This window comes from Malus sylvestris, chromosome 11, assembly GCF_916048215.2.
Source record: "Malus sylvestris chromosome 11, drMalSylv7.2, whole genome shotgun sequence".
Taxonomy (NCBI): Eukaryota; Viridiplantae; Streptophyta; class Magnoliopsida; order Rosales; family Rosaceae; genus Malus; species Malus sylvestris.
Genome location: NC_062270.1, coordinates 10,992,340 through 11,136,518, shown reverse-complemented (window position 1 = coordinate 11,136,518; position 144,179 = coordinate 10,992,340). Strand labels below are relative to the sequence as shown.

At 39.1% G+C, this 144,179-nt stretch overlaps 7 protein-coding genes, 2 long non-coding RNA genes and 6 other non-coding genes across 30 annotated transcripts; 9 read left to right on the top strand and 6 right to left on the bottom strand.

Moving 5' to 3' along the window:
- Positions 1–9,148: 9,148 nt before the first annotated feature.
- TRNAS-GCU (transfer RNA serine (anticodon GCU)) lies at positions 9,149–9,230 on the top strand. Its single transcript has one exon. It is a non-coding gene; the product is annotated as a tRNA-Ser (tRNA).
- A 959-nt stretch (positions 9,231–10,189) lies between these two features.
- On the top strand, positions 10,190–10,271 carry TRNAS-GCU (transfer RNA serine (anticodon GCU)). The gene has a single exon. It is a non-coding gene; the product is annotated as a tRNA-Ser (tRNA).
- A 2,317-nt stretch (positions 10,272–12,588) lies between these two features.
- TRNAS-GCU (transfer RNA serine (anticodon GCU)) lies at positions 12,589–12,670 on the top strand. Its single transcript has one exon. It is a non-coding gene; the product is annotated as a tRNA-Ser (tRNA).
- A 1,125-nt stretch (positions 12,671–13,795) lies between these two features.
- TRNAS-GCU (transfer RNA serine (anticodon GCU)) lies at positions 13,796–13,877 on the top strand. Its single transcript has one exon. It is a non-coding gene; the product is annotated as a tRNA-Ser (tRNA).
- Positions 13,878–16,200: 2,323 nt separating this feature from the next.
- On the top strand, positions 16,201–16,282 carry TRNAS-GCU (transfer RNA serine (anticodon GCU)). The gene has a single exon. It is a non-coding gene; the product is annotated as a tRNA-Ser (tRNA).
- A 1,806-nt stretch (positions 16,283–18,088) lies between these two features.
- On the top strand, positions 18,089–18,170 carry TRNAS-GCU (transfer RNA serine (anticodon GCU)). The gene has a single exon. It is a non-coding gene; the product is annotated as a tRNA-Ser (tRNA).
- A 4,387-nt stretch (positions 18,171–22,557) lies between these two features.
- LOC126590535 (putative pentatricopeptide repeat-containing protein At1g12700, mitochondrial) lies at positions 22,558–24,837 on the top strand. Its single transcript, XM_050255979.1, has one exon. The coding sequence runs from the start codon at positions 23,123–23,125 to the stop codon at positions 24,704–24,706; it is 1,584 nt and encodes a 527-aa protein (XP_050111936.1). The 5' UTR covers positions 22,558–23,122; the 3' UTR covers positions 24,707–24,837.
- Positions 24,838–26,420: 1,583 nt separating this feature from the next.
- LOC126590536 (pentatricopeptide repeat-containing protein At1g62910-like) lies at positions 26,421–28,336 on the top strand. Its single transcript, XM_050255980.1, has 2 exons — positions 26,421–27,689; positions 28,267–28,336. The coding sequence occupies exon 1, from the start codon at positions 26,511–26,513 to the stop codon at positions 27,513–27,515; it is 1,005 nt and encodes a 334-aa protein (XP_050111937.1). The 5' UTR covers positions 26,421–26,510; the 3' UTR covers positions 27,516–27,689; positions 28,267–28,336.
- A 25,595-nt stretch (positions 28,337–53,931) lies between these two features.
- On the bottom strand, positions 53,932–57,382 carry LOC126591631 (uncharacterized). Its single transcript, XM_050257408.1, has 6 exons — positions 56,730–57,382; positions 56,103–56,300; positions 55,751–55,990; positions 55,406–55,623; positions 54,877–55,131; positions 53,932–54,455 (listed from the first exon to the last, which is right to left on the bottom strand). Exons 1-6 carry the CDS (start codon positions 57,169–57,171, stop codon positions 54,177–54,179), a joined length of 1,632 nt encoding a protein of 543 aa, XP_050113365.1. The 5' UTR covers positions 57,172–57,382; the 3' UTR covers positions 53,932–54,176.
- A 5,317-nt stretch (positions 57,383–62,699) lies between these two features.
- Positions 62,700–79,117, bottom strand: LOC126589756 (E3 ubiquitin-protein ligase RSL1-like). 6 transcript variants are annotated; one of them, XM_050255141.1, is made up of 4 exons: positions 78,127–79,059; positions 76,674–77,446; positions 76,198–76,348; positions 62,700–62,849 (listed from the first exon to the last, which is right to left on the bottom strand). In XM_050255141.1, the coding sequence occupies exons 1-3, from the start codon at positions 78,910–78,912 to the stop codon at positions 76,237–76,239; spliced, it is 1,671 nt and encodes a 556-aa protein (XP_050111098.1). In that variant the 5' UTR covers positions 78,913–79,059; the 3' UTR covers positions 62,700–62,849; positions 76,198–76,236. The 6 variants fall into 6 exon arrangements, with proteins under 6 accessions (XP_050111098.1, XP_050111096.1, XP_050111097.1 ...); XM_050255139.1 differs by lacking the exons at positions 76,198–76,348; positions 76,674–77,446 and adding exons at positions 63,357–64,129; positions 64,877–65,590 and having other exon boundaries at positions 62,700–63,000; positions 78,841–79,059; XM_050255140.1 differs by lacking the exons at positions 76,198–76,348; positions 76,674–77,446; positions 78,127–79,059 and adding exons at positions 63,357–64,129; positions 64,877–65,590; positions 65,699–65,791 and having other exon boundaries at positions 62,700–63,000.
- Positions 79,118–82,259: 3,142 nt separating this feature from the next.
- Positions 82,260–85,934, bottom strand: LOC126589755 (E3 ubiquitin-protein ligase RSL1-like). 2 transcript variants are annotated; one of them, XM_050255135.1, is made up of 4 exons: positions 84,955–85,934; positions 83,540–84,046; positions 83,274–83,443; positions 82,260–82,912 (listed from the first exon to the last, which is right to left on the bottom strand). In XM_050255135.1, the coding sequence occupies exons 1-4, from the start codon at positions 85,714–85,716 to the stop codon at positions 82,636–82,638; spliced, it is 1,716 nt and encodes a 571-aa protein (XP_050111092.1). In that variant the 5' UTR covers positions 85,717–85,934; the 3' UTR covers positions 82,260–82,635. The 2 variants fall into 2 exon arrangements, with proteins under 2 accessions (XP_050111092.1, XP_050111091.1); XM_050255134.1 differs by having other exon boundaries at positions 83,274–84,046; positions 84,955–85,933.
- Positions 85,935–88,170: 2,236 nt separating this feature from the next.
- On the bottom strand, positions 88,171–120,303 carry LOC126588989 (E3 ubiquitin-protein ligase RSL1-like). 5 transcript variants are annotated; one of them, XM_050254159.1, is made up of 6 exons: positions 119,549–120,303; positions 118,082–118,851; positions 117,655–117,813; positions 106,832–107,156; positions 106,495–106,531; positions 88,171–88,535 (listed from the first exon to the last, which is right to left on the bottom strand). In XM_050254159.1, exons 1-6 carry the CDS (start codon positions 119,978–119,980, stop codon positions 88,399–88,401), a joined length of 1,860 nt encoding a protein of 619 aa, XP_050110116.1. In that variant the 5' UTR covers positions 119,981–120,303; the 3' UTR covers positions 88,171–88,398. The 5 variants fall into 5 exon arrangements, with proteins under 5 accessions (XP_050110116.1, XP_050110113.1, XP_050110112.1 ...); XM_050254156.1 differs by having other exon boundaries at positions 88,171–88,321; positions 88,397–88,535; positions 106,495–107,156; positions 119,549–120,301; XM_050254155.1 differs by having other exon boundaries at positions 106,495–107,156; positions 119,549–120,301.
- On the bottom strand, positions 112,294–117,626 carry LOC126588990 (uncharacterized). Of its 2 annotated transcripts, none has more exons than XR_007611684.1 (3): positions 116,019–117,626; positions 114,787–115,923; positions 112,294–112,994 (listed from the first exon to the last, which is right to left on the bottom strand). It is a non-coding gene; the product is annotated as an uncharacterized LOC126588990 (long non-coding RNA). The 2 variants fall into 2 exon arrangements; XR_007611683.1 differs by having other exon boundaries at positions 114,787–116,082; positions 116,214–117,626.
- A 10,715-nt stretch (positions 120,304–131,018) lies between the features above and the next one.
- On the top strand, positions 131,019–134,475 carry LOC126590807 (uncharacterized). Of its 5 annotated transcripts, none has more exons than XR_007612161.1 (5): positions 131,019–131,395; positions 131,485–131,628; positions 131,817–132,057; positions 132,159–132,580; positions 133,825–134,475. It is a non-coding gene; the product is annotated as an uncharacterized LOC126590807 (long non-coding RNA). The 5 variants fall into 5 exon arrangements; XR_007612163.1 differs by lacking the exon at positions 133,825–134,475 and having other exon boundaries at positions 131,028–131,395; positions 132,159–132,235; positions 132,497–133,376; XR_007612162.1 differs by lacking the exon at positions 133,825–134,475 and having other exon boundaries at positions 131,034–131,395; positions 131,817–131,898; positions 131,989–132,057; positions 132,159–133,376.
- Positions 134,476–138,965: 4,490 nt separating this feature from the next.
- LOC126588367 (LOB domain-containing protein 1-like) lies at positions 138,966–140,784 on the bottom strand. Its single transcript, XM_050253456.1, has 2 exons — positions 140,401–140,784; positions 138,966–139,677 (listed from the first exon to the last, which is right to left on the bottom strand). Exons 1-2 carry the CDS (start codon positions 140,674–140,676, stop codon positions 139,315–139,317), a joined length of 639 nt encoding a protein of 212 aa, XP_050109413.1. The 5' UTR covers positions 140,677–140,784; the 3' UTR covers positions 138,966–139,314.
- Between the last annotated feature and the right edge of the window lie 3,395 nt (positions 140,785–144,179).

The following is a 144,179-nucleotide window of genomic DNA, read 5'->3' as shown; positions in this document are numbered from 1 at the left end:
AATCAGGGAAAGGTTCTAAGCAGTCGGTTCCTGACTGGGAGTTTGACACCAAGTGCTGGCTGATTGCTTTTTTCCTCCTTGTCCAGCAGGTAAGAACAAGGACAAAGAAAATGACAGGGAGAAAGCATGATATGAAATACTCTTGCTTTCGAATAAGTGGTGGCGATTTGACAGCGTTGCATATCGAGGCTTTGCTCTTCGGTGATGGTGCTGTCGATATGTTGTTGAAGCTTCTCGAGCTCTTGGATTCAACTCAGACCCCTTCTTCTTACTAATTCTTCAACTCGGACTCCTTCTGCTGAGTTGATTGTGCATGCCGCATTTCCTTATTTGTTCTCCAGGCAGATGTGGCAGCTTCTTGAGTTCCTCAGCTCGGACTCCTTCTGCTGAGTTGGCTGTGCAGGCTGCATTCTTCTCTACTTGTTTCTTTTGCATGTTGTCTCCACATGCTGCAATGTATCATTTCCACTTGCTTTATCTGTTCTCCAGGAAGATATGGCAGCTTCTTTGGAAGTACAGCAACAGTGGAAGACGAGTACTCGAGAGCAGTGCTAGGTAGGCAATCAGGGAAGGGTTTCAAGCAGTCGGTTCCTTACCCGAGTTTGAGTGGAGGTTCCGGCATATTGCTTTCTTTATCCTTGTGTTTGAAGGTAAGAACAAGGACAAAGGAAAGGACAGGGAGAACGCATGATATGAGATACTCTTGCTTTCTACCCTGGTGATATGAGATACTTTTGCTTTGGTATCATTTGTTTGCAGAGGTACCCCAAGGAATAAGAAACACTGAATGACTAGAAAGGCTTCGTTGGGAAGGCATTCTCGGAGATGAAGAAAGGTTTCGTATGTCTGCCATGTTATGGAGGGTGAAGGTGGACAATTATAGGAAGTTCTTTAATACCTGTAGAGGTACTTTTCTTTCACTCGTGTCGGCAACCATTGAGTGGTTGATCAGTATGGCTTCACGTGTTTTCTTCTTCATCAAAAATCTTCGACAAATTGTCCGTAATTTCCGCCAAGCTGAATGTGCATCTGACAGGTGTTGACGAGGCTGAAAAAGACTGGCGCCTCTTCGATATCTGGGATCGGCGCTTCGACAAATTGCCCATGATTTCCGAAAAGCTGAGTTTGCGTGTGACGGGTGCTGACGCGTCTGGAAAAGCAAGATGCCTTTCCGATTTCTGAGCTTGCCTCTTCAATTTTTTAATTGGCCTTTTCGAATTCTGAGCTCGCCTCTTCGATCTCTGAAATCCCGTCGAGTGCTGATTTTTATAGAGGCACGCAGTACGTTCAAAGCACACTTGAATTTCTGCTTGTAGAAACTCCCTTCTTGCATTTCTACGATCTTGACTTGTCCGACCTCTTCTTTCTTTAACATCTCTGAAAATGTTTGGCCCCTCCGACCGTCATTTTGACTTGAACCTTGGTGAAGAGGCAGCCATGCCTTCTCCAAACAACATATGGCGTCCATCTTTCATATCCCCTACTGGTCCTCTTACCGTTGGGGATTCGATGATGAAGAATGATATGACCGCTGCGGTGGTGGCCTGGAACCTTGTCACTCCCAGAGATAACAGACTACTTTCCAAACGGTCTGATGAGTTGGCTGTTAAGGATTCTCTGGCTCTTAGTGTGCAGTGTGCAGGTTCTGTGTCTAATATGGCCCAACGCCTATTTGCTCGAACCCGTCAAGTTGAATCATTGGCGGCTAAAGTGATGAGTCTCAAACAGGAGATTAGAGGGCTCAAGCATGAGAATAAACAGTTGCACAAGCTCGCACATAACTATGCTACAAACATGAAGAGGAAGATTGACCAGATGCAGGAATCTGATGGTCAGATTTTACTTGATCATCAGAGGTTTGTGGGTTTGTTCCAACAGCATTTGCCTTCGTCTTCTGAGGCTGTATCGCGTAATGAAGCTCCACATGATCAACCTCCGGCTCCTCTTCTTCCTGGAGTTCTGCCGAGTGGTGTGGCTTCAAACAGTCAACCTCCGGCGCCTCTTCTTCCTGGAGCTCCGCCGAGTGGTGAGGCGCCACCTGATCATCCTTGAAAATCCCCTCTTGTAAATTTGATTTGATTTTTTCAATGCATTTGTGTTTTTTTTTTTGCTATATACATACATACATACATATATATATATATATATATATATATATATATATTTTTTTTTTTTTATATCGTCGAACGATACCTGATGCACCATCCCTCCCTCTTATATATATATATATATATATATATATATATATATATATATATATATATATATGTATTAATTCTTATGGTGCGTGGAGCACCTAAAAAAACTTTTATTATTTATTATTATTTTTTAAGATGGTGCCTGATGCACCATTCCAATTGGCCTTATATATATAGTGCCTGATGCACCATTCTATTTGCCCTTATATATTTTTTTATTATTATTTTTTATCCTTATGGTGCGTGAAGCACCAAAAGACCTTTCACTTTTTTTTTATTATTATTATTTTAAGATGGTGCTATGCACCAAAGACCTCATACATATTTTTTTTTCTATGGTGCCGTGCACTATTATACTTTTATAATTTTTTTTATTCTTTTTTTTATTCCTGCGAACTCAGGAGCATGAATGCTTGCCTTTTGTGGCTTTATAAAAGGTTTACTGCCTTCTCCTATTTCATCGCATTGCAGCGGAGCCATAACTTTCAACCAGACCGACAGTAGAGAGGAAGAAGAAGATGCATTGAACCAGGTTGCTCAGGTTCTGCTGTCCTTGCTGCACTATCTGCCATCTTTGCTGCACTGTCTGTTGCAATCCTTGCTGCATTGCAGTCGCTACACTGTCTATTACCGCTTGGAGCTTGTTACAGTGCGTCACTTTTACCTTGTGGGGTTGTGCAAAAGACTGCAGCGAGTTTATGTTGTGTAGTGCCTTTTGGTCATAACTTTCCTTGGTGGTGATGTTGCTGTGAGTCTTGGTGCTTGGAGCTTGTCATAGTGCGTCACTTTTACCGTATGGGGTTGTGCAAAAGACTGCAGCGATGCTGTGTAGTGCCTTTGATCACAGTTTTCTCTCGGTGGTGCCTTTACCGTGTGGTGCTGTGATAGAGACTGCAGTGGGGATTTGCTGTGTAGTACCTTTGATCACAGTTTTCCCTCGGTGGTGCCTTTGCCATGCACATTAACCTTGTCGCTTGCCGTTGCTGCTTGGAGTTGATGGGTAGAAGGGGAGAGCTGCAGAGATGGCGGAGTTGCTAGAGCTTGAGGCAGAATGTAAGACGTCGAGCTTCATGACCGGCTAGTCGTTTGACGGCGGTTATTTGAAGTTCTTTGTCGATTTTGATCATGGTGGCCAGAATACATTGTCGTTGCTGCTTGCCACTGCATTTTTTGCTGCCTTGCACCACCGCCATTACACAGCCACTGCATTTTTTGCTGCCTTGCACCGCCACCATTACATAGCCACTGCATTTTTTGCTGCTTTGCACCGCCACTGTACAACCATTGCACTACCACTGCATTCTTGTTGCCTTGCACCGCCGCCATTGCACAACCACTACATTTTTTGCTGCCTTGCAGAGGAAAAGACGGACGAGATCGTGATGTGCCATGCAGATGAGCTTGGAGTGGAGGAGTTGCAGCGGAAGACGAGGAGCAACGCTGGGCGAGGAGGGGAGCTTTACGCAGTATCTAACTCCCAAAGTTGCATCTTCTTCATCGTCAAGTGAAGTTGCAGCTGCAGTGAAAGAGACAGAGCCTTTGGTGGCACCATCACCGTCAAAATCTTCAGAAGTGACGGCGTTGATGGGGACGAGGTTTTGAAACCGAAAGAACGCACGGCGAGGAGCGAGGCTCAAGGCTGGCGTCGAGATTATGCTTCCTCATGCGGATGATACTGATGAACTGGACCTTGTGGCGCAGCTCTTCACTGGTGAGAACTTGCAGAAAAGGTGGTATCTGATGAGCTCGAGCGTTGAGACCTGATCAATCATGGTATTCCTCTCGAGCTGGAGATCGGAGCCGATGTCTCAACGTTAGGCTTGTCACAGATGACCTCTCAAAACTTGGAGCTGATCTGATTGCCGCATTATTCTTCCTGGATGTGAAGGATCTTTCTTATTGCCGCGACGGACGTGTAGAAAATGAAGTGAGATCTGCTGCTGCACTTACAAGGATTTTTGGAGGAACATCGAGAGGGCAAACAAGGGCCTCTTTCTCTTATTGCTCTGCACCCTTGGATTCTGGAGGATTTAAGATGCCCACCTCACTCTGACCTTTGATTGGGCCAAAACTAGTGTGGGCCGTGTCCTGAACCTTGGAGAAGTAGTCTTTGACTTGCTGACAGATTGGGCTCTAGGAGCTGCTTGTAGAATTTTGGCTAAAGGGGTTGCTTCTTGTGGCCACTTATATAAATATAAATATATATATTTTTTAATACATAAAACATATGTATTTTTTCTTTTCTTTTCTTTTTTTTTTTGTAAATACATAAAACATGTATCTCTTTTTCTTTTTTTTTTCTTCTTCTTTTTTTTTTTTTTTTGTACAAAGAAATTGTAATAGCATCAAACTTTTAATAAAATCTTTATTCCTTATTTTGGTTTGACTGAACTCAAATTTTGAATATTCGAGCTGCCTACGTACCCCTCAAAAGAAGAGATCAAGTCGTAACGTAGTTCAAATACATATATATATATATATATATATATATATTTGGTATTTTCTTTTGGTTCCGTTTTGCAATTTCAACTCGTGCAAGCAATGAGCTATTGGTGTCACCTTTTATGCTCGTGCAGACCAGGAGCATCGATGTTGCCTTTTATGCTCGTGGAAACCAGGAGCATTGGTGTTGCCTTTTATGCTCGTGCAGACCAGGAGCGTTGTGCCATGCAGTTTAGGCTCGTGCAAGCAAGGAGCGTTTGTTATGTCGCCTTTTAGGCTCTTGCGGACTAAGAGCGTTGGTGTTGCCTTTTATGCTCGTGCAGACCAGGAGCGTTGGTGTTGCCTTTTATGCTCGTGCAGACCAGGATCGTTGGTGTTCTGCAATTTAGGCTCTTGTGGACAAGGAGCTTTGTGAACTTGTTAAACGATCCTGGAGAGGCATTCCTTGCAATTTTCATAATAAGGAGTCTTGACCTAGTGATTGAAGAAGTCTTCAGGAAAGAAATCGCGCATCGTGATGGGGATGGACAATCTGTGTGTCAAAATTTCATCATCTTCAACACGTTCACGTTGCTTTGAAGGTTGACAAGAGCTGCTTTGCCCCCTTTCCGATTGGCGGACTTGTGGAGGAGACGTATGCTTCTTGTGCAATTTCTTAGGAGTGACTTGAGTCCATCCTTCAACTTTGCTTGTCTTGGAGAATGCCCCCGACAGTTGAGGTAAAAACTTTGAGTCGGAAGAGCCAGAAGTGATAGTGGTATAGTTTGACTTCACCACATCGTCAAGATCTAACTTAATGATTCCTTTCTGAGCCAGCTTCATGATGAGATCTTTCAGCACGAAGCGCTTTCTGTCGGATGACTGATGAAGCGGTGGAATTTATAGTATCTTGGACTGTCGGTACAATTCATCTCTTCCAGCCGTCTGCATTCAGGCAAACTGATCACCTTCTTGTCCAATAGGTCATCCAGCATGGCAACCACATCAGAGTCAGGGAATGGATAAGTCTTCTCATCAAGCTCCTTCAAAGTGCGTCTACGCATCTCTTGATCACGAAAAGCTTCGGCTTGAATCGCCTTGCCTCGTGTAGGGATTTTGACGGGAGCTGTGTTGACCGTCATTGCTTCCTTGGTGGGTTTCCATGCAGTCTTCTCCACCTTTGGCCCAACAACTTTGTCATTCTTGTAGTCGGCGATTGGTTCTTTCTTCCCATGATGAGCGATGCTTAACTCCATGTCATGGGTGCGAGTGGCCAATTCCTCAAAGGTCCGTGGTTTAATGCCTTGAAGGATGTATTGCAAACCCCATTGCATGCCTTGGATGCACATCTCGATTGAAGAGGTTTCCGAGAGCCTATTTTTACAATCGAGGCTTAGAGTGCGCCATCTGTTGATGTAGTCAATGACTGGCTCGTCTTTCCACTACTTTATGCTCGTTAGCTCTAGCATGCTCACAGTGCGGCGGGTGCTGTAGAAGCGGTTGAGGAATTCCCGCTCCATTTGCTCCCAGCTGTTGATGGACTCAGGCTCTAGGTCCGTGTACCACTCAAAGGCGTTTCCTTTCAGCGAACGCACAAACTGCTTGGCGAGGTAGTCCCTTTCGGTCCCTGCGTTGTTGCAAGTTTCAACAAAGTGGGCAACGTGCTGTTTCGGGTTTCCTTTCCATCAAATTGCATGAACTTTGGCAGTTGATAACCCTTCGGCATCATTAAGGCGTCAATCTTCTTTGAATACGGCTTCGAGTACAACCCAGAGGTATTTGAGCTCCCTTCGTACTGTGCCTTGATGGTGTTAGTGATCATCTTCTGCAGCTGCTGGATAGAAAGAGATCCCATGAGTGCCGCTGCTTGGTCTGGCTCCGGCTTCACATCGATTCTCTCCACCAGAGGCTCATCTTCTTCGCCAGCTCCTTTTTTTAGTGGATCATCTTCTGGGTTAGGGTTCTCGCCGTCCTGTGGCTCCAGTCGGCTGACGAGTGCAGCGATTTGCAAGTCTTTTTCTTCCACAATCTGTGTTAGCCTTGCAATCGCTTCATTCATTTGAGCCAGTTGTTCTTCGATTAAGGTAATGCCGATAGTCATGACTTGTGCAACCAATAGATGTGACTTTCCTTTAGACATCCAGGATGCTGACGAAGAACGTCGTTGGCTGCTTTGGGATGTCATCTTGTGTGCCTCAGCATCATGCTTCGGTGCCCCCAACGAGGTCAGGTTGATAATGGACTTGCGTCTTTGATGCTCCCCTTGCTCCTTTAGTGGCACCAACTTTGAAGTGGCATGTTGAGGAGCGGTTGTGGCGTCAATGGATGCTCCGTTCATGGCGGAAGTGATCAGGTTTCTTCCCTTTATGATAACGGCTTATCCTTTGCTTGATGCCATTGATTTTGGAAATGTGCTTGAATTTCTTGAACGGAGAAAGAGATGAGAGCTAGAGATAGTCCCACCGTGCATGCCAAATTTGTGAACATGAATTTTTCCTTAAATGAAAGAGACAAGAACACGTGCACAAAATAATATTTGTATTTGATGATTTTGGGTTTACAATCTCTCTCAAATTTGATCATCTGATTCGATCTCCGTAAGGTGTTGAATGTGGATGTGCGATTGATCCAAAGGCCATTGAGGCTTGATCTTGGATGAACTGTTGAAAGTTTCTTCAAAGGCCGTGGGCTTGATCTTTGAAGGTGGATTTGAGCGGATCTTCAAGGAGCCGTTGGGGCTTGATCTTTGAAGGTGGATTTGAGCGGATCTTCAAGGAGCCGTTGGGGCTTGATCTTGAGGATGAGTGTTTCTTCAAGGGTCGTTGAGGCTTGATCTTGAAGAACGGTGATGAACGGATCTTCAAGGGCTTTTGGGCTTGATCTTGAAGAACGGTTGGATGTATGGCTTTGTCGACGTTTGTTGATCCAAAGGGCCGTTGGGGCTTAATCTTAGGATGAATGAATGATGAATGATGAACAATTTCTTCAAGGACCGTCGGGGCTTGATCTTGGATGAGGATTTGACGAAGAACGAAGAGGGCTTTCTTGATTCTTCGGGATTTGCTTGAAAGCTTTAGAGTTTCAAAGCTTCAAGGATTTTGGATATGTGGGGAGTATTCTCTTCCATTTTGGGAGTAGAGAAATGTATTTGTGAATTTTAGGATCCTCTGATTCGATCTCCGTAAGGTGTTGAATGTGGATGTGCGATTGATCCAAGGGCCGTTGAGGCTTGATCTTGGATGAACGGTTGAAAGTTTCTTCAAGGGTCGTGGGCTTGATCTTTGAAGGTGGATTTGAGCGGATCTTCAAGGAGCTGTTGGGGCTTGATCTTGAGGATGAGTGTTTCTTCAAAGGCCGTTGAGGCTTGATCTTGAAGAACGGTGATGAACGGATCTTCAAGGGCTTTTGGGCTTGATCTTGAAGAACGGTTGGATGTATAGCTTTGTCGACATTTGTTGATCCAAAGGGCCGTTGGGGCTTGATCTTAGGATGAATGAATGATGAACGATGAACAATTTCTTCGAGGGTCGTCGGGGCTTGATCTTGAATTGGTGGATTGTTGATCCAAGGGCCGTCGGGGCTTGATCTTGGATGAGGATTTGACGAAGAACGAAGAGGGCTTTCTTGATTCTTCGGGATTTGCTTGAGAGCTTTAGAGTTTCAAAGCTTCAAGGATTTTGAATATGTGGTTTTTGGTTCCCCTAAATGAATGAAATTGCCTTCTATTTACAGAATTTTACAAGGCCTAATTTTGAATATAATATTATAGATGAAATAAGTCATTTCTGCAAGGTGTTGAAAATCATGTTTTGCCATAAAAAGTATGTACACACATATTGTAAAACATATTGTGTAAATATATATAGTACATTCATCAATATAAACCAAAAGTTATTGTACCATAAAACATTTGGTAAATTCTTCAAACCGAAAACATGGGTACATTCTTCAAATCCATGAAAAATAATAATAATGAATACTAGGTTTAATAACATTAATAAATTTCTTCGAATAACTTGACGTGAATACATTTTCAAATCAACGAAAAAAATGTACCCATATAAGTTTAAAAAAATAGATTAAAAAAAAGTGAACTGATTTTACATAAAAAAAAAAAGGGTATCTTTTACATTAAAAGAAATTGGTACATTTTACATACAACAATTGGTATAATTGAAAAATTATACAAATGGGTATTTTTAAGAGATTAAAAAATAGAAAATCGACTGGACTCGACGTCGTGGTAATGGCAACAGCCGTGGTCAATGTTTTCTTGCGAGAATCAGCTGCATTCTGGAATAGCTACGGACTAAGATTTAAAGGGTGGCCCAATTTTTTATTTATAATTTATTTTTTAATCAATGAGGAAAAATTTGACTGTCATATCAGCAAAAAGGTGGGATCCATAGTTGACACATCATCGCTTAACGGTCCAATTAACAAATTAACTAATGGGTATATGAAGTTGAAATGAAATAGTAAGTAAATAGTTAATTAAAAATGATGAGTAGCATCCTACGTCATCAACAGTCGCTTTGGCCGAGTGGTTAAGGCGTGTGCTTGCTAAGTGCATGGGGATCCCCCGCGAGAGTTCAAACCTCTCAGGCGACGATTTATTTTTTATTTTAGTTTAATTTTTTTCGGCCATGCTTGTGGAGCTGTATCTGCAGGATCACATAAACTAGAACAGTCAATATTTGTAGGGATTACGTTACATTCACAACGTGGCCATGCAAAGCTTTTTTAACATTGTCCAAAAACTTGACAAGAAACTAAAAGTAAAAAGAACCAAACGTCTCAAGATAGGATGATGAGACAATGCTGCCGATGTAGAAAATCATGTTTTGCCATAAAAAGTATGTACACACATATTGTAAAACATATTGTGTACATATATATAGTACATTCATCAATATAAACCAAAAGTTATTGTACCATAAAACATTTAGTAAATTCTTCAAACCGAAAACATGGGTACATTCTTCACATCCATGAAAAATAATAATAATGAATACTGGATTTAATAACATTAATAAATTTCTTCGAATAACTAGACGTGAATACATTTTCAAATCAACGAGAAAAATATACCCATATAAGTTTTAAAAAATAGATTAAAAAAAAGTGAACTGATTTTACATAAAAAAAAGGGGTATGTTTTACATTAAAAGAAATTGGTACATTTTACATACAACAATTGGTATAATTAAAAAGTTGAAAATTTATACAAATGGGCATTTTTATGAGATTAAAAAATAGAAAATCGACTGGACTCGACGTCGTGGTAATGGCAACAGCCATGGTCAATGTTTTCTTGCGAGAATCAGCTGCATTCTGGAATAGCTACGGACTAAGATTTAAGGGGTGGCCCAATTTTTTATTTATAATTTATTTTTTAGTCAATGCGGAAAAATTTGACTGTCATATCAGCAAAAAGGTGGGATCCATAGTTGACACATCATCGCTTAACGTTCCAATTAACAAATTAACTAATGGGTATATGAAGTTGAAATGAAATAGTAAGTAAATAGTTAATTAAAAATGATGAGTAGCCTCCTACGTCATCAACAGTCGCTTTGGTCGAGTGGTTAAGGCGTGTGCTTGCTAAGTGCATGGGGATCCCCCGCGAGAGTTCGAACCTCTCAGGCGACGATTTATTTTTTATTTTAGTTTAATTTTTTTCGGCCATGCTTGTGGAGCTGTATCTGCAGGATCACATAAAGTGGAACAGTCAATATTTGTAGGGATTACGTTACATTCACAACGTGGCCATGCAAAGCTTTTTTAACATTGTCCAAAAACTTGACAAAAACTAAAAGTAAAAAGAACCAAACGTCTCAAGATCGGATGATGATACAATGCTGCCGATGTAGAAAATCATGTTTTGCCATAAAAAGTATGTACACACATATTGTAAAACATATTGTGTACATATATATAGTACATTCATCAATATAAACCAAAAGTTATTGTACCATAAAACATTTAGTAAATTCTTCAAACCGAAAACAACACATTCTTCAAATCCATGAAAAATAATAATAATGAATACTGGATTTAATAACATTAATAAATTTCTTCGAATAACTTGACGTGAATACATTTTCAAATCAACGAGAAAAATGTACCCATATAAGTTTTAAAAAATAGATTAAAAAAAAGGTGAACTGATTTTACATAAAAAAAAAAACAGGTATGTTTTACATTAAAAGAAATTGGTACATTTTACATACAACAATTGGTATAATTAAAAAGTTGAAAATTTATACAAATGGGTATTTTTAAGAGATTAAAAAATAGAAAATCGACTGGACTCGACGTCATGGTAATGGCAACAGCCATGGTCAATGTTTTCTTGCGAGAATCAGCTGGATTCTGGAATAGCTACGGACTAAGATTTAAGGGGTGGCCCAATTTTTTATATATAATTTATTTTTTAATCAATGCGGAAAACTTTTACTGTCATATCAGCAAAAAGGTGGGATCCATAGTTGACACATCATCGCTTAACGGTCAAATTAACAAATTAACTAATCGGTATATGAAGTTGAAATGAAATAGTAAGTAAAGGTATCTGATTAAAATGTTTCAAAAATATTATATGCGGTTGCAATTGATCACAAACCTGAGGGAATAAAATGTAATTTACTCGAAAAATTAATAAGAGAAACCCATAAAACGTCAACCTCATATGTCAGGCATCGATTTATTTTTAATTTTTGTTTAATTAAATAGTTAATTAAAAATGATGAGTAGCCACCTACGTCATCAACAGTCGCTTTGGCCGAGTGGTTAAGGTGTGTGCTTGCTAAGTCCATGGGGATCCCCCGCGAGAATTCGAACCTCTCAGGCGACGATTTATTTATTTATTTTTTTTATTTCTTTTCGGCCATGCTTGTGGTGCTCTATCTGTAGGATCATGTAAACTGGAACAGTCAATATTTGTAGGGATTACGTTACATTCACAACGTGACGATGCAAAGCTTTTTTAACATTGTCCAAAAACTTAACAAGAAACTAAAAGTAAAAAGAACCAAACGTCTCATGATAGGATGATGACACAATGTTGCCGATATAGAAAATCATGTTTTGCCATAAAAAGTATGTACACACATATTGTAAAACATATTGTGTACATATTTATAGCACATTCATCAATATTAACTAAATGTTATGGTACCATAAAACATTTCGTAAATTCTTCAAACCGAAAACATGGGTACATTCTTCAAATCCATGAAAAATAAATACTAGGTTTAATAACGTTAACAAATTTCTTCGAATAACTTGACGTGAATACATTTTCAAATCAACAAGAAAAATGTACCCATATAAGTTTTAAAAAACAGATTAAAAAAAAGGTAAACTGATTTTACATAAAAAAAAAAGGTATGTTTTACATTAAAAGAAATTGGTACATTTTACATATAACAATTGGTATATTTAAAAAATTGAAAAATTATACAAATGGGTATTTTTAAGAGATTAAAAAATAGAAAATCGACTGGACTCGACGTCGTGGTAATGGCAACAGCCATGGTCAGTGTTTTCTGGTGAGAATCAGCTGGATTCTGGAATAGCTGTGGCTAAGATTTAAAGGGTGGCCCAATTTTTTATTTACAATTTATTTTTTAATCAATGCGGAAAAATTTGACTGTCATATCAACAAAAAGGTGGGATCCATAGTTGACACATCATCACTTAACGGTCAAATTAACAAATTAACTAATGGGTATATGAAGTTGAAATGAAATAGTAAGTAAAGGTATCTGATTAAAATGTTTCAAAAATATTGTATGCGGTTGCAATTGACCACAAAACTGAGGGAAGAAAATGTAATTTACTCGAAAAATTAACAAGAGAAACCCATAAAACGTCAACCTCGTATCTCAGGCATCGATTTATTTTTAATTTTTGTTTAATTAAATAGTTAATTAAAAATGATGAGTAGCCTCCTACGTCATCAACAGTCGCTTTGGCCGAGTGGTTAAGGCGTGTGCTTGCTAAGTGCATGGGGATCCCCCGCGAGAGTTCGAACCTCTCAGGCGACGATTTATTTTTTTTTATTTTTTTATTTTTTTTCGGCCATGCTTGGGGAGCTGTATCTGCAGGATCACATAAACTGCAACAGTAAATATTTGTAGGGATTACGTTCCATTCACAACGTGGCCATGGAAAGCTTTTTTAACATTGTCCAAAAACTTGACAAGAAACTAAAAGTAAAAAGAACCAAACGTCTCATGATAGGATTATGAGACAATGCTGCCGATGTAGAAAATCATGTTTTGCCACAAAAAAGTATGTACACACATATTGTAAAACATATTGTGTACATATATATACCACATTCATCAATATTAACCAAAAGTTATGGTACCATAAAACATTTGGTAAATTCTTCAAACCGAAAACATGGGTACATTCTTCAAATCCAAGAAAAATAACAATAATGAATACTAGGTTTAATAACATTAATAAATTTCTTCAAATAACTTGACGTGAATACATTTTCAAATCAACGAGAAAAATGTACCCATATAAGTTTTAAAAAATAGATTAAAAAAAAGGTGAACTGATTTTACATAAAAAAAAAAGGTATGTTTTACATTAAAATAAAGTGGTACATTTTACATATAACAATTGGTATATTTAAAAAATTGAAAAATTATACAAATGGGTATTTTTAAGAGATTAAAAAATAGAAAATCGACTGGACTCGACGTCGTGGTAATGGCATTAGCCATGGTCAGTGTTTTCCTGCGAGAATCAGCTGGATTTTGGAATAGCTGCGGACTAAGATTTAAGGGGCGGCCCAATTTTTTATTTATAATTTATTTTTTAATCAATGCGGAATAATTTGACTATCATATCAACAAAAAGGTGGGATCCATAGTTGACACATCATCGCTTAACGGTCAAATTAACAAATTAACTAATGGGTATATGAAGTTGAAATGAAATAGTAAGTAAAGGTATCTGATTAAAATGTTTCAAAAATATTGTATGCGGTTGCAATTGACCACAAACCTGAGGGAATAAAATGTAATTTACTCAAAAAATTAACAAGAGAAACCTATAAAACGTCAACCTCATATCTCAGGCGTCGATTTATTTTTAATTTTTGTTTAATTAAATAGTTAATTAAAAATGATGAGTAGCCTCCTACATCATCAACAGTTGCTTTGGCTGAGTGGTTAAGGCGTGTGCTTGCTAAGTGCGCGGGGATCCCCCGCGAGAGTTCAAACCTCTCAGGCGACGATTTATTTTTTATTTTTGTTTAATTTTTTCGTCCATGGTTGTGGTGCTCTATCTGCAGGATCATGTAAACTGGAACGGTCAATATTTGTAGGGATTACGTTACATTCACAACGTGCCCAAGCGAAGCTTTTTTAACATTGTCCAAAAACTTAACAAGAAACTAAATGTAAAAAGAACCAAACTTCTCATGATAGGATGATGAGGTAATGCTGCCGATGTAGAAAATCATGTTTTCCATAAAAAGTATGTACACACATTTTGTAAAACATATTGTGTACATCTATATACTACATTCATCAATATAAACCAAAAGTTATTGTACCATAAAACATTTGGTAAATTCTTCAAACTGAAAACATGGGTACATTCTTCAAATCCATGAAAAATAATAATAATGAATACTAGGTTTAATAACATTAATAAATTTCTTCGAATAACTTGACGTGAATACATTTTCAAATCAACGAGAAAAATGTACCCATATAAGTTTTAAAAAATAGATTAAAAAAAAGTGAACTGATTTTACATAAAGAAAAAGGGTATGTTTTACATTAAAAGAAATTGGTACATTTTACATACAACAATTGGTATAATTAAAAAATTGAAAAATTATACAAATGGGTATTTTTAAGAGATTAAAAAATAGAAAATCGACTGGACTCGACATCGTGCTAATGGCAACAGCCATGGTCAATGTTTTCTTGCGAGAATCAGCTGGATTCTGGAATAGCTACAGACTAAGATTTAAGGGGTGGCCTAATTTTTAATTTTTAATTTATTTTTTAATCAATGCGGAAAAATTTGACTGTCATATCAGCAAAACGATGGGATCCATAGTTGACACATCATCGCTTAACGGTCAAATTAACAAATTAACTAATGGGTATATGAAGTTGAAATGAAATAGTAAGTAAAGGTATCTTATTAAAATGTTTCAAAAATATTGTATGCGGTTGCAATTGACCACAAACCTGAGGGAATAAAATGTAATTTACTCGAATAATTAATAAGAGAAACCCATAAAACGTCAACCTCATATCTCAGGCGGCGATTTATTTTTAATTGTTGTTTAATTAAATAGTTAATTAAAAATGATGAGTAGCCTCCTACGTCATCAACAGTCGCTTTGGCCGAGTGGTTAAAACGTGTGCTTGCTAAGTGCATGGGGATCCCCCGCGAGAGTTCGAACCTCTCAGGCGACGATTTATTTTTTATTTTAGTTTAATTTTTTTCGGCCATGCTTGTGGTGCTCTATCTGCAGGATCATGTAAACTGGAACGGTCAATATTTGTAGGGATTACGTTACATTCACAACGTGGCCATGCAAAGCTTTTTTAACATTGTCCAAAAACTTAACAAGAAACTAAAAGTAAAAAGAACCAAACGTCTCATGATTGGATGATGACACAATGCTACCGATGTAGAAAATCATGTTTTGCCATAAAAAGTATGTACACACATATTGTAAAACATATTGTGTACATATATATAGTACATTCATCAATATTAACCAAAAGTTATGGTACCATAAAACATGTGGTAAGTTCTTCAAACCGAAAACATGGGTACATTCTTCAAATCCATGAAAAATAATAATAATGAATACTAGGTTTAATAACATTAATAAATTTCTTCGAATAACTTGACGTGAATACATTTTCAAATCAACGAGAAAAATGTACCCATATAAGTTTTAAAAAATAGATTAAAAAAAGTGAACTGATTTTACATAAAAAAAAAAAGTATGTTTTACATTAAAAGAAATTGGTACATTTTACATATAACAATTGGTATATTTAAAAAATTGAAAAATTATACAAATGGGTATTTTTAAGAGATTAAAAAATAGAAAATCGACTGGACTCGACGTCGTGGTAATGGCAACAGCCATGGTCAGTGTGTTCTGGCGAGAATCAGCTAGATTCTGGAATAGTTGCTGACTAAGATTTAAGGGGTGGCCTAATTTTTTATTTATAATTTACTTTTTAATCAATGCAGAAAAATTTGACTGTCATATCAGCAAAAAGGTGGGATCCATAGTTGACACATCATCGCTTAACGGTCAAATTAACAAATTAACTAATGGGTATATGAAGTTGAAATGAAATAGTAAGTAAAAGTATTTGATTAAAATGTTTCAAAAATATTGTATGCGGTTGCAATTGACCACAAACCTGAGGGAATAAAATATAATTTACTTTAAAAATTAATAAGAGAAACCCATAAAACGTCAACCTCATATCTCTGGCGGCGATTTATTTTTAATTTTTGTTTAATTAAATAGTTAATTAAAAATGATGAGTAGCCTCCTACGTTATCAACAATCGCTTTGGCCGAGTGGTTAAGGCGTGTGCTTGCTAAGTGCATGGGGATCCCCCGCGAGAGTTCGAACCTCTCAGGCGACGATTTATTTTTTATTTTTGTTTAATTTTTTTCGGCCATGCTTGTGGTGCTCTATCTTCCGGATCATGTAAACTGGAACGGTCAATATTTGTAGGGATTACGTTACATTCACAACGTGGCAATGGAAAGCTTTTTTAACATTGTCCAAAAACTTAACAAGAAACTAAAAGTAAAAAGAACCAAACGTCTCATGATAGGATGATGAGACAATGCTGCCGATGTAGAAAATCATGTTTTGCCATAAAAAGTATGTACACACATATTCTAAAACATATTGTGTACATATATATACTACATTCATCAATATTAACCAAAAGTTATGTTCTTTGCCTATTCATTATATATATTTTTTGTTTTCTTCCTTTATATGTATTTTGATTTGCACTCGAGTCTTTTCGCACACTATGTTTTATTGCTTTATTTGAATCTTTTCTGCAATAATGGAAATTTCCCTTGTTCAAGATTCTACCTCAAGTTGTAATTCTACCTCAAGGTCAAGGACTCCAAGATCCTTCTCTTCGGTGGCTCACTAAATAACTTCAAGAAACTTGGTTGAAATGGTAATTCCCAACTTCAAGTAATTGTTTATTTAGTACAATTATTGCATATGTATCGACTGATGGGAGAATTAAAGTAATACTTTCGTTAGTTTTGAGTCTGTTTGTTGTTGTCGGTGCTTATTGATTTTCAATACTACTGAATGTTTGTGATTTACATTGTTTATAATTTCAGTTGTTCATAGATTAGCAACAGTTCATAGTATTAACTTTCAAAGGCGTTTGGAGGTGTTCAAGAAAAAGTGAAGTCTTTCAACTGACAATTTCCTTGTTATTTGAGGCCTAGTTGATGCTTCATGTGTAGTTTGATATTTCCTAGTATAAATCAATGGTGGTGTTGTTAGCTTTGTACAGTTTGTAATTCTTTTTTAATATGTGATTATTTAAAAAAAAAATTGTATTCATAGTAAATTTCCAATTTTGTGGGTTATATATTATAATTTTTTTTATAAGGGGCATTACTCGTGGTAAATAAGTAATCCACAACGGCAATAGTACCTGTGGTAAATTCCAATCTACAACGGGCACTGTTTTTTATTACATTACATTTGACAATGGACATAGCTGGTAGAAATTGAGACTTTTTACCACATCCAAATTACTAACGAGCACAATGTTTGTGGTGGATTGCAATTTATCACAGGCATTTACCGTGGTGGATGAGCATTTTTCTTCTAGTGTTGAGAGAAACTCTCACCCTAACGCGAGAGAAAACTCCATTAATTTGCTAAATCACCTTATTGCAATTATTTTACATTGATCTTTTGGTCAATTATTTTACAACTCCGACTCGGTCAAGTTGTCGTCCTTGTTGCTGTCAAACGATCGGAAGATCTCGGGCAGCTGTGCAGTCTGCTCCTCCTCCATTATTCGTCACCGCCACCGATTTATATTGTTTGCTTCTAGTACTACTACTGGTGCTACTCATGAGCTTGCATGAGTAAGTTCACGAAAGGAAATTAGGGAACGAGGATCCTCTCCGAATCCTCTTTGTGATGATACTCGGGACCTTCCAATCACGTCCGTTCATCGTACATTATGCGATCATAAATCATTGTATTTTTTTATATATTTAAAGTTGAATATAAACTATACCTGAAGAAAAATAGTCACATGGTGTACGATAAATAGATGTGATTGGAGGATTTCCAAGATCCTGAGGATCTGGAGAGGATCCTCATTTACAAACAAAGACTTTGATTAATTAAATAATTAATTAAAAACGATTAGTAGCCTCCTACGTCATTAACAGTCGCTTTGGCCGAGTGGTTAAGGCGTGTGCTTGCTAAGTGCATGGGGATCCCCCGCGAGAGTTCGAACCTCTCAGGCGATGGTTTATTTTTAATTTTTGTTTAATTTTTTTCGGCCATGCTTATGGTGCTCTATCTGCAGGATCATGTAAATTGGAACAGTCAATATTTGTAGGGATTACATTACATTCACAATGTGGCCATTCAAAGCTTTTTTAACATTGTCCAAAAACTTAACAAGAAACTAAAAGTAAAAAGAACCAAACGTCTCATGATAGGATGATGACACAATGTTGCCGATGTAGAAAATCATGTTTTGCCATAAAAAGTATGTACACACATATTGTAAAACATATTGTGTACATATATATAGTACATTCATCAATATTAACCAAAAGTTATGGTACCATAAAACATTTGGTAAATTCTTCAAACCGAAAACATGGGTACATTCTTCAAATCCATGAAAAAAAATAATAATGAATACTAGGTTTAATAACATTAATAAATTTCTTCGAATAACTTGACGTGAATACATTTTCAAATCAACGAGAAAAATGTACCCATATAAGTTTTAAAAGGGGAGACTTTGAATGCGGTCCTTAGCTATAAATATTATTTGATTGAAACCTTGTTGGTTTTTAATTTTTGATCGAGGTCCCTGAAATTAATGTGATAATTTATTTTTATGTACGTTACTATATTTTTTAAATTAAAAATTAGAAATTTTAGTTGTTTATATAAATGAGATTTTAAATAAAAAACCATAATTTGTGGGATTAAAAATATTAAAATATAAATATACTATTGTGTGTGTGTATATATATATAAACATGGGTACATTCATCAAAGTTAACCAAAAAAATTATTGTATCAAAACTTGGGTACATTCTTCAAAATGACAAAAAAAAAAAAAGATATTAGGCTTAAGAACATTAGTAATTCTCTTGGATTAAACTTGACATGGATACATTTTAAAATCAAAGAAAAAATAATGTACCCATATAAGTTTAAAAATGGATTAGAAAAAAATTGAATATATTTTATATAAAAAAAGGGTACATTTTACAGATAACAAATTGGTATATTTAAGAATGAGTACATTTTAACATTAAAAAGTTTTACATGAATGGGTACATATAATTAGCATGGGTAAATTTAGCAAAATAAAAAGTAAAAAAAAATATATATATATATGTGGGTACAAATACAAATAAACTTTAAAAAATATGGGCACAAAAAGAAATTAATATATGGGTACAAATTAAAATTGAAAAGAAAATTGGTACAAATTAAAAAAAAAATTACAAATTAAAAATGGGTACAAACTAAAACTAAAAATATATGATAAAAAAATTTAGTCATAAATATAAATATACTAATTGTAACATTTTTAACATTAAATGAATATATTTAGAAATAAAAAAAATATTTTATTATTGAAATAATTAATGATATTATTAATACCCAATGACCTTGATCAAAAATTGAAAAAGAATAGAATTTTAATCAATGGAGTAGCAAAATAAAGGATGATAACCTAATTTCTCCTTTTAAAAAATAGATTAAAAAAGTGAACTAATTTTACATAAAAAAAGGGGTATGTTTTACATTAAAAGAAATTGGTACATTTTACATATAACAATTGGTATATTTAAAAAAATTGAAAAACTATACAAATGGGTATTTTTAAGAGACTAAAAAATAGAAAATCGACTGGACTCGACGTCGTGGTAATGGCAACAGCCATGGTCAGTGTTATCTGGCGAGAATCAGCTGGATTCTGGAATAGCTGCGGACTAAGATTTAAGGGGGTGGCCCAATTTTTTATTTATAATTTATTTTTTAATCAATGTGGAAAAATTTGACTGTCATATCAGCAAAAAGGTGGGATCCATAGTTGACACATCATCGCTTAACGGTCAAATTAACAAATTAACTAATGGGTATATGAAGTTGAAATGAAATAGTAAGTAAAGGTATCTGATTAAAATGTTTCAAAAATATTATATGCAGTTGCAATTGATCACAAACCTGAGGGAATAAAATGTAATTTACTCGAAAAATTAATAAGAGAAACCCATAAAACGTCAACCTCATATCTCAGGCGGCGATTTATTTTTTAATTTTTGTTTAATTAAATAGTTAATTAAAAATGATGAGTAGCCTCCTACGTCATCAACAGTCGCTTTGGCCGAGTGGTTAAGGTGTGTGTTTGCTAAGTGCATGGGGATCCCCCGCGAGATTTCGAACCTCTCAGGTGACGATTTATTTTTAATTTTTGTTTATTTTTTTCGGCCATGCTTGTGGTGCTCTATCTGCAGGATCATGTAAATTGGAACGGTCAATATTTGTAGGAATTACGTTACATTCACAACGTGGCCATTCAAAGCTTTTTTAACATTGTCCAAAAACTTAACAAGAAACTAAATGTGGAAAATCATGTTTTGCCATAAAAAGTATGTACACACACATATTATATAACATATTTTGTACATTTATATAGTACATTCATCAATATTAACCAAAAGTTATTGTATCATAAAACATTTGGTAAATTCTTCATACCCAAAATATGGGTACATTCTTCAGAAGCACAAAAAATAATAATTATAATAATAATAGATATTAGGCCTAGTAATATTAATAAATTTCTTCGAATAACTTGGCATGAATACATTTTCAAATCAACAAAAAAATGTACCCATATAAGTTAAAAAAAATAGATTAGAAAAATGTGGGATCCACAGTTGATACATTGTCATTTAACAGTCAAATTAGCAAATTGACTAACAGAAGTATGAAATTGAAATAAAATAATAAGCAAATGTATGTGATTGAAATATTTTAAAAATGTTGTATGAGGTTATAATTTACCACAAACATGAGGGGGTAAAATGTAATTTACCTATAAAAAAATAAGAGCAACCCACCAAATGTCAGTATCTCCTCTTTCTTTTTGTGCAAAACCCTACGATTGTAAGACTATAAGAAATGGTTACATACAATTATTAGAAAGTTTGCTGGAAGAGGAAGAAGAAAGAGAAAAAATGAGAGTGTGAAGTACCAAATGTTTCCGTTTGCCCGTTCAGGTTTTGCATTTCTTTCCTCAACCGTTGCACATTCGTGTTTAATTTATTCGCGTAAGCTATAATTTCCTATTTTTATTAATTTTACTTTTCATTAGGTTTAGAAATTTGAGAAATAATATGCTATTGTGATGTATTTTAAAAGGCTAAAGATGCTTCTATGCATGTTTGAACGAGCAATCTGAAAATGTCAACCACTATCTTAGTCATACAGGTTTGGTTTTTCTTAATGGTAAATCGTAGTTGTTCATGTATTGTACTATCTTGCTTAACTTAACGCCCTATTATTGTTTTGTTGTAATTTTCAGTTTGCCTTCAGATTTGGTGCACAATTACCTAAATAGTTTGTAAATTTGACACCTGACTTGGTGCTATATGTATTTTAAGTGAAGAACGAATGTTAAGTTTGTGACTCACACAATTCAGACATGGACAATTGTTGAATACAGGTGCTCTTCATTGCTGACTTGTTTCACGACTTTAAGCATGCAAAATTTTCATGCTCAGTACTTCTCACTATTGCATCTAATAACGTCTTAAATTGCCACTTAATCTTACGGTCTAGTGATATTCATATTCACTTATAAGTTAAATGTATTAGATTTGAACCACATTAATATGACTAATTTATTGTGAGACTTTGACCACTTCCCCCTCTTGGTGTAGATAATATAGTTTGTTTAGAAAAAATAAAAAATAAAAAAAATAAAAAAAAACTTGACCAATTGGTGGTTTTGTCCCAACAGTCCATCCTTTCGGAGGCCGAAAATACTTATAGAGGCATTTCAGCCTCTCCTGAACACCATCATGTGATTCATCAATGCCAAGAATTGAATCCGAGACATGTCACGGAAAATACGTGCCCTTATTTCTATATATAATTGTAGGGGTGGACATAAAAATCATGGAACTGAATTGAACAACAACATAATAAACCGGAAAAAACCATGTTGACAAAAAGAAAAAATCAATTTACGTTCAAGAATCGGACCGAACCGTTCATATCCATTTTGGTTTTCATCTTGGTAGAACCTCAGAACCAGACCGAACCGTTTATTTATTTTTTTAAATATCTTATTCACTTGGCTCATTTTATATATAGACTCAAAGAAATTTAATTAAGTCCAAGCCTTAAATCATGATAATGCTTTCACCAGCTCTGCTCATTTGTTAAAATCATAATAATGTCCTTTCTTATCGTCGATGGTCTAAAAGAGGGGGTTTAAAACCTAAATTTTAGGTTTTAACGCAAATGTTGAAGATGGTTTAGAAGAGGTTTAAATGTAATTTGAATTATTTGAGAGTCAGGCTTGTTCTTCTTCATGCTTATATTGCTGGGAGAATAATCTTACTGAATTAAAGAACAAATATGACTATTAAATAGCCTTACATCAAAACAGGAAGGGAAATAACAACCCACGGCTTTACAACCCTAGAATCGTGGTGGATGACTAAGTCCAAAACAAATAAACTTGTCCCTTAAGCATAGGGATTATTATGCACGCCTTCAAACCTAAAAACAAAGAACCCTAACCCTATCAGCTAGGAGATCCTAACAACTTTAACAAATTAGTGTATTTATTTTTAGTTTGCGTTAATCTAGAACTAGAAAAAAAACATGAAATCCATGCTCTTCAACTCGCACAAACTGTCTTACAACAACTCTTTGATTTGTGAGCAACTCTCAACTCATTGACTTAGAGATGCTGAAGGTGATGCGGGCAACGATTGCTGCTTCTTCTTCTTCGAAGGCTGGTTATGGAAGCAGCAGCACCAGAGGTATGCTGCCTTGCCTTCTTCAATCTTCTCCTGTTGCTGTTTTCTTCAACAATTACTGGGCTTTGTTTCACTCTCGACCTTCTAAATCGACCGAATCTAGAAACACTCAACAACACCAACTTGTGAAAATCAGTAATGTTTAGGATCCTCTCAATGTGTTCGACGAAATGCTTCAAAGGCGTCCTCTGCCTTCCGTTGTCTCTTTCAACCAAATCTTGACTCAACTTGCCAAGTTGAAACATTATTCGGCAGTCATCTCCATGAATAACCAAATGGTTTTGTTCGGAATTCGTCCAGATGTTTATACTCTAGCCATTATCATTAATTGCTTTTGTAATCTCAACCAAGTGGAGTTTAGTTTGTCAATTTTGGGTAACTTCTTCAAATTAGGTTTTGAGCCAGATGTCACGACCTACACCACTCTTATCAACGGCTTTCTTCTTAAGAATAGAGAGGCCGAGGCAGTAGCACTTTTCAACAAAATGATGGAGAGAGGTAATTGCAAGCCTGATGTGGTTACCTTCGGCACAATAGTAAAGGGCCTTTGCTTGAAAGGTAACAACAATACAGCAATCCAATTGCTTAAGAAGATGGAAGAAAATGCTTGCATGCCTAACGTAATTGTCTACAACACGATCATCGACAGTCTTTGCAAAGATGCTTTAGTTGTTGATGCACTGAACCTCTTTTTAGAAATGATGAGTAAGGGCATTGCTCCCAACGTCATTACCTATACCTCTTTGATTCACGGAGTTTGCAAAGTAGGGAAGTGGAAAGAAGCTACAAGGTTGTTGAATGAAATGGTGGAGAAACATATCTTTCCAAATGTGCACACCTTCAATATCTTGGTTGATACATTCTGCAAAGAGGGCATGGTCCAGGAAGCAAGGAGCGTGGTTGAGATGATGATTCAAAGAGATATCAAACCTAGTACAATCACGTACTATTCGCTTATGGATGGGTATTGTTTGCGAGGAGAAATGGACGAGGCAAAAGAGGTTTTTGAAGTAATGCTTAGCAAGGCCTTTGTGGTTGATGCTCGTGGTTATAATATAATGATAAACGGCTATTGTAAGTGTAAACGAATAGATGATGCCCATAAGCTTTTTTTGGAAATGTCTCATAAGGGAGGTGTTCCAAATACTATTACTTATAACACTCTTATGGATGGGTTTTGCAAGATGGGGAGAACACAAGATGCACTGAACTTGTTCTCTCAAATGCAAGCTTGTGGCCAACTTCCAAACATTCAAACTTATTCTATTTTATTGCATGGCATGTGTGCAAACCAACAATTTCCCAAGGCAGTTGAATTGTTGGAAGAGATGGAGGGAAAGATGTTGGATTTTGGTATTGTAACTTATAATATTCTTATTGACGGTTTGTGCAGAGCTGAAAAAGTTGAATATGCATGGGATCTCTTTCGTTGTTTATCATCAAAAGGAATTCAACCTAATGTCAAGACATATACTATAATGATTCGTGGATTATGTAATGGGGGGCAAATATGTGAAGCGGAAAACTTGCTTAGAGAAATGGAAGAGAAAGGCTGTTTTCCAGATGGTTGGACGTACAACACAATTATCCGAGGGTTTATCAATAACAACGAGACATCAACGGGAGTGAGGCTTATTCAAGAAATGGTGGAGAGGGGTTTTTCTGCAGATGCATCAACTACGGAGTTGATTGTTAATTTATTGTCTAAAGATAGGGTAGACGCCACTTTGTTGGCATTTATAGAAAGACCATGATGAAATTGATTTGCATCTTTTTAGTTTTGACAAGTTTCGGTGCATCTTCCCTTGAATGCTACATTGGAGGGGGGAGTTGTTCCACAATGGCGTAGCCAGAAATTATTTGGTGGGTGGGCTAAGTTAAAATTATTAGTACGAAATCAAAATTTTAATCCTATTTTGCCTACATAAAGTTATATAATAGTGAAAACTTGAATGTAGTAATTTGAAGCAAGAATTTTATGCTATGTTTTCTAGGTTTCTAGCCTTCAAAGCTTTCAAGTGAATAAAATGAGGAACCATTTGTGGTATGGAAGTTTTAGTTTATTACTATTAAATATAATATTGGTTAAAGTGATGAGTTAATTTAACATCTATTAGCTCTTATTATTGTTAAAAACAGCCTTACTTATAGAAAAAATTTCATTTCTTAAGTGAAATATGACAACTAAAAATCATAAACTAACCCAAAAACTAATATTTTTAAGCTTGAAGAACCAAACTCTCCCTATGCTATAGCCTAGGGGAGCCTTGTACTTGGCTCCGCCCTTGTTGTTCCATTGTCGAGTCTAGTTCATGTAGCCATTCGTTCATTCATCGCCTAGTGACGTATGGTATGTGTTATTAACTGAATTTATTATGAAATCTGTTGGTGAAGCAGAGTATTTGGACTAGTATTAAATTTGTAGACATATTTATGACTCGAATACCAATCCATGAGATTGCCTCTTCTTGCTTTATGAATCCTACAAATATGCGTATTAAGTGACAATCCAGGTCAGAGATAAGAGTCCAAGACTAGTTCCCAATTCCAACCTTGCGTAGCCTGAATAACTAGTCGTGTTTGAACATGATAATTGCTTGTTTAACCTTTTTTTTATTTTTAATTTTACTATTTTACAGCTCTTACATTATAAAACATTTTTTGCTTTTTTTTTTAATAAAGGATATTATGTACACTTAACGGGTGGGAAGGTGAGTTAAGTCTCACAATGGGCTAGCAATAATATAATTCAAATACGTTGTGGACGAGAATCGTGTCTAAGACTTTTCACTTGCAAGTGAAGAGAAATACCACTAAACTGTAATATTAAGTGGCTATACAATGTTTTTCAATTTCAAGAGTTTAATTTTTTGTTTAAAGGGCTTTTATGTCCAATTAGTTAAATTACATATCAATAGAACTCAGATTGTCAACTAAAATTTTATAAAATTAACATTCTAACCTACTAATCAAAACTGTACAAAAATAAAAGATATGGGCCGCAATGTAATTTTACACAAAGAAATTTGCTATTTTTTAAAAAGTAATGCTACACTTACCACATATTTTCTTATTTGAATCATCTATCTAATAACGGTGGGGCTACCAAAGCATGTGGGTCATATCTTTGTTAGATAGACAGTACAAATATGTTGTAAGAATAGCAATTTTGTTTTTTGAAGTTTCACCCACATAATTCTAACATGTCTTTACCACTATGTTTGAATTAAAAAAATGACAGTATTTTATTTTCTAAATTTGTAAATTTTCTTGTTTGGTTAACCTAAAAGAATAAGGAAATTGGATACGAAACTTGTTATTTTTAAACTTTCAATCATAAAAATTGGGAAATGACACATATTTATATAGAATTTAAACTTAGGAATTTGAGATCCCAAATTCCAAGTTTTTCTTCTAAGTGAAAATTCTAAATTTCTATGTTTATGAATTCAAACAAGGGGATTAGTGCATGTCAATTTATAAATTCTAAGGTTTACCCAAATTCCAAGTTTTTCTTCCCTACAATAGCATTACCATAATACCATTAGCACCAGAGGTATGATGCCTCGCCTTCTTCAATCTTCTTCTGTCGTTGTTTTCTTCAACAATTACTTGGGTTTGTTTCACTCTCAAGCTTCTAAATTGATGGAATCAAGAAACACCCAACAACACCAGCGTGTGAAAATCACTAATGTTGAGGATGCTCTCAATGTGTTCGACGAAATGCTTCAAAGGCGTCCTCTGCCTTCCATTTTCCCTTTCACTCAAGTGTTGGGTCAACTTGCCATGTTGAAACATTACTCAACAGTCATCTCCTTGAATAACCAAATGGTTGTGTCTGGAATTCGTCCAGATGCTTATACTCTAACCATTATCATTAATTGCTTTTGTCATCTTAACCAAATGGAGTTTAGTTTGTCAGTCTTGGGTAACTTCTTCAAATTAGGTTTTGATGTCACAACCTACACCACTCTAATCAACGGCTTTCTACTTAAGAATAGAGAGGCCGAGGCAGCAGCACTTTTCAACAAAATGATGGAGAAAGGTAATTGCAAGCCTGATGTGGTTACTTTCGGCACACTAGTAAAGGGCCTCTGCTTGAAAGGTACCAACACTGCAGCAATCCAATTGCTTAAGAAGATGGAAGGAGCTTGCAAGCCTGACGTAGTTGTCTATAGCACAATCATTGACAGTTTTTGTAAGGATACTCTAGTTGTTGATGCACTAAACCTCTTCTCAGAAATGACGAGTAAGGGCATTGCTCCCGACATCATTACCTATACCTCTTTTATTCATGGATTTTGCAAAGTAGAGAATTGGAAAGAAGCTAAAAGATTGTTTAATGAAATGGTGGAGAACCAAATCATTAACTATACCTCGGATGATTTTCTGGAAATGTCTCATGAGGGAGTCGTTCCAAATATGGTTACTTATAGTACTCTTATTGATGGGTTTTGCAAGATGGGGAAAACGCAAGATGCACTGAACTTGTTCTCTCAAATGCAAGCTTGTGGCCAACTTCCAAACATTCAAACTTATTCTATTTTATTGCATGGATTGTGAGATCCCACATCAACCAACGGAGAGGGGGTGATGTGTGTGGAGCCAAAAATAATCACAAGGCGACACGTGGATTTTTGACAAAAAAAGACAAAACTACCCTTGAGGTATACCGGGATTCCTACGCGCAAGCAGCAGGCAATTATCCCTCAACCAAGTCAAAAGTGCCCAAAATAGGTATCAACTTAAAACCTAATTTATTCATATATTTCCCATTTCATTATTTAGCTAATCAATTAGCTAAATAATATACTTAGTCCCTTCATATTTCCTAAAATCATAATAATTGACTAATTAAGGGATTAATTACCTAATCAATCCCTTAATTATCAATTGAAACACCCATCCAAACCTAAAACTACTAAAATGGCCGGCCAATCCCATCAAGAAAAGTAAACCATCTTATTCTCCACCTTTTCCACTATTTTCCCTTTTTAATTACCCTAATTAATTAGCCAATTAATTCCAAAAACCACCAAAACATTCATTTTATGTTTAATAGCCAAATAAATTGGCTAATTAAACCTAAATCAAACACAAAAACCCTAGCCACCTCCTATCCCTATAAATATACTCTCATTCTCACCAAAAAAGCCAATTCCAACACTTTGGCAAAAATCCCAAAATTCTCTAAACACAGTTTCTCTCTAAATTCTAACTTTCGCATCGGAGGTTCTTCGGCCAAAGCTCCCCCCCATTCATCGTGGGCGCGTGAGGCTCTTGGCTTTAACCTAAGGTGTTAATTGTTTTGTAGGTGCAAAATTGTCCAAGATCAAGGAGAAAGAAATTTTCATCCACAAATTGGTGCTTTCATTAAGAGTTGAAATCCATACTCATAGAAGACTCTCGCACAAAAAGGTTTTTTCTTTATTTTCTAGTCCATTTGAATATTTTTCATACATTCTTATTATTAGAATTTTTTACTTGCAAAGGTTCTTTGATAAAACGTATAAGCAAAATATAATGGCTAGAAATTTAAAAAATTCCACGAGTGAAAATTCTAATGTTCAAGAAATGGGATTGCGGAGATCCGTGAGGCTAAATGCGACAATAAGTGGAGCACCACCACCACCACGAGTTTCCACCATGGGAACCACCACGGTGGCTACCTCGGTAGCCACCCGTGGCGAGGTACATGGTGCCTTCACCACGGCTCGAGCCGTGCCATCCAAGGCTCACGACACCAAGGCCACGGCCCAAGTCGTGCCATCCAAGTTTGCACGAGCCCGGGCCCGAGCCTCGCATTCGCTTGCATCACATTCTAAGCAGCCTGCTCCCGCCAAGCAACCTGCTCTCGCAGCCCAGCCTGCTCCCGCCAAGCAACCTGCTCTTGCGGCCTAGCCTGCTCCTGCCAAGCAGCCTGCTCTCATGACCCAGCCTGCTCCCGACGAGCAGCCCACTCCCGTGGCCCAACCTGCTTCTGCCAAGAAGCCTGCTCTCATGACCCAGCCTACTCCCGACGAGCAGCCTACTCCCGTGGCCCATCCTGCTCCCGCCAAGCAACCTACTCTCGCGGCCCAGCCTGCTCCTGCCAAGCAGCCTGCTCTCGTGACCCAGCTTGCTCCCGATGAGCAGCCCACTCCCTTGGTCCAGCCTGCTTCCGTCGAGCAGCCTACTCCCGTGGCCCAGCCTGCTTCCGTCGAGCAGCCCACTCCCGTGGCCCAACCTGCTCATCCCAAGCAGCCTGCTCCCGACGAGCAGCCCACTCTCACGGCCCAGCCTACTCTCGTGGCTTTCCAAGCATCCCAAGTCGGCCCAAGACTATCTCAACCATCCCGACCTACCATCGAGTCGGGGACATTCTCACCATATTTTTTCGCGGATTTGACATTTCCCAACTCAAATCTTGAGCCCGGAGTCTACCACCCTTCCACTGCCCAAGGAAGCGCGCTCTTCCAATCCAAATGGCGAACAACACTTGTCTCGACAAGTCATAGAGTTGACGAGCGCCCTTGCACAACAGACAACCTTGGTGAATCAACTTTTGCAACGCATCAGGATCCAACGTGCCCCGGACAAGGTATCCCGAAGTAGGACAAGGGTAGACAGACCTTTCCAGCAACGTCCCGGTAAGCAGCCACTCGACCAGCCACGAGCCGAACGTTTGGGCAGTGTACATTCCCGTCTTAGCGCGCGGAGGAGCATGCACTCTCGACTAGGGCCACGGATGAGCATACATTCACGGTTGGGGTCATACTCCGATAGTCAACATGAGCAACCTTCCGGGCAAAGTGTCTATTCGCGGCTAAGCCCACAAGGAGCATCATGCACCTCACATCAGAGTAGGCAGCACGACGGACGGAGAGAATCAGTCACTCAATCCCGCTCAAGTTCAACCAGCAGCCTGTGAAGAACTCGCTCGCCTGCTAGGAACGCACCACATGCACTGCATCCGCGACATAGACGAGCCAAACACATGGAAGAGCAACCTAGACCAGCAAGTCATGGCTGGGGGCAACCGAGAGTTCCGCTACCCCAACAAAGGCAAATTCAGAAAAAAGTAGAGAGACTATTGACCAAGCGATTGCATGATTTCCAACACAACGAGGTCAACGACGAGGCACTACGACGGAACATGACCAACATAAGCAGGTCACCCTTCACAGACAAGATCGAGCAGGCAGAGCCTCCACACGAGTTCAGCATGCCACATTTCACATCTTTCAAAGGGGATGAAGACCCGGAGAGACACTTAAAGCGCTACCGAACCGCAATGATCCTTTATCGAAACAATGATGATCTCATGTGCAAGATATTCGCCACCACTCTACAAGGCGAGGCGCAAGATTGGTTCTACACCCTGCCGCCACAATCCATCCAGAATTTTTATGAACTTTCTTTGGTTTTCACCAAAGAATATTCATCTTATCACTCGATCAAAAAGAAGTCTGACCATTTGTTCGACGTCAAGAAGAACCCAAAGAAGTCGCTTCGCGACTATGTGAGGAGGTTCAAAGTAGAGAAGGCAAAAATAGTCGAATGCAACGACTCGATAGCTAGAGCAGCCTTCCAAAAAGGACTTCCAGCAGACCACCTGCTATTCAGAAAATTAATCATGAAAGAAGATATAACTCTGGCAGACTCTTTTGCTTTGGCAGAGAAGCATGCACTTTGGGATGAGGCTCGCCAATGCACATTCAAGGACTTAAAGAAGTACCCGACATCACCTCCCTAGAAGCAGCGAAGGACTTATTCGCATGTTTGACGGTATCTAAAGTAGCAATAAGCTCTACCATCATGCGAGAAGAGATGGGGGCCCGACTACCTGTATTCTACAGTTCAAAAGCTCTCATCGATGCTATTAAAAATTCAAAAGCTAACTTTGGCGATAATTGTTGTAACCCAAAAGCTTAAGTTTTACCTTCAAACGCAAGCAGTCATCATCATGACGCACTATTCCGCCGAATCCAAACCGGCAACGATAAAGGTGTAGACCCTGGCAGATGCAAAGTTTTCTGACGAACGCAACAACTCGGCCTAACGACGCCCCGAAGGCAGCCGAGCACACTTTAGCCACACATGCTCCCTCAGTGGAGATTTCTGGCGTTTACATGTCGACGGTGCATCCAACTACGAAGGCTTGTGAGCAGTCGTGGTTCTTGCCACCCTAGACGTTTCAATGCTCAAGCAGGTGATCACTCTAAGCTTCAAATCATCTAACAACGAAGCAGAGTACGAAGTCCCACTAGCAGGCCTTCAAATGACAAAAGACTTGGTGGTGAAAAAGCTTTCAATTCATTCCGAGTCCTAGCTAATCACTAGCCAGACTACTAAGGGCAAAGACATGATGATCGTGGCAACCGACTACTTCACCAATAAGAAAAGAAAATGGCCAGACGAACTCCAAGGATGTCTATAGGCATATCGCACAACCAAAAGATAAACAACCGAAAGGAGATGGCCACAAGCTTAGATCTGGCAGAAGAGAGGCGCGAACAAACTATCACTGGCATCGCAGCCTACCAGCATCAGCTCCTCTCCAGCTACAACAAAAGGGCCAAGATCCGGCAGTTCCTGCCTGGAGATCTGGTCATAAGAAAAACCTTCATCACTGCCAGCAGAAAAGGCTCCAAAAATATGGATCTTATTTGGGAAAGTCCGTACAAGATCAGCAGAGTAGGTGGCAAGAACAATTACACCCTCGCCACCATAAAACGATAAAAAGATAGAAAAACAGTGGAACGCCTACAATCTGAGGAAGTACCATGTGTGACCTCTCGCTACATCAAAGCCCGAAGACTCAAGCAACTCGACGGGCACTACCTCACCAGTCGAGGATTATCCAGTTGTTATGCAGTTCTTACCTTACATCTAAGTTCTTGTTCGTTTAACTCGTTTTTCAATGAGGAATTCAGAAGTAATCACGACTTGGCTTGGTTGTATGCTTACAACAACTGATCACACCTGCACTTCAAAAGAAGACTGCGCCCTTCTTAGGGACTTACAGTAGGAATTGCGCCCCCCGAGGGACCAACCATGCTCTCCAGTGCGAGAGGGTAAACTAATTGCTCTCCAACGCGAGAGGGTAAACCAATTCCCCGACACCCACATGGGTCAGCTCTCCAAGAACGGGAGGATAAACTCTACACTCTGAATATCCAGACATGGATGAGCTGGGCTGCCCTAGTATAACTAGATGCACGATGGCTTACGTCAGGATTCCTAGAAGTAGCCGCAATGGTCTTTTTTAAGGCTTAGCTAACTGAAGGATTTTGGGTCTCTTGGCCTAATCCGTGGGGAACCGGGCCCTAGAAACAGAGAGGGTACATTACGCAGTACATCCGATGGACGGCTGCCCTGGAATCCTAAAGCTGCTACCGAGTGCACTAAGGTAGCTTACGGATTTCGGAAGACTGCCTATGGCTTGCTCTTTGAGCAGTAAAGCCACACTAGACTTATACAACCGCACATTCTTATGAAAGGTTAAACAAGCTAGCACGCATATACGAAGTTTTATCCACTGCCGACATGCTACGTAGTCGATAAGCTTCACCTCTGCCAAGCGCGGAACAACCTACACCAAGTCCTAAAGTGTTGTGATACTTGATGCACAACCTACGGAATTGGAGAAAGTCAAGGTTAACAGCCTAGTGGTTATGCGGACTTGTTTGCTTCTGTAAGTAAGGCATCCGGCTGCCAACCCAATGGCTAACAACTTTGCAAAGTTCTACACCAACACCTACGGCTGCATAGGCTACGCGGGCTTGTCTACTTATAAAAAAGTAGCATGCCTGCCACTGGTCTATCAAGTCTAAAGGTTAGGGCATGAACAAAAGAAGCGAAGATGAAGAAAAGCGAAGGAAAACATGTTTATAAACAACTAGCAAAGGCTGAAGGAGTTCAAGCAAAACAAGAGCTACAAGGAAAAACAAAGAAAATCTTAAAAGCTACCTAGATGACTACACTTTGGCAGCCTAGACATCCCACGACTATTCCGTCGCCACACCTTCAGCAGCCGCGAAGCTCTTAGCAGCGGCATCACCCCCGACTGCTCCAGCCTGGGCACCAACTTTTCCAACTACTTCACCAATACCAACATGGACGCGCTACAGCTCATCCACTTCTTTCTTCAAATTTTTGTTGATCTTCACTACACCTTGAAGTTCCAACACTTGGGGTTCAAGCCTATCGACGATTCTCTTGAAGTGGATCACTTGATTATAAGCAGCAATCAACTTTTCATCCTTTGCATAAGCAGCGAAAGAAGTCTTTGGTTTTTTCTCGGCCGGCATCTCTTGAGCAGGCAGGGAAGATCCATTTTCCCACCTTCACTTGCAGCAGGATCCACAACGGTGATTGGACGAACCAATGCATCCGCCTTGATCCTATTCACCTCTTATTTTGGGAGCAGCCCACGTTTCTCCTGATGAAAAGAGTTAAAGTAGCCAACATCATTCGTGGTACCCATTAAGGGAGTTCAACCCAACATTCCAGCAGCCCATGAGACCCACAATCTCCTCATTTCTCTCAATCGCCAGCCTGGTCCGAGTCAGGTCCAAGAGCCCAAAGGACATGAGCCATGCGGCTCACCTAACACTGCGCCCCAACGCCACAATCCGCAACCCCAGCCGCACAAGCTGCCCTTGGCTCAAGCCAAGCCAAGCTGCCCAAGCAGTGGTCTCTGCCACGACATCTCCTCGGCCCATGCCGAGCCAACTCCTGGCCCCTGCCAGCCGACGTGCCGCACCACCCCGACGGCTGCCCTGCAATAGCACTATCCAAGAAGAAGGCAAGAAAAATTAAATTTTTCTTACATCGATGCGGCACGGAAAAGTCGAAGAAATCAACGAAAGACGGTCATTTGCACGGGCAAGATGTAGAAGATTGCTAGAGGAGGGGGAACAAATATCCTCTAACTTTCTCTCTCTTGTTGGGTAGAATAAATCGCTCTCCAAAGTTGATTTAATAACCCACTTAAGGTGGACTTAAATAGGCTTTGAGAGAAATTTATTTCCCTTTCCTAGAAGGATCTAATTTCCATTTAAAGAGAGAATCAACATCAAAATAGGAAGCAGTCTTAAGTTTTCTAAAGCAAGAAAATCTCTACACCTGTTGTCTTTTCCTACAAGCAGCCCAACAGGTGTGGGGGCATTTGTGAAGCCAAAAATAATCACAAGGCGACACGTGGATTTTTGACAAAAAAAGACAAAACTACCCTTGAGGTATACCGGGATTCCTACGCGCAAGCAGCAGGCAATTATCCCTCAACCAAGTCAAAAGTGCCCAAAATAGGTATCAACTTAAAACCTAATTTATTCATATATTTCCCATTTCATTATTTAGCTAATCAATTAGCTAAATAATATACTTAGTCCTTTCATATTTCCTAAAATCATAATAATTGACTAATTAAGGGATTAATTACCTAATCAATCCCTTAATTATCAATTGAAACACCCATCCAAACCTAAAACTACTAAAATGGCCGGCCAATCCCATCAAGAAAAGTAAACCATCTTATTCTCCACCTTTTCCACTATTTTCCCTTTTTAATTACCCTAATTAATTAGCCAATTAATTCCAAAAACCACCAAAACATTCATTTTATGTTTAATAGCCAAATAAATTGGCTAATTAAACCTAAATCAAACACAAAAACCCTAGCCACCTCCTATCCCTATAAATATACTCTCATTCTCACCAAAAAAGCCAATTCCAACACTTTGGCAAAAATCCCAAAATTCTCTAAACACTCTTTCTCTCTAAATTCTAACTTTCGCATCGGAGGTTCTTCGGCCAAAGCTCCCCCCCCATTCATCGTGGGCGCGTGAGGCTCTTGGCCTTAACCTAAGGTGTTAATTGTTTTGTAGGTGCAAAATTGTCCAAGATCAAGGAGGAAGAAATTTTCATCCACAATGTGCCTTATGTGTACATACTCTCATCCCTATAGCACGAGGCCTTTTGGGAACTCACTGGCTCCAGATTCCGTAGGAACTCCGAAATTACGTGAGTTTGGGCTAGAGCATTCCTAGAATGGGTGACCCACTGGGAAGTTCTCGTGCCAAGTTCCCAGAAACAAAACCGTGTGGGCTGGGCCTAAAGCAGACATTATCGTACTACGACGGAGCTAGTTTGGGATGTGACACAATAACAACGAGACATCAACGGCAGTGAGGCTTATTCAAGAAATGGCGGAGAGAGGTTTTTCTGCAAATGCATCAACTACGGAGTTGATTGTTAATTTATTGTCTAAAGATAAAGTAGATGCCACTTTGTTGGCATTTATAGAAAGACCATGATGAAATTGATTTTGCATCTTTTTAGTTTTGACAAGTTTCGGTGCATCCTTCCCTTAAATGCTACATTGGAGGAGGGAGTCGTTCCACTATCGAGGCCAGTCAGGTAGCTATTCATTCATGCATCGCCTTAATTGAATTTCTCAATTAAGATTATGAAATCTGTTTGTGAAACAGAGTATCCGGACTAGTATGAAATTCGTAGACATATTTATGACTTAAATACCAACACATGAGATTGCCTCTTCTTGCTTTATGAATCTTGCAAATATGCATGTCAAGTGACAATCTAGGTCGGAGATAAGAGTCAAAGACTAGTTCTAACACACCCCGACCCAGAATGTCCACTAGGACTCCGAATCGAGCTGTGCTGGCCGACACCAGGAAGGTGATGAAGCCATAAAGTGCACTTATATGGAAAATGTGAGTAATTTAAACCTAAAAGTGCCTAAATACCAGAGTGCACTAGTGAGCGAGTATGCATCCACTTCACACGTGTCGTACGAGCATAAGTAAAGTACAATAGTGTGGGTAAAGATCATACCATCAGAGGTAGCTACTTATACTGAGATTCGCCAAGAATCCTCGTCGATACGAACTTCGAGCAGCTAAAACCTGGAGGGGCGCAAAATAGAAAATGTGAGTGGGCAAAAACAAAGCTTTTCAAAACCATTTCTCTTTCCAAAAGTAATAACTCCTTGCTGTAAAACCCGTATAATTTCCTAGAAAAATAAAACACTTACATATATCGAAACCATACTCGAAATACCAAAATCCACATGTATGCCATGTCAAATATCTCCGCATAATGAATAAGTAAACCAGGTGAAGTAAATCAATGAAAAGTGATATGTCAGTTGGATCCACCTATTATGGCCTGTATAGCTGAAGCTATAGCTCATCAAGTATGCCTGCACATAAGTCGAAACCACATTATATGGTCTGTACGACAGGGCTAGGTGTAATAAGTACGCTCAAATGCTACGATCACGTGAAGGCTGTGCGATAAATCATGGGTCACCTACGAGTCAGAACCACCTATTGTGGTTTGTACGACAGGGCTGTGCACCAAACTTGGATCCAAGGTGAGCGTGCGGTGCGGGAGGTGAACATCACATGAAGGATTGTGCCCTGGCCACGGACGGTAGCACTAACACCTGGGTGCAGGTTAATGAGCTCTAAATGCATTTATGTATAACCATGACAACGCAACTCACAATCAATAACACATATACTCACTTGGAACTTACTTGAGTGTTCGCAATATCAAATACTAACATACATAACTACTAATGCATATTCTAAAATATAAAGCATTTGACATGGCATCTAAAACGCAAAATCATTTAAATCAATTTTTCTGGGAAAAACATAATGCATATATACATATATTAAAAACCAAAAGCCCACTCACCTGAGGTCCGCGCTACACTCCCTAGCACGAATATCGAGTCTCGAAAGATCGTCGCCTAGAATAATTATCAAATCATGTCTCAGAATTCTAACTGATAGAACACGTAATTTACATAAAACACATCCCCCAAGGACATTCTAGAATGATTTGAAACCCATAGACCCCAAAAGTCAACCATCGGTCAAAGGTCGACGGTAGAGTCCTTAACTCTACATAACTTGATTCGGAAGATCTGCTCCTCGGATTTCCTATCCGTAACTTCCAAAGATCCACATTATGCGTCTAGAACAACCTCCTAAAGTTTTTTTAAGATCCAATGGTTGGATCTCCGCCAATTGCAAAACGTTTTATTTTATGAACTTACAAATCCAATTTGGGAAGATCCGTACGTCGGATTCCAGATCCGTAAGTTCATATGGTCCTCAAATATTACGTACTATAATGTATTAAAGTTTGGTGACAATCCAACAGTCGGATCATCAATTACTTTAATAATCAAATGGCGGACCTTAACAAAATTTCTCTGGATTCTACGGATTTTGCAAATTTCCAGGGCAATTTTAGAACTCCATATCTCACTTGTTTCTCAACCAAATTTGACCTATAATATACCAAAACGAAGTTAGAGATGTGTAGAACACGATTATAACTGCTTGGAGTCCAAATGGTGGCCGGAGGTGGTCGGAAAATGGCTTGAAAGATGGCTGTCCGTTGGAAAACTAGTGACTCACCAGAATTTTTTAGCAGCCTTTCAACGTCCATAACTTTGTCAATACTCAACGAAATCAAGTGATTCAAAAATGGAAATCATATTTCTCAATGAGATGAAGAGATTTGTACCTTTTCAATGGCTAACTCGTCGTGGTTTGGCCGGAAAAGCGTCTAGAATATGGCCAAACAGTCAATGTATTTGCCTCAAAGGGTATTTTCAAAATTTTGCCAAGAAAATGAGTCTTACATGACTCGACAAGAGGGTCAACAAAAGTCAACGTATTTGCCTCAAAGGGTATTTTCGAAATTTTGCATTTTAAAATTATAAAATTCGTAATAATTGGGGACGGGTCGTTACAATTTACCCCCCTTAAGAAAATTTCGTCCCCAAAATTTAAAATAACTTGTTAAATGTAAAATGCTCAAAATAAGAAGAAAATATATATAGAAATACATACACAAGGAAGAAATCGAGTTAGAGCGGCTGCATAAAAGAGAATGTCATTCTGTCACGATCGGTTTACAATTATTCCTCTTTCATGCCTCCAAGCTCATACTTTCCTTCTTCTTTAGCACAATACTAAAATCAAGAGTAAATTGTAGTAATGGACCCTCTACTTTAATCAAATTGGAGCAATGGTCCCTCAACTAAAAATCCATTACTATTGATCCCTCAACTTATCAAAATGTGTAGCTATAGTCTTTTTCACCAATTTCGTCAAAATATTGTCAAAATAAGTTATGTTGGAATAACCATTTATATAATTAGGGTCCCTCAACTCATCAAAGTGTGTAATTATGGTTCTTTTTGCCAACTATGTCAAAACTTTTGTCAAAATGAGTTATGTTGGAAGGACCTTTGCTACAATTGGGTTAAAGTTAAAGGATCATTTCCCCAGTTGAATTAAAGTTGAGGGACCAATGGTAATGGATTTTTAGTTGAGGGACCATAGCTGCACGTTTTGATGAGTTGAGGGACCAATGGTAATAGTTTTTTAGTTGAGGGACCATTGCTCCAATTGAGTTAAAGTTAAGGGATTATAGCTATAATTTACTCTAAAATCAAATAGTTTTATAAAAACATAGGGTCAAAATAGACGCATAAAAATATAATGTCCAAATACATATATGTAATACAGTAGAAATAATTGTACTGAAATCAAAACTGAGCATAGAAAAATTTTACCTACGCATTCATAGCGTATTGTACTTCAAAGGTATGTATGTAGTATCTTTTGATCAAGCCCAAATAATAAATAAATAACTAAACGTATAAGTAACAAATCCCGAGGGTGCAACATTACCATCATGCCCCCCCATTGAGAAATACACATAAATCATTTGGTCAAAGCCTCGCGAACTGCCCTTTCAGGCAACATCGTGATAATATCAAATTTTCTATATCATAATCTCAAACATTTAGATACATGTTCGTAATACTCACCTACCAATTATGCATTGTACATGAAGTCTCCTTACAATGTCTTAAACTGTGTCATACCCAAAAATCAAAAGTGTAACCGCAATTACACATAACCCTAATAAAATAAATGTCTGCTGCAAACCCACCAATGTATGCAAAACGAAGAAAAATGCAACACGTACACAAAGGTCTGTGTAGTTCGTTAATACTAACCATCAATCTAAGGATAAAGTGTAGTACCGGGTAACAACTTCGTATTCATAGCCTTCAAGAAGACTTTCCAATGCTTGGAAGTGAACCACGCATCGTGAGATACTAGAGTGACAAACGTACCACATAGTCGTACAATGTAGCCCACAACGCCTTAGCGAGTGTGGATGCAAATTTTCTCCTCTTCGATCTTGGACGATTTTGCACCTACAAAACAACTAGCACCTTAGGTTAAGGCCAAGAGCCTCACGCGCCCACGATGAATGGGGGGGGCTTTGGCCGAAGAACCTCCGATGCCAAAGTTAGAATTTTAGAGAGAAATAGTGTTTAGAGTATTTGTGATTTTTTGTGAGAGAGTTGGAATTAGCTTTTTGGTGAGAATGGGAGTATATTTATAGGGATAGGAGGTGGCTAGGGTTTTTAGGTTTAATTAGCCAATTTATTTGGCTATTAAACATAAAATGAATGTTTTGGTGGTTTTTTGTATAATTGGCTAATAAAAAGGAAGAAATGGTGGGAAAAGGTAGAAAAAAAGGTAATGGATTAGGTTTTTCAATGGGATAGCCGGCCCTCTTGTGTTTTTAGGTTTGAGTGGATGTTTCAAATTGACAATTAAGGGATTGATTAGGTAATTAATCCCTTAATTAGTCAATTATTATGATTTTATGAAATATGAAAGGAATAAGTATATTATTTAGCTAATTGATTAGCTAAATAATGAAATGGGAAATATATGAATAAATTAGGTTTTAAGTTGATACCTATTTTGGGCACTTTTGACTTGGTTGAAAAAATGATTCTCTACTGCTCGCGTGTAGGAAACCCGGTATGCCTCGAGGGTATTTTTGTCCTCTTTTGTCCAAAAGTCCACGTGTCGCCTAGTGAATATTTTTGGCTCCACAAATGCCCCCACACCTGTTGGGCTGCTCGCAAAAAAAGGCAGCAGGTGTAGAGATCTTCTTGCTTTAGGAAACTTAAGACTGCTTCCTATTTTGATGTTGATTCTCTCTTTAATAGGAAATTAGATCATTCTAGGAAAGGGAAATAAATTTCTCTCAAAGCCTATTTAAGTCCACCTTAAGTGGGTTATTAAATCAACTTTGGAGAGCGATTTATTCTACCCTACAAGAGAGAGATAGCTTAGAGGATATTTGTTCCCCCTCCTCTAGCAATCTTCTACATCTTGTCCGTGCAAAGGACCGTCTTTCGTTGCTTTCTTCGTTTTCTTCGTGCCGCACCAATGTAAGAAAAATTTAATTTTTCTTGCCTTATTCTTGGATAGTGCTATTGCGGGGTAGCCGTCGGGGTGGTGCGGCACGTCGGCTGGCAGGGGCCAGGAGCTGGCTCGGCATGAGCTGAGGAGATGTCGTGGCAGGGACCACTGCTTGGGCAGCTTGGCTTGGCTTGAGCCACGGGCAGCTTGTGCAGCTGGGGTCGAGGATTGTGGCGCTAGGGCACAGTGTTAGGCGAGCTGCATGGCTCATGTCCTTTGGGCTCTTGGACCTGACTCGGGCCAGGCTGGCGATTGAGAGAAATAAGGAGATTGCGGGTCTCATGGGCTGCTGGAATGTTGGGCATGCAGGCCTTCTGCCTGCTGAAATGCTGGGTTGAGCTCCCCTGCTGAGTACCATGAATGTCGTTGGCTGCTTAGTCTTCTTTGCTGAAAGAAATGTGGGCTGCTCCAGAAAGATGAGGTAAAGAGGATCAAGGCGGATGCATTGGCTCGTCTGATCGCTGTCGTGGAGCTTACTATGAATGAAGATGGAAAGAAGAGATCTTCCCCGCCTGCTCATGAGATGCCTAGTTAAGAAACTTCTTCTGCTGCTCATGAGGGTCCGCTTGCTACCGAGAGGTATGTGATTGACATGACTTCTTCTAATGGGAAGAAAAATAAGGCTGCTAGATCTGAGCATGTGGCGTATTCCATGTTGAGAATGGCTAGTACAATTGTGGATAAGATTGCTCAGCGTAAAGGTTTTATCATGCCCCCAGTGCCGAAGTCTGTACCAGGACGTTCTTTGGGAGCCAAGTCCGGTTCACCTTTGTAGAGACTTGCTATTATGAAAAGTGGTAAGGTGGACTCTGCTGCTAAAGTGGCGCCAAAGCCTGCTCCCTTTGCTGCTGAGATTGATTCGCCTCAGATTCAAGATCTTAAGCTTGCAATTTCTGAGCTTCGTTTCGCTACTTATGCTAAGAAGAGAGTGGATGAACAACTGAAGGGTGAGAAGGATGGGCTTGAGGTTTTAAGACCTTCTCTATTTCTCCGGAAGACTTGCTTGTTTTTACTTTTAAGGCTTCCATTGGTGAAGTAGTTGGAGAAGTTAGTGCCCAACTGGGGCAGCCAGGGGTGAACCGTCGGATGATGCCGCTGCTAAGAACGTTACGGCTGTTGAAGGTGTGGCGACCGAGTAGTCGTGGGATGTCCAAGCTGCTGTAGTGTAGTATTTTAGGTAGCCTTTAGGATTTTCTTTGTTTTTCCTTGTAGCTTTTGTTTTGCTTGAACTCCTTCGGCCTTTGCTAGTTGTTTATAAACATGTTTTCCTTCGTTTTTCTTCATCTTCACTTCTTTTGTTCATGCCCTAACCTTTAGACTTGATAGACCAGTGGTAGGCATGCTACTTTTTTATAAGCAGACAAACTCGCGTAGCCTATGCAGCCGTAGGTGTTGGTGTAGAACTTTGCAAAGTTGTTAGCCATAGGGTTGGCAGCCGGATGCCTTACTTACAGAAGCAGACAAGTCCGCGTAACCACTAGGCTGTTAACCTTGACTTTCTTCAATTCCGTAGATTGCGTAGCAAGTATCACAACACTTTAGGACTTGGTGTAGGTTGTTCCGCGCTTGGCAGAGGTGAAGCTTATCGACTACGTAGCATGTCGGCAGTGGATAAAACTTCGTATATGCGCGCTAGCTTGTTTAACCTTTCACAAGAATGTGCGGTTGTATAAGTCTAGTGCGGCTTCACTGCTCGAAGGGCAAGCCGTAGGCAGTCTTTCGGAATCCGTAGGCTACCTTAGTGCACTCGGTAGCAGCTTTAGGATTCCAGGGCAGCCGTCCATCGGATGTACTGCGTAATGTGCCCTCTCCGTCTCTAGGGCCCGGTTCCCTACGGATTAGGCCAAGAGACCCAAAATCCTTCAATTAGCTAAGCCTTGAAAAAGACCATTGCGGCTACTTCTAGGAATCCCGGCACAAGCCATCGTGCATCTAGTTATACTAGGGTAGCCAGGCTCATCCACGTTTGGATATTCGGAGTGTAAAGTTTATCCTCCCGTCTTGGAGAGCTGACCCATATGGGTGTCGGAGAATTGGTTTACCCTCTCGCACTGGAGAGCATGGTTGGTCCCTCGGGGGGCGCAATTCCTGCTATGAGTCCCTAAGAAGGGCGCAGTCTTCTTTTGAAGTGCAGGAGTGATTAGTTGTTGTAAGCATGCAGCCAAGCCAAGTTGTGATTACTTCTAAATTCCTCATTGAAAAACGAGTGAAACGAACGAGAACTTTAGCTGTAAGGTAGGAACTGCATAACAACTGGATAGTCCTCAGCTTGTGAGGTGGTGCCCGTCGAGCTTGTTGAGTCTTCGGGTTTTGATGTAGCGGGAGGTCACACATGGTACTTCTTCAGATTGTAGGCCATCCATTTCTTTTCAATCTTTTTACCGCTTCATGGTGGTGAGGGTGTAATTACTCTTGCCCCCTACTATGCTGATCTTGTACGGACCTTCCCAGATGGGATCCATCTTTTTGGAGCCTTCTCTGCCGGCAGTGATGAAGGCTTTTCTGCGTCGTCGACATGCAAATGCCAGAAGTCTCCATCGGGTGGATTAGGCGCAGCTAGAGTGTGCTCGGCTACTTCTGAGGCATCGTTAGGCCGCTCTGTTGCGTCACCTAGGCTCGGCGTGAAGACGTAGTAGGGAGCTGTGGAGATGGGGCCATGTCATACGCAACAGGAGATGCTCAACTGCCGGTATTGGGCCACTTTAGAGTTGAATCATTGAGCAAGGGTCGGCTAGGGCCGTGTGATGCGCAGCAAGAAATGGTACTCAACTGCCGGTACATGTTGCTCCTACGTAGAATCTTTTAGGGTGACGAGGACAAAACTTGCTTTCGAGTGTGTCCTTCCAGTGTTGCATTCGTCAGAAAACTTTACATCCGCCAGGGTCTACGCCTTTATCGTCGCGCGTCTAGATTGGGCAGAATAGTACGTCATGAGGATGACTGCATGCGTTTGAAAGTAAAACTTGTGCTTCTGGGTTGCAACAACTATTGCCAAAGTTAACTTTTGAATTTTTAATAGCATCGAGGAGAGCTTTTGAATTGTAGAATACAGGTAGTCGGGCCCCCATCTCTTCTCGCATGATGGTAAAGCTTATTGCTACTTTAGATATCGTCAAACATGTGAATAAGTCCTCCGCTGCTTCTATGGAGGTGATGTCGGGTACTTCTTCAAGTCCTTGAATGTGCATTGGCGAGCCTCATCCCAAAGTGCATGCTTCTCTGCTAAAGCAAAAGAGTCTGCCAGAGTTAGATCTTCTTTCATGATCAATTTTCCGAATAGTGGGTGGTCTGCTGGAAGTCCTTTTTGGAAGGCTGCTCTAGCTATCGAGTCGTTGCATCCGACTATTTTTGCCTTCTCTACTTTGAACCTCCTCACATAGTCGCGAAGCGACTCCTTTGGGTTCTTCTTGACGTCGAACAAATGGTCAGACTTCTTTTTTATCGAGCGATAGGATGAATATTCTTTGGTGAAAACCAAAGAAAGTTCGTAGAAATTCCGGATGGATTGTGGCGGCAGGGTGTAGAACCAATCTTGCGCCTCGCCTTGTAGAGTGGTGGCGAATATCTTGCACATAAGCTCATCGTTGTTTCGATAAAGGATCATTGCACTTCGGTAGCGCTTTAAGTGTCTCTCCGGGTCTTCATCCCCTTTGAAAGATGTGAAATGTGGCATGCTGAACTCTCGTGGAGGCTCTGCCTGCTCGATCTCGTCCGTGAAGGGTGACCTGCTTATGTTGGTCATGTTCCGTCGTAGTGCCTCGTCGGTGACCTCGTTGCGTTGGAAATCATGCAATCACTTGGTCAAGAGTCTCTCTACTTCTTCCTGAATTTGCCTTTGTTGGGGTAGCGGAGCTCTCGGCTGCCCCCAGTCATGACTTGCTGGTCTAGGCTGCTCTTCCATATGTTTGGCTCGTCTATGCCGCGAATGCAGTGCATGTAGTGCGTTCCTAGTAGGCGAGCGAGTTCTTCGCAGGCTGCTGGTTGAACTTGAGCTGGATTGAGTGACTGCTTCTCTCCGTCCGTCGTGCTGCCTACTCTGATGTGAGGTGGAGGACGCTCCTTGTGGGCTTAGCTGCGAATAGACACTTTGCCCGGAAGGTTGCTCATGTTGACTATCGGAGTATGACCCCAACCGTGAATGTATGCTCATCCGTGGGCCTAGTCGAGAGTGCATGCTCCCTCGCGCTCTAAGACGGGAATGTACACTGCCCAAACGTTCGGCTCGTGGCTGGTCGAGTGGCTGCTTACCGGGACGCTGCTGGAAATGTTCGTCTGCCCTTGTCCTACTTCGGGATACCTCGTACGGGGCACGTTGGATCCCGATACGTTGCAAAAGTTGATTCACCAAGGTTTTCTGTTGTGCAAGGGCGCTCGTCAACTCTATGACTTGTCGAGACAAGTGTTGTTCGCCATTTGGATTGGAAGAGCTTGGAAGGAATGCGCCTCCTTGGGCAGTGGAAAGGTGGTAGACTCCGGGCGCGAGATTTGAGTTGGGAAATGTCAAATCCATGAAAAAATGTGGTGAGAATGCCCCCGGCTCGATGGTAGGTCCGGATGGTTGAGATAGTCTTGGGCCGACTTGGGCTGCTTGGAAAGCCACAGGAGTAGGCTGGGCCGTGAAAGTGGGCTACTCGAAAGAAGCAGGCTGGACCACGGGAGTGGGTTGCTCGTCGGGAGCAGGCTGGGTCACGAGAGTAGGCTGCTTGGCAGGAGCAGGCTGGGCCACCGGAGTGGGCTGCTCGACGAAAGCAGGCTGGGCCACGGGAGTGGGTTGCTCGTCGGGAGCAGGCTGGGTCACGAGAGCAGGCTGCTTGGCAGGAGGAGGCTGGGCCACAGGAGTGGGTTGCTTGACGGGAGCAGGCTGGATCACGGGAACAGGCTGCTCAATGCGCGGTGCATGTGAATGCGAGGCTTAGGCTTGGGTCCACGTAAACTTGGATGGCACGGCTTGGATCGTGGTCTTGGTACCGTGAGCCTTGGATGGCACGGCTCGGGCCGTGGTGAAGGCTCCATGGACCTCGCCACGAGTGGCTACCGAAGTAGCCACCGCGGTGGTTCCCATGGTGGCCGTGGTGAAGGCACCATGGACCTCGCCGCGGGTGGCTACCGAGGTAGCCACCACGGTGGTTCCCATGGTGGAAGCTCGTGATGATGATGCCGCTCCCCTTATTGTCGCATTTAGCCTCACGGATCTCCGCAATCCCATTTCTTGAACATTAGAATTTTCACTTGTGGAATTTTCTAAATTTCTAGCCATTATATTTTGCTTATACGTTTTATCAAAGAACCTTTGCAAGTAAAAAATTCTAATAATAAGAACGTATGAAAAATATTCAAATGGACTAGAAAATAAAGAAAAAACCTTTTTGTGCGAGAGTCTTCTACGAGTATGGATTTCAACTCTCAATGAAAGCACCAATTTGTGGATGCAAATTTTCTCCTCTTCGATCTTGGACGATTTTGCACCTACAAAACAACTAGCACCTTAGGTTAAGGCCAAGAGCCTCACGCGCCCACGATAAATGGGGGGGGCTTTGGCCGAAGAACCTCCGATGCCAAAGTTAGAATTTTAGAGAGAAATAGTGTTTAGAGTATTTGTGATTTTTTGTGAGAGAGTTGGAATTAGCTTTTTGGTGAGAATGGGAGTATATTTATAGGGATAGGAGGTGGCTAGGGTTTTTAGGTTTAATTAGCCAATTTATTTGGCTATTAAACATAAAATGAATGTTTTGGTGGTTTTTTGTATAATTGGCTAATAAAAAGGAAGAAATGGTGGGAAAAGGTAGAAAAAAGGTAATGGATTAGGTTTTTCAATGGGATAGCCGGCCCTCTTGTGTTTTTAGGTTTGAGTGGATGTTTCAAATTGACAATTAAGGGATTGATTAGGTAATTAATCCCTTAATTAGTCAATTATTATGATTTTATGAAATATGAAAGGAATAAGTATATTATTTAGCTAATTGATTAGCTAAATAATGAAATGGGAAATATATGAATAAATTAGGTTTTAAGTTGATACCTATTTTGGGCACTTTTGACTTGGTTGAAAAAATGATTCTCTACTGCTCGCGTGTAGGAAACCCGGTATGCCTCGAGGGTATTTTTGTCCTCTTTTGTCCAAAAGTCCACGTGTCGCCTAGTGAATATTTTTGGCTCCACAGCGAGCATCTTCATATTAAATTCCTCCCGAATTTAGCAAAAACAATATGTCGAGAGGCTAAAAGAACTCTCAAGAGTTTGAGAGTCAAATAAGTCCAACAAATCTCGAATACAAGGTAACTGAAATTAATGTATAATATCTCACTACAACATTAGCTTCAGCAATTTTTCAATCACCAACGGTAAAGATTCGTTTAGTAGAGTATTTGATGAGTGATTGAAGAATTACTGATCACAACTACATTTCAATATCCGAGCAATTCCTTTAGACAGTTTCTTTGTTTCAAGATTAGTACAAAGTGTAGTATGGTAGACACGGACCCACGATTGACTAGAACACCTTTCAGAACAAAGAGGTGAATATGGAATCCCCATCAGAATAAACGCTGGTCTAAACGCCCAAGAATTATGATAATTTCAAGAATGAGGAATTTTACTAAATGGTCTAAAATATAGTCCATCTGAGCCCAAGGAAAGTGGATTAACTTGTCGCGTCGATCGATGGTCACTGAAACATCATCATAACTTCACATGTACAAGATACCTCGTATTGGAAGCTTATGGTGATATTTCCCATCCTTATACAGATACAAGGAGTGATTATAATCATTCGAACAATTCTTGATAATTCATAAATAATGTCAAATCAATACTAGTGAACTCCAGCTGAAATGGAATAGGAATGAGAGTCTCAAATTTAAGAAAGTATGCATTTGTAGTAAAACTCACAAAACCTTGCTATGGTAAAACCTAAGGCATGAGGATAACCCATAGACTAAGGAGAAAAGTGAGAAGTATGCATAATGTCTAAAACAAACGTCAAACAGGACGAAAGTAGTGAACTCAACGGAGTATGATCATCCCAAGATGGGTGCCTCATTAAAACCTCGTTAGGTAGCAAAAACCTAGTGGGAAAAATGTTCCCAATTGTAGGAAAAAAGAGTACATTAAGATAATGTGAGTATGCTTCTAGATACTTCCCATGAGTTAGACATAACTTCTAAATAAGAAAACTACAAGCGATTCAACTCAGATAATTTACGCATACCGATTCCTTGGACGAGCTTCTGAAAAGTAAACTTGGGCAATGACTTGGTGAAGAGATCGGTCAAGTTGTCCTGGGAATGGATTTGCTTAACTTCAATGTTCTGATGAGGTAGCAGAAAATGTCTTTAACACCATTCCAGTGCCTACGTGTAGGCGCATTGTTGTATCTTACCAAAATATTAACAGTGAAGGAGATGTCGGGTCTAATGTATTGAGCCAAGTGCAATAAAGCCCCAATTGCACTTAGGTAAGGAACTTCGGGTTCCAAAATCTCTTCCTCATCCTCCTTAGGATGGAAGGGATCTCGTTTAGCATCTAGAGTTCGAATGACCATAGGTGTACTCGAAGGCTTCGCTTTATCCTCATTAAAACAATGCAACACCTTTTGGGTGTAGTTCGATTGATGTACTAGGATTCCATCCGAACAATGCTCGATCTCCAGGCCAAGATAGTATCAAGTTTTCCCAAAATCCTTCATCTCAAATTATGATTTCAAGTGTGCAGCAATTTCCTTAAGCTCTGCGGGAGTCCCGATGAGGTTCATGTCATCGACATAAATTGCAACGATTGCAAATCCGGAATGTGACTTCTTTATGAACACGTATGGGCATTATTCGTTGTTCACATAACCCATGACTTGTCAAATATTCACTTATACGGTTATACCACATCCGCCCAGATTGTTTCAATCCGTAGAGTGACATCCTCAACCTAATTGAGAGAGTGTTCCGTGGTCTAGAACTATTTGAACCAGTCAATAGAAGTCATTTTAGAACTTTCATGTACATTTCTGTATCTAGATCCTTATAGAGAGAGATACGAGATTACCACGTCCATAAGCTGTATATTCAGTTTTTTCAGAAACTAGCAAACTGATAAGGTAGCAAAACGTTATAACGTCCATTACGAGAGAATACGTCTCCTCGTAATCAATCCCAAGGCGCTTAGAGAAGCCTTGCATTACGAGGCGTGCTTTGTATTGCACTATTTCATTATTCTCATTACGTTTCCTCACGAAAACCCACTTGTAGCCAACAGGCTTCACGCGTGGTGATGTAGGAACGATAAGTCCAAACACTTTACGTTTCGCGAGCAAATTGAGTTAGACCTGGATTGCTTGTTTCCAATTTAACCAATCAGTTTTACGTCGACATTCATCGACGGAACATGGTTCAATGTCATCACTAAGCATGATGTCAGTAGCTATTGAGTACGCAAATGCATCATCGATGATCATCTCATTCCTATTCCAAACCTCATCCAATACTGCGTAGTGGACCAAAATCTCACAATTCTCAAGAGGCTAGCATGTTTCATCTGAAACATCACCATAATCTAGAATAAACTCATGCATTGGAACAGATGAGTGAGTGATGGTCGGATTCAAACTAGGGTCACTAGTTAGTCTCATTTTCCTATTTCGAGGTTATGAATCCTTTAAACCAAGAGGTCTGCCACACTTCAAGGTCGGAGTAGATGATTGGCTAGCCACCAATGTACCTTGCCGCATGGAATATGCGGCCTCCCTACCTTCGGGGATGGTCCAGCCATCCCAGGCGGGTTGTTGATGTACCCGAGGTACATCTATCATTGCAAGTACGTTTGCAGCAGGTATTTATGATCTTGTCACCTTTGCTAGATCATTAAAAGCATTTGGCATGCTTTGAGCAATACTCTGAAGATCTATAATTCAGAGTACCTCAGTTTCAGACTAGGCAGTGCTGGGATCTAAATGAGACATAGTGGAAGCATACCACGACAATTCGCGGCGTTCTGCAGGAACGTTAGCATGCTTATCTCCCTTTAACGACGGGAAGACTGTCTCATCAAAGTGACAATCCATAAAACATGCGGTAAAGAGATCTCCTGTCAAGGGTTCTAAGTAACGAACAATTGATGGTGAATCATAACAGACATAGATTCCCATTTTTCTCTGATGACCCATTTTAGTACGTAGTGGTGGCGCTATTGACACATAATTGGTGCACCCAAACACTCGTAAATGCGAGACGCCAGGCTCATATCCAGTGACCAACTGTAACGGTGAATGTGGTTGGGTAGTGGTGGGCCTCAGGTGGACCAACATAGCTGCGTGCAATATTGCATAACCCCAGGTAGATACCAACAATTTGGTTCTCATAACCAAAGTCCGAGATATCAATTGAAGGCACTTTATGAAAGCTTATGTCATGCTATTTTGGGTCCCTACTGACATGCAGTAATTGTCAAAAGTCTGTGACGTAAACTTTCCAGCGTTATCCAGTCAAATCGACTTAATCGGCTAATCAGGGTGGTAAGCCCTTAGCTTAATGATTTGAGCTAGTAGTTTAGCAAACACGGTGTTGCATATGGACAACAGGCAAACATGTGACCATAGTGTCGATACATTAACCAACACCATAAAGTATCTAAATGGTTCGCATGTTGGTTGCGTAGATCCACAAATGTCCCCTTGAATCCTCTGAAGAAATTTAGGGGGGATCGTGAATAATCTTTGTATGTGAAGGTTGAGTATTCAACTTCCCTAAAGAACAAAATTTGTATGGCGGAACTCCAACATAGAGATGTAACTTATGCCCCGTGTGAAAAGTTAAGGATATGGCGCATCATGTCACATCCAGGATGTCCCAAACGGTCATGTCAAAGCAACAAAGTGTCCTAGAACTTAGGCATAGGGTCGGCCACACTATGGGCTTCTATGCCGCGAATGGTTGTGATGTACAACCCACTCGGCTAACGTTTCAACTTCTCATGAATACACTTCTGGCCATATTCGTTCGAAGTGATACAAAGAAATTCAGAACCATTATCTTCAGTGGTTTCAATATGATATTGATTATCTCAAATAACTTTAAAACTCAGCAACGTTCTTCCAGAACATGGAGAATAGAGTGCCTCCTTAATGGTTAAGATAGTACCATTGGACAACATGATACGTGTTTTTCCGTATCCTTCAATCAGGTTGGATGGGCCTGAAAGAGTTGTCAAATGAGCTTTATTGGGTATTAAGTTAGTAAAATAGTGTCATTCACGCAATATGGTGTGCGTGGTTGCACTATCTACCAGACAACTAACTTCCCCACTAGACATACCTAGAAATAAATTGATTTAATTGGTCACATGCATACATATAAGTCCATTCATTCAATTAAGCAATTCGAGAAAATAATATCCATTCAAATAACAATCCATAATTCAAAACAAACCAAAACCAAACAAATTATTCCAAATACTTAGACAAATTATTCAAAATTAAATCATAAACCTAGAAAAATAGGGGGTAAGGGCCTGCCACTCCTAGTGGGTTCGGCCACTAGGGGTAAACACCCTAAAACATGTCTAATTTATTCATCCATATGAGTTGATGCCTCCTGAAAATTCAATATCTACATTGATATAGTAGCATCTTCCGGATGATCCACATGTGCAAAGTTAGACTCATGATGGGAATGATACTTGGTAATAGCCTTAGGGGAAGCTTGGCATACGTGTGACCAATGATCCCTTGATCCACATCGGTAGCACATGTCTAGTTCAGGAGAAGCAGGCTAAACCTTGGGCCCGTGATGGGGCTTGGTGCCTATTGCCACAGCCACGATGATTCTTTTGTCGTTTATGGCTACTAGAATTAGTCACATAAGCTTCAAACGTGGTGTTTGAGCTAATGGGTTGAGCTTGATGATTCTTCATCAAAAGATGGTTCTGTTTTTCAGCGAGAAGTAAAACAGAGATCAAATCCAAAAACTTGGTGAATTTATGTGCCCTGTATTGTTACTGCAGGACAATATTGGTGGCATAGAAGGTCGAATAGGTTTTCTCCAAGAGATTTGATTTGGTTGGTTCCACTTTGCAAAATTTCAGCAGTGAACAGATTTTACAAACTTCAGAGTTGTATTCATTCATGGACTTAACGTCATGGAAGCGAAGATGTTGCCAATCGTGTCTTGCTTCAAGCAAGTATATGTCTTTCTGGCGATCGAAACAAGCGGCCAGAGCAAGCCAAAAGGTGCGTGGGTCCTCCTCAGTGAGGTACTCGATCTGCAGTGCATCATGGATGTGTCTTCGAATGAAGATCATTTCATTAGCCTTCTGAGCTTTGTCAACAAGTTTGTCGGGGACGGGTGCCTCGATAGTGGCTCTAATACCCTTTTGTAGTTAGATGGAGTTTCACATCTTGAACCCACTTTAAATAGTTTCTTCCAGAGACTTCTAAAGCAGAGAAATTGAGCTTGTTTAAGTTCGACATGTCCCTAAAACAAAGGGAAAAAACGTGATTAGTCATATGGTAAGCCATAGACATATATCGTAGAACATACAGGTTCTATAGACATGTATTGGTTTAATTTATGCATGAAAACTACAGGTTTCATGTGGTATGTTTTGAATGAAAACTTCAAGTTTCAAAGGCACTAAATTTGAAACTACAAGTTCAACTTAGTTTTATGAACGATTAGTTCATAATGAGAGGTTCTTGCCATAAACACATAATGCAATATATTAATTAAAATATAATGGGTTTGAGGTTCTTCGAGAACTCAAGTGTGAGAGCTTCGTTACTACGAAAGTATGTCAACGGTTCAAAGTATAAAAATAAATTATTGAATCGTTAATGTCCAAAAGTTATCTTTAGGTCAATAATTTTGGATTCATTATCAGATTAATGGACTGCAGGTCACTTTTAATTAATTCAATAAATGGGGCCATACGAGGTCGATTATAGAAGCAAAATAATACTAAAATAATATCATTGGGTCGAAAATACCATAGCCCAAAATTGGGCTAGGTGTCGTGAGCAAAAGAGCTCGGAAGTGGGTTGCAGGCCACGGGTCCAGAGGGTAAGCCCAGCTGTAAAGGCTGGTGTGTTAAGCCGATGGTGGTGGCACGGGTTCAGGCCCAACAGACGCTAGCTTGTAGGCTAGCTCATGGGAAGCCCAGCTAAAGCTGGAGCCTTTATCTTTAGGTTGGGGAAAAGACCCAGCCAACTGGGCTGGTTGGATGGCTGCAGGCTGGGGCAACAAAAGGCCCAGCAAGCATAAAAGCTTGCTGGTAGTTAGGCCAAGATAGTTTGGTGGCGCGTAGGCTTCAGGCCCTGTCAAGATTGACCCCAGGCCGAGGCCTGATTGCTGTGATGGTCAGCTGGGCTTCAGGCCAGCGACCTTGCCGACGGTGGTGCACAGTGGTGGTGCGGTGGGTGTGTCGCACCATGTCCAATTTTCCTTTCTTTTTTTTTCTACATGGGTAGGGTTTTACAAACCCTAGATTTGCTTCTAATTTATGAATATACTATTACTTATAACACTCTTATAGATGGGCTTTACAAGATGGGGAGTACCCAAGATGCACATAACTTGTTCTCTCAAATGCAAGCTTGTGGTCAACTTCCAAACATTCAAACTTATTCTATTTTATTGCATGGCCTTTGTAAAAAGAAACAATTTCCCAAGTCAGTTGAATTGTTGGAAGAGATGGAGGGAAACAAGTTGGATTTTGATATTGTAACTTGCACTATTCTTATTTAAGGTTTGTGCAGAGCTGAAAAAGTTGAATATGCATGGGATCTCTTTCGTCGTTTATCGTTAAAAGGAATTCAGCCTAATTTCAAGACATATACTATAATGATTCGTGGATTATGTAAAGGGGGGCTAACAAGGGAAGCGGAAAACTTGCTAAGGGAAATGGAAGAGAAAGGTTGTTCTTCATATGGTTGCATGTACAACACAATTATCCGAGGGCTTATCAATAACAACGAGACTTCAACGGCTGTGAGGCTTATTGAAGAAATGGTGGAGAGGGGTTTTTCTGCAGATGCATCAACTACGGAGTTGGTCATTAATTTATTGTCCAAGGATAAAGTGAATCCCACTTTGTTGGCATGATGAAATTGCCGATTCCAGTTCAGGTAGCCATTCATTCATGCATCGCCTAGTGACTTATGATATGTGTTATTAATTGAATATATCAAGTGGTAGAGCAACTTTTATGTTACTCTTTTAAGATGATGAAATCTGTTGGAGAAGAAGACTAGAAGTGTAATCCGAGTAGGTTCAATAAGATCTTCAACAACCATTTTCCGAAACAAAGCGACAGCCTCCTAGGGCTGATTCATGCTCGAGTACGCATCAGTAATAGCAGTACACGACACAACTGTAGGCTCCGGCATCCGATCAAACAGAGACCGAGCCAATTTAAGCTCCCCCCATTTGCCAAACCATGTATCATGACATTCCAAGTGACAGAATTCCCCTGCGGGATTTCGTCGAACACATTGAAAGCCGCCAACGAGGCATAAGCAGCATACATATTAATCAGGAAATAACGATAGGATTCGTGCATTACCCGAGCGGTTAGGGTTAGCTCAAGAAGTGAGAGCGGGCGGGAGAAATGATGGAAGAAGAACACAATCAATCATTTGGAGGCACTGAATGAACGAAAATTTGAGCACCCGATTGAAATTCAGAACGATATGATTTCTTTGTATATTTTTGTTCTTGACCAACAGTTCCTCCCAAAGACATACTCCGCCGGAAACCCCCTAATAACATCCCAAAACTCTGAGCAAGAGAATTAACACGATGCTTTTAACTTTTCTTTCTTTTCTCTCTATCCTTTCTGTTTTATTTTTTCCGCTCTACGAGTAACGTAGTAACCCTATGATATATACATTGTACCTCTCTGAAGTAAACTAGAGCAATCATGCCTCGGCTAGTGCCGGAACAGAATCACCAAGCTTTACCTCTTCTTCCTGCTCTTCAGTATCACCTTCAAGAGGTGTTTCATCCACTTCTGCTGTGAAGTTCAGCGGCCCTTGTGGTGTTCCAAAGAGTGTAGTGAATATCTGTCTATGGCATTCATCACAAAAGTAGATGTAGGTGAAATGGCCCTCGTATGGAAGCTTATGTACCGCAGCTCCTGGTAAAATCCGGTGAACGAAATCAGTCATCGATGGTGGGGCAACCTTATCGTCCATCCCCTGTCAAACATTGGAGGAGAATGGTCTGGATTAATACAAAATTTGACAGAAAATTAATACTCCGATGAAAAATACTAAACGCTCTGTATAGTTTGAATGAAGCCATTGTATGGCAAGAGATTCGTTGTGGTTACAAGGAAACAACTATCACCAGAAATGTGTCTACAAGTATGTTAAGCCATACATTACTTTCTGAATCTTCCCTCGTCTAACATAGGACAAGTAGTAATTCAAACCTTTCTTATGTTAGCATGAGGAAGAGCAACTCAATTAGAACAATCCTGTCAAATGACTGATCTCATTGTTATCGACAAGTCTACTCAACATAGTACCTCGTCTTCTATCAGAAGATTTCAAGTATCTCAGCAGTAAAAGTATCGATGGCTCAAACAAACATGTAAACAACGGAGATGCTTCTGACCTGCCATATGTGTATTGGGCCAAGGAAGCCACTGTATTCTTCCTGAGCTGAGCTGAGCATGGACTTAATCCAATTGAGCACGCCTTTCCCTTGTTCTTTCTTCTGCAATTTGAGGTCTGCAAGGCTGAAACCCCAATTTGACACTTGCAAAACAGCTTCCTCCACGAAGGGTTTCGAGATTCTCTGCCTAATTGATTCTTCCACATCCCTTTGCCAGAATTCTTCGTAGATTGGGTCCTCCATCAGAGCTTTATCCTGGAGAACAAAATGAAAACTCATACAGGTAAAACAATAGTCATTGTGGTAATCATTTAACACAAACAAATGGGAGCCAAATGACATGGAAACCGTGACAAGTGAGGGATCAACCATGAAACACTTTCTGCATTGTTAGAAGAGAAGACCTCCAAGACCGGATCAGTCTCCAGCTTATACGAGGAACATATGCATTTGTTGTAATAATCGAAATTTAGTTGTAAGATTTGTAAATATTTCAATCTGTAAACAAAATGTTGATAATGATCCTCACCCTCTTTCCCATTGACAATGACAGCCATTTATCGATTTGTCCGTGCTTTCCAGACAAGAAGCTTCTGTGATAGAAAAAAGAAAGAAATCTAGGAAACCTCCTTGCCAAAAAGTACCAAAATTTTCTGCTTCGCGTCCATTTCCCCCAGGTCCTGCGTCTCTCTTCCCTGTTCATGATTGAATCGTACGGATTCACCATTGGAGCAAACATGGCTGCACCTGCAAGTTAAAGGTCACTACGGATTATCAAAACACCGATAGCTTAAAATTTGTGCCCATAATTTTGCAAACCTTTGCAATACTTGGAAAGCTTGCGAGGAACACCATATAGAAGTGACATTGATACCTGCAAGTCTATCAGGAATGTATCTTAGTGCTGCCCAAGCATGCATGCTTCCGCTCGAGTATCCCACAACCCAAAACTTGTCGTTGACACCAACAGCATCGGCTAGGAGCAACATATCCATTGCTGAAAATTCAAGGTTTCTGTCGGGATGAGGATCACTCTCTCCGAACCCAGGAAGATCATACGTCAACAAGCGAACGCCAAACTCTTCTAACAGGGAAACCTTTAGTCCAGGAATTCCTAAGTTTCAGAAGAATGCCACAAAAATAAGCAGATGCATTCATGCGACAAAGAACATGGACGATAAAGCAGATGCAGTATGTTTTTGTTTTCAACATCCAAAACGTACAACCTGCAAGCCGAGATGATAGGAAAGAATGCGGAGCAATGATTGAAAATCTAGCTCTGTCAGCTGGAACACCTTGCTCCTTGTATGCCATGAATCTACCATCTGGAAGCATTACGCGGGCAGCGCTCGGTGGATGAATGTGTATCTTCTTAATCTCTGGCGCAGGACTAGAAGGAGTAGTTTCGGTATTCACATACAACACTGGAAATTGGAAAATGACACCAAATATGTTCTATGAAAATTTTCTCGGAAAATTTCCAGGATTTCCAGAATATTCAGTTTGTTGTCGAGAAAGGAAATAGGTCATGCAGTAAATTAGAGCATTGCAAAATGAAATTTCAAGTCCTGTTTTCCTTCATTTTCTCAGCAACCAAACACAAGATAACATTTCAACAAAAACTCAAGAGTCAGAAAATTTTCCGGTTCATGTCTTAAAAAAAATATAAACTAAATAAAAATTCAAAACTCATAACAAGCATAACTTATCCAACAAAAGAATCTATTAGTCCTGAATTTTCTCAGCAACCAAAAAGCGGATAAACGACAGCAAAAAAAAAAAAAAAAAAAAAAAACTCGTTCTCTCTCCGCTCACATTTTCTCAGCAACCAAACACAACACACACTCACGCACCTGCAAAAGCAAGAAGCGAGACCAACACGATCACTGACCAAGCGTGAATCGGGTCCTTATCCTCCGGCAGATACTCGTTCACGAACTGCAATTTCCCGCGAAGCCGCGTCACTCTCTTCCCCAAGTACGACTCCCTCACCGTCCCCAAGCTCCTCCGCAACACCGAGTCCCGATTCCCTAGGCTCTGCCGCACTATATCCCTGCACCCTTTCCCGAACTCCACCGCCATCTCCGCCGCCGCTTTCGAGAACTCCCGCACCAGTCCCCCCAGCGTCTCCGGCGGAACCGGCTCGCTCGCATTAGGGCCCATAGCCACGCCACCCGGAACGGCACCATACACTGCCCTTCCCGTGCTACTTCCACCCACGTTTACAAGATCATTGGGTCGCCACGGCCTGGGTCGGCCCGCGTAGAATTCGGGTTCAGTGTCCGGCTCCGACATTGAATCACAGGGCAACTGCGGCCAACGAAGAAATGGAAGAAAAAATGGAGAGTTGAAAATTGAGAGACTAGTTTTTGAAGAAAAAATTTAAGAAAAAAAAGGGAAATGTGGGTAGAAATTGAGGGTGGAAAGGTTGAAAACGAAAGGGTGAGAAAAAGTGGAGTGAGAAAAAGAAAGCCGGTGGCCTTTTTGGTTTCTTGCAGTTGCAGACTTGCAGTGGAATTTTCGTTTTTGTTTTCTGGAAATTTCATATTTTTACTCTTGTTTTTATTTGCTTTTTATTTTTGTTTTGAGCAATCTTTTCACCTAAACTTTTCGTTTTACCTTCTGGTGATACTGTAATAATACTACGAGACTAAATTTTATAAAATAATTAACATATAAATTGATAATTAAATTATTACTGAATATAAATTAATATAATTATTTTTTATTGATTACATGTTATTTAATTTATAAATTTAATCCTTCTTTACCCATTTTTTATTGATGGAATTTATTTCTGTAATTTTTTATGGTTTGTTTTTGGATCGCGTGGGATCTGGTGTCGTGGGCAGTGAGGAATTGGTAATTCTAGTGGGGCCAGAAGTGGGTCTGAGGTAGAGATGAACGGTGGAGATCCGTTTTTGACAGTGCGTCAGTAGAATAATACATAGTGGAAGTGCCGGTTGGTCAGTGGTAACGACCATCATCTGCGTTTTGTCGCCTGCACACAATCTCTCTCTCCTCGCGATCCTGATTATCTCGTTTCTTTCAGCGCCAGCGCCGGCCACGTCAATGGAAATATTCGAAAATATAACAATCGTTCTCGTCTGGATGACTTTGTTAAAATTTACATTTGTAATAAAAAGAGGGATCAATAGTAAACAAGTGGTTGAATTTCTAACGGAATTATCTAAAATGATTAATATTCCAACAAGTTTTAAAACTAATATTTACAAATTTAAGTTAAGAATCAAAACTCCAATTGAATTGCAAATGATGCTTTACTACAATAACGAAAAATAATAATGCTATGCACACTTGTACGGGTTTGGTTGTCCCTGATCTCTCTCTGTCTAAGATAATAATAGTAATAGTAATTTTTTATTTTTAGTGTTTGATTGGTGAGTTTAGTCCATGGCTTGTGAAGTTGTTGTAATATGAATGGAATAGAGTGGTACCAAAAAGTAAAACGCGGACAATAGCTTAGAATATGTTTGTCACATCCTCGTCTAGCCCTTATTACATCTCGAGCTTAACTCCGTCGTAGCATAATATTATCCGCTTCGTAGCATGATATTATCCGCTTTGAGCCCCGACCATGTCCTCACACTCTCGCGCGAACTCGCTTAACTTCGGAGTTCCGATAGAACCTAAAGTCAGTGAGCTCCCAAAATGGCTTATGCTAGGTAGAGATGATAATATAATATATATTTATATATATATATATATATGGCTTACAGGATCCACTCTCATGAACGATGTGGGATGTTACAATGTTTTACTCAAAGAATGTGTGATTGAAAATGCTACCATGCTCTAGTTTACGACATGTACCAAATATTAAAGGATCACGATCTTCTTCTTTTTTATTTGGTCAAAGAGTCCAAAAAAATTCAGCAGTCTAAAATTCCGATGCATAAGAGAAAAACCTGGTGCACAATATAAAAACCCGTAAGTAAGACACCATGTAAAACGTTTGTTTGTACCTATGTTAGTCTATGTAAATTAATTAGGAATTATGTAACATGAGACTTTTTCTTTTAAGGTTGTAAAATGGGACTTCTTGCAAAATGATGTGTTTGGGTTCATATTTGTAGTTGTTAGGTTAACGAGTCTACCATTCTTTACTAGGGTATATAAATCGATCATAATTTTTTTTTTTAAACAAGCGATACTATCTACACTAAAGGGAGAAGATGGGTTTAGCCTCACAATTGGCTAGCAATAACCTGGTTCAAATTCGTTTTGAGTGAGAATTGAACCTAAGACCTCTCATTTACAAGTGAAGAGAAATATCACTAAACCGTAGTATTAAACGGCAAATCGATCATAATCTATTTAAAAGTGTTTCTTTTAATGAGAATTTGCACCGAAGATGCAATACTACCATGGTCAACGCCGGTCCAGGAGGTAGGCCACGAAAGAGCGACCGGCGGAATGGACTCCAGAAAGAATTACCTTATTTAGAGTACCTACAAATAAAACTTTTAGTCCTGGTAGAAAAATAACCATCTTTGGGTGTGAAGGTGAGACGTGACACAAAAATGACAGAGATAACGAAAATGGCAGCTGCAACACATTTAGGTATTATGGAAATTTTACAGTGACAAGGACCTAATTTAGTTTTTGCTCTAGGGCCGGCCCTAACGACGGTATATGAAGTTGATATTTTTTTTTTTTTTAGTACATCGATATTTTTACATTAAGGGGAGGGGAAGTTCGGTTAAGCCACACAATGAGCAATCTAATTTGATATCGAATTCGCCATCTACGAGATTTGAACATAAGACCTCTCACTTCTAAACGAAGAGGAATACCACCAGAATGTAGTACTGAGTGGCTATTACCCGAATTTATCTAAGCTTATGAGTATAAATGATGTTCAGAATAGGCCAAATATAAACATACAAACGGCATTAGCACAATATTCTCTTTTCTAGCTTTTGAATAGAAGGGAAAACAAACTAACACAATCAGTCACCCATCATCATTTTAATCTAATAATCAAAGCTTAAGATAGAGGATGTAAATAATCATTCTCTTCCAACAAAAATAGACAAAGAATGACATCACTAGTAATATAATAGACGCATACAATAATCTGGACATATAGTGTCTCTTTTGCATGTATGCGACTCACATGTAAAAGTAGCTTATTAAAATTACAAATAAATAAATTTCTGCGTACACATTGAACTCTAAGTTGCTTGCAAGGAGAAATGACAAGTATTTTCCGCCCTAAAATTCTTTATGGCATCTTTCGGGCAATGCTGATGTCAACATTAGTCTCATCTAATTAACACACTTTAACGAAAAGCACCCGGTAATGTTCACTTTAACAAAAAATCACATTTTTACACTAAAAAGTCAATCCTGGTACTATTCACTTTACCCTTTATTTTGTCCTTATCATTAAAACTCAAAGTTTTCAAGCATTTTTCATTAGTTTTCCTTAAATTTTATGCACGTATTTCACATTACACGTCCTGGATTCGATTCCCGACGCTGGTGAATCACATAATGATAGCCAGGGTGAGACAGAGATGCCTCCGTGAGTCATTCTGACCATCAAAAATATCTATTTTCTGTTGGTTATTTATTTTATTTTCTTAAAGATTCAAAACTTTATTTATTATTATTTTAAATAAAAAATGTGAAGAGTCATATTCATTAGAGAAGTCATGTCTTTTATTAAGGGGTATGTAGAGTTTTATAAATAGCGAACTCCTCAAACAGAACAATTACGTTAACATAGATTCAAATGTCTTCCTTCTCTCCCAACTACAACACTCATATAAAATCTTTATTATCTTCCTACTCATCTTGATCATCAATGGGCAATTGATCACTACTTGGCACCCTGTCTACCGTAATCGTGCTTATGGATTAGACACTCTGTGAGATTCAAGGGTTGTATTTTGGAGTTGTAGATAGCTGTTATAATTGGCACGTAGGGAGGAGTCTACAGTTTTAGGACAATGACAACACGCCTCTCTTGATATCACAGGCTAGATCATTCTTTACCTTTACCTTTTTATTGTTTTATTTATTGATATATGTGTTTGATGCATTTGGGTATTATCTAATTGATTGAAGTTACATGGGTATTATGATCATAATCATTTATATTATCCTACATTTTCTTCTTGGTTGCACGGATACTCAAGTAATTTTATGCTTAAGCGAAAGGGAAGTGATTATCACACCATTTTTAGTCTCTTGCATGCCCTTATTTAATCCTGGGTGTTTATTTGATTTGAATTATTCAATCTGATAACAATAAATAAAGAGGATTATGTGAGAAACTAAAAATAATGTGTGAAATTCTTTCAAACTTTCAAAAAAAAAAAATTCAATTAAATCAAACTAATTTTCCGGGCGTTATTTGATGAACATATAAATATTGAATATTTTTAAATTTAGCAATAATGTAAGCATATTGTGGCTTTGAATTTGTCACTAAAAAGTGAGTCCATCATAGAACACTCAAATTTCAATCTTGTTAAATCCTGCTCAACAAATAAATGGAATCATAAAGACTTGAAGAGCATTGGAAAAATCAGCAAAAGTGTGGTAGTAGCACTAGCACATGACAGTGATGACCCTTAAAAAACTTTTGGGCAAACAAGGCCCCATAGAGCATGGTGGTGGAATCGATCGTTTTGGTGGTTTGGTGGTCCTCTCACTCCTATAATATGGAACTGGATCATTTTCTGAGTTCAGGATCCTGAGCAACTCATTTGGACCGTTAAAATTTGATTCAATAATTCTAAATATGAGGGTCTCTCTAAAGTTATGATAATTACAACCGTTGAATTAAATTTAAACAACTTAGATGGGCTTCTCATGAAGATCCCCATTCTCCGAATAAAATCCAATTCCCTATAATATTACTAATCTGATCAAATAAATAATACTACACAATAATAATAATAATAATAATAATAATGATTGATGGACACACATCATATAGGTTGGAAGAATCTAGAATCACACCCACAGGCTACAAGCCTACATCTACATGTGAGAATCTCTCTCTCTCTCTCTCTCTCTCTCTCTATTTTTGGGATGCATATATATTGGTTGATTGGTTATTTTAATCTACTAAAATTAGTTTTACATAATTTCAACCACATTCACACATGGATACAGAAAACTAGGGCACACCCTTGTAGAGGCCATGCAAACTCACAGAGATATTGTAGCCTTCTCTAACCACCATCATGTGATTCACCAGCATTAAAAATAGAACTCAAGATGTGCCGTGTAGAATACAGACTTGAAATTCATCTCTAACCTATGAACCACCCTGTGGTGGTTACATCACATTTAGGGTTCAACCATGCCAAAATTGTTAAAGTTGAATGGTAGGAGAGAGAGCTTCCAGGATAGGAATGATGGAATCCATAGAGAAAGAAGGTGGAGAACTAGAGAGAGAAGATAAAACTAAAATATTCAATATTTTCATTCATGGTTCTCAAATGAGAAGCAAGAGACCTAAATACATATAAGTTGTACCTAAATGGGCTTATTGTACTTAAATGAGCAAAGCCCAATAAGATAGGATCTTGACACCTTGTTTGGTGTCTAGGATTGAATTGAATTAGATAATTCACTAACTTTATTGAAGCAAGAAAATGACGTAACTTCCTAAATTTTGTCATGCTGAAGGTAAAATAAAGTTTCCTCCACGACTAACCCCTTTAACTTCAACTTGGCATCCGTCTTGATTCAGCATATAGATTGAACAGAAGACAGAATTGATCTCAAAACATAAAGAGGATGCACGCTAAATACAGGAGGAAAACATAATATGCCAAACATTTACAAAAATTGGGCATGTTTTAGATTAGCATCGCCAATTTTGGTCCTCTAAAACCATTCTCACTCATCTTACACCAACCTTTATACCATACCAAATAACCAAAACAACGGAAAACACAAAAACAATGGCTACTAGCTTAAATATTCAGGTGTAATCTCACAAGAGTGAGTCATGGTAATCCTGATCATCGCTGTGGCTGTTCACGTATGATGTTACGCTCATCCCAGATTTTACATTTACACGTTGCTTTCTTGTTCTTCCATTCAGCACCACAAGTATAGCAAAACTCGTATCCACATCTACAAAGACAAAGCAAGCATGGACAAATCGCAATGATTGGTGTAAAGCGAAAAAATATCAGCACCCAGAAAACAAGAAGATAAAACTTTTCTATTTGCAGGTAAAAAGAGAGAAAAGACAGTTTGCAACTAGTAAAGGAAATATGTAAGAACGTAAATTAGATCAGCATGCATGGATTGGCTCTTGTAGTCAACTTGCTAGAAGCTAGATCATCTTGAGTTCACTAACTATATATTTTGTATATCATTTTCTCGTTTCATTCCCCTCTCAAAAAATTGCTAATACAATGTAAGATCACAAAAACAACACAATTAAAAGATGCGTCGGATAGGAGGCGAGAGGAGGGAAGTAATACCTGCAAGTTATGTGGTAACAACCTTCTGCGAGTTCGACCATATTGCTGCACTTGATGCACTGACGCCAGTGTTTCTTCTTAGCCAGTGAGTTCAGCAATTGATCTTCTGGGCAGGGATTGGGATTTAATAGCTTATAGTCATAGCAGTTCATATTGAAGTGCCAAGGAACCTTGCAATTGATACAAAAATAGTAAAGACATTTCTTGCATCTCCTGGCTCCAGATTTCTCAGCACCGACAAAAGAAGTTTTGGTATATTCTAAGACCTCGTTGTTAGACATTAATGCAGAGCACCTCGGATTTGGGCAATAAACCTTGTCCGTAACAGGTATAGCAGATTCCTTGATTCTTTGGCTAATAGCCTCGACTAGTTTAGGTGCCAAGAATTTTGCACAGCTATCAATATTCACCTCAGTTTTACAGCCTTCATGAGGGCACCCTGCCACCATCCCATTCAGAAACTTTACTTCCACATGTTGTTTCATACAAGAGAAGCAATACCTGTGTAGACAACCATCGATTGTAAACATTTCAGTAACATCAATTTCTTCAAAGCAAATTACACAAGTCTCCTTCAAACTCTTTCCTTCACTAGTTTCTGCGTGCCAGGTGATCTGAGAAACAATAGCCTCCCTTGCAATCTTAAGTGCAAACTTAATGTCACTACGAGCCACAAGAGAAGGGCTGCAATATTCAAATTTTTTCTGTAGAAGAGCCACTTGATTAACTAACGTTGCAACCTTGCTATTTCCAGGTTGCACTCTGTTTGTGACCTGTATTCTTAAGATGTCAATCATCTACGCAAGTGCCACCACTTCGGAATTTTCTGTTAAAGCATGCTTTATTCATAAACACAAAAAACAACCATCTATGAAACACATGGGTTTTCTGGATATGCTTCCTTGATGAGTTACGTATAAAATTCTAACATATTGATTTGAAACTAGTAACTGGCTTTAACACAAAAGCAGCAAACAAAGCACAATGTTCAACATGCCAATTTGAAACTTCGGGATAGGGTTTATCAAAACAACTGTTAATTCTCCTTCCAAATCCCAAATATCAAATTGCTTGAGATTAGACCTTGCAGCTTCTGCAGCTAAATTAACAGTCCCAATCACTTTCACAAATTAAGGAGCAACATTTGTTACCTTGCACTTAAACCAATTAACCCAACCGAACCACTTAGCTAAAGACCAACAAAGCAAATCACTACGATTGATATCCCGGTTCAACAACAACAACTACAGTGTAAGACTAGAAATTGTCAATTCAATTACCTTTGTCACACTTCTCACTAAACCCACACAATGTGGCAATGCCCCATATACCAAAATACCCAATAGTTCATACAACTAAAGATTGCAACAAGCCAAGAAAGTCTAACACTATTGTCTTTAACAAAACACACAAACTTTCACCCAATAATTCCAAACAAAAAGCACAAAAAATATTAAATTAAATTCACAAAACAAAAAGATTGATAATTAAAAAGCGATTGTGTAATTGCTAAAACTCACATATCGGTAAATCATGTAGTCATCACAGAAAAAGGTCACAGCTTCCAAGTCAAGAGTGAGAGCATTGTTAAGCCCTTCAATGATGGCCTCGAGCTCCGCCGCCTCATTGCTCAGCATGACGCCGTCAACCACCGCCTCCAGATTCTTCCTCGCCTCGAATATTAGATTGTCCATCGGGTCGCAGATCGCGACACCCACCCCGGCCACCACGGACTTGACATCCCTAACCATCTCCTCGCTCACCAAACCCTTGCAATACAGCCTCAAATTCTCAGTCTCCACCACCACCGCAGGTTTTGATGATGACGCGCCGTCCGTACAGTACGGACGCTGGTAATACTCGCCGTGCTGGGCCCAATAGTCCTCGGGCACGTCGCGGAGTTCGACGGCGAACTTCTGATCGTGAATCCGACGGCTGAGATCGTCTTTCGCCTTCATCATTTCCAATACCGTGCGTTCGTGGTCCTGGAGCTCCTGAGCGAATCGCTCGACGTCCTCGAGCATCAGAGCGGCGGCTATGTCCAAGACGGCGTCGTTTGAGCATTCGTGAGGCGGCGACGGCGGTGGAGAGTTGTGCGAGCTCGAAGAGGGTACGAGGGCGAGAGAGGCGGTCATGGCTTCCTGCATTTGGAGCTTGAAGGCCATTTCGAGGTCGGAGTCTAGAGTTTGGGCCGCCATGAGCTCCCTGCGTTGCTCGGAGAGAATATTGTCGAGGTCGTGTCCACCCGTATGGTTATCCATGATCGGCCTCTTTTCGGGGTCGGAGTCTAGAGTTTGGGCCGCCATGAGCTCCCTGCGTTGCTCGGAGAGAATATCGTCGAGGTCGTCTCCGTCCGTACGATAATCCATGATGGGCCTCTTTTCGTGATCGGAATCTAGAGTTTGGGTCGCCATGAGCTCTCTGCGCTGCTCGGAGAGAATGGTGGCAGAGTGGTTGTTTTTCTTTTGCTGCTGAGACTGGGTTTGTACTCGGGGAGTGAAAGCGACGGACTAAAAAAATCAAGAGGGGAAAAAGCGGAACTTGTTAGGGAAGGTAGAGGAAACAGGAGAGATTTTTCAGCCACGTGTCTTGTAAAATTACTTTGACTAAGGTTGACTAACCTTTTAAACAGATTGTTATTCTTTTAGACCCTACCATATTGTAATTTGTTGTAAAATCAGCCCTGTACGTGTAGTAAAATAAATGAAGCAAAACACAAAATTTATGAGGTTTTTTTATATATAATGTGATTGGAATACGTCTTCGGGATACCAATAGTATTTTCATTTATAGGAACAATAGAAATACAAACATAAGTCGCATATTTTCTTTCTATTTTTTCTCTCCTTCTTTCTTCCTTTTGTTCCTGCCATATGGCTTATCTGTACATAGCCTATGTGCATGGTCTAAAATATTCATAATATCCCAATATTTCTATCGAAATTTCTGTGTTTTTGGACTACCGATATTTTTTTGAACTACCGATATTTCCGATATCATCGATATTTTAGACCTTGCTAAGTCACTCATGTATCTTACCATGCAATGTATAAAGTATAAAATATTGTACTAATTCATTATATATAAATGATTATGGTATGTTTAAGCTTCTTTCATTAATTACTACATATTTTCTACACTCACAATGTTTGCCAGCTCACTATATAATCAACTTAAATCAGTTATATCTATCATGCAATTCATTTTCTTCCAATTTTTTGTGATAAACTAATAGATAATTGACTAAATAAACATCCTACAAAGTTTCAATAAAAATTTCCGTGATTTTTATTCAATTTTTATCGATATCGATAATATCCCGATATTTCCATCGAAATTTCCTTATTTTTGAACTACCGATATTTTCGATATCATCGATATTTTATACCTTACCTGTGTGTTCCTCTTTCTTATTTATAGGCAAAGGAATGATATTTAAAAAACCAAAGTGCTGCTTTCGCGCAGCCACCATATTTGGTCCCCCTTTTTTTATTGGAAATTTTAACGAAACATTTTTAGTATTATTTACTTTTAAGGAAAATGATATTTTTACTTTAAAAAGTCATTTTTGGTACTATTCACTTACAACATCTTTTTATCATTTTGAATAAAACTCAAAGTTTTCAAGTTATTTTCATTAGTTTTCCTTTTTTTATTTGCCACCACGTTCATCCTCTTTTGTTGAGTGGGCATCCACTCATTTACAACACTCTCCCTTGGATGACCATAAGTCTTTGATTGACTTGTTAAAATCTTGATCAGTTTTGGATGCTCATCCTGATAAGTATCTCCTCCTGATTTCAAATTCTTTAGGCTAATGCATATCGACGTCATACTTGAACTTCTGCGGGCTCATCATTGATCATTCTGCTTTAGTCTCTTGTGTAGCAGAAGTGGTGCAGAATCTTTACCTTTGAATGATCCTTCAAAACATTGCTTCTAAGCGACTTATCCATGCTTGGTAGCTTCAGTGTAAAGAGGCAACATCATATCAACTATTATGAGATATTTGCTAAGGAAATCCGAGACATATCAATAGTTGAAGATGACTACTCGAGAGCAATGCTAGGTGTGGATTCAAATTTCGGCCCTCTTCTTCTTGGACGAAAATGCACTTTTAAAACAATTAACACCTTAGGTCAAGGCCAAGAGCCTCACACGCCCACGATGAATTTGGGGGAGGGGGTGAGGGGGGCTTTGGCGGAAGAACCTCTGATGCCAAAGTTAGAATTTGAGGGAAAAGTGTTTAATGAAATTTGAAGAATTTTAGAAGAGAATTGAACTTAGGTTTTTGGAGAAAATGAGGGCTATTTATAAGGGTGTGGTCGGCCCTCTTTGGAGAAAAGGAGTCCGGCCACTTATGGTGGTTTTTGGCTCTAATTGCAAGATATTATGTCAAAATAATATATTGCAATCAATTAGGACATTAATTATAAAATTAATCAATTAATTAGGAAATTAATCAATTAATTAGGAAATTAATCAATTAATTTTGGTAATCAATCCTAATTTGAATGAATAATTGGGGGTCACCTTGTGGGGAGGATTTGATGAGGATTGATGAAATAGGTTTTGAATAAATATCTATTTTGATTACTTTTGACCTTAATTGAGCTGTGATTATCCACTGCTTGCGCGTGGGAGTTCATGTGTGCCTCGAGGGTAATTTTGTCTACTTCACCCAAAAATTCACGCATCGCCTCCATATTTTTCTTGATTATCTTTGGCTCCACACTAGGTAAGCAATCAAGCAAATGTCCCAGGCAGTCAGTTTCCTGACTGGAAGTTTGATTTCAGGTTCCGACTGATTACTCTTTTTCTCCTTGTCCTGTAAGTAAGAGCAAGGGCAAAGAAAAATACAGGAGAAAAGCATGATATGAGATGCTTTTGCTTTCAACCCTGATGATATGAGATATTTTTGCTCTTGAAGAAAACAATTGAGGATTTTAATATTGATGCAAAACTTCTCGATCAAAACTATTTTCTTGCTGAGGAAATGACACCACCACAAAATTACCTATAACTAGTGATCCAAAAACCGACAAGAAAACATAATTGCTAACGGATATTTGGGCAAAAACTGATATAAACTCATGCAATGTCAAATAATAGAACCAACACCATTGCTAGTGTCACGAAAAGGCTTTTGATGCCGGTTAGTCCCCTTAATCCGCCACAAGGAAGGAAAGCAATATTAAAAAAAAAATGATAGTAGTGTGGATTAAAAGTGATGTCAAATCTAACATCGGATACAAGTGACATTAAATACTAACAACCATTGTTGGATGAAGCAGTTTGGTGTTGATCCTAACCGACACCACCTAAGAATTCGATTAATAAAAGGGAGACTTTGGATGCGGTCCCTAGTTATGAACAATCTTTGACTGAAACTTTGTTGGTTTTCAATTTTTGATCTAAGTCCCTAAAATTAATTGATAATTTATTTCTATGTACGTTACTATATTTTTTAAATTAAAAATTAAAATTTATAGTTGTTTATATTAATGAGATTTTAAATAAAAAACATAATTTGTGGGATTAAAAATATTAAAATATAAATATACTATTGTGTGTGTGTGTGTGTAAACATGGGTACATTCATACAAAATAACCAAAAAATTATTGTATCAAAACATGGGTACATTCTTCAAAATGGGTACATTTAGCAAAAATAAAAATGGGTACAAATAAATAAAAAAATATGGGTACAATACAAACAAAACTTTAAAAAATATGGGCACAAAAAGAAATTAATATATGGGTACAAATTAAAATTGAAAGGAAAATTGGTACAAATTAAAAAAGGGTTGCAAATTAAAAATGGGACAAACTAAAAATAAAAATATATGATAAAAAATTTAGCCATAAATATAAATATACTAATTGTAACATTTTTAATATTAAATGAATATATTTATAAATAAAAAATATTTTATTATTGAAATAATTAATGATATTATTAATACAAAGGACCTTGATCAAAAATTGATAAGTAATAAGGTTTTAATCAATAGAGTAGTAAAAATAAGGATGAAAACCTAATTACTCCTTAATAAAATAACCAAATAGTGTCGCCCACACCACTAACTATTAATAAATAAAAAAATCAAAAACTTGTCTCGATTTCTGGATGTTAACTATTTTGTCAGCAAGTTCAGCAAGTCGGGATTTACTGGAGGATTGAATTACTATCGAGCTTTGAACTTGTATGTACATACCACATACCCTTTTGAATTCTCTTTGATTTATCAAAAGCATGATCTTAGATTGGAAATAATTTCGTATTTTCTTTGTTGTTGCAGAACCTGGGAGTTTACCGGACCATGGACGGGGCTACAAATCAAGGTACCGATTAAGTTTGTCATGCGCGACCTGGACATCACCTATCATATCCCAGGCGTCTAGGCCTACATACAGAAAGGTGGCTTCAAAAGGGATGTGTCATTTTTGCAAAAGGTGGTTGTGATAGAAGATGCGACTCACTTCATTAACCAGGAGAAGGCCGACGAAGTCAGTCAGCATGTGGATGACTTCATCAAGAAGTTCTGATTTCTGTTAGCTAGATCAGCAAGCCAGCTTCCTGCAGTTTGTTTCGCTTTGCAGTTACTTCTATGCAATTACAGGTTAGGCGTGATGATATCTGAAATACGGTGCGACCTTATGGTGTTGTGCATAATAATTAAAAAAATTAAAACAAACTGATTTAATAACATAATCAAAATTTAAAACACAAATTGAACGTAATATAAATAATTTAAAACGTACTGGTTTTGGAATGTTGATCCTTGAATTATTCATCCAGGAGAAGGGGAGAAAGGAAAGGAGAAGGAAAGAAGGAGCAGATGAGATGGAAAGGGGGATGGGAGAAGGCAGCGGTGCAAGGAAGAGATGGATGAGTTTTATTATGGAAAATTTGTATTATTATTGGTTAAAACCGACAACAAGCTTTTTAAAAAAAGATATTGAACTATTACCGTCGAATATAACCGACGGCACTAAGAATGGCGGCAAAAGTCCCCCCAAAATTTTAACCCCAAAAATTTTGTCACAATTTAAAAATTCCTTCAAAATTTTACATTTCTCCCCAAAATTTTAAATATTATTTATTTGCATTTTCTCATAACAATTCAAGTGACAAAATCAATTCATTTAACTAAATATTTATTAACTTAACATAAATACTACAGATTTATCTAATTACTGAAATTAAAAATTTTAAATAAATAAACTTGTGTATTATACAATTTAAAAATTAAGAAATTTAGTGATAAAAACCTGAATAATGGAAGAATTATGTTGTCGATCAATTCTTTATGTACTCAACCAGTTCATATAAAATCCCTACAAAATTAAATTGTAAACAAAAATTAAACATAAGAGGAGAAAATAAAAATACTAGAAGCAAGAAAAACTTATTGTGAAGAAGAAGGAATAAATGAAGTTGCAAAAGAACGAATAAGAAATACGTGAGAGAGGAAGAAGAAGACACGGGGCATGGCATATAAAGAACACCAACGTGTCGGCTACAACTGACACTGGGTTTTAAAATATTTAAAAATAATTATTAGTGTCGGCTACAACCAACACCGGGTTTTAAAATATTTAAAAATATTTATTAGTGACACACCCAACCCGAATCAGGGCATGCTGGCCGTCACGTAAGGGTGACGTAGCCATGTGCACAGTGCAGAAGCAATAATGATAATAGAGAATACGGATAAATGAAAACCAACTCATAAGAGTACTAGTTAAGACAAGTGCTAAAAAATGTGCAAATACGCAATCAGAACGTAAGTAGCCTAAGTTCAGTCCAAAAGACAAGTACTAATTAAACAACACCCAAAGATGCCCTACATTTGTGATGGTCGGAACCACCTATAATGGTCTGTACGAAAAGACTGTGCACCTAAATTGATCCAATGTGAGCAAACGGTGCGAAAGGTGACATCATAAACAGGCATGTACCATATCTTTGGCTAAATTACAATCACCCGGGGTGCAGGTTCATGAGCTCTCAATCATGTCTCACGTTATCAATATCTCATATAACTAAACATAACTCACCTGGTACTTACCTGAGCATCCACAAAACCAATTCATATTATACATCATATACTAATTCATATGCTGAATATAAATTTATATGCATGGCATTCCAAAGCATACTTTCATTTAAACGCATTTTCTAGGAAAATATCAAGTATATAAATATATACTAAAAACCAAAAGCCCACTCATTGGTATGTCGAAGGGTCGTAGCACCCGAGTCACCCTTTACTGCACTCATCCTCGGCATAGGTCTCACCTATATGCGAAATAACTAAATAAATGTTATTTAAAACACATAGACAAAACTAGTTAATAACTTCTCATACATTGCTCAAATGGGGTGTTTAAATATACCAACGTGATCTCCACAACCTCACGAACATCCCCATATTTTTAGAAAAAATTTCCGACCACCCACGCACCGCCATGCGCTGGCCAAGCCACGACCAGACATGCCCCACGCGCGGGTAACCCTGACGGAAACCTAACTGCCGTTAGAAATATTCCGTTAAAAAGCAACAGAAACTGTTAAATCTACTTGACGACATTAGAATATTGTGTCAAGTTTGACGGAATATTCTCTGTCTTCTTCCTTCGAACTCCGATGACCGTCGCCGTCGCCGGAAACTGGAAAATCTTAAAATCCTTATAACTTTTTCATTTTTGCACCAAAACTCATGAAACTTATACCAAATTGAAGCTTACAATGAGTATAACACATTCTTACCAATTTCAAGCTCCAAAAAGCTTGAGGAAACTGCCTCTCACTAAAGTCGGGATTTGAGATAAAGGATCTTGGCAAAACTCGATATTACCTCGGCCTAGATAACGAGCACTGATCGGATGGAATCCTTGTACATTAATCGAACTACACCCAAAAGGTGATGCGACGTTTTAATGAGGATAAAGCAAATCCTTCAAGTACAACTATGGTCGTTCGGACTTTAGATGCTAAACGAGATCTCTTCAGTCCCAACGAGGATGAGGAAAAGATTTTGGAGCCTGAAGTTCCATACCTAAGTGCAATTGGTGCTTTATTGTACTTGACTCAATGCACTAAACCCGACATCTCCTTCGTTGTTAACGTTTTGGAAAGATACAATAATGTGCCTACATGTAGACTCTGGAATAATGTTATAAACATTTTCCGCTACCTCAAGGGTACGACAGATTTGGGCTTGTTCTACACCCAAGAATCCTCAAGAGGAGCTGCCACCCCCCTCAGTCCCTCGGGTTGATTATCGCCTTGTTGGTTACGTAGATGCTGGTTCTCTATTTGATCCACATATGGCACATTCTCAAACAAGATATGTCTTTATTGTTGAAGACACCTTAATATCTTAGAGGTATACCAAGCAAACACTAGTTGCGACTTCTTCAAACCATGTTGAGATTCTTGCCTTGCATGAAGCCTCGCGCGAATGATTTAGGTTGAAAGCAGTCGTGGAACATATTCGAAGCAATAGTGGTATTTCTACTGTCGTTGACCTGCATGTATCGAACAGTTCAAGAAAGGACACATCAAGGGAGACAGCATAAAGTACACTGCACCAAAGTTCTTTTATTCTCACCAGCTACAACAACATCAAAACATTGAAGTTAAGCAACTCCGTTCCCATGACAACCTGGCCGATCCCTTCACCAAGTCATTGCCTAAGTCTACTTTTCAGAAACTCGACCAAATAATCGGTATGCGTAAATTATCTGAGTTGAATTGCTTATAGTTCTCTTATTTAGAAATCATGTCTAACTCATAGGGAGTATCTCGAAGTATACTCATTTGATCTTAATGTACTTTTTTGTTTTTTTTACTAGGTTTTTGCTACCTAACGAGGTTTTGATGAGGCAACTATTATGGGATCAGCATACTCTTTGAGGTTCATTACTTTCGTCCCATATGACGTTTGTTTTAGATATTATGCATACTTATCACTTTTCTCCTTAGTCTATAGGTTTTGTACCTCTTTAGGTTTTACCATAACAAGGTTTTGTGAGTTTTATTACCAATGCATACTTTCTTTAATTCGAGACTCCTATTCGCCCATTGGGCCGATGGACTTCATCAACTGATCTACTTCATCTGTTGAAGACCTGATGCGATGTTTTGTTAAAGTATTTACACACTCAATGAGGAGTGTTGCAGTCATATTTAATATAGGAATGTGATTGTGTAAATCCTAAAGTATTTGAGATATCTTTAGAAGATTATCTAGGGTTAGATATTATCCTATTAGAGTTGTAGGGTTTAGGGTAAAGAATTAACATCCCCTATTACTATAAATAAAGGCACAATGGGATGGTAACAATACACCTCATAATTAAATCTCTCTACTCTCTCTTGCCACCAGCCCCCTCTCCCTATTCCCTCTAGAATAATTCAGTAAATTAGGCCTACAACAAATATATTATTGTATGAAAATAAAATAAAAAAAGACTCAGAATATTAAACTTGTTATGGTTTTCAATGTATGAAGTTTGAACGCAACTTTTATTCGCGAGAGGAGTATGTTGTTTACCTCTATGATAGTAGATCTCGTTGGGTATCTAAAACTGAATTGAATTAGATAATTCATTAAATTAAATAAATGTGGAAGTAAGAAATGGACATTAACTTCTAAATTTTGTCACTGAAGGCAAAAGTGGACAAAATCCGTCTTTTACTTTTCAACGTGGACAAAATTCAGACGTTGACATTCACTTCTTCATACATGATAGATTGAATAGGCCTGTTTTACAGAAATTCTGGGCCACTGGTAAGACTGAACTAAGTCTATTGATTCGGCTAACTAAGCACGGATCTTCCAACTTATAGGGCCGATTGTCCTAGGACCGGGCCAAGCATCGGCCGGCCTCAACTCATCACAAAAATCAAAGGCTAGCATTTGATTTCATTTGGGGCATGCTCACTTGATGAGCACAGTAATGTGTGCAGGATAGAAATGCCATGTATTAATGTGCCAAACATTAACAAAATGAAAAGAAAACGCAAAAAAAAAAAAAAAAAGACTATTAGCCTAAATATTTTCAGTTGTAATCTGACTATGATCATCGTCGTGGTCGCACCCGTCGTGGCTGTTAATGTACAATTGGGTGTGCTTGTCGTGGCTATTCACGTATAATTGGATGTGCTTGCCTTGCCTGTTCACGAATAATTGGTTGAGCTTGCCGTGGCTATTCATGTATAATTGGATGTGCTTGCCGTGGCTGTTCACAAATAATTGCATGTGCTTGCCGTGGCTGTTCACATATAATTGGATGTGCTTGCCTTGGCTGTTCACGAATAATTGGATGTGCTTGTCGTGGCTGTTCAATTTGAACTGGCTGTGCATGGCTAAGCCCAACTTGTTTCCAACCCAAGCCTAGACCTGGTTTGACCCGACCCGTTGACTTTGACCGGTTAACATCAACATTGCCTTTGTTGGCTTTTTGGGTTCTTGTCCGAGATCCATCCTAGGCTAATTTCGACGTCTTGGACCCGTTTTTAACATCTGTTTTCTCATATTCAATCATTTGAGTAGAGTTTTATTAATTGTACGCCTTATGTGCTTAGGTACAATTATTAGCGGCGAATTCATCATTCCTATTTCATACGGCTCTACAACGACAGAGTGTCTGTTAGTGGATCCCTTCTAAAATGCATGTTTTAATAGTATAAATGCATACATAAAAAGCATGATTTAATGAGCACGTTTTATGAAAACGTTTGATGAGTAAATTGGATTTACCTTATACGATTATCATGCTTAGAATATTTTGGAATACCATATTTTCTATCGAACCCATGCTTTTTGTAGAATATCTGATGGATGACGATATACTATTTAGAATATGATTTTATACACTTCTTTATAGTATAGATGATGGATGACTTTATACTATGAAGATGTTTTTCAGATATATGTACTTATGTTTGGAAAGATTATGTTTAATGGTTTGTGCATATCTAGTGGTCATTGTTCTGCCTACGGGCGACGATACTTATCTTGGCTTCGGTCAGAAGATGTTAGGGCCTTCGGGTCCGGAGATATTATATTGGCCTTCGAGTCAGGTAATGTAAGGGCCTTCTGGTCAATTGAAGATTTATGTATTGGCCTTTGGGTCGGATGATGTAAGGATCTTCGAATCGATTATGATATCATTAGTTAGCACACTATATACGAGATACGTTTTATGAAAGGTTTTATGACATGCTAGGGTTTTCGGAAAACCTATTACATATTATGCTATTAGTTTTCATAAAACTTTGAGGGTTAGTATGTTGATAACTATTTTTATTATATATATCAACTTGATCCACTCATGTTTGTTTTGCGCCCCCTTAGGACTTAGATTCAAGGCTTACAATCTCGACGTCAAGACATTTCCACATCGGCATCTTTGAGTCCTCTCGGTGTAAGACCCATCATTCATTCAAGTTTATATTATTTCTATTTAGTGTTCTAAATTAATTGTATGTTCTGAACATGTTCATCTTTCGTACATTAATTATATTTAAATTTATAAGTCTTATTTATTTCTTGTTCTCATGCATCATAAATGGTAATGGTTTGCATCACCTTCGGATGTCGGCCAACACGTACCTACCCTGGTGTTCAGGGAACAACAGGATCGGGGCGTGTCAAAAACATAATGTGCCAAACATTTACAAAAATTGGGCAATGATTTAGATTAGCATCGCCAATTTTGGTCCTCTAAAACCATTCTCCCTCATCTTACACCAACCTTTTTTCCATACCGAATAACCAAAACAACGGAAAACACAAAAACAATGACTATTAGCTTAAATATTCAGTTGTAATCTCACAAGAGTGAGTCATGGTAATCCTGATCATCACTGTGGCTGTTCACGTATGATGTTATGCTCATCCCAGATTTTACATTTACACGTTGCTTTCTTGTTCTTCCATTCAGCACCACAAGTATAGCAAAACTCGTATCCACATCTACAAAGACAATGCAAGCATGGACAAACCGCAATGATTGGTGTAAAGCAAAAAAATATCAGCACCCAGAAAACAAGAAGAGAAAAGACAGTTTGCAACTAGTAAAGGAAATATGTAAGAACGTAAATTAGATCAGCACGCATAGATTGGCTCTTGTAGTCAACTTGCTAGAAGCTGGATCATCTTGAGTTCACTAACTATATATTTTGTTTATCATTTTCTCATTTCATTCCCCTCTCAAAAAACTGCTAATATAATGTAAGATCACAAAAACAACACAATTAAAAGATGAGTCAGATAGGAGGCGAGAGGAGGGAAGTAATACCTGCAAGTTATGTGGTAACAACCTTCTGCGAGTTCGACCATATTGCTGCACTTGATGCACTGACGCCAGTGTTTCTTCTTAGCCAGTGAGTTCAGCAATTGATCTTCTGGGCAGGGATTGGGATGTAATTGCTTGTAGTCATAGCAGTTCATATTGAAGTGCCAAGGAACTTTGCAATTGATACAAAAATAGTAAAGACATTTCTTGCATCTCCTGGCTCCAGATTTCTCAGCACCGACAAAAGAAGTTTTGGTATATTCTAAGACCTCGTTGTTAGACATTAATGCAGAGCACCACGGATTTGGGCAATAAACCTTGTCCGTAACAGGTATAGCAGATTCCTTGATTCTTTGGCTAATAGCCTCAACTAGTTTAGGTGCCAAGAATTTTGCGCAGCTATCAATATTCACTTCAGTTTTACAGCCTTCATGAGGGCACCCTGCCACCATTCCATTCAGAAACTTTACTTCCACATGTTGTTTCATACAAGAGAAGCAATACCTGTGTAGACAACCATCGATTGTAAACATTTCAGCAACATCAATTTCTTCAAAGCAAATTACACACGTCTCCTTCAAACTCTTTCCTTCGCTAGTTTCTGCGTGCCAGGTGATCTGAGAAACAATAGCCTCCCTTGCAATCTTAAGTGCAAACTTAATGTCACTACGAGCCACAAGAGAAGGGCTGCAATATTCAAATTTTTTCTGTAGAAGAGCCACTTGATTAACTAACGTTGCAACCTTGCTATTTCCAGGTTGCACTCTGTTTGTGACCTGTATTTGTAAGATGTCAATCTTCTACGTAAGTGCCACCACATCGGAATTTTCAGTTAAAGCATGCTTTATTCATAAACCCAAAATACAACCATCTATGAAACTAGTAACTGGCTTTAACACACGAGCAGCAAACAGAGCACAATGTTCAACATGCCAATTTGAAACTTCGGGATAGGGTTTATCAAAACAACTGTTAATTCTCCTTCCAAATCCCAAATATCAAATTGCTTGAGATTAGACCTTGCAGCTTCTGCAGCTAAATTAACAGTCCCAATCACTTTCACAAATTAAGGAGCAACATTTGTTACCTTGCACTTAAACCAATTAACCCAACCGAACCACTTAGCTAAAGACCAACAAAGCAAATCACTACGATTGATATCCCGGTTCAACAACAACAACTACAGTGTAAGACTAGAAATTGTCAATTCAATTACCTTTGTCACACTTCTCACTAAACCCACACAATGTGGCAATGCCCCATATACCAAAATACCCAATAGTTCATACAACCAAAGATTGCAACAAGCCAAGAAAGTCTAACACTATTGTCTTTAACAAAACACACAAACTTTCACCCAATAATTCCAAACAAAAAGCACAAAAAATATTAAATTGAATTCACAAAACAAAAAGATTGATAATTAAAAAGCGGTTGTTTAATTGCTAAAACTCACATATTGGTAAATCATGTAGTCATCACAGAAAAACGTCACAGCTTCCAAGTCAAGAGTGAGAGCATTGTTAAGCCCTTCAATGATGGCCTCGAGCTCCGCCGCCTCATTGCTCAGCATGACGCCGTCAACCACCGCCTCCAGATTCTTCCTCGCCTCGAATATTAGATTGTCCATCGGGTCGCAGATCGCGACACCCACCCCGGCCACCACGGACTTGACATCCCTAACCATCTCCTCGCTCACCAAACCCTTGCAATACAGCCTCAAATTCTCAGTCTCCACCACCAGCGCAGGTTTTGATGATGACGCGCCGTCCGTACAGTACGGACGCTGGTAATACTCGCCGTGCTGGGCCCAATAGTCCTCGGGCACGTCGCGGAGTTCGACGGCGAACTTCTGATCGTGAATCCGACGGCTGAGATCCTCTTTCGCCTTCATCATTTCCAATACCGTGCGTTCGTGGTCCTGGAGCTCCTGAGCGAATCGCTCGACGTCCTCGAGCATCAGAGCGGCGGCTATGTCCAAGACGGCGTCGTTTGAGCATTCGTGAGGCGGCGACGGCGGTGGAGAGTTGTGCGAGCTCGAAGAGGGTACGAGGGCGAGAGAGGCGATCATGGCTTCCTGCATTTGGAGCTTGAAGGCCATTTCGAAGTCGGAGTCTAGAGTTTGGGCCGCCATGAGCTCCCTGCGTTGCTCGGAGAGAATATTGTCGAGGTCGTCTCCGTCCGTACGATCATCCATGATCGGCCTCTTTTCGTGATCGGAGTCCAGAGTTTGGGCCGCCATGAGCTCTCTGCGCTGCTCGGAGAGAATGGTGGCAGAGTGGTTGTTTTTCTTTTGCTGCTGAGACTGGGTTTGTAATTGGGGAGTGGAAGCGACGGACTGAAAAATGAAGGGGGAAAGCGGAAACTTGTTAGGGAAGGTAGAGAGAGAGAGAGAGATTTTTGTGACCGAAGGGGTGATACACCCGGAACACGGTGTACGTGTCCCGGTCACAATGGAAACTTTCTCAATAGAGAGGGAAACAGGAGATGGCCTGGCAAATGAGAGCCTACATATTCTAGCCACGTGTCTTGTAAAATTACTTTTGACTAATGTTGACTAACTTTTTAATTTTTATTCCTATAGAATCAGTGTGTAATTTCGCTTCTTTCTCTATTGGCCCGTTCAAAGTTCATGTGTTTTTTTATGTAAATGATGAAATTTTTTAATTTTTAAGTTATTAATCTTTTAACACACATAATCCATCATTTATATAAAGGTAAGTGATGTTTCACTTCATGTGATGGGAACACTGAAAAATCTCTCCAGGGCCTGATGGGTACCCTACTACTTTCTTCCATAACTGCTGGAATAGTTGTAAGCTTGTACCTATTATGTTCATTTGTTTTTTTTATACAATTCTATTACTAATCGATTTTAGTTTTAATTGATTTTTTGCAGAAACGATCTTTATAAGGTGATTTATGATATGAACGAATTTGATTACAAATACGAAAATCAATAGATTGACAACAAGCAATTTTGAGTAGAAACTCCTAGTTTGTTTATTTTTATTTTTTTATAGACTCCTAGTCAAGTAGCCAAATATTGTTCTTATAAGAATATTATGATAAATTTGTAAAGTGATTTAGGTCTAAAAGTCCTTGTACAAAACGATAAATATGTCACTAAATTTTTTAATTAAAAGTGTGGAAAAACATAAGATAGTGGGATAGATTTATCATTTTTTTTGTCAAACCTTCTTTTAAATATAGAATAAAGAAGGAATAATAAAATAATAAAGAAAACAAAGAAGAAAAGACTGAGTATGTAGATATGGAAATCTACATGAAAATTTTCATACGACTTCCATTGACTAGTTCAAATAGTTCTAGATCACAGAACACCCTCTTGATTAGATTGAGGAGATCACGCTACGGATTGAAACAATCCGGACGAATGTGGTATAACCGTCTGAGTGAATATTTGACAAGTCATGGTTATGTGAACAATGATCTATGCCCATGCATGTTCATCAAGAAGTCACATCTCGAATTTGCAATCGATGCAGTTTATGTCGACGACATACCTTATCGAAACTCTCGAAGAGGTTGAGGAAATTGCCTCTCACTTAAAGTTGGGATTTGAGATAAAGGATCTTGGCAAAACTCGATATTACCTTAGCCTGGAGAATGAGCACTGATTAGATGGAATCCTAGTACATCAATTGAACTACACCCAGAAGGTGATGCGATGTTTTAATGAGGATAAAGTGAAGCATTCGAGTACTCCTATAGACGTTCGAACTCTAGATGCTAAATGACATCCCTTCCGTCCCAAGGAGGATGAGGAATAGATCTTAGAGCCTGAAGTTCCATTCCTAAGTGCAATTGGTGCTTTATTGTACTTGGCTCAATGTACTAGACTCGACATCTCATTCGCTGTTAATCTTTTGGCAAGATATAATAATGCGCCTACACGCAGACACTAAAATGGTGTTATAGATATTTTCCGCAACCTCAATGGGACGATGAATTTGGGCTTGTTCTGCACCCACGAATCCTCAAGATGAGCCACCACCCCCCTCGATCTTTGGGTTGATTCTCACCTCGTTGGTTACGCAGATGCTGGTTATCTGTTTGATCCACACATATGGCACATTCTCAAACAGGATATGTCTTTACCGTTGAAGACACTCCCAATATCTTGGAGGTCTAGCAAGCAAACGCTAGTTGCGACTTCTTCGAACCATGCTGAAATTCTCGCCTTGCATGAAGCCTCGCTTGAATGCTTTTGGTTGAGAGCAGTAGTGAAACATATTTGAAGCACTAGTGGTCTTTCTGCTGCCATTGGCCATCCTACAATGATCTTTGAAGACAATGCAGCATGTATTGAGCAGTTGAAAAAGGGATACATCAAGGAAGACAACACCAAGCACATTGCGCCGAAGTTCTTTTATTCTCACTAGCAACAACAACATCAGAACATTGAAGTTAATCAACTCCATTCCCAATACAACCTAGCCAATGTTTTCACCAAGTCATTGCCCAAGTCTACTTTTCAGAAACTTGTCTAAAGAATCGGTATGCGTAAATTATTTGAGTTGAATTGCTTGTAGTTCTCATATATAGAAGTTATGTCTAACTAGGGGGAGTATCCCGAAGTATACTCACTTGATCTTAATGGACTCTTTTTTCTACGATTATGAGCATTTTTCCCACTGGGTTTTTGGTACCTAACAAGGTTTTGATAAGGTACCCATCATGGGATGATCATACTCTTTGACGTTCATAACTTTCGTCCCGTATGACTTTTGTTTTAGACATTATGCATACTTCTCACTTTTCTCCTTAGTTTAAGATTTTTGTACCTCCTTAGGTTTTACCATAGTGAGATTTTGTGAGTTTTACTACCAATGCATACTTTCTTTAATTTGAGACTTGCATTTGCCCGTTGTGCCGACGACTTTATCAACTGATCTACTTCATCTGCTGAAGACCTAATCTGATGTTTTGTTTGAGTATTAAGCACTCAAGGGGGAGTGATGCAGTCATATTTAATATAGGAATACCATTGTGTAAATTCTAAAGTATTTGGGATATCTTTAGAAGATTGTCTAGGGTGAGATATTATCCTATTAGAGTTGTAATCCTAAGGAATTAACCTTCCCTATTACTATAAATAAAGACACAATGAGATGGAATACAACACACCTCACAATTAAATCTCTTTACTCTCTCTTGCCACTAGCACCCTCTCCTTATTCCCTAATCTCTCTTGCCACCAGCCCCTCTCCTTATTCCCTCTAGAATAGTTTATTAAATTAGGTCTACAACAAATATATTATTGTATGAAAAAGATAAAAAAAAAAGACTCAAGAGTATTGACTTGTTATGGTTTTCAAATTAGAATCATTGAGGTATGAAGTTTGAACCCAATTTTTCGTGAGGAGATGTTGTTTACCTTTATGATAATAAATCTCGTCGGGTCTCTAGAACTGAATTGAATTAGATAATTCATTACATTAAATAAATGCGGAAGCAAGAAATGGACATGACTTCTAAATTTTGTCATTGAAGGCAAAAGTTGAATGGGGGGCTTTGAAATTATAAGTTTCCTTTGCAACTAATCCGTCTTTTACATTTCACGTGGACAAAATTCAGACGTTGACATTCATTTCTTCCATACATGATAGATTGAACAGGCCTGTTTTACAGAAATTCTGGGCCACTGGTCCGGCTAACTCAGCTCGGATCTTCCAACTTATAGGGCCAATTGTCCTAGGACCGGGCCAAGCGCCGGCCGGCCTCAACTCATCACAGTAGCTCATGTTTAAGCTATAAAAATCAAAGGCTGGGATTTGATTTCATTTGGGGCATTCACTTGATGCTCACAGTAACGTGTGCAGGATAGAAAAGCCATGTATTAATGCGCCAAACATCAACAAAATGAAAAGAAAACGCAAAAAAAAAAGACTATTAGCCTAAATATTTTCAGTTGTAATCTGACAAGCCATATAAGTTATGATCATCGTCGTGGCCGCACCTGTCGTGGCTGTTCACGAATAATTGGCTGTGCTTGCCATGGCTGTTCACGAATAAGTGGCTGTGCTTGCCGTGGCTGTTCACGTTGAACTGGCTGTGCTTGCCGTGGCTGTTCACGTATAAATGGCTGTGCGTGCCTTGGCTGTGCCTGTCTTGGCTGTTCACGTATGATATTACGCTCGACCCAGATTGGGCAGTTACATGTTGCTTTCTTGTTCTTCCATTGAGCACCACAAGTATAGCAAAACTCATATCCACATCTACAAAGACAATGCAAGCATCGACAAACCGCAAGGATTGTTGTAAAGCAAAAATAGTAGCACCCAGAAAACAATAACTTTTCTTTTCGTGTGTGAAAGTCTAAAAGAAGAGAAAAGACAGTTTGAAGCTAGCAAAGGAAATATATGAGAATGTAAATTAGACCAACATGCATAGATTGGCACTTGTAATCACAACTTGCCAGCACTTAGATCATCTCGAGTTCACTGTCTATATATTTTGTTTATCTTTTTCTCATTTCTGTCCTCTCTCACAAAGTTGTTAATTTTATGTAAGATACAACAAAAACAACACAACAACTAAAAGATTAGTCAGATAGCAGGGAGAAGAGGAATGTAATACCTGCAAGTTATGTGGTAACAACCTTCGGCAAGTTCGACCATATGGTTGCACTTGACGCACTGGCGCCAGTGTTTCTTTGTAGCTAGAGAGTTCATCAACTGATCTTCTGGACGGGGATAGGGATGTGATCTTTTGTAATCATAGCAGTTCATATTGAAGTGCCAAGGAACCTTGCAATTTATACAAAAATAGTACTGACATTTCATGCATCTCCTGGCTCCAGATTGTTCAGCACCGACAAAGTAAGTTTTAGTATATTCTAAGACCTCGCTTTTAGACATTAATGCAGAACACCTGGGATTTGGGCAATAAACCTTGTCCGTAACAGGAATAGCGGATTCCCTGATTCTTTGGCTAATAGCCTCGACTAGTTTAGGAGCCAAGAATTTTGCGCAGCCATCAATATTCACCTCAGTTTTACAGCCTTCGTGAGGGCACTCTGCCACCATCCCATTCAAAAACTTTACTTCCACATGTTGTCTCATACAGGAAAAGCAATACCTGTGTAAACAACCATCGATTGAAAACATTTCAGCAACATCAGTTTCTTCAAAGCAAATTACACATGTCTCCTTCAAACTCTTTCCTTTGCCAGTTTCCGCATGCCAGGTAATCTGAGAAACTATAGCCTCTCTTGCAAGTTTAAGTGCAAACTTAATGTCACTCCGTGCCACAAGAGAAGGACTGCAATATACAAATTTTCTCCGTAGAAGAGCCACTTGATTAACTAACGTGGCAACCTTGCTGTTTCCAGGATGCACCCTGTTTGTGACCTGTATTTGTAAGATGTCAATCATCTACGTAAGTGGCACCAAACAGAATGTTCTGTTATGCTAAGCATGCTTTATTCAATAAACACGACTAATGATTATCATAGCAAAGACATGGATTGTACTACGGATAACAAGAAAAAAAAATGAGAAAACATCAAAAATCTGGTTTTCTAGATAGATTGTTTCCTTTTGAATGAACAAAATACTTAATTAACAGAATCAGCAAATCTTGACGAAATACATAGCCAAGAAAAGTTAAACAAATTTATTACAGTAACAAAATCATCTACCTGCACGAATGGCATTGCTGATAGCGCAATACGAAATTCCAACATATTGATACTAGTAGTTGGCTTTGTCACACAAGAGCAGCAAACAGAGCAAAATGTTTAGCATAGCACTTCGAAACTTCAGGACAGGTTTATCAAAACAACTATTTGTTCTCCCAAATCTCAAATATCAAGTTGCTCGGGATTAGACCTTGCAGCTTCTGCTAAATTTAACAGTCCAAAACCCTTTCACAAATTAAGGAGCAACATTTGTTACATTGCACTTAAACAAATTAAGCCAACCGAACCGCTTAACTAAAACCCGACTAAGCAAATCACAACGATTGATATCCATGTTCACCAACTATGGTCTATGACTAGAAATTGTCAATTCAATTACCTTTGTCACACTTCCCACTAAACCCACACGATGTGTAGTGGCAATGCCCCACATACCAAAATATACACTAGTTCATACAACCAAAGATTGCAACAAGTCAACACTATCATCTTTAACAAAAAAGACACAAACTTTCACCCAATAATTCCAAACAAAAAGCACCAAAATATTAAATTAATTCCCAAAAAAAGCAAGCAGATTGATAAGTAAAAAGCGATTGTTTAACTGCTAAAACTCACATATTGGTAAATCATGTAGTCATCACAGAAAAAGGTCACAGCTTTCAAGTCCAGAGCGAGAGCTTTGTCAAGCCCTTCAACGATGGCCTCGAGCTCCGCCGCCTCATTGCTCAGCACAACGCCGTCAACCACCGCTTCCAGATTCTTCCTCGCCTCGAATATCACATTGTCCATCGGGTCGCAGATCGCGACACCCACCCCGCCTACCACCGCCTTCACATCCCTAACCATTTCCTCGCTCACCACCCCCTTGCAATACAGCCTCAAATTCTCACTCACCACCGCCGGATATTTTGACGACGACGACGACGAAGACCAGAAGCCCGTACAGTACGGGCGCTCGTAATATTCGCCGTAGTTGGCCCAGTAGTCCTCGGGCACGTCGCGGAGGTCGACGGCGAACTTCTGATCGTAAATCCGACGGTTGAGATCCTCCTTCGCCTTCATCATTTCCAAAACGGTGCGGTCGTGGTCCTCGCGCTCCTGAGCGAACCGCTCGACGTCCTCGAGCATCAGAGTGGCGGCCAATTCTAATACGGCGTCATTCGAGCCATCGTCGGGCGGCGACGGAGGCAGAAGGTTGTGCGAACTCGAAGCCGAAGCCGACGAGGGTTTAACGGCTAGAGAGGCGGTCATGGCTTCCTGCATTTGGAGTTTGAAGGCCATTTCGAGGTCGGAGTCCAGGGTTTTGGCCGTCATGAGCTCTCTGCGCTGCTCGGAGAGAATGGTGTCGAGGTCGTCTCCGTTCGTACGAACGTCCATGATCGGGCGGTGGAGAGGAAAAGTGTTTTTTTTTTTTTTTTTTTGGTGGAGTGCAGTGACAGGCGAAGGACGGGAAAAAGGAAGGATTGGTGACGTGTTAGAGAAGGTAGAGACCAAGGGAAACAGGAGGCATTGGGAACGCGAAACTGAAGAGTCTACAGCCCCTTTACTAGCAAAATTCTATTGCAACCAAATTGCGTAACAGAAGTTTACCAAAAATTAGTAAAGATGTGGTATTTATAGGAGCTAAGTCGGACATATATTTAGGGTTTGCTCTGAGATGTATCGGCATTTGATTGGTCAAAGTGAGTCAATCGTAAGATAAATGAAAAAAAAATTATTACAAATATATTATTTTTTTAATAATATGGTGGAATTATTTTGTAAATCTTTTATTGGATATGATCGTGATTTCTTGTTTGATTGAGTTGTTCTTTAATTAAAAGAGTATTAAAAATAAGATTTAATAATTAATCTCATTTTTAATACCTTTAACTTTTCTCCTTGCCATGGGCAAGGGCATGAGAGTTTGATGAGTTGTAGTTTGGTGTTCACGTCTTTAAGAATGTTGAATTGCACGTAGATTAAATGTGAGTCTCGTCAATTTAATAAGAACATTTTTGTCTTCTTCGAGTAAAAGTTCACATGTCAGTTTCAGAATTTTTTGAATTGTTTTGGTTCCACCCACATCATATAATTTACAAAACATGATTTAAATAGATGATCACTTAGCATTACCCTAAAATTACGGTTCATGATTTTGATTTTTCTAAAAGACATTATTGCCATTTTAGTTCAGACATCCCAAAATCAAAGATTTGTTGTGCATATCTATGAAGTTTGAATATTAAACTGTAATTCCTCGAGACGAACCAAAAATTGAACCTTATATGCTTGGAAAGATATGGACGTCTAGTTTATGGAGAATTTTACAGTTCGTGATTCCAATATTTCTAGGAGACTTTATTGCTATTTTAGTGCAGACAACGTAGAATGATGCCTTCTTGCGAATTTGTAACTATTGTTGAGAAGTAAAAGATGCAGTTCAAAGGGACATACAAAGAGGGCACAAAATATAAGAAACTCCACAATCACCGATTCTTGTTTCTAAACTCTAAAAAAAATTGAAAACAAACAAAAAAAAAAACATGCATAAATCGATTCATGTTTTAGTTAGAAGATTCAAAACTTCAAAATCATCATCCATGGATCAAAAAGAGCTTGTTTTTCTTTATGAGAGCTCTTGGTTTTAGCCAGGATGTACGTTGGATAAAGATTGCTAATGATGGGGTTTAATTATTGACTGTGAGTTTATTGATAAATTTTAATTTTAGTATAATTTCATTTTGTATTTGATGACAATTATGCAATGGGGGTAAAAAAGACAATTTAAAATTAAAATTTAAGTTGGGGTGTAGAAAGAAGTTTTATGGGTTCAAATAAAATTTCCCAATGCTTATCAAAATTGGTGAAGATGGGTACTTGCCAGGCCGACCACATGTAAAGTTTGCCCTGACACGTGTCAGCATCCAATTGGACAAAGTAAATCATCCGTAAGATGGATGAGGAAAAAATTATCCCAAAGGTATTATTTAATAAATAATATCTTGAAATTATCTTGTAATATCCTTGGTCAAATATAGTTGTTCTTCAAATAGGCGAGTATTAAAGATAAGATCTAGTAATTAATCACATCTTTAATATATTTAACTTTTCTCCTCATCATGGTCAAGTGCTCGATGAGATTGTAGTTAGCTGGTCGGGTCTTTAAGAATGTTGAACTACGCATAGATTAAAATGTGGGCCTCACCAATTTAATGAGGCATTCTTGTCTTCTTCGGAGAAAAGCTCATGTGTCAATTCCATAAATTTTCGCATTATTTTTAGCTTCATACACATTATGATTTACAAGATATAATTTAAATAGATTATCTCTCCCTAGCATTACTAGGTCTACATACAAGCATGTCTCCCTATCTTTTTCCTTACGTAAAATGATATTAGTACATTTCTTTTTGTAACAAACGATATTATCTTCACTAAGGAGGGGCTTAGCCTCACAATGGGCTAGCAATAATGTGATTCAAATTCACTTTTGACGAGAATAAAACATAAGACCTCTCACTTACAAGTAAAGAGGAATACTATTAATCATACTACTAAGTGACAATTCTTGTGATTGAGGGAACAACTGAACTAGAATAAAAAGATAAAATGCTAGAAACGTTAACGATTAGCGGAAATGAAAGGGAGGGATCAAAGTGATGAAGAACGAGACCATAAAAAGGAGGTTTGGCTTTAACTTTCACAACAAGTAAATCTTCTATTTTCAATTGCAGCTATTCACGTTTTCTATTGCACGTATTACAAAAGAAAACTGGCTGAAAAAGCCTTTCAAAATAAAGGATTAGGTTCTCTCTCCCTTTCTCTTCCCTCATATTTAAACAGTTGTGATTAAGCCACGTTAATATTTTGTTTGAATATTTTATATAGAAAAAGGACAAAAAGAAAAGAGTGAAAAAAGGAAGGGAAACGGATGATAATCGAAGCGGAGAGAAACCCTCGTGGACAAGCAATTGGGAACAAGAAAAAAACAAAACACTTTGTTGACACTTCAAAGACCATTTTTTCCCCTTTCTGCGGGTTACTTCGTACGAAGATTACCAGCCATATTTTTGTTTATCAATAGTAATCTGAGTTAGAGTCGTAGCAGTCACAGTCGCGGCCGCAGTCAGAGTCACAGCACTCCTCTTCATCTTCCTCATATTCGTCACCAAAATCTGTATCATTTTCCGCATAGAAGTTCTCATCCACCTGACCTTGCTCCAACCATTCTTCCTGAACGTCCTCTCGAACCTCTTTCTCATGAACCTCATCTTCATAGCATTCGCAGTCAGAGTCACAGAACTCCTCATCTTCGTCAATTTCTTCATCAAGATCTCTACCATCTACAGCAGGCAAGATATGCATCTCTTCCTGAACCTCCTGCCCGATTTCATCTTCATATCCGTCTTCTTCTAGGCCGTCATCCTTAACTTCACCTTCATATTCATCTTTTTTCAACTCCTGAGTATCACTATCTCCGTCAAATAAGATATCATCTTCAAACAAAACTGGGTGTAAACATGCTCCTGTGTAGTCTGTAGACTGTCCACAGTCATTGCAAAACCCAGGAGCATGTCTGCAAAAGCAATAACAGCACGAACATGATTACCAAAATGACATAAGCATAGTTACTTGCAAATTAAGTGAACAGATCTTCGATAGATTTCAATTACAATAAGCATAATACCAGGAAAAACGCACATCTCAAACGATGGTACAGTCTGAAACACACAAAACATTATAAAACATATTCACAATACTAGTGTGTCCACCGTAATCATCAACTGTACGTTCTGTCCTGTGACATTATTTATGAGCTCAATTGTGGCAGTGCAGGCTCTTTTTCACTCTATGTTCTCCTTTCTATACAATAATTAAGAGATGGAAAAGCCTTGTGAACAAGCAGCTGAGAATCAAAATAAAGAAATTCGATTCATACTTTCCACAAAATATATTGACATAAATATTATAAAATATGTTCCGAACAGAGAAAATTTGAGGTAAGACCTCTTTAGAGGGCAATGTTATTAGAACATTATGACCGAGTCAGAATCATAATACCCCTCGGAATCTGACTCTGACACATCCTCTTCATCAAAATCAAAATCTTCATCATCTTCATCATGCAAAATATTACCCTCATCCCATAGTGGGCATGAGCATGTTGCCTTTTTGTCTTTCCACTCGCCTCCACAATTATAACAAAACTCATGCCCACACCTGCAAAAGAGATCAGTGCATTAGGATGAGTAATAAGATGACGCAGATAGAGTCGCTTGCAAACTTGATACAACAGCTTTCAAATTTTCTATTATGATATAATACAACAGTTTTCATATAACAGCCAAAGGTATGACCTTATAATTTTCGAGTTATGACATCAATAGTGTGTGCAACACCTCAAAGACAGAAACAGATTGTAATGTTACAACAAATCTTATTCTCTCAGGTTTTTAGTTTACTGAAAACAATATTAAATAGTAAATACCTGCAAGTCATGTGGTAGCAACCTTCAGCAAGTTCAATCATATGGTTGCACTTCACACACTGGCGCCACAGATTCGTTGAGGCAAGGGACTTTAGCTTTGTATCTTCTGGGGGATGAGGATTCAACCTTTTGTAGTCGGCGCATGTTCTGTTTCTGTGCCAAGGGACTTTACAATTGATACAAAAAAGGCACTGACATTTCAAGCATTTTCGAACTCCTGATAGTTCCACATCCCGCGATTTCACGTCTTGTAAAAGTTCACGTTTTGACATTAAAGCGGAGCACCTCGGGTACGGGCAATAAACTTTCTCTGTGGCAGGAATTGAAGCTTCCTTTATGCGTTGGCGCATAGTCTCCACATGTTTAGGTGTCAAGAATTTTGCACAACTATCAACAGTAAGATCAGACTTACAGTCTTCATGAGGGCATCTAGGAATCATCCCATGAAGCAACTTCACCTCTACATGTTGTTTCATACAAGAAAAGCAATACCGATGCAGACAGCCATCAACTGAAAACATTTGGTTAACATCAGTAGCTTCCAAACATATCACGCAAGTCTCATTCACATTCTTGGAAGTGATAGATTGTGCAGGCTGGTTAGTCTGAGACTGAGAATCTATTGCATCTCTTGCTAGTTTAAATGCAAATTTAATATCAAATCGGGGCACAAGAATTGGATTGCAAACTGTAAACTTTGCTTGAAGGCTCTTAACCTGACTGACAAGCATTGCTACCTTGCGCTGCTTTGCTGTCCATTTACCAGTTATCTGCATATGTAAAATACATATTTAAAATGCCAACAAGCTCCATTTATGGGTGTAAAGAGACTCAAGCATCCTAACTAGCTGATCCAACATTCTTGGTTTCGACATAAATAAAATAACATTGCTTACATCATATCATAATTCATAACATATTCCATTCTCTCTAATAAGTTCAAACCATAAAGTCCATAATCAATTATAAGACAGACGACTAATTAAGCAAATGCTGAGAACACGAAGAAAAATTTTCACAGTAAATTTGTTCAATCAAATTTCATTAAGTGAATCTGAAAAATGAAAGTTCAAACTATTGTCCAAGATGGGAAACAGAAATTCACACAACCCACATACAATTCCGAGAACATTGCAACTATTAAAAATAACAAGTTGCATTCTTTTATTTGTCTTTCGCAAAAGTTTTAATAAAGGTCAGTGTCAAATTCCATAACCAAATATAGTATAGAAGCTTAATTAAGCAAATATTAACAGAAGACAACTAAACTTTCTCAGAGTGAGTGCATTATCCTGTCCACCATGGATACTACACATTCCATTATCGAATTTCGAAAGTTTATTAGTGTTCAAAGATAGAACAGTACTGAAACGCAAAACCCACATTTCAATTCCTAAAATTTACCACAAAAACTACATTTCATCGAAAACCCACAACAGAGACGCAGATAAAGAGAAGAGAGCAACTTACAAACTGGAAAATGTGGCGATTCTCACAGAAGAAGGTGAGGCGCTTCAAATCCAAAGCAAGAGCAGCATTCAGCCCTTCGATCAAGGCCTTCAACTGGGCCCCACTGCTGCTCGTCCCGCTCCCAATCAGCGGCTTCCTGACCTCGAACAACAAATTGTCCCTCGGATCGCACAGCGCCGCCCCAATTCCTGCCAGTGCCGCCCTCTCCTTCCCAACCCTTTCCTCGCTCACCAAACCCTTGAAGTATAGCCTGAATACGCTCTCGCTCTCGACGCTCTTCGCCGAAGCTGAATAAGAGGATGATCCTTCGCCGAACGGCATGGAGAAGAATTCGCCGGACTCCTCCCACTCCTCCTCCGGAATCCTCATGATCTCCCTCGCGACCTGATCGTCGTGAATCCGACGCTCGAGATCCTCTCTGGCTTTCCGCATTTCGATCTCGCTCTGCTCACGGTCTTTCAATTCCTGCTCCAGCCTCGCGAGTTCGCCGGACTGGATGGAGACGACAGTTGGAGTGTCGGGGATGATCGGAACGGCGTCTTTTTCCAGGGATTGGGCGGAGGAGGAGGAGGGTTGGAGGGTGAGGGAGGCAGCAAGGGCCTCTTGGAGTTGGAGGTGGAAGGCGAGATCCATGTCGGACTCTAAGGCTTTGGCTTCCATGAACTCGCGGCGTTGCTCGGAGACCGAGACGAATACGTCGTCGTCTTCGGGTGAGACTCCGGTGGCCATGTAGACAGACAGAGGGTAGAGTAAAGGGGGCTGTAGTCGCGTCGTATATATAGGTTGATGTTCAGGGGTTTTCGGGTGCCCCAGAGTATCGATTTTTTTTTTTTTTTTGGGCCTTTTTGTTGTAAAATTTGGTTCTTTTCATTGTAAAGTTTGTTGTTGGTAAAGTATGTTATCCTTAATAAAAACAAAAAAAATCTGGTTCTTTGCGTTGTAAAGTTTGTTGTTGGTAAAGTATGTTATCCTTAATAAAAATAAAAAAAATCTAACAGTCAAAATTTTCAACATACCTTATTTTTCAAAGTATTTAAAAAAGCTCTAATTTGTATCCAGTACTCGGAGTACTTCAAAAAGCTTCGATTTGAAATAGTATATGTTTTATACTTTGTAACGGTTAGATATTTGTTTAAAATTATTGCAGTATCGTATGTTTTGGTAGCACCATTCAATTTCTATTCCTTCCTCACTAGCCACAATCATGGTTGTACTTCTATTCTAGAATGGAAATGTTTTACTTTGGGAATATTTGTTGTCTTTGAATTATGTTTTTGATGTAGAAAGGTGTTAAATTCGAATCTTCTCTCTCCTTGCCATAGGCAGGGGGCATGAGAGTTTGATGAGTTGTAGTTAGGTGCTCACGTCTTCAGGAATGTTGAACTGCGTGTAGATTAAATGTGAGCCTCGTTAATTTAAGAAAAACATTTTTGTCTTCTTCGAGTAAAAGTCCATGTGTCATCTCCAAAAAATTTTGAATTATTTTTGACACACCATGACTCGGAAGGTCCACTAGGACTCCGAATCGAGCTGTGTTGGTCGACACGTGGAAGGGGACGAAGCCATAAAGTGTGATGATGTGGAACAAATGTGAATAAATTTAAACCTAAGAGTGCCTAAATACCAGAGTGTGCTAGTGAGCAGGAATGAACCCACTTCACACATGACGTTAGAGCATAAGTGACACACCTCGATCCTAAAATCAAGGCGTGCTGGCCGGCACGTGGGCGTGACGTAACCAAAAGTGCGACGCGTAAGCAACATATAAGAGTAATACGAAGAAATAAAAACCAAATACTAACAATAGTATCCAACTAGCATGCTAAAATAAGTTTAGGTGTGAAACACACATATTCAGAGCATAAATACTAGGTGCAGTCAAATAGGAACATAACTAAATTACAACACCCGAAGATGAGTCCTACATTTATGTAGTCTATTAGAACGTCGTGGGAATCCTCGTGCCACCACACCACTAACTAAAACCTGGAAGGGCGCAAAACAAAATTGAATGGGTCAGTAAAACAAAGCTTTTCGAAAACATTTCATTTAATAACATTTCTAACCCCTCGCTGTAAAACCTGTATACTTTCTCAGAAAATAACATAATATGCATATAAATCTTCAAATATCTCAATTCACAAATCTTTATCAAAAACCAGAAAGCATGCCATGCAATAAGCGTCAATAACAGAATAAGGATGCAACATTATAACAGGTGAACTAAGGAATCAACCGGAAACCCTGCAGTTGGTCCTGTATTGTTAATTCTAAAGCTCAATATCCAATCCAACCGAAGTCACCACAGTGACCTGTACGGCACTACTCTACGTCACAGACGTCTAGATATTTTTAGAAAAAAATTTGGACTTGCCACGCGCCCCCACGCTCGTCATCTTCTTCCTCCAGTCGCCGGACTGGTTTCACTGGCATCGGAAAACTGGAGATTTTTCAATCTCCTTGTTCTCCATCATTTCTCCACCATTTTCTACGCATTTTATATCAAAATGAAGCCCTAAGCATTTAGAATCACGTTGTACCAGTTTAAGGCTCTAAAAATTACGAAATCTCATCGAAGAAAATCCAAGAAAACCGCCCAACTTCGAACCCTATGATCCCGACGTCCAAAACCTTCATACTAAGTACTCCAAGCTTCCTTGGAATCTCACTAAGCTCCATGTAAGCTTAGAATTCCCTGAAAATCAACAATTCACGTGTGCATGAACAGTGACATCAAACTGGGGTTCGGATTTCACGTGATTTCGAAGATTCTAAGTTCCAAAAATGGTACCATTCAACTTAGGAGGTTGCAAGGATGAAGAAACTCACCTTATTGGCATCGATCCATGATGTTTTGAGGGATTTTGGGTTCTTGTCCGTACGGTTCGAGAGAGAGAGAGAAACTGAGAGGGAAGAGAGAGAGAAGGCACGGGATAAGAGAGAGAGATGAGTCTGATGGTAAAGGTATGTGGTCCACCTAAGTCCCTAACCACATAAAAAAAATGCATACAATTTTAATCCAATTAAATTTCCAAAATTTAGAAAATTATGCACATCAAATAATACGTTACACATACCTTAGCAACCATTAAAGGCAATTCTGTCATTTCACACCCACGATAATTGAATTTTTGGGACGGGCTGTGACAATCTCCCCTCCTTATAGAATTTCGTCCTCAAAATTCATACAACACTCAATCCACTAATACTCATAAAACAACCTTGGATACATCTCTCTCATTCGATCTTCTGTTTCCCAAGTAGCTTCTTCCACTGAGTGGTTCCTCCACAATACTTTTACCAATCTCACTGTTTTATTCCTTCGAACCTTGTCTTTCCAATCTAAGATAGTTATTGGTTCCTCATCATACATCAAATCCAGATTAATCTCCAAAGGTTAAGGAGGAATCACATGTGAAGGGTCTGAAACATAATGTCGAAACATCGAGACATGAAACACATTATGTACCTTAGATAACTTCGGAGGCAACTCCAATCTGTAAGCAACTTCACCAATCCTTTCAATGATCTCATAAGGTCCTATATACCTAGGACTTAGCTTGCCTTTCTTTCCAAACCGCACTACACCTCTCCAAGGTGATAATTTCAAGAATACCAAATTACCCACATCATATACTCGATCAGTAGCATGTCTATCTGTTAAACTCTTTTGTCGATCCTGGGCTGCTTTCAGGTTAGACTTAATCACCTGAACATTTTGAGTAGTCTCATCCACAATCTCTGGGCCCTCTAGCACTCTTTCGCCAACCTCTGACCAACACAATGGCGTACGACAAGCTCTACCATACAGTGCCTCAAATGGTGACATACCAATGCTCGCATGAAAACTATTATTGTAGGCAAATTCCATCAAGTCTAGGCGATCATGCCAAGAATCTCCAAACTGTAACACTGAAGATCTCAACATATCCTCTAACGTCTGAATAGTCCTCTCTGATTGTCCATCGGTTTGAGGATGATAAGCAGTGCTGTAAAGTAGTTTTGTACCAAGAGCTTCCTAAAAAGCTATCCAAAACCTAGAAGTAAATCTTGGATCTCGATCAAAAATAATATTCACTGGAACTCCATGATACTTCACAATGTTTGTGATGAATAACTTAGCCAATTTATTCAGGGGATACTTTTCCCTCACTGGAATGAAGTGTGCTGACTTGGTAAGCCGATCTACGATTACCTAAACGCCATCAAATCCATTATGTGTACGAGGAAGCTTATACACAAAATCCATAGTTATATTTTCCCATTTCCACTGAGGAATGGGCAGTGGTTGCATCCGTCCAAAAGGCTTCTTTCTTTCTGCTTTGACTTGCTGACAAACAGCACACCTACTTACATATTCTGCAATTTCCCTTTTCATACCCGGCCAATAATAAAATGGTCGAATGGTATGGTACATCTTAGTCCCTCATGGATGCATCGCATAAGCTGAACAATGTGCTTCATCTAAAATTTCCTTATTTAATTCCTCATTATTCGGCACATACATTCTGTTCTCCTGCATAAGCATGCCATCTGATTCTCAAATCCTGAGGTCTTTCTTTTTCCCTTCATTTCTCAATTGAATCATTTCTTGAATCTCTTCATCAATCATCTGAGCTTCAAGTACACGATTGACCAAAACAGGCTTGACTTGGAAACTAGCAAGAAAAGCTTCTCTTCGTTATTCTAACTCTAACTTTACTCCAGTAGCTCTCAAATCTGCAAGAAGAGGAACACGGCAAGCATACAAAGCATTAAGTCGACCTTGAGGTTTCCTACTCAGTGCATCAGCTTACCACATTTGCACGACCCGGATGATACTCAATAGTGCAGTCATAATCACTTAGTAACTCCATCCACCTTCACTGACGAAGATTAAGATCATGCTGAGTAAAAAGATACTGAAGACTCTTATGATTCGTGAAGATCTTACATTTCTCACCATAGAGATAATGCCTCCAAATCTTCAAAGCAAAGACAATGGCTGCCAACTCAAGATCGTGAGTAGGATAATTCCTTTCATGAATCTTCAACTGTCGAAAAGCATATGCGATCACTCTATTATGTTGTATCAAGACACATCCCAAACCATTCAAGGAAGCATCACTGTAAATCTCAAAGTTACCGTTATCATCAGGAAGTACCAATACTGGAGCATAAGTGAGGTAATATTTCAGCTGTTGGAAACTTTGCTCACAATTCTCGTCCCACTCGAACTTAACATCCTTCCTGGTTAACTTCGTTAGTGGCAACGCAATCATAGAAAAATCTTGAACAAACCGTCGATAATAACCTGCTAAACCAAGAAAACTCCGCACCTCAGTGACGGTTCGTGGCTGTTCCTAATTCTCCACTGCTGCAATCTTTTGAGGATCTACTTGAATTCCTTGTGCCGATACTACATGTCCCAAAAATGCCACTTGATTCAACCAAAACTGACATTTGCTAAACTTGGCATACAACTGATGCTCCATCAATTTCTTTAATACCAAGTTAAGATGTCGAATATGATCTGCTTTCGACTGTGAGTATACCAGAATATCATCGATAAAAACAATGATAAATCTATCAAGATATTGCTGGAATACTTCATTCATTAGCCTCATGAAAGCTGCAGGTGCATTAGTCAATCCAAATGGCATCACCAAAAACTCATAATGCCCATAACGGGTCCTGAAAGCCGTTTTAGGTACATCTTCATCTTTAATCTTCAACTGATAATAGCCAGATTTCAAATCAATCTTAGAGAACACACACGCATATTTAAGCTGATCAAACAAATCATCGATACGAGGCAATGGATAACGGTTTTTAATCGTTACCCGATTCAATTGCCTGTAATCAATACACAATATCAAAGTTCCGTCTTTCTTTCTTACAAACAACACCGGAGCTCCCCAAGGTGAAGTACTAGGTTGAATGAAACCTTTATCAGTTAATTCCTGTAACTGAATTTTCAACTCTCTCAATTCAGCTGGAGCCATTCTGTATGGAGTCAAAGATATAGAATCCGTACATGGGAGCAAATCAATCGAAAACTCCACATCTCTGTCTGGCGGCAATCCAGGCAAATCATCTGGGAATACATCAGGATAGTGCCTGACTACTCCAACTTCCTCCACACTGTTAGGAATAACATTATTTAACACCACATGTGCTAAGTATCCATGACAACCTTTCGATAACAACTTCTTTGCTCTCATGGCAGAAATAACACCATGTCTCACCCCACTTCTTTCACCCACAAAAGTAACCTCTGGTAGTCCAGGACGATGAAAAGTAACTGATTTCCAGTAACAATCTATATGTGCACGATTATAATGCAACCAATTCGCCCCTAAAATCATATCAAAATCCACAATATCTAACGGGATAAGATTAGCTGGCATAACTACACCATCTACCATCACTAGACACCCTGGATAAACACTATCAACATAACATTTGTCCCTTCTAGGCATAGCAAACTCTAAATCAAATCTTAGATGTGTAGGGTGAGGTTGAGTCATTTGAGCAAACGTATGAGAAATCACAGAATGAGTAGCACCACAATCAATCAAAACTCTAGCAAAGTGACCGAGGATATTTAACGTACCTATAATCAAGTTCGGATGATTCTGAGCATCTTGCAGTGAGATATGATTAACACGTCCCTGAGCTTGCTGTCGTCCACCACGACCTTTATTACCTTGGTTACCTCATCCCTGAGAAGTACGTCCATGTCCTGGCTGATTAGACTGCCTAAACGGTCCTGCACTGCTAGCAGCAACCTCTCCCTATCGGGGCTGACCTCTTTGATACCACTGAGATCCACTAGCTGGCATGGAAGGATATGAAGTATAACCTCCAAGATCTTGGGAATACCCAGTATGAAAATAAGGATCCTGGGAATACTGATTCTGTCCGGAAGCATAAGGAGCAGCATCACCCTGATAGTGGTAAGCACCACCACGACCCATTTGACCATAACTGCCTGATCCAAAGTTCTGCTGAATCGGCGCTGGAGGTGGCATAACAGACTGCTGAGATCTCTGCTGACTCTGGGGACATTGAGCAGCCCTATGTCCCAACTGTCCACAAGTGTAGCAAGCACCACCACTTCTCCTGCACTCTCTATGATGTCTGAAGTTACAATAGCGGCACAACGGAGTACCAGAATCACCAGAGTCTCTCTGCCTCTAAAACCTGGGTCCACCAGCAAATCTTCCATCACGACCCTGTGAGATATGATTAACACGTCCCTGAGCTTGCTGTCGTCCACCACGACCTTTATTACCTTGGTTACCTCATCCCTGAGAAGTACGTCCCTGTCCTGGCTGATTAGACTGCCTAAACGGTCCTGCACTGCTAGCAGCAACCTCTCCCTATCGGGGCTGACCTCTTTGATACCACTGAGATCCACTAGCTGGCATGGAAGGATATGAAGTATAACCTCCAAGATCTTGGGAATACCCAGTATGAAAATAAGGATCCTGGGAATACTGATTCTGTCCGGAAGCATAAGGAGCAGCATCACCCTGATAGTGGTAAGCACCACCACGACCCATTTGACCATAACTGCCTGATCCAAAGTTCTGCTGAATCGACGCTGGAGGTGGCATAACAGACTGCTAAGATCTCTGCTGACTCTGGGGACATTGAGCAGCCCTATGTCCCAACTGTTCACAAGTGTAGCAAGCACCACCACTTCTCCTGCACTCTCTATGATGTCTGAAGTTACAATAGCGGCACAACGGAGTACCAGAATCACCAGAGTCTCTCTGCCTCTAAAACTTGGGTCCACCAGCAAATCTTCCACCTCTTATCGGGCCCGTGACACTAAATCATCCGCTGGAAGAACTCGAGCTTGCTCCACTTTTCTTGAAATTTTGTGTCTTACGGGGTCCCTGAGTGGAGATACCTTTACCCCTGTCATCTTTCTTCTGATTATCATTCTTATCTTCATCTTCTTCACTATTACTAGGAAGGTTGTCGGAATTCTCCATCCAAACCAAAATCTCAGAAAACTCATGATAAGTGGCGTAAGGAAGTGCACTAGCAAAAGTTCGCCATTTCCTCTTAGTTCACAGCTTAAAACGGCGAAGCATCTCTGCCTGATTACCAGCTGTATCAGGATCATAACGAGATAAGTCTGTAAACTTCCTGTAATACTCATGCGCCGACATATTCTTTTGCTTCAATTGAGTGAACTCCTGCTTCTTACGATCAATGTACTCCGGAGGAACAAATCTTTTCTTAAAATTCTCTTTGAATACTTCCTAATCAGCTGCCATCTCAGGTGACATAAACTTAGTTTGATTTACCCACCAAGCTGCTGGCTCTCACCCTAAAAACCAAGTAGTGGTCGCCACCCATCTACTAGCACGAAGATTCCCTTGACTCTGCATCACCTGAAAAGTCTTCTCAATATGGTTTAACCATTTTTCTGCCCCTTCATGCCCCTCATTACCCATGAAACGGTCTAATTTCAGATTATACATAGTCTCCAGGGGTGTCTTCTGAGGAAGAGGATGACGGATTGCATTCTGAAAGGCATGGGCCATCGCTTCCCCTAATTAAGTTATGTCAGGGAAATTAGGCTCAGAAGCACAACGTGATTCCCTACGAGGCGGCATAGTTCTGACAGAAGACATCAAAAGATCATTAGAGCATTAACAAGTTATACAAGACTGCAACCTAGGCTTTGATACCAAACTGACACACCCCGATCCTAAAATCAAGGCGTGCTGGCCGTCACGTGGGCGTGACGTAACCAAAAGTGCGACGCGGAAGCAACAAATCAGAGTAATACGAAGAAATAAAAACCAAATACTAACAATACTATCCAACTAGCATGCTAAAATAAGTTTAGGTGTGAAATACACATATTCAGAGCATAAATACTAGCTGCAGTCAAGTGGGAACATAACTAAATTACAACACCCGAAGGTGAGTCCTACATTTATGTAGTCTATCAGAACGTCGTGGGAAGCCTCGTGCCACCACACCGCTAACTAGAACCTAGAGGGGCGTAAAACAAAATTGAGTGGGTCAGTAAAACAAAGTTTTTCGAAAACATTTCATTTAATAACATTTCTAACCCCTTGCTATAAAACCTGTATACTTTCCCAGAAAATAACATAATATGCATATAAATCTTCAAATATCTCAATTCACAAATCTTTATCAAAAACCAGAAAGCATGCCATGCAATAAGCGTCAATAACAGAATAAGGATGCAACATTATAACAGGTGAAATAAGGAATCAACCGGAGACCCTGCAGTTGGTCCTGTACGGTTAATTCTAAAGCTCAATATTCAATCCAACCGGAGTCACCACAGTGACCTGTACGACACTACTCTGCACATAAATCGGAACTACTTGAAGTAGTCTGTACGATAAGAAAGGTTTAAGAATACGCTCTAGTGATTCTCTCATCAACAGCTGTATAATAATCTAAAATCACCTACAAGTCGGAACCACCTCTCATGGTCTGTACGACATGTCGGAACCCTCTAATGGTCTGTATGACATGCACCTACTTGGATCCAAGGTGAGCGTGTGGTGCGGGGTGAATAATATAAGCACTAACACCAGGGGTGCAGGTTTGAGCTTTCAACACAATTCACATCACAATAAGGGGTGGTTTGGGAGTGAGGTGCTTAAAAAAAAAGCACCCATGAAAAAAAACTGTGAGGGTTTTAGGTGTTTAGTAAACTGAAAAAAAAAAGGCTTATTTTGGAAGCTGCTGTGAGAATAAGCTGAAATCAAAGGAAAAAACTGAAGCTGCTATTTGCAGCTATGGAAAACTGGTTTTTTTTCAAAGCACACGGAGCTACAATGCTCCTTTAATGAAAAGACCCACTATCAGACTGCTTTTTTTTCTTTCCAAAAGCATTTTTACAAAAAAGTTTACCAAACACTCTGCTGATTTATTTCACAGCCGCTTATTCTCACATCAGTTTTTTTTTCAAAGCACAGCAATACCAAACCAGCCTTAAATCACATGATTAATATAAAACTCACCTGATACTCACCTATGTGTCCACGGCACCAATTCACATATATATGTATCAAATACTAATTCACATATTTCATAATATGCATGCATGGCATTGTAAAACACACTTTCATTTAAATTAAATTTCTGGGAAAAATCAATAGTATATAGGTAAATATAGAAAATACTGCCCACTCACTGGTAAGTCGAAGGGTCGTAACCCCCGTGACGTCCTTGAATGCGCTCGTCCTCGGGATAGGTATCATCTATATGCGAAACAACTATAAAAACATTATTTAAAGCGCATAACCAACAATACGTAATAACTTCTCATACGATGCTCAATTTGGGTATATGAATATACCATGGTGACCTACTCGACGTCACGGACGTCGAGATATTTTTAGAAAAAATTTTGGACTTGCCACGCGCCCCCACGTGCCGGGAGGGGCACGGACCCACGCGCGTCATCTTCTTCCTCCAGTCGCCGGACTGGTTTCGCCGGCGCCGAAAAACTGGAGATTTTTCAATCTCCTTGTTCTCCGTCATTTCTCCACCATTTTCTACGCATTTTATATCAAAATGAAGCCCTAAGCATGTAGAATCACGTTGTACCAGTTTAAGGCTCTAAAAATTACGAAATCTCACCGAAGAAAATCCAAGAAAACCAGCCAACTTCGAACCCTACGATCCCGACATCCAAAACCTTCAAACTAAGTACTCTGAGCTTCCTTGGAACCTCACTAAGCTCCCTGTAAGCTTAGAATTCCCTGAAAATCAACAATTCACGTGTGCATGAATAGTGACATCAAACTGGGGTTTGGATTTCACATGATTTTGAAGATTCTAAGTTCCAAAAATGGTACCATTCAACTCAGGAGGTTGTAAGGATGAAGAAACTCACCTTATTGGCGTCGATCTGTGATGTTTTGAGGGATTTTGGGTTCTTGTCCGTACGGTTCGAGAGAGAGAGAGAAAGAAAGCAACTGAGAGGGAAGAGAGAGAGAGGGCACGGTATAGGAGAGAGAAAGGAGTTAGATGGTGAGGGTATGTGGTCCACCGAAGTCCCTAACCAGATAAAAAAAATGCATACAATTTTAATCCAATTAAATTTCCAAAATTTAGAAAAGTATGCACATCAAATAATATGTCACACATACCTTAGCAACCGCTAAGGGCAATTCTATCATTTCACACCCACGATAACTGAATTTTTGGGATGGGCTGTGACAATAAGTAAGTACAGTAGAATGGATAGGGATTGTACCCTCAAAAGTAGCCACCTATCCTGATATTTGTCCAGAATCCTCGTCGATACAAACTTTTAGCAATTAAAACCTGGAGGGGCGCAAAACAGAAAGTGTGAGTGGACAAAAACAAAGCTTTTCAAAAACCATTTCCATTACCAAAGGTAGTAACCCCTCGCTGTAAAACCTGTATAATTTCCCAGAAAATAGCATGCATATCTATCTCAAAACCGTACTCAAAATAAGAAATCCCCAAATATGCCATGTCAAATATCTTAGCAAAGAAATAAGTATGCCAGGTGAAATAAATCAATATGAAATGGTATGCAAGCCGGAGTCACATAACGTGACCTGTACGACTGAGTCTATAGCTCCTCAACTCATTCCCTGCACATGAGTCGAAACCACCTCATGTGGTCTGTACGACAGACTGGGTGTAAATAAATACCCTCAAGTGTTATGATCACGTGAAGGCTATGCGAAGTATCGCAAGTCACCTACGAGTCGGAACCACCTAATGTGGTATGTACGACAGGTTGACACCTGCCTTGGATCCAAGGTGAGCAAGTGGTGCGGGAGGTGAAAGATCACGTGAAGGCTAGGCCTTGTCCTCAAGTAGACCACTAACACCGGGGTGCAGGAAAATGAGCTATAAATGCATCTCAACACAATCATACTCACTACCATCACTACCATCAATATATACTTACCTGAAGCTTACCTGAGTGTCCACAGCATCAACCATAATATATGCAACTACTAAAATGCATATTCTAAGTATGAAACATTTGGCATGGCATTTCAAAACATAAAACCATTTAAATAAGGTTTCTAGGAAAAATACCAAGCATATATACATATACTGAAAACCAAAAGCTCACTCACCTGGATTCCCCACTACAACCCCCTAGCACACACATCAAGGCGTCATGAACAATTAGCACCTAGAACAATTATCAAATCATGTCTAAGAAATCTTATCGATAGAATAAGTAACTAACATAAAACACATCCCTACGTAGTTTGATTCGGAAGATCTGCATCTTCAATTTTCGATCCGTTACTTCCAAAGATCCACATTATACTTTTAGAACACATCCTAAAGTTTCGAAACGATCCAACGGTCGGATCTATGCCAATTGCTAAAACCAAGTGGCGGTTAACATTTTATTTTATGGACTTACAAATTCAATTCGGGAAGATCCGTATATCGGATTCCTGATCCATAAGTTCCTATGATCCTCAGATATTACGTACTATAACATATTAAAGTTTGGTAACGATCCAACAATCGGATCGTCGATTCACATTTTTACTAAGTAACGTAATGCATTTAGGTTCAAATGATCAACCTACGTTATATGAATATCATAATTGAATTTCAGATATCTAATTTGGCCTAAAAGTAGCATCAATAGTCTGCTGGCCACGCGCTGCCGTGGGTGGCGGTCGGCCATTCTAACTCGCTGGAAAAGTCAACTATTTCTAAAAATTATCAAATTTTACATAATTGTAGGTCTCAATGAATAGAGTAAACTTTATACATGTGGCCAAGTCTAATTTAGCTGGGAAACATCTAAAATCACCCACGAACCGCTGGAACCTTAGAATTTGGGTGTTCTTCAATTCGATTAATCCGCAACACCACTGCCCCTAAAACTGTTTGGGCTTTGTTCCTGGCCTCCAGAGAAGTTCTTTGATGGTGGAGATCAACGGGAATGGTTGCAAAAAAGGGCGAATTGTCGCCGGGTGTCCTCTAAGCCCACGACTTCGATTCTTCCAAAATCGAGCCCAAACAACCCCATTTTTGTATGATAAAGGAAGGTGGAACGATGGTGAGAGGTTTCCAGGTGGAAACTCGACTTAATTCGCCGGAATTTCATTGAAAACTTGTCGAATTTCTTTGCCTAGAAACCGAGCCGACAAGCAGGTCTAAGGACTTTCAGGGTCGAGGGGGTTCGAATCCCCTCCCTCTCTCATTTCCCTCCTTCCTTTCCTCTCTGGTTGGTTATTCCCTTTTCCTCCTTTCTTCTAATTCGTTCCTTCTGTCTCCGATTGGGCAGTTCTGCCCAGTCACTTTTTTCTCTAAATAACCTTAAACTAATATAATAATACTTATGAAATACATAAAATAATAAATGGAAAACCTTAGAAACGTACTTTTCAGATATAGTTCCGTAAAACTTTAACCGTAGCTCCAAATTCACTTCCTCTTGAGTCTATGCATTCGTATCACTGGATACTACGCAAATACGCTAAAGGAATAAGTCGTATGTCTCACTAAACGTTGGTCAACGAAAGTCAATACCCTCACCTCTAGGGCATTTTCGTAAAATAATGCTTTTAAAATTTGTAAAAACATAAAATTAGGGACGGGTCGTCACAATTTTGGCTCCATCCACATCATATAATTTACAAAACATGATTTAAATAGATGATCCCTTAGCATTGCCCTAAAATTACAGTTCGTGATTTTGATTCTAAAAGACATTATTGCTATTTTAGTTTAGACATCCCAAAATCAAAGATTTATTGTGCATATCTGTGAAGTTTGAATATTAAACTGTACTTCCTCGAGACAAACCAAATATTGAGCCTTATATGTTGGGAAAGATCTGGACATCTAGTTTATGGAGAATTTTACGGTTCGTGATTCTAATATTTCTAGGAGACTTTATTGCTATTTTAGTGCAGACAACGTAGAATGATGCCTTCTTGCGAATTTGTAACTATTATTGAGAAGTAAAAGATGAAAATTCTCAAGAAACTCCACAATCATTGATTCTTGTTTCTAAACTCTAAAAAAATTTGAAAACAAACGAAAAAAACTTGCATAAATCGATTCATGCTTTAGTTAGAAGATTCAAAACTTCAAAATCATCATCCATGGATCAAAAAGAGCTTGTTTTTCTTTATGAGAGCTCTTGGTTTTAGCCAAGATGAACGGAAGATAAAGATTGCTAATGATAGGGTTTAATTATTGAGTGTGAGTTTATTGATAAATTTTAATTTTATTGTAATATCATTTTGTACTTGATAGCAATTATGCAATATGGTAAAAAAGACAATTTAAAATTAAAATTTAACTATTCACGTTTTAGCAGTTGAATTTGACTTTCACAACAAGTAAATCTTCTATTTTATAGCTATTCACGTTTTCTATTGCACGTATTACTAAAGAAAACTTGCTGAAAAAGCCTTACAAAATAAAAGAGTAGGATTCTCTCTCCCTTTCATTCCTATTTAAACAGTTACGATTAAATCGAGTCAACATTTTGTTTGAATTTTTTATATAGAGAAAAAGACAAAAAGAAAAGTGTGAAAAGAAATGACGGATAATGATGGTAATAGGAGAAGAGAGAATCTTACTCTCAAAATAAAAGCTTTTTTTCCAATATAAAAGCTCTTTATGTACTCTGCTTCCTTTTATCTCCCAATTCTTTTCTATTTTTTCATCTCTGTTGAATGAGGAACCTCTTTGTGAGGATCTCGGAAATTCTCAAATCGTGTCCGTTTATCGTACATCGTGCGACCATAAATCATTTTAAATACTTTTATTTATAATTAAATATGAATAATACATGATGAAAACTGACCGCACGATATACGATAAACGAACACGATTTGAAGATCCTTAGGACTCTCACAAAGAGGATCCAGAGAGGGTCCTCATTCGACCATTTCCTCCCTCTCTTATGTACTAAAACAAGTCAAACCGGACGGATCAAACAGAAACCCTCATGGACAAGCAATTGAGAACAAAAAGAAACAATTTGTTGATACTTCAAACACCATTTTTTTGCCCCTTCTGCAGGTTACTTCGTACAAAGAATACCAGCCATATTTTTGTTCATCAGTAATAATCTGAGTTAGAGTCGTAGCAGTCACTGTCGCGGTCGCAGCCAAAGTCACAGTACTCTTCATCTTCCTCATATCCGTCACCAAAATCAGTATCATTTTCCGCATAAAAGTTCTCAACTTCCTGACCTTGCTCCAACCATTCATCCTGAACGTCCTCTCGAACCTCTTTCTCATGAACTTCATCTTCATAGCATTCGCAGTCAGAGTCACAGAACTCCTCATCCTCCACACATTCTTCATCAAGATCTCTACCATCTTCAGCAGGCAAGATATTATTCTCTTCCTGAACCTCCTCCTCCCCGCTTTCATCTTCAAATCCTTCCTCTTCATATTCATAGTCAGAGTCCCAGTACTCCTCTTCATCTTCCTCATATTCGTCACCAAAATCTATATCATTTTCCGCATAGAAGTTCTCATCTTCCTGCCCTTGCTCCAACCATTCATCCTGAACATCCTCTCGAACCTCTTTCTCATGAACCTCATCTTCATAGCATTCGCAGTCAGAGTCACAGAATTCCTCATCTTCCTCGTATTCTTCATCAAGATCTCTACCATCTTCAGCAGGCAAGATATGCTTCTCTTCCTGAACCTCCTGCCCACTTTCATCTTCATATCCGTCTTCTTCTAGGCCTTCATCCTCAACTTCACCTTCATATTCATCTTTCTTCAACTCCTGAGTATCACTATCTCCGTCAAACAAGATATCATCTTCAAACAAAACTGGGCATAAACATGCTCCCATGTAGTCCGTAGACTGTCCACAGTCATAGCAAAACCAAGGAGCATGTCTGCAAAAGCAAAAACAGCAAGAACATGATTACCGAAATGACATAAGCATAGTTACTTGCAAACTAAGTGAAAAGATCTTCGATAGATTTCAATTACGATAAGCATAATACCGAGAAAAATGCAGATCTCAAACAATGGTACAGTCTGAAACACACACAACACACAAAACATTATAAAACATATTCACTATCCTAGTGTGTCCACCGTAATCATCAACTGTCCGTTCTGTCCTGTGACGTTATTTATGAGCTCAATTATGGCAGTGCAGGCTTTTTTCACTGTATGTTCTCCTTTCTTTACAATAATTAAGAGATGGAAAAACCTTGTGAACAAGCAGTTGAGAATCAAAATAAAGAAATTCGATTTATACTTTGCACAATATATTGACATAAATATTATAAAATATAACTCCGCCGTGTAAGTTTATCTTACATTGCCGGTCCCAAGCCCGGATAAAGGAGGAGGGGGAGGGCGTCAGGTAGTCGACAGCCGGCACTCCATGATCACGTCGAATCCTTATGAAAATGAATCCAGAACGAAATCGCGCTAAAGCTAGGGCGTCACCCGTAAGTGGCGCGCTGTGTGGCCCGAGCACAGTGATAAGTGAGCAAGGGTCGCTGTATCTCCATCGGCACCCGGATGCAGTGTTAAATGAGCAAGGGGGCTATAGAAACTTCTTTTCGAACGACTCCACTCAAAGTTGTTTGGGAGCATATGCTCCTATCAACTTTACACGGGACACACAAAAGAAGTACTTTGATCCTATTAGACGGGGAAGGGTGAAGAAGCTAGGACAGAAGGGTAGAGTTCAAGAGAGCAAAATGCGTTTAGGAACGTGGAATATAGGAGCCTTGACGGGAAAATCTATGGAAGTAGTAGAAGTTATGGTGAGGAGAAGGATAAATATTATGTGCCTACAAGAAACTAAGTGAGTTGGTCGTAAGGCAAAGGGTCTAGAAAACTCAGGGTTTAAACTATGGTATTCGGGCACAAATAGAACGAGAAACGGTGTTGGCATCATCGTGGACAAGACCTTGACACAAGATGTTGTAGATGTCAAGAGGGTAGGAGATAGAATCATGGCAATCAAGATTGTAATAGGACAAGAACTTATCAATGTGATTAGTGCGTACGCACCTCAAGTAGGGTTGGATACGAGTTCGAAGGAGAAATTTTGGGAAGACCTTGGAGACTTGGTGCAAGGAATTGCTCAGACGGAGAAGTTATTTATAGGAGGAGATTTAAATGGACACGTGGGCAGGGAGACAGGCAACTATGGAGGTTTTCATGGTGGCCATGGTTTTGGGGAGAGAAACGAGGATGGGGAAGCTATCTTGGATTTTGCAATGGCATATGATCTCTTCTTAGCCAACACCTTCTTTAAGAAGAGAGAAGAACATGTGATCACCTACAAGAGTGGGTCGTCAAAAACACAAATAGATTTTCTTCTAATGAGGAAAAGGGATCGTATAACTTGTAAGGATTGCAAAGTTATACCAGGAGAGAGCGTGGCTAATCAACATCGCTTGTTGGTGATGGATGTACATATCAAAAGAGTGAGAAAAAAGAACAAGACTTGGAAGTGCCCAAGGACTAGATGGTGGAATCTAAAAGAAGAAAAACAAGCCATTTTCAAAGAGAAAGTAATCACCCAGTGTGTGTGGGATAGAGAGGGGGAAGCTAACCAAATGTGGGATTCCATGGCTAGTTGTATCCGAAAAGTAGCAAAAGAGGTATTAGGAGAGTCCAAGGGCTTTGGCCCACACCAAAAGGAACCTTGGTGGTGGAATGAGGAGGTACAAGCAAAGGTGAAGGCTAAGAAGGAATGTTGTAAAGCCTTATACAAGGATAAGACCGATGAAAATGGTGAAAGGTATAGAAAAGCGAAGCAAGAGGCGAAGAAAGCTATGAGAGAAGCTAAGTTAGCGGCTTATGACGATATGTATAAGCGACTAGATACCAAAGAAGGAGAGTTGGATATCTATAAACTAGCTAGAGCAAGGGAAAAGAAGACAAGGGACCTAAACCAAGTGAGGTGCATCAAGGATGAGGATGGAAAGGTTCTTGCTACAGAGAACGCGGTTAAAGACAGATGGAAAGGTTATTTTCATAATCTTTTCAATGAAGGACATGAAAGGAGTGCTTCTTTAGGGGAGTTGAGTAACTCAGAAGAGTGTAGAAACTACTCTTTTTATCGTAGAATCCGGAAGGAAGAAGTTGTTGTAGCTTTGAAGAAGATGAAGCATAGAAAAGCAGTAGGCCCAGACGATATACCAATTGAAGTGTGGAAAGTTTTGGGAGAGACAGGTATAACATGGCTCACTGACCTTTTCAATAGGATTTTGAAAACGAAGAAGATGCCGAATGAGTGGCGAATGAGCACTTTGGTGCCTATCTACAAGAATAAGGGCGATGTACAAAATTGCATGAACTATAGGGGTATTAAGCTAATGAGTCATACAATGAAGCTCTGGGAGAGAGTCATTGAGCATAGATTGAGGCAAGAGACACGGGTTTCGGACAACCAATTCGGGTTCATGCCAGGGCGCTCAACCATGGAGGCAATCTATCTCTTACGAAGATTGATGGAAAGATATAGAGATGGGAAAAAGGATTTACACATGGTCTTTATAGATTTGGAAAAAGCGTATGATAGGGTCCCAAGAGACATTCTTTGGAGGATTTTAGAGAAGAAAGGAGTACGAGTAGCATATATCTAAGCTATACAGGATATGTATAAAGGAGCAAAGACTGCCGTAAGAACTCATGAAGGACAAACCGAAAGCTTTCCCATAACTGTAGGATTACATCAAGGCTCATCCTTAAGTCCTTACCTTTTTGCGTTGGTAATGGATGAGTTAACAGGACATATTCAAGGTGATATTCCTTGGTGTATGCTTTTCGCAGACGATATAGTGTTGATAGATGAAACTCAGGAAGGGGTAAATGCAAAACTTAACCTTTGGAGAGAAGTGTTGGAATCTAAAGGTCTTCGCCTAAGCCGATCAAAGATAGAATATATGGAGTGCAAGTTCAGTGCAAATGGAGGCCAAAACGAGTTAGGGGTGAGGATCGGAGATCAAGAAATACCAAAGAGCGACCGTTTTCGTTACCTAGGATCTATCTTGCAAAAGAACGGAGAATTAGATGGAGATCTCAACCATAGAATACAAGCTGGATGGATGAAGTGGAAGAGTGCATCCGGCGTGTTGTGTGACCGCCGTATGCCACTGAAGCTTAAGGGAAAATTTTATAGGACGGCAATAAGGCCGGCGATGCTGTATGGCACAGAATGTTGGGCGGTGAAGCATCAACACGTACACAAAATGGGTGTAGCGGAGATGAGGATGCTTCGGTGGATGTGTGGGCACACGAGAAAGGATAAGATTTAGAATGAGGATATCCGGGGTAAAGTAGGAGTAGCCGAAATTGAAGGAAAGATGAGAGAAAATCGGTTACGGTGGTTTGGACATGTGCAAAGAAGACCTACTGACGCTCCGATTAGAAGATGCGACTATGGGACAGAGGTTCAGGGCCGAAGGGGTAGAGGAAGACCTAGGAAAACTTTGGAAGAGACACTAAGAAAAGACTTAGAGTACTTGGATCTAACGGAGGACATGACACAGGACAGAACACAATGGCGTTCTAAGATTCATATAGCCGATCCCACTCAGTGACTTGGATTTTCCAAGTCTCCAACCGAGAAGTTTTCCTCACTCGGGAAATTAAGGGAACACTACCTCAACCTATATGCTCCACTCACAAAGCTTCAACATACAAGCTTCAACAAAAGAAAATTCAAAGAACTTAGCGAAGAAGGCTTTGGTGTATTTAACACAATACGTTGAAATGAAGGAAAGCTTATTTATTGATATCCCCGATAAGTTACAAATATGTACATATACTTGAGTCAAAATAAACAAACAAGAGGGAGCCTTCACAAAGGTTGCTTAGGAGAAGTCTCAGCAGTCGGTAGAGCCCCAGAAAGAGAAGGCACCGGAGGGGGATCATTCGGAGCCTCAGTACTGGACAAAACCCTAGAAGGAGGAGGCATCAGAGGTTGATCATTTGGAGCTTCATCACGCGGTACAGCCCCAGAAGACGAAGGCAATAAATGCCTTTGGAACAAACCCACAAATCTCTGATGATCAAGTAAAACCTGACCATCAAATTCCTTCATCTGGTCAAGCTTCCTCTTCATGTTTGTAGCATAGTCATGTGCGAGCCGGTGCAACTGTTTATTCTCATGCTTGAGCCCTCTAATCTCCTGTTTGAGACTCATCACTTCAGCCGCCAATGATTCAACTTGGCGGGTTCGAGCAAATAGGCGTTGGGCCATATTAGACACAGAACCTGCACACTGAACACTGAGAGCCAGAGAATCCTTAACAGACAACTCATCAGCCCGTTTGGAAAGTAGTCTGTTATCTTTGGGAGTGAGAAGGTTCCTGGCCACTACCGCAGCGGTCATATCATTCTTCATCACGGAATCCCCAACGGTAAGAGGACCAGTAGGGGAGACGAAGGATGGGCGTCATATGTTGTCTGGAGAAGGCGGGGCTGCCTCTTCAACAAGGTTCAAGTCAAAACGACGGTCGGAGGGGCCAGACATTTTCAAAGGTGTTGAAGAGAGAAGAGGTCGGACAAATCAAGATCTTAGAAGTGCAAGAACGGAGCTTCTACTGGTGGATATTCAAGTGTGCTTTGGAACTTAATGTCAGCCCCTATAAAAATCTGCACTCGACGAAGCTTCAGAAATCGAAGAGGCGCCTGCTCAGAAATCGAAGAGGCGTTTGCTTTCTCAAAAGCTGGGCTGCTCAGAGACCACGAGGGTCGATCTCAGAAATCGAAGAGGCGTTTGCTTTCTCAAAAGCTGGGCTGCTCAAAGACCACGAAGGCCGATCCCAGAAATCGAAGAGGCTTGCTTTCTCAAAAGTTGGGCTGCTCAGAGACCACGAGGGCCGATCTCAGAAATCGAAGAGGCACCTACTTTTCCAGCCTTGTCATCACCTGTCACACGCACACTCAGCTTTGCGGAAATTATGGGCATTCTGTCGAAGATTTCTGGCGAAGTAGAAAGCACATGAATCGTACTGTTCAATCACCCACTTCCCACACGCAACAGTAGCTCATGGGTACCACAGATAACTTTGCCAAAGTTCTCTGACAAAGTTGAGACACGTGAAGCTTGTAGCTTCCACTACATCGCTCTGACCAAGAAGGGTAAAAGAATTGCAAAGAAACAACACTAACAAAGTTTAGACACATAAATTTTGAAGGTCTAGCTACCATATTATTACCCACAAGGGTAAAGGAACAGTACCACTGCTGGATAATTGGAAAGTCCCGATGTGTCAACCTCTGTGCTTCGTGGCAAGGTAGACTAGCAAACATGCCCAACCTTTACTCACATTCGAGAAAACACTCCCAACAAGATTGCTTGCTCCAAAATTGAAGAGGCACCGCCCTCCGAATCTCGAGAGCCAGACTCCCAACATGATTACTTTCTCAAAAATCGAAGAGAGGGTAAAGGAACAGTACCACTGCTGGATAATTGGAAAGTCCCTGTGTGTCAACCTTTGTGCTTCGTGGCAAGGTAGACTAGCAAACATGCCCAACCTTTACTCACATTCGAGAAAACACTCCCAACAAGATTGCTTGCTCCAAAATCGAAGAGGCACCGCCCTCCGAATCTCGAGAGTCAGACTCCCAACAGGATTACTTTCTCAAAAATCGAAGAGAGGGTAAAGGAACAGTACCACTGCTGGATAATTGGAAAGTCCCTGTGTGTCAACCTCTGTGCTTCGTGGCAAGGTAGACTAGCAAACATGCCCAACCTTTACTCACATTCGAGAAAACACTCCCAACAAGATTGCTTGCTCCAAAATCGAAGAGGCACCGCCCTCCGAATCCCGAGAGCCAGACTCCCAACATGATTACTTTCTCAAAAATCGAAGAGACACAGCTCTCCGAATCTCGAGAGCCAGACCCCCAGCAGGATTGCTTTCTCAAAAATCGAAGATGCATCGTTCTCCGAATCTCGAGAGCCAGATCCCCGACAGGATTGCTTGTTCGAAAACCGAAGAGGCACCACTTTCCCAACTTCAAGAGCTGGATCTCCTTGGATAAAGATTGTCTGTAATCTTCACACGCAACATCAGCTTTCCAGATACCACAGACCACTTTTTCAAAGTGCTCTGACAGAGTTAAAACATGTGAAGCTGGCAGCTCCCACTACCGTGCTATGACCAAGCAGGGTAAATGAATAGCATTATTACTTGATGTTAGGGAGACTCCTATATATGTCGACCTCCATCCCTAACGGACAGGCAGACCTGCAAAAATGCTCAACCCTTTCTCCTATCTGAGAGGGCACTCCCAACGAAGCCTTTCGAAATATTCAGCTTTCTTTCCCCCCCCCCCCGATAATACCTCTGTAAACAAGTTATACTAGAGCAAGAATATCTCATATCATCAGGGTTAAAAGCAAGAGTATCCCATATCATGCTTTTTCCCTGTCTTTTCCCTTGGCCTTGTTCTTACCTGTAAGACAAGGAGAAAGAGAGCAATCAGTCAGCACTTGGAATCAAGCTTCCAGCCAGGAACTGACTGCCTGGAACCCTTACCTGATTACTTACCTGGCATTGCTCTCGAGTACTCATCTTCAACATCTTATGCTTCCAGGGAAGATACCGCATCTGCCTGAGGAACAGATAGGGCAAGTGAGAAGGATACAAGGAAACATGTGGAGACAAGCGTAACAGCACACGTGCCGATACATCCACTACTCTGTCAAAAGCAAAAGTATCCCATATCAGTAGGGTCGAACGTACTCTAGATTTGATGGACTTGTTTTGACCCTCAAATTCTTCAGTCGGCCTTATACTCTGGAGGAAACCAGAAAACCCTCCAGCCCAGTTCAAGAATAAGCCTGTGGAAAGTTACTTCTTCAAAAGCAAAAGTATCCCATATCATCTCTTCAGAAATCGAAGAGGCGCCTGCTCAGAAATCGAAGAGGCGTTTGCTTTCTCAAAAGCTGGGCTGCTCAGAGACCACGAGGGTCGATCTCAGAAATCGAAGAGGCGTTTGCTTTCTCAAAAGCTGGGCTGCTCAAAGACCACGAAGGCCGATCCCAGAAATCGAAGAGGCTTGCTTTCTCAAAAGTTGGGCTGCTCAGAGACCACGAGGGCCGATCTCAGAAATCGAAGAGGCACCTACTTTTCCAGCCTTGTCAGCACCTGTCACACGCACACTCAGCTTTGCGGAAATTATGGGCATTCTGTCGAAGATTTCTGGCGAAGTAGAAAGCACATGAATCGTACTGTTCAATCACCCACTTCCCACACGCAACAGTAGCTCATGGGTACCACAGATAACTTTGCCAAAGTTCTCTGACAAAGTTGAGACACGTGAAGCTTGTAGCTTCCACTACATCGCTCTGACCAAGAAGGGTAAAAGAATTGCAAAGAAACAACACTAACAAAGTTTAGACACATAAATTTTGAAGGTCTAGCTACCATATTATTACCCACAAGGGTAAAGGAACAGTACCACTGCTGGATAATTGGAAAGTCCCGGTGTGTCAACCTCTGTGCTTCGTGGCAAGGTAGACTAGCAAACATGCCCAACCTTTACTCACATTCGAGAAAACACTCCCAACAAGATTGCTTGCTCCAAAATTGAAGAGGCACCGCCCTCCGAATCTCGAGAGCCAGACTCCCAACATGATTACTTTCTCAAAAATCGAAGAGAGGGTAAAGGAACAGTACCACTGCTGGATAATTGGAAAGTCCCTGTGTGTCAACCTTTGTGCTTCGTGGCAAGGTAGACTAGCAAACATGCCCAACCTTTACTCACATTCGAGAAAACACTCCCAACAAGATTGCTTGCTCCAAAATCGAAGAGGCACCGCCCTCCGAATCTCGAGAGCCAGACTCCCAACAGGATTACTTTCTCAAAAATCGAAGAGAGGGTAAAGGAACAGTACCACTGCTGGATAATTGGAAAGTCCCTGTGTGTCAACCTCTGTGCTTCGTGGCAAGGTAGACTAGCAAACATGCCCAACCTTTACTCACATTCGAGAAAACACTCCCAACAAGATTGCTTGCTCCAAAATCGAAGAGGCACCGCCCTCCGAATCCCGAGAGCCAGACTCCCAACATGATTACTTTCTCAAAAATCGAAGAGACACAGCTCTCCGAATCTCGAGAGCCAGACCCCCAGCAGGATTGCTTTCTCAAAAATCGAAGATGCATCGTTCTCCGAATCTCGAGAGCCAGATCCCCGACAGGATTGCTTGTTCGAAAACCGAAGAGGCACCACTTTCCCAACTTCAAGAGCTGGATCTCCTTGGATAAAGATTGTCTGTAATCTTCACACGCAACATCAGCTTTCCAGATACCACATACCACTTTTTCAAAGTGCTCTGACAGAGTTAAAACATGTGAAGCTGGCAGCTCCCACTACCGTGCTATGACCAAGCAGGGTAAATGAATAGCATTATTACTTGATGTTAGGGAGACTCCTATATATGTCGACCTCCATCCCTAACGGACAGGCAGACCTGCAAAAATGCTCAACCCTTTCTCCTATCTGAGAGGGCACTCCCAACGAAGCCTTTCGAAATATTCAGCTTTCTTTCCCCCCCGATAATACCTCTGTAAACAAGTTATACTAGAGCAAGAATATCTCATATCATCAGGGTTAAAAGCAAGAGTATCCCATATCATGCTTTTTCCCTGTCTTTTCCCTTGGCCTTGTTCTTACCTGTAAGACAAGGAGAAAGAGAGCAATCAGTCAGCACTTGGAATCAAGCTTCCAGCCAGGAACTGACTGCCTGGAACCCTTACCTGATTACTTACCTGGCATTGCTCTCGAGTACTCATCTTCAACATCTTATGCTTCCAGGGAAGATACCGCATCTGCCTGAGGAACAGATAGGGCAAGTGAGAAGGATACAAGGAAACATGTGGAGACAAGCGTAACAGCACACGTGCCGATACATCCACTACTCTGTCAAAAGCAAAAGTATCCCATATCAGTAGGGTCGAACGTACTCTAGATTTGATGGACTTGTTTTGACCCTCAAATTCTTCAGTCGGCCTTATACTCTGGAGGAAACCAGAAAACCCTCCAGCCCAGTTCAAGAATAAGCCTGTGGAAAGTTACTTCTTCAAAAGCAAAAGTATCCCATATCATCTCTTCTCATTTTTCTTCTCTTTATCCTTCATGCTGCCTGCAAGATAGGGAGAATGTGAACAATCAGCCGGAGCTCTGATTGCTTACCTTGTCTGTCACCTCTTTCAGCAGATCCCCTAGCTCGGCGACTTGGGGGACTCCTACTACATGGTTTGTATCGCGCTTGACCAAGCATGAAACTACAAGTAAGCTTCAAGTGAAATTGATACATTACCTTGTGCATCTCCATCAGTTACAGATACCACCCCTGGAGGGAGGAAGAGTACTTCTAGAGAAGATGCCACATCTACCTATGAGACAGATAAGGCAAGTCAAGACGATACCACACTCCGGTACTTAGAAGTTTCGTGGCTACGAGATCATTCTCCCACAATATTTCCTAATATCATTTGTACTAAATCATTCACTTGTACTCACTAAAGGAGAGCCTGAACCTATGTACTTGTGTAAACCCTTCACAATTAATGAGAACTCCTCTATTCCGTGGACGTAGCCAATCTGGGTGAACCACGTACATCTTGTGTTTGCTTTCCTATCTCTATCCATTTATATACTTATCCACACTAATGACCGGAGCAATCTAGCGAAGATCACAAAAAGTGACCGTTTTCGCTACCTAGGATCTATCTTGCAAGAGAACAGAGAATTAGATGGAGATCTCAACCATAGAATACAAGCTGGATGGATGAAGTGTAAGAGTGCATCCGGCGTGTTGTGTGACCGTCGTAGGCCACTGAAGCTCAAGAGAAAATTTTATAGGATGGCAATAAGACCAGCGATGTATGGCACAGAATATTGGGCGGTGAAGCATCAACACGTACACAAAATGGGTGTAGCGGAGATGAGGATGCTTCGTGGGATGTATGGGCACACGAGAAAGGATAAGATTGGGAATGAGGATATCCGAGGTAAAGTAGGAGTAGCCAAAATTGAAGGAAATATGAGAGAAAATCGGTTCCGGTGGTTTGGACATGTGCAAAGAAGTCCTACTCACGCTCCGGTTCGAAAATGTGACTACGGGACAGAGGTTCAGGGCCGAAGGGGTAGAGGAAGACCTAGGAAAACTTTGGAAGAGACCCTAAGAAAAGACTTGAGTACTTGGATCTAACGGAGGACAGGACACAAAACCGAGCGCAATGGCGTTCTAGGATTCATATAGCCGACCCCACTTAGTGGGAAAAGGCTTTGTTGTTGTTGTTGTAAATATTATAAAATATGTTCCGAACAGAGAAAATTTGAGGGAAGGCCTCTTTAGAGAGGGGGATGTTAGAACATTATGACTGAGTCAGAATCATATACCTCTCAGAATCTGACTCTAACACATCCTCTTCATCAAAATCAAAATCTTCATCATCTTCATCATACAAAATATTACCCTCATCCCATAGTGGGCATGAGCATGTTGCCTTTTTGTCTTTCCACTCGCCTCCACAATTATAACAAAACTCATGCCCGCACCTGCAAAAGAGATCAGTGCATTAGGATGAGTAATAAGATGACGTAGATAGAGTTGCTTGCAAACTTGATACAACAGCTTTCAAATTTTCTATTACGATACAATACAACAGTTTTCATATAACAGCCAAAGGTATGACCTTTTAATTTTCGAGTTATGACATCAATTGTGCGTGCAACACCTCAAAAACAGCAACAAATTGTAATGTTACAACAAATCTTATTCTCTCAGGTTTTTAATTTACTGAAAATAATATTAAAAAGTAAATACCTGCAAGTCATGTGGTAGCAACCTTCAGCAAGTTCAATCATATGGTTGCACTTCACACACTGGCGCCACAGATTCGTTGAGGCAAGAGACTTTAGCTTTGTATCTTCTGAGGGATGAGGATTCAACCTTTTGTAGTCGGTGCATGTTCTGTTTCTGTGCCAAGGGACTTTACAGTTGATACAAAAAAGGCACTGACATTTCAAGCATTTTCGAACTCCTGATAATTCCACATCCCGCGATTTCACGTCTTGTAAAAGTTCATGTTTTGACATTAAAGCGGAGCACCTTGGGTACGGGCAATAAACTTTCTCTGTGGCAGGAATTGAAGCTTCCTTTATGCGTTGGCGCATGGTCTCCACATGTTTAGGTGTCAAGAATTTTGCACAACTATCAACAGTAAGATCAGACTTACAGTCTTCATGAGGGCATCTAGGAATCATCCCATGAAGCAACTTCACCTCTACATGTTGCTTCATACAAGAAAAGCAATACCGATGCAGGCAGCCATCAACCGAAAACATTTGGTTAACATCAGTAGCTTCCAAACATATCACGCAAGTCTCATTCACATTCTTGGAAGTGATAGATTGTGCAGACTGATTAGTCTGAGACTGAGAATCTATTGCATCTCTTGCTAGTTTAAATGCAAATTTAATATCAAATCGGGGCACAAGCATTGGGTTGCAAACTGCAAACTTTGCTTGAAGGCTCTTAACCTGACTGACAAGCATTGCTACCTTGCGCTGCTTTGCTGTCCATTTACCAGTTATCTGCATATGTAAAATACATATTTAAAATGCCAACAAGCTCCATTTATGGGTGTAAAGAGACTCAAGCATAGTAACTAGCTGATCCAACATTCTTGATTCCGATATAAATAAAACAACATTGCTTACGTCATATCATAATTCAACATATTCCATTCCCTCTAATAAGTTCAAACCATAAAATCCATAATCAATTATAAGACAGACAACTAATTAAGCAAATGCTGAGAACACGAAGAAAATTTCTCACAGTGAATTTGTTCAATCAAATTTCATTAAGTGCATCTGAAAAATGAAAGTTCAAACTATCGTCCAAGATGGGAAATAGAAATTCACAAAACCCACATACAATTCCAAGAAATTGCAACTACTAAACATAACAAGTTGCATTCTTTTAGTCGTCTTTCGCGAAAGTTTTATTAATGGTCAGTGTCAAATTCCATAACCAAATATAGTATAGAAGCTTAATTAAGCAAATATTAACTGAACACAACTAATCTTTCTCAGAGTGAGTGCATTATCCTGTCCACCATGGATACTACACATTCCGTTATCGAATTTCGAAAGTTTATTAGTGTTCAAAGATAGAACAGTACCGAAACGCAAAACCCATAATTCAATTCCTAAAATTTACCACAAAAACTACATTTCATCAAAAACCCACAACAGAGACGCAGATAAAGAGAAGAGAGCAACTCACAAACTGGAAAATGTGGCGATTCTCACAGAAGAAGGTGAGGCGCTTCAAATCCAAAGCAAGAGCAGCATTCAGCCCTTCGATCAAGGCCTTCAGCTGGGCCCCACTGCTGCTCGTCCCGCTCCCAATCAGCGGCTTCCTGACCTCGAACAACAAATTGTCCCTTGGATCGCACAGCGCCACCCCAATTCCTGCCAGTGCCGCCCTCTCCTTCCCAACCCTTTCCTCGCTCACCAAACCCTTGAAGTATAGCCTGAATACGCTCTCGCCCTCGACGCTCTTCGCCGACGCTGACGACGAGGATGATCCTTCGCCGAACGGCTTGGAGAAGAATTCGCCGGACTCCTCCCACTCCTCCTCCGGAATCCTCATGATCTCCCTCGCGACCTGATCGTCCTGAATCCGACGCTCGAGATCCTCTCTGGCTTTCCGCATTTCGATCTCGCTCTGCTCGCGGTCTCCTGCTGGGGTCTTCGAATTAGTGAATGCTTAATCCCTCAGTGCCTCATGCAGGTATTGGCCCGAAGGATATATAAGAAGGGACAAGCAGCTGGGGTCCAAATGCTGATACACCGGTTGGATGATGCTGCTGAGAACGCCAAGGTTGTCATAAGGGGTGAGTGATGTTAGGCTCTTCGAATTAGTGAATGCTTGATCACTAAGTAATTTGGTTGTTAGCCTTTATTTGCTTGTTTTGCCATTTTGTCAAAAGTTGTTGGTGGAATGTTGAGCTGGCCCTTTGTGGCCCAGACGCTTTAAATGAAGCAATGGCTTCTTTGCTTTTGTAATGGTTATTTGAAAACGAAAATTATTAAAAATATATCAAGCACATTTTCTGTGCTCTTCCTCCTCCTTTGGTTTATCCTCCATTACTGCAACTTGTCGAGGTTGAGCTACCGGATTCAGGTATACTCCAGGACTGTTTGCCGCGAATTTGGCCCCAGTGACTTTGAAGATAGTGCTGAGGCTCTCTTTAAACTTCGACAGTCAGGTACACTCCAGGACTATATACTCGAATTTCGCCAATTGGCAAATCGCACCTCTGATCTTGGTCCAGTTTTGCCTAAGAGTTGTTCTATGACTAAATGGTAGCAATGGTCCCTCAACTAAAATTTCATTACCATTAGTCCCTTAACTTATCAAAACGTGCAGCTATGGTCCCTCAACTTTAATCCACTGGAGAAATGGTCCCTCAACTTTAACCCAATTGTAGCAATGGTCATTCCAACATAACTCATTTTGACAAAATTCGGACGAAGTTGACGAAAAGGACCATAGCTACACGTTTTGATGAGTTGAGGACCCCAATTGTAGCAATGGTCATTCCAACATAACTCATTTTGACAAAGTTGATGAAAATGACCATAACTACACATTTTGATGAGTTGAGAGACCAATGGTAATGTATTTTTAGTTAAGGGACCATTGCTACAATTTGATTAAAGTTGAGGGACCATTACTACAATTTACTCTTGTTTTATTGGTGGCCTTAAGCGTGAACTTATATATGATGTCAAGTTATTGCACCCTAACACTGTGCATGATGTTATTGCTTTATATGTTCAATTGGATGCTAAATTTGCTACTTTGAAATCTGGTTATACCAAACCTACTCCCACTTTTTGATCTCCTACCACCCCCAATCCTCCACCACCATCGCATTGGGCACCAAATTTCCCTATTAAGAGGCTTTCCCATGAGGAAATTCAGAAGAAAAAAAAAACGTGAAATAAGGGATTGTTGGTTTTGTGATGATAAGTGGACTCGGGGGCACAAATGCCATACCAAACAGTTACTTATGCTTGACCTTGTACAACCCTAAGAGGAGGTAGATACCAGCCTAGACGACCTTTAACCAACCCTTAACCATTAACCTAATGGAACTCAGTGAGTGCTTATTATGGCACCTCTGCTAAGCAACCTATGCACACTATGAAAGTGGGGAGGCTACTCAAGGGACACAGTGTTACAATTCTGCTTGATTATGGTAGCACCCACAACTTTGTGGATTCTCGATTACTTAAAAAATTGGGTTGGCAACCGCATACCACTTCTGCCTTTGAAGTCATGATTACAGATGGGGGAAAAATTAGAGGTTCATGGTATTGTCCTAGCACACCATTGTCTCTTACAGCATATACTTGTACTGTGGATCTATATGCCATTCCTTGGGGGGCTGTGATATTGTCTTGGGAGTACACTGGTTATCTTCCATTAGTCCAGTCCTTTAGGATTTTTAGTTAATGACACTTGAATTCCAGAAGGATAATGTGCAGTACAAACTTGTTCACACTTAAGGAGGTTTACCCTTGATTTAGGAGGTTTCCCTGTAGCATATTGATAAGAAAATGCACAGCTATAATCTTGGGCTATTCTTATATTCCTTGGAGTCCAAGAAATTCGAAGCTTGTGATCTCAACCAAGCTTAGCTAAGGGAATTGCAGGATTTAATGGGACACTTCTCTTCCATTTTTTCCCTACCATCTCAATTGCCATCTTCCAGGCCTTATGACCATCAAATTTTTCTTGTCCCTGGTGCTAAACCAACCAATATCAGGCACTATCATTATGGCCCTCTCCAAAAAACCGAAATTGAAAAGGCAGTGCAAGAATTACTAGATGTTGGCTTTATTAGGGCTAGTCACAGTCCCTTCTCTTGTCCAGTTTTTTTAGTCAAGAAAAAAGAAAGAACTTGTAGGCTTTGCATGGACTATAGGGAACTTAATTCCTTCACTATCAAAGACAAGTACCCCATACCCCTTATTGATGATCTCTTAGATGAACTCAGCGGTGCTTAGTATTTTTCTAAGCTAGATCTCAGGTCTGGGACCACCAAATACTTAAAACATCATTTAGGACTCATGAGGGGCACTATGAGTTCCTTTGTAATGCCTTTTGGTTTAACCAATGCACTTGCTACTTTTCAAAACCTTATGAATGATATCTTTAAGCCTCACCTGAGACACTTCATTTTAGTGTTCTTTGATGACATTTGATATATAGCAAGTCTTGGGAGGATCACATATATCACTTGCAGGTTACTTTCAGTTTATTACAACAACATCACCTCTATGTAAAAAAGCATAAATGTGCATTTGGACAAAACAAAATTGAGTACTTGGGACATATTGTCTCAAGGAATGAGGTAGAAGCTCCTCCAAAACTCAATCAATCAAGGACTGGCCTATTCCCACCATTGTCAAGACACTTAGAGGTTTTTTAAGACTCACAGGGTACTATAAGAAATTTGTTCCAGGGTATGACAGGATCTACCATCCATTACACCAACTCACTAAGAAAGATAATTTCATATGGACAACTGAAGCAACCAAGGCCTTTCAGACTCTTAAAGAAACTATGTCATCTCCGCAGGTGTTGGCATTACCTGATTTCTCTCTAACATTTGAGATTGAGTGTGATGCATCTGATGTTGGTATTGGTGCAGTGCTCCAACAACAAGGGAAGCCAATAACTTTCACTAATCAGTCATTGGGACCCAAGAATCAGACCTTGTCCATCTATGAGAAAGAGTTATTTGCTATTGTGCATGCCATAAAAAAATGGCAAAATTACTTGCAAGGAAGGCATTTTATTATAAGGACAGATCACAACAGCCTTAAGTACTTCTTAAGTCAGAGAGCAAATACCCCATTCCAACAAAAATGGGTTTTAAAGTTGCTTGGGTCCGATTATGAGATCCATTATAGAAAGGGTTCTGAGAATTTGGTAACTGATGCCCTTTCTAAGCTCCAAGACCCACCTGATCAAAATGATAGAGTGGAAGTAGAACCAAGTACAAATATGAACTGCCTAGCTATTTCTTACCCTACTTTGGGTGCTAGATGATTTGACAAGGAGTAATGAGAAAGATGATTGGATTCAGTCTAAAATACAGTCCCTCAAGGCAAATTCTTCTTGTCCTACTACTGATGACAGTAACCACAAATACAAGGTTGATAATGGCCTTCTTAAGTACAAGTCAAGAATGGTGCTTAGCCCTCCATCACCATGGAAAGCAAAAATTATGAATGAACTTCATACTAATCCTACTGCAGGACACAATGGGGTACTGAAGACATATCAGATAATAAAAAAGGGTTTCTATTGGCAAGGTCTCAAGAAGGATATTAAAGCTTTTGTGGCAGAATGCCAAATCCGTCAACAGAACAAGTACGAGACAATATCACCACCTGGACTGCTTCAACCCTTCCCATTCCCCAACAAATTTAGAATGACATAAGCATGGATTTTATTGTTGGGTTACCATTATGCAAGGGAAAGTCTGTGATATTTGTAGTAGTGGACAGGTTCACTAAGTATGCTCACTTTGTAGCCTTGTCACATCCCTTCACTGCTACCTCAATTGCTCAGGTTTTTGTGGACCACATTTTTAAACTCCATAGTATGACTTCTACCATTGTGAGTGATAGGGATCCCATATTCTTAAGCAATTTCTGGAAAGAGTTCTTTAAGCTGCAAGGGACTAACCTGCATGAGTTCAGGTTATCACCCTCAGAGTGATGGACAAACTGAGGTGCATCGATGCTTAGAAACTTATCTCAGGTGCTTTACTGGTACTCAACCTAAGAAATGGGTGGAATGGCTCTCATGGGCAGAATGGAATTATAACATTTCATATCATTTGTCCTCCAAGTTTACTCCATTTGAACTGTTGTATGGATACCATCTTCCTATGGTGGTATCTCATGAGATTGGTACAACCAGATTGGATTCAGTGGAGCAATGTTTGAAGGATAGGGATAAAATATTGTCTGGTCTTAAGAGCAACCTGGAAGTAGCTCAACACAAGATGAGGATGCAGGCAAATAAGCACATGTATGAAATGAAGTTCTCTGTTGGGGATTTTATGTACCTCAGGCTTGTCCCTTACCAATTGCAAGCCCTGAGTGTTCACTCATTCCATAAATTGCAACCCAGGTTTTATGGCCCCTATGAGATTGTGGAAAGAATTAGAACAGTAGCTTATAAATTGAAACTGCCTGGAGGAACAAAAATTCACCCAGTCTTCCATGTCAGTTACCTCAAGAAACACTTGGGAAACTTAGTTCAACCATCAACTGTGTTACCTGATGTAAATGAAGGTGGGTTGTCACACTCAGTGCCTCATGCAGTATTGGCTCGAAGGATTTATAAGAAGGGACAAGCAGCTGAGGTCCAATTGCTGATACACTGGTTGGATAATGTTGCTGAGAACGGCACCTGAGAAGACTATGCTGAGTTCAAGATTAAGTTTCTAGATTTCAAGCTTGAACCTTGAGTACAAGGTTGTCATAAGGGGGAGTGATGTTAGGGTCTCCGAATTAGTGAATGCTTAATCACTTGGTAATTTGGTTGTTAGCCTTTATTTGCTTGTTTTGTCATTTTATTTAAGTTTTTAGTGGAACGTTAAGCTGGCACCTTGTGGCCCAGACTCTTTAAATGGAGAAATGGCTCCTTTGATTTTGTAACGGTTATTTGAAAAAAAAAAATTAAAAAAATATCAAGCACACTTTCTATGCTCTTCTTCCTCATTTCACTTATCCTTCATTATTGCGACTTGTCGAGGTTGAGCTACTGGATTCAGGTTGGTAGCTATCAGCTCTAGCTTCGTGAGTTCATCGGACTGGATGGAGACGATGGTTGGAGTGTCAGGGATGATCGGAACTGCGTCTTTTCCAAGGATTGGGCAGAGGTAGAAGAGGGTTAAAGGATGAAGGAGGTGGCAAGGGCCTCTTAGAGTTGGAGGTGGAAGGCGAGATCCATGTTGGACTTTATGGCTTTGGCTTCCATGAACTCGTGGCGTTGCTCAAAGACCGAGATGATTCTGTCGTCGTCTTCGGGTGAGACTCTGGTGGCCATGTAGACTGACAGAGGGAAGAGTAAATGGGGGTGTCTTCGCGTCGTACATATAGGTTGGTGTTTAGGGGTTTTTGGGTGCAAAATTTCGGGTGCTCCAAATTATCGACTTTAATCGTTAAACAGAGATCTAACGGTCACAATTTTCAACATATCTTATATTTCGAAGTATTTAAAAACGCTCCGATTTGTATTCAGTACTCCAGAGTACTTAAAAAAGCTCTGATTTGAAATATGTTTTATACTTTGTAACAGTTAGATATTTGTTTAAAATTATTGAAAGTATCATATGTTTTGGTAGCACCATTCTATTTATATTCCTTCCTCACAAGCCACAATCTTGGTTGTACTTCTATTCTAGAATGGAACTGTTTCTCTTTGGGAATATTTATTGTCTTTGAATTATGTTTCTGACGTAGAAATGTGTTAAATTCGAATTTTCTTTCTCGAATGATAAAAAAGAAAATGGTAAAACTAGAGAGACCTAGTACCAAGTATTTAATATGAATTGCTCACATACCCTGGAACATAATAAAATCATTTTAAAAAGAGGCCTAAAATGTTGTTTCCGGAAAGCAAGCCAAAAAAGGAATTTCGTGGGGGAGAAAGGTTGCCAAGGGGTTTAGGGTTTTTGAGTTGTAAATTTTTTTATATCTCATGGTGAAGGGTTTAGGCATGTTTTGGTGGTGATAGTGTTTAGAGTTTAATTTCAAATTCTTTAGTGCTACGCAGGAACGAATCAACATAGAGACCCGGGTGGTCCCAGGACCCTCCAAATTCCGGGAGAAACACCTCTTACCGACTATTGGGGACCTTCCAACAAGCTGAGCGATGTTGGTAGAGAGGTCCTTTACCATGGATGTGCAGGTAGGAGGTTATAAACAAGGAAGATGAGGAGGTTTTAATTATATTTATTTTTAACGTTTTGAGCCATATCATTTTAAAAAGAGTTAAAAAAAAAAAAAAAAACTCTCTTTCATACTGGCTACAAACCCGGTAACTCTTTCCGACTTTCCCTCCCAATTTTTAACTCCCAAATTCATTTGACACTTAGTACTACGGTTTAGTTGTATGTCTCTTTACTTGTAAGTGAGAGATTTTATATTCGATTCTCGTCAAAGGCGATTTTGAACCAAATTATTGCTAGCTCATTATGAGACTAAGTCCACCATCTCTTCTTTCATGTAGATAATATTGCTTGTTGAAAAAAAAAAAAAAAAAAAAAACTCCCAAATTAATTTTACAAACCCAATATTCCAGACACAATATGCAACCCTTCCAATCCCCCATCCCGCCAGTCACCACACCACCACCTCTTTCCACTACCACTTGCCGTGCCACCGCCTAATTCAATTTTCTTCTAAAATCTCGACTCCTAGTCCTAATTTATAATTAGATGTTAAAACATTTAAATTTATGTGTATACTTGTGATGTGAACCAATTTTAGAACCAACTTTATCTTTTGAAATTCATTATTGCGTTATGATGTTGGGGGCATTTGTTGGTTTTTGCAAATGTGAGCTTATTCTTGATTTATTCATATGAATTAAATTTAAAAGAAAATAGAGATGTGAACCAAATTGAATAGAAATTGATGATGTTTAGAAAGATGGTCGATCTTGGAACTTTTGGAACTTTTACATTGGATTACCCGGTATTCGAATTCTGAATCCGTCACAGATGCTACGTTATATCTTATATATGGTGTTGTATGGATAACTATGGCTTGCCACCGGTTGTTCTATATTTTTTATTCTTTTATTAAGTAAGCCTAATCCAATTCGCTAGAGTTTAATTCCATTTAAAAAATATTTTTATTTATTTCATATAAAATAATATATTAATTAATTTTGGATATAGTATAATGATGGGCTTATCATATGATGGGGAAGAAAGAGTAATGTGGATGATATCTCTGAAAATTATATGTTGATCGCATAATTAGTTGAGTATGCATTTGCATCGAGATTCGATGTTGCAACTCTAAGGTCATTTACTCATTTTTCACATATGCATATAAGCTTCGCATTTAATCTATATTCCAACTCGTACTTCACGTAGCATATTTGGATTCGATTTCTGACGTTGGTGAATTACATGATGATGGCCATGAGAGGCTAAAATTTCTCTGTGAGTCTTATTGTCCCTCGAAGTTGTGGACTGCCGTGGCATAACCACCAACTAGTCCTCTGACGTTGGTGGATCACACGAAGGTAACCAGAGGAGGCTGAAATGCCCTTTACTGTGACGAAGCTACCAACTGATCATCTTTTAGAAAAAAAATGGTCATCAATATGCTCATTTACTCCTATTTGATTTAAGAAATGTTTTTACTTCATGATTTTATTATTTTTCATTTTTTGGGTCGAAACTTTCTTCACGATTGACTCTCAATACAAACAATATTGGAAAAGCCCACTGAGCATAAAACTTGGGTCTGCTTTTGGGTCTTGGATCTGATAACCCAACTCTCTTTTGTTTAAGTAGGAAAAAGAAACGGGCTTTTGAGAATAGAGATGATAAGTGGCTTTGCAGTGCACCTTTCAATTTCATTAAGACAACGAAGGGAGAAGTTAAACTTGGAAAGCTAAAGCATATATATATATATATATATATATATATATTTTTTTTTTTTTTTTTTTTTTTTTTTGAGAAAGAGCTAAAGCTAGTTTATGAATTTTGAAAAGGCTATATATATTTTAGCAGTTTCAGCCGGTTGTTGTATTTACGCTTTATTTTTTTATTACGTTCGAGCATAAATAGTAACAAATAGTGCTAAAGTGGTTGTAGCTCTATATTTACACCGGAGATGCTCGTGCCTTTCATCAAAATAAATTGATTTCCCATCTCGTCATGTTCGAAATTGATCATTCAACTCGAACTATTCGGGCCAAATTGGTTGATTGGTCTGGTTTAATGGAAGTTTTGTCCTCCCCTGACCCTAGGTACAAGTGACACCACTTCATTCAACGTGGGAAAAAAACTGTTCATGGAAAATTCCAAAGGGTCAACTTCAATTTTATGTCCATTTGTGTTAGTTTTCTAATTTCAGTTACCTAACAGATGGATATGATATACTGATATATACAAATAAGTTATTGCTTGGACTAGTTCACTATTTTGAAGTTTCTCATACCATTAACAGAGATTGTTATACATTTTATCAATTGATTTTCCTCATTAGTCTAGAACATAAAATAAAGGGTGTATTCTGATAGGATTTTGAGGGATTTTAATTTTTTTTTTTCTATAGAAAAATTAAAGAAAAAATAAAAATACTTCAATGAGGGTTTATTGATATCTTTAAATGTGATTGTATATATGGTGTGTTATGTAAGTTGTACCTTGTGTGTGTATTTTTTTTTTTTTTTGAACAAACGATATCTAAACTAAGGGGGTGGAGTAGTTGGCTAAGCCTCACAATGGGCTAGCAATAATGTGGTTCAAATTCGCCTAAGACCTTTCACTTACAAGTGAAGAAGAATACCACTAGACCGTAGTACTAAGTAGTAAGCCGTACCTTGTTATGCAAGATGAATGTCCATAATCTAGTGTGAATTCTTGATTTGTATCGATTTTGTAAAATATAAAATAAAATGATAAACACACACCCTTTTTAGTTTCTCACACATTTCTGTTTAATCATGTTCATGTTGTAAACATTCATACTTTAAGTGTAATTATGTAAATCCTAGATTATATTTTATTCTAGTTATCCTTTCCTAATGTATCTTGTATTCCTTGGGGATGAAGGAATATCTTCTCTCCTTTTACTACTATAAATAAAGGCACAATGTAGGAGGGATAACAACATATATTCCCCTACAATTCTACAAACACATCTCTCTCACTCTCTCTTCCCCTTGCCGCCGGCCACCCTAACCTTGTCAGATAAAATAGGCCACAACAGTTCATTGTTTCTTTTTTATTTATTCATTTTGATTGTCATAAATAAGAAGTTTAATTAGAAGCAATGATTTATTCGTGGATTTTTTAGCCTCCGCCGCCGGCCTCTAGCTAAGGCTGGGGGTCGGTAGGCAACCTGTCCCTCATCTCTTTCTTCTCCTAGCCTTTCTCTCCTAGCCATCATGTTTTTGCCCTCCACCTTTCTCCCTTCCCGTGTTCTCCCTTTCGCCCAACCTTCAGATCCATACCTTGCCCTCTTATGTCTCTTTGTTTTGGGTCTGAATCGGTGTTAGTGTTTGGTTTTTGGGTTGTTGGCAGTAGGTGCCATCTCTACCTTTCCCTCTTGGTGCCAGGAGATCCGCTTCGATTTTGCCAGCAAGTTTTCGGGGGTTCATCCGCGCACAGTCTGAGTCGACCTGGTTGGAGGCCCACAGTTTGTGGTTTCCAGTTCTGGTTGTGGCCCCATTTGGCTAGTACGGCTTGGTTTTGGTGTGTGGATGCCGACATCCCACTGGCCGGGTATGCCGAATTGTGGTTCCCTTCTTGGTTTTTTTCCCTTTGTTTCGCTTTAGGCGAGTTTTTGCAATTTCAGTTTAATTTATTTTTCATTGTTTAGTCTTGGTATTCCTAGGAAAATTGCTCTCTAGGGTTCCTAGGTCTCCTTAGGTTCTCTAGGAAAGCACCTGTCTGAAGATTGTATGCGGTGTTTGGCGTCGAGTTACCTCCAATTTGTTGGTGACATTTTCAGCTGGTGGTTCAGGTTGGTTTTGCAGCGTGTGGAAACGACTATGGAAGCCATGGTCGCATGCTTTGCCGCACGGTTGACGCTCACAACACATCAATGGTTATACGCTACATGTTTGGTGGGTGGAAGATTCCCCTAATTTGCTTAGGGATTTCTTGTAATTTGTTTCTGTATTGAGATTTGGGGATAGTTACTTTCGTCGTGTGGGACACTCTTTTTCCTTGGACCAAGTTCTCCGACAAGGTTTTATCGAGACCCAATATGCACACTATCCTCAGTTTGTTGTCAATTTGTCCTTGTATTGCTTTGTTTGCAATGAATATCAAATATCATATTTCTCTCAAAAAAATTTGATTGTCATAAATAAACTATTATGAAAAACTAAAATGAGTGTGAAATCAACTCCTGTCTATCAATCTTATCCCTTTAGTCTCAAGCAAAATGTTTAGTTTGAATTCTTTGACTTCTGCATTGTAACCAAAAAATTGGTTTAAAATCTTTGTTTGACAAACCTATGATTCTATTCAAGATACCCTGCAATCTTTAAAGTTTTCCTCTATTATAGTGGACCTGAAAATGACGATGTTTCAAAAACAGTTGATAGCACAACTTAATTAGTCGTAACACCATCCCATGAAATGAAAGCTTAGTTGAGAAGTATAACTAACCAAGTTGTCCCGCGTGTGAAGCTCAACGGCTACATATGCTCTACATCACTCCCACTACTAGAATTATGCTTATAGGACACCATTTTTTGCACACCATTTGCAATTGGTGGCCATAGATATAAAGCACTCACTCTTACTATTTTTTGGTGTCTTTACAATGGGATTCCACTGATATAGGCGGCCTTCAACATTGAGACACCAATGATTGGTGGCTGTTAAATAGCTTTATTTCTTAATAAAATAATTTCTTGTGCATTTGTGATTAAATGGGTCACCAATAGAATTTATTGGGCACCAATAAAACAAATAAAAAAACAATTCACTTCTCTCCCCTTCACAAAAGTCCAACTCCTCCTCTTCATTCTCTCCGCTCGCTTCCCTCTTCATTCTCTCTTTCTTCCCTCTCGTATCCTCTTTCTCCCTCTTCTTTTTCATACAGCAGCGCCTCCGTCCTCCGGTCACCAATGACCATCAAATTATACCTCCAGAATCCTCTTCCCTTCCTCTTTCCAACCCTCAAGTTAGTTTTTACAAATTCGTAACCGAATTTTCTGAATTTCAAATCTAAGAAACGGTGACCGTGGGTTTTCCGGCCAATTTTCAGCATAGCCTGCCGGAATTGGACCTCAATCCAAGATGTAAAAATGATCATCTCCTCGTGGCTGTTCCCTACTGTAAGTGATTTCTCAAAATAAAAACTTTTAGTTTTTGGATCGATTCTAGATTTCAAATTTGAATTCCATTTTCTCTATGCATGTCAAAGATTGGGGATGAAGAAGGTTAACCTAAGTTGTTTTCAACCTAGGCCGAGAAGAACGGAAGCCTTGGAATGTTGTGGGTGAAACTAAGGCAAGGTTCTTCTAAAAAAAACTAAGGTGAACAAGGTGATTTTCTCCTTAACCACAAGGTAACTGATATTACAGTTAATGTTAAAGCTCCCAATCTTGAATCTTTTAGATCAGTAAGTTCTAGTTATTCTTTTTTTTTTTTTTTTATCTATAACAATATTGCTTCTTTTGCAGCACTTAGAAATATCATTTTCTTCACACTGTCATAATAATAGTTTTCACTAACTATTGGCATTTCTTTTTGCAGTTCCAATTTAAGTTGTTGCTTCTTTTAGAAAAATGAAAAAGCTCGTCTGAAACAATTTGTCTTAAGGGAGTCTTCCCTCCTTGTCATGTTCTAAGTTTGTTCTCTTTTATAGAATTAAGTGCAAGTTGAATGGCAAATATGCTAAAGATAAGCATAAATCTCTTTCTTGTAGGTTGTGAGTTCGAATGGGAAGGTGTAACGGATTCATTCCCTTCCATTAACTGAAAACAGGGATCCAAAGGTACCCTTTCAATCTTGATTTTAATTTTGTAAGTTTTTGTTCTTAATTTTTTTAAGTATTATTTTTCGAAAAACTTCAAGCATCTAATTTGTGCATTATAGTGCACTGTTTTGCTAGAGAACCTACATGAGGATCACTAAGTGGAGAACCTTAAGAGTATACTTGGTGAAGTTGGAAAGTATGTTCTTTTCCTTCTTTTTCTCCCCATTCTGTGACATTACTGTTCTCTTCAGTTTTGGTTATAGCATGGTTTTCAATCTTCCAGTTAAGAGTATACATATCAAGTTGTATTTCATACGATAAAAGTGTAACATTTGTGTCTTTCTATCTCAATCTCGCTCTCAATTGCTTTTAATTTTGGGCGATTATACAATAGCTTGTGAAGCAAAAAAAACCTGAGCATGATAAAATTACTTAACAAATTTATCTTATTACTTAGTTTTTAGAGCCACCAAGTCTATCAATATTCACCAAGTCCATCTCTATTTCCAGTGCCTAGTTTCCAAAGGCGAAGTTGAGCCAGGTTGGGAACTCTCTCTTTCTCTCTTTACCTTTTGTTTTATTTCTCAAGGAAGTTGATTGGATTGAACAAAAAGGAATAAAAACAAATGAAAACAAATTGAAATTTGTTGGTGCTTGTGTTGATGTTGAATTTGTAATATACTAAGACCCAAAAATTAGATAAATGGTTCACTTTGATGTAAATTGATAACATCAAGCCACTAGTTCAAAACAGTGAGTCTTACCCTTAGAATGTTTTTGTGATGTCATAATTGATAACCATATCCACTGATTGAAAATTTATCTACTCACAAGTATATCACTTGTGAAATGTTGAGACTCATGAATTTATCTGTTGAAAAGATCTACTTGCCACATCAGTTTTTCGTGTGGAATGTTAAAGATTCATACTTGCAAGTATATGCTTTTTATGCATGTTGTAGGAAACAATAAAATTGTAAAGGCATACTTTTGTGTGTATTTTAGTCATTTGATCCATGTGCTTATGTGTTTGCAAGTAGAGATTGCAATTACTGAGCTCAAGCATTACGAGGAGCATGTCACTCTTAAAAAACATGTTTGGAGGTGTTCAAGAGAATGTGAAGTCTTTTAAGTGGCAATTTCCTTCAAATTTGGTGCCTGTTTCATACTTTTGACGGATAGTTTCATATTTTTTAGTATAGCTCATTAGTTTTAGACCTAATTTTTTTGAATATGTGATTAGTTATGGAAGACTACAGCAAAACTGCAATTCTATGTAGTCTATTAACTATATATATATTTGGGTGCCCATATTAATGGACCTTAAAAAAAACATATTGCAACATGGCCACCGATGTATAAAAATTATATAATATTTCAAAGGTATAACTATTCATTGTGCCACCGTTATCTAATTGGTGGTGTTTGTAACAATAGAGTCCTCTACATAGGACACCATCTCTAATTTAGTGGCTGCTTGGTGGCCATTTAGGTTTGCCACCAATGAAAGTATCCACAATTGACAATAGATACCAATGAAAATGGTGTCTTTTAGCCAAATTTCTAGTAGTGTCAGTTGTGTTGCACACGTGTTAGGTTTAAAAATTCGTCATACGTAAGATGACATGTTGAGAAGAATTTCACATTAATTGAAGAAATGATATTTCATGAGCTTATAAGTAAACTAAATTACTCTCTATATTTTTAAGTAATTTTATGGTGAAACTAAGCCCAATTTTTTTATGTCTCATGGAATGACGGCCAAATCCCAACGACGCCCACCAGCCATACGATGTTTGCTAATCAACATAATTTGCAATAACGTCGGGGATCTCGACACTTTATCACCTTAACCCTTTTTTTGGGTCTGAACACTTGTCACCTTTAACTACTGAGGTGAGAAAAGAAGGCTCAAAAGCCTCAAATGACTGCAAAACTCAGAGAGTGGCTACCTATGCGCATGCACACCGCAGAAAAGGTGTAACCACAAGACTCAAAAAGCTAGAGAATGAGAATAGAAAGGAGAGTTTTAGATGTACAACTTTCGGGTTACGGACGCAACGTAGCCACTTCTTTATCTTTATCTTTTACTCGTGTCTATATCACTTTTCTCTCTTTGCATGGGAGAAGAGGAAGAGAGATAGTGTTAGTGTAGGAAAATCCTTTTAGGATTCTCATAGGCTAGATTTTGTAAATACATGTGGGCTCGGGATTACTTGTACTCCAAGTCAATTGACTTGTACACACACACGTGTACATATAGAAACATGAATGCATTTGCACTCGTGACAATGAAGCATATTTTGTCTTTATAACGAGAGAGATAAAGACAAATATTGGTGCATTGTTGATGCTCTCTCCTTTTGGGGTCTTTATTCATTAATTATATGTATATATATGCACATTTCACATTGCAACATTCTCTTCAGTAGCAGTTGTTTTGGCAATGCATTTTTCAAACGATGTGGATAAGACTTGTACAAATTTTGACTCTTTCTGTATCTTTTTAGTTTGAGTTTGTCAATCTTTCCTTTCTTTAATCACTAAATATTAGCAACTAAATGTGGATTTGAATATTAATGCGTTCGATCATTCTTCTCTATCAGTCTCCAACTTCAAATATTGGTGCAATCTGACCTCTTAAAATCGAATACGTACACACCTAATACCACCATATGGGCGCCAATGGGAAATGATGTAGATTGATCTGATTAAACCCATCATAATCTATAGTGATAAAGATTCTTCTTTTTACGATCAAGATTTAATAGATGGTGCCACATGAAATCTATAATTTCTTGAGCAAATAATTAAAATATTGAGATGATGAGTTATAAATAGAACTACAGGTTATGTGTGTCATAGCTAGGGTTTCATCGTGCACATAAAAATGAGCCACGATAGATGAACACACCTCATAATTCGCACGGTCATTTCTCTTTTCTCATGATGCTCAAGGATTTTTTGGGTATAACAATTTTAATTAACCACATTTTCGTTTCCATTTCTCTATTACACCGTGTAAGAATTAGCATATTCAATTAAAAAACAACTGACAATGAAGACAAAGACTAATGTTCTAAACACGGAAAATTCTCAACAAAGATGACTCGAGTGTATACCATCCTTACCTTTTTCCACTAGTCAACTACATAATTGCAACTTATCTACCACTAAATCCATTATTATCTTCTCTTCTTCTTTTTTTTCCACTGGTTGTTGGGTGCGACAAAGTTTACCACGTACAAATTGCTAGTACAGAAGAATTATTGTCATCATAGTGAAAAATACAATTTGAAGGATTAGCATTGACTTAGGGAACTCATTATTTTAAGTAGCTCTGGGGTTTTGTTAATTAATTTGATTCCCCTACATTAAGGTACTAATTTGGGTCAAAAAAAACAGACTTTGTTCCCGCTCCAGCATAGAAAATAATGGCATGTTGGGTGAGACATAGATATGTTGTCTCTAGAGGGAAAAAAGACATCCAATAGAACATCGAATTGGTTGCCGACAGGTGACAATCTTTGGTTGGTTTGCTTCTGTTGCTTAGCTGAGAATTTTTGTTAGGGTTCATCATCAGCTCACGTGGGGTGCACATGAGTTGAATTATGCGTCCAAAAACGCGTTTAATTTGGGGGATCAAAGCCATGATTACCATTTTTACTAATTACTATCAATGAGGGAATAACACATTGACACGCGGCAACGACCCACAACCATGGGGGTCCCCTTTCTGTGGATGAAATTCTTCTGCATCATGGTCAAGTGTAGAAGATGTGACTTTTTAACAAACATATGGGGAGACAGTAATAACTAATATGAACAACACCTAGTGAATTATTGGCTGTGTGTCACAGTTTGGGACAGTAAAATGTAAATATGTGATTGATCCATACTAATCATTGATTATAAGGAAAACTAATGAAAAAGACTTTAAAACTTTGAGTTTTAACGATAAGAACAAAATAAAGGGTCAAATTAATAGTACCAAAATTGACTTTTTAATGTAAAAATGTGATTTTTCATTAAAATAAACAGTATCAGAAACTTTTCGTTAAAGTTCCCTTGATTATAGTGATAGAGGATGCAAAATGTGTTTGAAGGATTTTTTTAGAGTAATGGTAGGTCGATCAACTTTTTAGATTAAATGTGTAAATCATGTGATGTGTTATCAATATCTTAATAGGAAATAAACAGGTTAATCAACACTTAAGTAATAATTCAATCATTAACAACCACATCATATAGTTTATAAAATTTGATCTAAATAGTTTGTCTCCCTAGCATTATCCTTTTTTTTTAACATGTTATGATTTAGAGGTAGGATAGCATCATTGCAACATTTTCTTTCTACTTTTTCGATTCTCTTCTCATTCTATAATGTTGTGTGATGATTCGAACAATTTCATTTTTTATCACTCTTAAAAATCAGTCAAATCTGAAATTGTTTACCCATCTAACAGTTACACCATGTTATTCACTTAAGCACTTAAATTTAACAACGTTAATCAAACGACTAAACAATTTCTTAACTTTATCTTGATTGTCATGCAACATTGCAGCACAAAAAAGAAAACCGAGAAAGTAAAACAAGAAAGCCTAACTGAGAAGGCCCTAGCATCAAGAAAAACTCAAGAATAGTGGGGTCAAATTGCATATTACTCAACGATTGCCTTTATTAGTAAGAAGATTTGATCAGTTATTTGCAGCAACCTAACACATATATACATATCACAATATTGTTAGTTTGATGCATCAAGTTTCATTTCATTTGAATCTGTATTGGAAAGCCATAATATATAGGACCACATTGCCCAATGGAGGCTATTTAGAAAGTAGGAACAGATCTGATGCTGAAATGCTGTCTATTCTCAAGGATTTTTCTAGAGAGTCAAATTGCATTAGAGACATGACAATAATCTTGGTGCAGATGCTACAAAATCATTCCTCTCCATGAACAACTTAGATACCAATTTCCCATCTCCACGTAATTACATTTACCACTAATGAGTGCAGATAAATGTATAATTTTGAATTAATTTATGTTCAAAAGAACAAAGTTCCCAACTTAAAAAGTAATTCCAAAATTCTAATTCCATCAGTTGATTAAATATGTTATTGCAGTAAAGAACTTGTAATTCAAGTGATTATGAGTATTTATCTATGTACTTGGTGTCGTGCGTTTGATCTCCCCTCCTTTTTTATTCTTCAAGAACAACAAAAAAGACATGTTGCTGAATATATAATGACCCAAGTTGTAACATCCCACATCGCCCAAGGGAGTGGATCCTCCAAGCCTTATATGTATATTCCCATCTCTACCTAGCATGAGGCCTTTTGGGAGCTCACTGGCTTCGGGTTCCATCGGAACTCCAAAGTTAAGCGAGTTCTCGCGAGAGCAATCCCATGATGGGTGACCCATTGAGAAGTTCTCGTGTGAGTTCCTAGAAACAAAACCGTGAGGGCGTGGTCGAGGCCCAAAGCGGACAATATCGTGCTACGGTGGAGTCTAGCCCAGGATGTGGTGGGGGCCCGGGCTGGAATGTGACAATTTGGTATCAGAGCCACTCTGCCGTTTGGTGTGAGTGTGTTGATGAGGACGTCGGGCCCCTAAGGATGGTGGATTGTAACATCCCACATCGCCTAGGGAGTGGATCCTTTAAGCCTTATATGTATATTCCCATCTTTACCTAGCATTTCAGAAGCTCACTGGCTTCGTGTTCCATCGGAACTCTGAAGTTAAGCGAGTTCGTGCGAGAGCAATTCCATGATGGGTGACCCACTGGGAAGTTCTTGTGTGAGTTCCCAAAAACAAAACCATGAGTCTGTGGTCGGGGCCCAAAGCGGACAATATTATGCTACGGTAGAGTCGAGCCTGGGATGTGGTGGGGGCCTGGGCCGGGATGTGACACAAGTTGTTATAGACATGTAAATTTCCGTGATAAATACTCACCAATATATTAAAATTTCGACATAGCAGGGCTTACGTGGCATGTGCCGTGTGTGTCACAAATCGTACACATGACACGTGACTCATTAAAACCAGACGAGTCATCAAGAGTGACACACGTCGATATTTGGCGGAAAGTAATATAGGAATTATCTTTATTAATTCTTTAATTAATATTAATTTAAATCAAGTAAATTAATTAATTTAAATTTAACACAAATGAAATGTCGAATCTGGGAAGATTGGCCAAATCAATTAAGGATGAACTGTGATTGATTTATTTGATCTAAATCAAAGATTATTTGATGAAGTCAAATCACGAATCAAGCCCAAATTAAATCAATTTTGGTTCTTTCGTCAATTAATCAAGTCCAAAATTAAGACCAAATCAAAGCATCAATCAAGACTTGGAGATCCTATCAATATGAGGCTCCAAGACAAATAAATGCCCCATCTCAGAAACACATTCTCACACTCAGACACTCAAACTCCCAAACACTTTACACACTCAGAAAACTCTCTACATTCTTTACCATACTCACGAAGAACCATCAATCACCAAAACACGTGCCAGTTCCTTCATCACCACAAGCCAAATCCTTACGCCATGACGAAATTGAGATCAAGTGACTTCGACCTTCAGATCAACAACTCTACACATACATTCTACAACCTCAAAGATTGAATCAGACAATCAAAACTTTGTATTAGAGATTATAACGCTAAACTTTTATTAATACAAATTATTACTTTGTACGTACACGTGTTATTGTTTCATATGTCGTAGAAAATTCCCGTTTACAGTTGCAAAACAAGGTTTGTGGGCTTAAAAGTTGCTATAGAGAAAGATGGTCAAACCTCAAAAGCATCAAATTTTAAGTGATTATAGTAGGTGACCAAATTTTAAGTGATTATAGTAGGTGACCGAAAAGTTGGTTAAAACTTAAATTCACTAATAAGATCAGCATACAAATGGACTTAAAACATAATTTTCATTTTTCTCTCCAATACGGAAAAGATTACATACGGACTAAAAGCAAAAGACCCACCTAGCTACTTTGCCTCCAACAAGCTTAAACAAAAGTGATTAGATCAATCCCAACTTGGGATTTCCCTCCCTTTTGTTCAAACACTGTGGATCTCTCCACTACTTAATTCCTACTAGAGCTACCCAATTAATTAATTATTATTATCCTTCAACTTCTCCTTGGGAGAATTTCTTCAACTTCTCCTTGGGAGAATTTCATTAGATTCATAGAAACTTTTTTTTTTTTTGTTGCTATGGATATATAATTATTAATATTTTTTTTTTCTCTAGATATTCATGTCCAAAGTGGTTCCCACAATGAGCCTAGAGTGGTGGAATCATCAAGGAAGCCTAAGTTGGTCTGGTTGCCGCCGTGAGGATTGGTGGCGACGAAGTTGTCATCAAGTGATTGTGGAGGAGATCCTTGCTCGGAATTAGGGTGTGACATTTCCCAAATCAGAGCCACAAGGTTGGCTTGCTGGCATTGCATGTTGACAAGCTCAGCCTGTGCCTTGGCCAGTTGTGCCTGCAGCTCATTCACTTGCTTCTGCAGGTGGCAGATTGCTCCAGCACAACCATAAACTGGGTCTCTAATTCTTGCACTTGCCTCATAAACCATGCTGCTCACTGCATCGGCTCTTTGAGATTCTGGAAGTTCCTGTTAAAAAAATTGCATGCTCCTTTTAGTTTATACATATGTTTACAATTAAAAATGGGGTATCCACAAATCTAATAAATAAATAACTTTTTTCTCAACTCTCTTGTATGAGGTGAGATTCATGATAATGTGGGACAATACATGATCCACCTCATAAAGAAAAACTTGTATAAGAGCAGCCAGATCACGTATACCATCCGACTGCTCTCATAAAAACACAACCCCTTGGATTTAGTTGTCATATGCTAAAGATTTCCTACACCTCAAAACGTTAAAAGAATAGCGAGATTTAGAATATTGATTTGTTGTTAATTGTGAAATTCTTTCTTTTGGCAGTTTTTTCTTCCTTGTTAGGTTGCTATCAGAATAATTAGTCAGAGTAGTTGATTTCCCTGATAAAGCACTATTAGGCCTAAAGATTTGGTACGTCTGCGTATTTATTTCTAGTGTCTATGTATGTGTGTGAACAACCCCTAGACTTTTCAAATATGGATGCAAACTAACATAATAGTATTTCAAGAAAAATGACATATAATATGTTTACGTTGTCATATTGTAAATATAAATTACATATTTAAATAAGAATAATTTATATCTAAATTTACAGTCTAACAGTAAAACGAGAGTTTGAACCCTTCCGTATTTTGAAAATATTTCAAATCCCAAGGTCTTAGACCTACTTTGACCACTACTCTTGTTTTTGGACATGATGAAGAAAAGTACCTGCAAGAACTTGATAATATTGCTTGCCCCAAAGACACGATGAGCTATAGTAAACTTGACTGGCTCAGAGGGAGGAAAGTAAGGGGCCAAAACGCACTTGTCTGCACATCTTCTCCTCAAAATCTTGCATGCAGCACAAGGACTTATAACAACTGGTGGAGATGGAGTGGGAGTTGGGGTTGGAGGAGACGATGGTGAAGAAGAAGGAGGAGATTGAGACATAGTTGATGAAGTGGTTGTGTAATTTGTGTTCATTGTTTCAGTACTGCACTCCATTGCAGCTCAAGCTTGAAGCTTTGGTTTGGACTTGGTATATGCTGAGTGAGAGAGAGAGAGAGAGAGAGAGAGAGTGAGTGAGCTGAGGTGAGCTGAGGTGAGGTGGGGTTTGCTTGAAGCACAAAGTGAGGGTATAAATAGGAAAGTGAAGCTGGGTAATGATGTATCATATGACGTCAGCTGTTGAATATTATTGTATTTAATTAGGCTGCGGTTTCTGCTGCCAATATAATGAAAGAATCAAATTTTTATTTCTAATTAAGCAGTTAGGTTTATGTGCTACGTCATTAAAAAGGTAAATTTCATATTTGTCTCGCGATTGATTTAACAGATTGTTTAATGAACATTGAAATAAACTGACAAGTAAATATATGGAATCAACATGTTCTAAGAGATTGTAATTGAACATAAATCTAATAGTGCAAAAAGTAAACTACTTTTTGTTTGCTTTTGGATTATTTGGAGGAAAATACTCGTGTGCAAGTTTGAAAATCTCATCCTCTCTAAGAGCACTTCCATCCCTAACAAATGTGCTAATCCAAAGTCTATTTTTTAGGCTAGCCCCCCTCCCCCCCAAAAACCCACTCCTCCCCACCCAATAGGATGGCCCAAAGCAGAGGCCAGCTTTGAGCTCAGCACATAATGGACTGAGCAAGAGACCGACCTACATGACGCTAGGCTGACGTCAGTCATGTCAATTTCTTATTTTTGCCACTGGCGCGTGGGATACACGCGCGCATTCCAGCATTAACAAAAGAAAATGTCAGAATCTTAGTGTGGACCACATGTCCACTTTTGGGCTGTTGGATTTCATTTTTTTTTTAAATCCAACGGTCCAGATTAATTAACTTAATAAAAATTTATTTAAAATTATTTAAAAATACATAAAAAAAAGATATATATATATATATATATACCTAACCATCTTTCACAAAAGTTGTACTTTCAAAAAATGATATGTAGCTTGACAGGATTGGTTAAAAATTTTATCCGAAATTAAAAATAAACTTATTTTTTTATTATTTTATAACAAAATTAATAATATTTTAATACGAATTGACTAGACTCTTGCTCAGCTCATTTTGTAGAGATGGAGATGCACTTGGCCAATTATTGTTCATTGGAGTCAATTACTATTCATTTGGGTGGATTAAATGGACTTTGAGCTAGCTCATTTTTTAAAGGTGGAGTTACTCTAAAAAAAACCCCAGTTTATTGTGGTACAAGTGTAAAGTTTAAAAATCAAAATTTGCCGCATACAAACAATTCAATAACCTCCAAAGTCCTTCAGACATATTAGTATTTTAAGAAATAATTAACTTAAAATTGATCTTGTATTTTTTGCATTTACACACTAAATCTTCAGTGCTAAGCACCAAAAGCCTTCTTTAGTGCTAAAATTGTTTAGTAATAAAGTGAATCAAATTTCACTTTATTTTTTTGTTAATTAAAATATTGGGCTGTTGGGTTTAGTCAAATGTTTACAGAACAAATTAAGATTAAGAAATAATACAGAATGAAAATCATGTCAACAAAAATAGGAAAAAAGAAGTAAAGAGGCTTTTTATTTATGTCACTTAGTATTACGATATGGTGATATTTCTCTTCATTTGTAAGTAAAAAATCTTAGATTTGAATCTCGTAGATGGTGAATTCGATACTAAATTAGGTTACCTATTGTGTGGCTTAACCAAACTCTCCCCTCCCCAGTGCAAATATTTCTTTGTACTAAAAATAAAAAAGAGGTTTTTTTATTTCTAAAGCCATCTCCCGGACTAGGATTGTCCGCTCTTCTTGCCGACGGCCGTTGTTTTCACATGCAACTTTTCTTCCAAACTAGCTAGTGTTTCTAGAATTTTAGCTTTAATATCTACTTTTCTTTACCTGGTCGAGCTCAAATTTAAGGAATACGTAAGAGGCGGGGGAACGTGCTTTAAACTCAAACGCCATAAATAAAATTCTCACCGATACAAAAATTTTGGAAATTTATTAAGAAGTGTAGTTTGTGGATGAATGTACATATTTTGAGGTTTAATTGATGTCTGATCTTCAATGGCTTTGATTTTTTTTTCTTGTTTTTACTTGCATAAGTAGATGGCCAGCGATTAAGGAACAAGTAAGAGACGTGAGATGAATTTTAAACTCAGATGTCAGAGATTAAATCCTCACAGATGCAGAAATATTGGAATTAACTTAAGCCGCGTAATTTGTAGAGGAACTATATATATTCAAGGTCTAAATCAAAGTCTAAATCAAGCTCTTCTCTCCGATGGAAGGATTTTCTCCTTAGCCAAAATAGTCTCACAGGAATTTTTGAATTTTTGTTCTATCTCAACAAATTCTTTGATTATTGCCTACCTTTTCAATTTCAATTTTTTCTAATGGGAAAACTTGGTCCCCCCCCTTTCTGCTCCTCCCATTTTCTTGGACGTCAGCCGTATATACTATATGGTACTGTCATTTCAAAGAAAATTATACAATACACAAATAAGTCATATTTTCAAAAAAAAATTAAATAAATAAATAAATAAATAGGTTTGAATGGTAGTGATATATAGTTTTTTATTTGACATGATAAACGCTGGCTAGGCTACCATCACTAACAGTTTTTTTTTTTTTTCACGATTCACATTATTCTAACGTACAATATGACTTTCACAAAGAGGCCTTACATGAAATGGGTTCACCAACAAATAATATCCTCTATCCAATAATACATTACTATGTACAAGTTTTTCTCGACATGACAATGTATTATTGAATTAGAACGTCACATAACGATAAACCTGTTACATATAAATTGCTCTCGATTTTCACTAAAAACTATATATGAGAAAGAGGGAACAAGCTTATTACAAAACCTGCAGTTTTTCCTTTCTTGTCTAGCATATAAAATTACAAATTGTGGTTAACCAAAACCTATATCGAGATGGTCCACACTTGAACTAATTATCATTTAGCTTTTTCCAGGGTGACATGTGGCAGAGATGAAGATAAACTAGTTAAAAAAAGTAGAGTTTATTTGGTGAGTGATTGTGCCTGATGAATACACTGAGACAGTGCTAACTTCTACTTCTCTAACCACCGCCTAATGACCTACTCATCTTGTTGAGAACGACCCAAGTATCCCGATGTAGCTCATTAAGTGCTCATAAACCTCAAAAATATGTAAGTAATGTGTGTTTTTTTTATATTCTTTCACGTAAACACGAGTAACGTTTGAGTCTTGCTCAAGTTTCGTAAGTGTAAAAGAAGCAATCACTAATATAATCAGTATATGAAGCAGTGAACCCACATTGTAATCAACTTATCTCAATAACTCTTTTTATTATTATTACGGGGAATGAATGATTCAAAACTATTACAATAATTTAGAATAGAGTGAAGTTTCGAACTACGCATGAGTGTAAACTCAACACCCTATCTCAATAACTCTTTTCTTTTTTTTTTGAGCGAATATTTTCGCAATTATAATTCCAATAAAAAGGAGTAAGTTGGTTGAT

Coding starts and splice junctions, on each gene's coding strand:
- LOC126590536 (XM_050255980.1), top strand. CDS start 26,511: ATGATGCCTCGCCTTCTTCAATCTTCTTCTGTCGTTGTTTTCTTCAAC.
- LOC126588367 (XM_050253456.1), bottom strand. CDS start 140,676: ATGGAGTGCAGTACTGAAACAATGAACACAAATTACACAACCACTTCA. Junction 139,678..140,400: donor ATATTATCAAGTTCTTGCAG/GTACTTTTCTTC, acceptor TTTTTTTAACAG/GAACTTCCAGAATCTCAAAG.
- LOC126589755 (XM_050255134.1), bottom strand. CDS start 85,716: ATGGACGTTCGTACGAACGGAGACGACCTCGACACCATTCTCTCCGAG. Junction 84,047..84,954: donor ACTACATGATTTACCAATAT/GTGAGTTTTAGC, acceptor TTACAAATACAG/GTCACAAACAGGGTGCATCC. Junction 82,913..83,273: donor TGTTACCACATAACTTGCAG/GTATTACATTCC, acceptor TTGTCTTTGTAG/ATGTGGATATGAGTTTTGCT.
- LOC126591631 (XM_050257408.1), bottom strand. CDS start 57,171: ATGTCGGAGCCGGACACTGAACCCGAATTCTACGCGGGCCGACCCAGG. Junction 55,991..56,102: donor CCTATCATCTCGGCTTGCAG/GTTGTACGTTTT, acceptor TCTGAAACTTAG/GAATTCCTGGACTAAAGGTT. Junction 54,456..54,876: donor GCCCAATACACATATGGCAG/GTCAGAAGCATC, acceptor AATGTTTGACAG/GGGATGGACGATAAGGTTGC.
- LOC126588989 (XM_050254155.1), bottom strand. CDS start 119,980: ATGCGGAAAGCCAGAGAGGATCTCGAGCGTCGGATTCAGGACGATCAG. Junction 118,852..119,548: donor ATCGCCACATTTTCCAGTTT/GTGAGTTGCTCT, acceptor TTACATATGCAG/ATAACTGGTAAATGGACAGC. Junction 107,157..117,654: donor TTAGAGTCAGATTCTGAGAG/GTATATGATTCT, acceptor TTGCTTTTGCAG/ACATGCTCCTTGGTTTTGCT.
- LOC126590535 (XM_050255979.1), top strand. CDS start 23,123: ATGCTTCAAAGGCGTCCTCTGCCTTCCGTTGTCTCTTTCAACCAAATC.
- LOC126589756 (XM_050255136.1), bottom strand. CDS start 65,770: ATGGCGACCCAAACTCTAGATTCCGATCACGAAAAGAGGCCCATCATG. Junction 64,130..64,876: donor ACTACATGATTTACCGATAT/GTGAGTTTTAGC, acceptor TTAAGAATACAG/GTCACAAACAGAGTGCAACC. Junction 63,001..63,356: donor TGTTACCACATAACTTGCAG/GTATTACTTCCC, acceptor TTGTCTTTGTAG/ATGTGGATACGAGTTTTGCT.